Source organism: Sarcophilus harrisii, chromosome 4 (assembly GCF_902635505.1).
Source record: "Sarcophilus harrisii chromosome 4, mSarHar1.11, whole genome shotgun sequence".
Classification (NCBI taxonomy): domain Eukaryota; kingdom Metazoa; phylum Chordata; class Mammalia; order Dasyuromorphia; family Dasyuridae; genus Sarcophilus; species Sarcophilus harrisii.
Window position 1 is genome coordinate 412,116,578 of NC_045429.1, and position 135,388 is coordinate 412,251,965.

At 40.1% G+C, this 135,388-nt stretch overlaps 1 protein-coding gene across 2 annotated transcripts; it reads left to right on the forward strand.

The window, feature by feature from the left end:
* The first annotated feature begins 48,221 nt into the window (after positions 1-48,221).
* On the forward strand, positions 48,222-114,770 carry SLC6A17 (solute carrier family 6 member 17). 2 transcript variants are annotated; one of them, XM_003769747.2, is made up of 12 exons: positions 48,222-49,029; positions 72,464-72,841; positions 80,159-80,316; positions 85,533-85,659; positions 87,711-87,892; positions 89,901-90,011; positions 91,620-91,861; positions 92,140-92,332; positions 94,645-94,837; positions 97,305-97,464; positions 108,001-108,163; positions 109,434-114,770. In XM_003769747.2, exons 2-12 carry the CDS (start codon positions 72,556-72,558, stop codon positions 109,800-109,802), a joined length of 2,184 nt encoding a protein of 727 aa, XP_003769795.1. In that variant the 5' UTR covers positions 48,222-49,029; positions 72,464-72,555; the 3' UTR covers positions 109,803-114,770. The 2 variants fall into 2 exon arrangements, with proteins under 2 accessions (XP_003769795.1, XP_031823105.1); XM_031967245.1 differs by lacking the exon at positions 48,222-49,029 and adding an exon at positions 68,518-68,582.
* Positions 114,771-135,388: the final 20,618 nt, after the last annotated feature.

Below are 135,388 nucleotides of genomic sequence, written 5' to 3' on the forward strand. Positions count from 1 at the left end.
GCAAAGGAATTTGACATTACGTGCTGGTTAAATTCTAAAGTAAACATGAAGGAGAAAATCATATACAGTCAAAATTACCCTTTCTCAAATTCCTTAAATTGCTTACTCTGTCTCTGGTGTTTTGAACTGTCCCCTCTCCATTTTAAGAGATGTCAGAGGTTGATGGAAAGTTAACAGTGCCAAGGTCCATTGGAAGAGGTGCCATCTCTCGATCAAAAGTATATGTTCATTGAATAGAATTATGAAATCAAAGGTGGAATCTCCTGTATTATTAAACTCTCTCTCTCTCTCTCTCTCTCTCTCTCTCTCTCTCTCTCTCTCTCTCTCCCCCTCTCTCTCCTGTCCTCACTTGCCCCTCTCTTTCTCCTTCCATTTTTGTCTCTATTTCTATCTCTTGTCTTTTGTCTTTCCCTCCTCTCTATTTCTATTTCTGTCTCTCTTTTTTCAGTTCTTCATGGAATTTAAATGCATCTGTGACATGACTTTACTCAGCCCGACTAAATGTATCTTTAGATTCTTAAATTGTGTATATTTATCTCAAATGTTGGATAATAACAAGGTCATGAAAATATAGATTTTTCTTATTTTTACTTAGAGTTAGTAGGCACTGCTATCCACTTCTTTTCAGTGATGAGGATCCAAGTGTTGGTAGCCCCATACTTGCCTTGGCAATTATATGCTCCATCCAGAACCAGGAGGCACTTAGGAGAAATACTAAACTTTCTATAGTTTTCAAGAAATGGTACTTTCTCCTTCCTGGTTCTGTCTCTTTTTAGGTAGCAATGCTTATATTAATGTACAGTTGGGATCATTGTGGATGCTTTCAACTTGATTCTTTCCAGTTAAACTTAGCACTATTTACTGGAGAGCTCCACCCACTTCTCTTTTCTATCATATTTTAATGAAGCCAGATTCATGTAGGCATGGCAGAATTGGGTTGGACCACGTAGAATGCTTGACTTTGCCATAAATGTGAAAGGCATAAATCCAAATGTCATCCATGTGTCCACAGCCAGCTGGGGAAATTGGGAGGCATAGTGCTTAATTGTTTTTGTGGTCTCTTTAAGATAAGTCATAATAGATTCAGAGGCTGAGCCCTTCTCCTGTCATGTCATATCAAGCTTTTCCTGTCCCACTACTAGTTTTCCCAATGTGTCCTTGCCTGAGGTGTAATTTCCTTCTCTATCACATACATTTTCATCATAGAAAAACAGCTTCCAGCTCATTTCTACTCGAGCTTCTTAGCTCTTTTCATAAGATAGCTAATAATAATAGCTAAAATTTATATAGAACCCACTTTAGTCCAGGTACTATTCTAAGTACTTTATAAATATTATTTCATTTGTTTCTTCCCAAAACAGGAGGTAGGTGGTATTATTATTAGCCATCTTACAGATGAGGATACTGAAAAAACACAGGCAAAGTAACTTGACCAAAGTCACATAGTAAATGCCTATCTAAAGCCATATATGAACTCAGGTTTTCCTGAAGTCAGATTCAGGACTCTATCCATTTTACAACTTGGTTGCCTCTGCTGAGACAATAGAACTATGTGAAGAGCTATCTGGCTTATTACTTTCTAACCCCACATAGAGAGAGAGGAAACTCAAGAGAAGCCGCATGTAATGGTATGCTAGTAAACATTTAACAACTGCTTTTCTAGGGCGGAAATGTACACATACCACACTTTTAAATTTAATCTGCATTATCAACATTTTTCTCCATCCTTTTCTTAAGTCTAAACAATAAAGAAAATACAACTTAAGCTCTGATTTGTAGTGTTTGCAGGTTTCTGCATTATAACTACTCAAGCTGAAATTTTCACAATAGGCTCTCTGGAGCCTAGAGCCAGTGGAAGTTGGTTTCAGTACACTTATGGCTGTATTACCCTCTACTGCCCTTTGGTTTGAGGAGAAATAGAGAAATAAAGCATAAACTTTGTTGGGAGAAGAGGCTTGATTTTGCTAAAAGGCTCACTGGATAAAGGAGAACTCTTTGCTATTTGAAGAGCTGGCTGAAAAAAAAAAAAAGGGGGAATTGCATTATTGCTCTCTATAATTTGAGAAGGATCTGCTATTCAGAAGCCAAGAGCATATCTGAGAAGCCAGGCAGTTCTCCAGATTAAGGAACTGCTTGCTGCTAAAAGAGCATAACTTTTTTTCAGCACCAAGCCAAGGGTAGCTGGATGCTAAAAGAGTTTGTCGTTGCTTCAGCATTAGCAAAGAAGTGGTTTTGCCTAGTAAGTGGTATGTGTTAACAAACTGCTATCATCTAAAGAAATCCCTAAATTTATTTTTTGCAGAGGCAATTGGGGTTAAATGACTTGCCCAGGGTCAGATAGCTAAGAAGTATTAAGTGTCTGAGGCTGGATTTGAACTCAGGTCCTCCTGACTTCAGGGCTGGCACTCTATCCACTGTGCCATCTAGCTGCCCCAGAACCCCTAAAATTTTTAAGAATGGAAATGAAAATAACCCCTCCCTAGAATATCAAGATCTGTTATTCAAGATTGTGAGCTGCCCTCAACACATGGATTTTCTTACTCATATGCCTCCCTGCTAGCTTTCTGTATGTGCCCACTTTCCCTTCACTAATGATGTGTGTACTGGGGGAGAGAGTATGGGCCAGTTTTATGGATGGACTAGGATGCTTTGATTATATTGTCCACTGAGTAAGTGTTGTTATTCTTCTTGCTCTTAACTCCTACTAAGAAAACTTTATGATTAAGTTTTTGCTTTATTGTTAAGTAAATATTTTATGTTTAAAAGTCAATAATATCATGGTGATTGATTTTGTGTAAACACAAAGCATGCCAGAAGGGACTCAGAATTAAAGGTGAGTAGTAAGAGTGTATTCCACACACACAAAAGTAAACCTAGAACAGTGAGATCAAATAATATAGTGGCTATAGCCAGCTTTCCATCCTCAGTGGTCAAACTGGAGTTTAGAGGGAAGAACAGTTGGACAGGTACAATGTCAGATGCCTTGGCAATTATACTACCTGCTTGAGTGAGTTTGGTGCTAAACCTAGAAATTCTGTAAAACATGAAACAGTAGCCTTTCACCCTTATTTTGAAACATTGTAGAAACTGCTGAAAAGAAAGAGGTTTCATTTCACCACTGGCTTTTATTGTCTGCTGTTTGTGCAGCTACAGCTCTGGATATCCTGCAAGTCAGTCCTGAGCATCTTTCAGATGCAGCAGCCTCCTAATGGTGGCCATCTCCTGCAACAGCACCTCTAAAGGAAATCCCAGCTTCTCAAAGTGAGCACTACCAGGGTTGATGACCTGGACTCACTGAGAAACACAGAGCAGAAGATGGTAAAAGAGATTTTTAGCAGGCTCTGATATTTTGTTTGATTTGGAATATATGTCGCAAAGTTTTCAGCTTTTTCTTTTTCATAGGTGGAAAGGAAGTAAGAAAAGAGAAAGTAAATGTTTTTAATTGAAAAATAACACAAAAGAAGCAGGTCTAATTTGTTTTTTAGAAATTTTAGGTCTAAGCTCAGACTTGCCAAAACAAGCCCATGGTCTCATGACCATGTGGATGTAGCTACTGTGGAGAATCAGGGAGAAGGGAGAGAAATCACATCCCTCCTGCTTGCCGGATGTCCTAGGAAGAGCTGGCCCTAGCTGTGTCCCAATAAAGAGGCTCCACATTTTAAAAGAGGCCAGAAACTTCACTTCTTTTTGCTTTTAGCTTACAGAGTGGATAGCTTTTCCACTCATCTTTGACACAGCCTCCATTCACAAGGAGGACCAACCAGAAATTGATGGCAAGGGGTCAGAATATGTGACCCACCAGAAGGAGTCAGGGTATATCCTCAGTCTGGTTACACTATAATTAGATAAATTCCCTTCACATGAGATCAATGTCTCTATCTCTTGAATCCAGAAGGTAGCAATGCCTTTGATTCCATTTGGAATCTCAGATTCTACGGCCTTGGAGCCCAGAGTCCATTCTGCATCCAGGACATTCCCTGGGACTCTGTACCTGGCCACGTCCTAGTCCCCACAGGCTGTTGTTGTCCAGTGAAGGCGAAGGCCTCAGCCTAATCACTTTGGACATATCAGTGTGTTAGAGAGAAAGGAGGTGGAGGGAGAGACGGAAAGAGACAGGAAGCATGCAGCAACATGATACAGCAGAGAGAACGTCACACTGGGAGACAGAGACTCTGGGTTCAAGTCCTGACTCTGCCCTTTGCAGCATTGGGGGTAGGGTGGAATCATTCTTTGGGGAATGGAGAAAAGACCAGACAACCTCCCTGACTCAGGCGAGACTCCTGCTGCTCCCTACACCACTTCTGGGTGGGGTTTGAGGTGTCTGATGTGGAGCTCAGACTGCAGAGCCAGCTGTCAGCCAGCAGGCACTCTGGGTGTTGGGATGAAGTGAGAAAATTGAAACAGAAATGAGATCCGAAAGCCCACAGCAGATGGTGCTCCCAGACAAGCCTGCTTCTCTCTCTGCTCCTCACATTCTTTGTCTCCTTTCCTCCCTCTTCTCCTTATTTTGGGGTCACCCCTTCTCCCCCTTTTTCTATTGTCTTTGCTCCCCCATCTGTCTTACTTTACTTAACCACACCCACACGGGATACAGCATTAAGCTATGAATAAAAGTTTAACTGTCTGTTTCTGGTCTGTTTATGTCTCTGTCTGTGTCTGTGTCTGTTTCTCTCTTTGTTTCTGTCTGTCTGTCTCCATTTCCATCTGTCTCTCTTTAGTAAGTGTGCTTTTCTGTGTGTATCTCTGTCTTTGTCTGTCTCGCTCTAGTGTGTGTCTCCCTGTCTGTCTCTATCTCTATGTCTGTCTCTCTCTAGTGTGTCTGTGTCTTTGTCTCTCTTTAGTAAACCTGTCTGTCTGTCTGTTTCTGTGTCTGTTTCCCTCTAGTAAACGAGTGTATCTCTGTCTCTGTCTCTGCCTCTGTCTTCTGTCTGCCTCTGTCAATTTTTTTTTTTTTTTTGGTTTCTCTCTGTCTTTGTCTCTCTCTCCCTGTCTTCCCCTCTCTCATCTCTTCTTGTCTTACCCTCTTCCTCCTCCTAGTGGCTGGATCTACGGGCCACCAGGGTAGACTATAAAATCTGGAACAAACAAAAACAAAAATTTGTTGCTACAATGGCAATACCCCAATAAGCTGAAATTTTACTGAAATAACTGCTGATGTGGATACACAGCTTCCCTTTGTCTCGTCTTCCTTCTTTGGGAATAGAACCATAGGTATGAAGCTGGAAGGGACCTTAGATATCATCTAGTCCAAATCCTTCATTTTACAGATAAAGAAATTGAGTCCAGATAGGGTATTTTCTGCTAGGTTACCCAGGTAGCAAGCAGCAGAGCCAGGATTTGAGAATCTGTCTCCAAATCTGATGTTCTTTCTGCTGCATGCTTCCTATCTCTCTGTCTCTGTATCTCTACTTCCTTTCTCTCTGGCCCACAGATATGCCCAATACCGAGGCAGGAACAGCCCACACCCTCAGTCCCAAGGCAGTCTGAGCCAGGGACACAAGTTCCCTTTGAAGACAATCTCCAGAAAAAGGGAGCCATGCCCATTCAGACAGGCTTGTGGGCATGTGCCGGCAGCAATACCTGGGAGAAACAAGCAAGTTGGCCGCTCCCTGCCTCCCTCCCTACTGCTGCAGCAGAATCTGGCTGCTGGGTCTTTGCCACGTCCTCCCATCCCACCTGCTCAGCTCTCTGCAGCCTCCTAGTATCCTTCCCTGCCTTTCCAATCTCACCCTATTCTGAAGGGCTGTAAATCTCTCTCTGGTCCTCAAAAGTATAACTGGAGTAGAGCCCAAGGAAGACTGGAACCCCCAGAATGTCTCTTATTTAGTCCCCATCCTCCCCGACTGCTTCTCCCATCTTGCTGATTTAAGTGGTTTCTTCCCTGCCCTTTGCAGCCCCCACCACTCTTATAGCCTCCTCCTTCTCCTCCCTGGGTGGTAATCAATCTCCAGCTAACCACTGTTCAGTCCTGGTTGTAAACCAGTCATGGTTAATGGCAGTTGGGGGAGGAGAGGGCCCATCTCCATCTTCTGAACAGCTTTAGCTTTAGATTACTTTGTCTTTGCAGGCCCCCCCCCCCCAGGTGACTGTCTCCCCCTGAAGGGAAGCTTCAGCAGCACCTCCCCAGTCCCTCCTTGATCCTTATTCTCTTTGAGAATTCACAAGTTACCCTGGACAGGGAGATTTGTTTATAGACCTCAAGACCCAGGAACAAAGCTGCTTTCAATCAGAGAAGGAGGGATTGAGAACAATTAAGCCAGGGGGATTCTTCCCCAGAGAGGCCCCCAACCCATGCCCCTCCTTCCCCCTTTTTTCCCCCCTCCTTCCTTCCCTTCTCATCAAGGGGCCTAACAGCAGGAATACTCTTGTTGCAAAACTGCCTTGGTCTAGGTCAGCAAGGAAGACTCCTGGGCTCTGTAATTAGGTAGGAACATAGAGATGAGATTATCTTTTCTTCTTCGATCACCAGACTGCTTTTCCAAACTTTCACTTTTGGGGGAAAATTGAAGAGCAGGGCAGGGACCTTCTCCAGTCCCAAAGTTGAGTAGGGGTGAAAGAGATGGGAAAGGACCAGGATGCAAATTGCCGGGGCCATCTCTAACTGACACCCTCTGGCAGCCCAATAAGGAAAAGGAAATATTTGCTCTTTCTGATTCAAAAATCATAGATTTAGAACAGGGAGCTTAATGGGCATTTCATACCTGTGAACTAACCATCTTCCATACCTGGAATGTACTTCCTCCTTCACCTTTGCCTCTTAGAAGAACCCCTAATGCAGCATAAGAGTCAGCCCAAGTCACATGTCTTTCGAGAATTCATTTTGTACCTGTATATGTGCTGCCCTTCTCCCTAAAAGAATGTCAATCAACAAAATACAAAGCATGAAATAATTCCTGCCCTCAAGGAGCTTTATCTTCTAATGAGATATGGAGAGATAGAGACAGAGGCACAGAGACACAAACATACAGAGACAGCGACAGAGAGAGTCAGAGATAGAGAGAAAGAGAGAAAGAGAGAGAGAGAGAGAGAGAGAGAGAGAGAGAGAGAGAGAGAGAGATCATTCATCATCTCGTTTCAGTCCTGACTTTTTTTGATCTCTCCTCTCCCTCCTCCCCCTTTTTTCTTTGGTAAAGATGCTGGAGTGATTTGCCATTTCCTTCTCCAGCTTATTTTACAGAAGAGGAAATTGAGGCAAACAGGGTTAAGTGACTTGCCCAGAGTCACCCAGCTAGCAAGTTTCTGAGACTGGATTTGAACTCAGGAAGATAAGGTTTAGCCCACCACTCTACTGTGTCACTTAGCTACCATGTATACAGACATGCATGTATATGTGTGTATACAAGATACATCAAAAGACTAGATACAAAGTAATTAAGTCCAAGGTAATAAGGGAAGGAGCATATGAGTATGTAGCAGGATTGAAGGAAAGATTTCATGTGAAAGGCAATACTTGAGTTGCCTCTTTAAGCACAGAGGGATTCCATGAGGCAAAACTGAAGACGGTGCACATGGGGGATGGCCTGGCCAATGCAAAAGCACCCAGGTGGGAGATGAAGTATTAAGTGGTTTGCTTACTGTCTCACAAGGAGCAAATATGGCAGCTGGCATTTGGACCCAGATGCTCTGACTGCAAATCCCAGGTTCCTTCTGCTGATCTTCCACAGCTTGTTCAAGTTTGACATAAACAACATGTTCATCTTCATCAAAGTGAGTTCTTTTCCACTGTTCCTTTTCCCTTCTTTCTGCTGGCCATCTGGGTTCCAGACCTTTTCCCATTTTCCATAGACAGAGGATGGGAATTGTATTTCTTTCTTTTTTCCCTGCTATCTCCCCACAGGGCTCAGAAACTAAAGTTTGGATTCATCTTAGTGTTATTAACTCCTGATGTTATTAACCTTTTTCTGTGGTCCTCTTTCTGATCTTTTAATGTTAGTATTTCTCCAGAGTCCCTGTTTTTGACCTTCTTATCTCTTGAAACTCAATCTCTACACACACACACACACACACACACACACACACACACATACACACATACACACCCCACAGCAACATTTACTAAAGACCTGTTATGTTCCTAGCACTGTGCTAGGCACTGAGCAAAAATAAGCACGTCTGTCCTCTGGGAGCTTACAATCTAGCGAGGGGAGAGAATGTGTACCACATGTATAGGTATATGCAAAGTTAGCTATAAATTATTTCTGAAGGAGAAGTCAGGTGGACAGATTAAAAACAGATTCACGTGAAATGTTCTTGAAGAAACTAGGAATTCTAAGGGAGCAGGAGAGAGAAGGAAGTCCATTCCAAGAATGGAACCAACTTTTGTAAGAACCTGGAAATAGAAGATAAGAGTATATGGAATGGAAAGGAGGACGGTTTGGCTTATGTGTGTATGTGTGTGTGTGCGTGTGTGAAGAGGTGCAGTGTGTAAAAAAGTAGATTAGGACCAAATTGCAAGCAGAGGAATTGAAAGTCCATCCTGTAAATCAAAGGGAGCTGCAAGTGTTTGTTGATTATGGGGATATGAGGAAATGGAGGTAAACAGTGCTAGGAGACTTGCTCAGAGTCACAAATAGGTGTTTAAGACCATATATGAACTCAGGTCCTTTTGACTTGAGGGTTGGCACTCCACCCACTGCATCACCTAGCTCCCAAGGTCACATCTATACTGTAGGAGACTCATTTGGGAAGCTAGCCAGAAAGAGAGATTGAAGAAAGTAGAGGTCTGAGGCAGTGAGACCAATTAGAAGGCTATTACAAAAATGCAGGGGAGAGACAATGAAAGTCTGAGGGAAATTGTGTGAATGGGGAGACGGGGAATAAGTTTTAAGGGATGTCAAGGGATAGAAATGATAAGATTTAGAAAACTATTTGGATTCATAAAGCCATCCACTTCTGCTGCTTCTATCATCACCTCAGCAAGCAACCCCCAAATCTGTCTCTCTCGTCCTGACTTCTCTTATAAACTCCAGATTTTCATCTTCAACTTCACTTCACAAATGCTTGCAAAGCAGTTGGGAGCATGGAATTTTCTTGGCAACAATATTGGAGAGTTTTGCCATTTCTTTTCCCAGCTCGTTTGGCAGATGAGGAAACTGAAACAAATTGGCTTAAGGGACTTGTCCACAGTCACACAACTCGTGTCTGAGGCTGGATTTGAACTCAGAAGATTAGTCTTTCTGGCTACAGAGAAGGGGTTCTCTATGCACTATAGAACCACCTAGTCGCCCCAGGAATACTACAGACACCACAAACACAACATGAAAGAGGCAGCCCAGTATTATCAGGGACAGATGTGGATTTGAACTAGCTCTGTACTAGTTGTATCATCTTAAATCACTGCCTTACTCAGGGTCTCAGTTTCCTCCTTTGTAAAATGTGGTGGTGGGGTTAGATGATGTCTTAGGTCCTTTCTGGCTCTAGATCCTGTGATCCTATGAGTCTGATTTTTTTTAAACACCAAAGAAGGGGCTCCGAATGCCTGAAACCCCCAAACCCCAAGGCAGTTTGAGGAAGGCATCTTCCCAGGCTTCACACAAATGTGAGAGCGATTGCAGTGACATTTAGTGAGTTCCCATTTTGGTTTTAAAGTGCCCTGTGCATTGGGCTAGGAGGGTTACAAAGGAAGCAGAAGGCATTTTACCTCCATCTGGTTGGGGGGATGGGAGACAGAAGCCAGACATGAGCCAGACACATGAAACTGCTGAAGAACACACTGACTGAGCAGAGGCTTAAATGAGTGCCAGTGGATGTGGGGTGTGAACTGAAGACCAGGAGGCAAACAGGGAAATGGGGAGACTCATGCCTGCGCAGAAAGTACTAGAGGCTAGTTCATCCAAAGTCACAGGGCAAGTAATGGGCAAATGATTTCCTCTCTGAAATAAAGGATGTTGTTGGACCAGATCATAGGATCACAGATCTAAGTCTGGAAGGGATTTCAGAAGGAAACTGGCCTATTCAAAACCCTCCTGTTACCCAGAAAGCCAAACAGGTCCAATCACTGAACTGGAAGTTAGAGTATAAATTTCAGAAGCAGGATTCGAACCTACAGCCACTAATCTTTCCATTTTTCTTAAAAACCCCTTCTTGTTCTATATAGTCCGCAGGAACTTTGGCTGGTTCAGGGAAGAGTTGAGATCAGGTGAAATTTTTATTTAATTTTTTGGAGAAAACTGGGGTAGGTGATTTGCCCAGGACCACACAGGACCACACTGTCAGTGTCTGGATTTGAATCAGATCCTTCTGACTCCTGAGCCAGTATTCTATCCAAGGTAAACCTTTTAAAGGACGATTTCTGGAAGAGTCCTCTGAGGTTTCCCTTATCTATTCCCTTATTTCTTGGCACAGTGGTCTCATCACTTACCAAGACAGTCCAATTTTATACTATAACCCTGACCTGGAAGGGACCTCACAAAGGCAGTTCTGAGCCTCCTATTTTACATATGAGAAATCTGAAGCTCACCAGAGTTAAATGTTTGACTGGAGCTCACATAGGGCAGTGATCCTCAGAGGAAAGATTTGAACTCAGCTTCTTGGGCTTTAAAGCCAGCACGCTTTCCATCATACCACATAGCATCTTCCTCTAGTCGTCATTGAGAGTTCTCCCTTAGCATAATTGTGAAAGCACTGAAGCCTTTCTTCCTTAAGTAAGTTCTCTTTCTGTGCTTTCTTCCTCCTTCCCAATGTCCTCCCCACCCCAACTAGCCAAATCTTCCCTCCCCAAAGGATAGAAGCTGTCATTTATACTTTGCTCTGAACTAAAGGTGCTTTATTACTTTCCCTAAGGGCTTTTATTATTTTTATGTTTCTCTAAGACAATGAAAGACTATTCTGGGTTAAAAGCCTTAATGAACAAATAGGAATTTATTTAATTCCTTAAATATTATTCAATTTAATAAGCATTTATTAAGCTCTATCTTGAGCTAGATGCTGTGGCTAGAGGCATGAAATTCTAATAATAACCTATACTTAAATGGTACTTTAAAGTTGTATCTTATACTTTATAGCTGGAATAGATGTTGTCTTCAGGAGGACTAGCGGCTCTGATGTGAGGGCTACTTGAACCCTTTTCAGGGCTACTCATGTATTTTTAGTGTCCACCTTTCATCTACTTTTCACCTGTGGATCCAAGAAGCTGTAGCATTCAAAAGAGCTAAATCCCGGTAAAACTGTCTCTACAGATGGGTTAAATTAGATTGAGGATAATGGGCATCTCCTCCTTTTGTTTTTCCTTTCACTGTTCTCTCCCTCCCCTCCTCTCTCTCTCCTTCCCTTTATCTCTTTTTTCCCTCCTCTTCCCCATCCCTTCTCTGCCTTTGTTTTCCCTCCTCTTCTCCCTCTTTTCTCCTCCTTTTCTCTGCTCTTCCTGAGGGAGGAATGATCTGGCAGTCTGCAGGAGTAGTAGAGATCAATTAGCATCAGCAGGAACCTCCACTTTACCCCCCACCCTCTTCAAATCCATCAGTGAGTTAGGGGGATATCTACTCTAAGCATGTGAAGATTGTCCAGGTGGAATGGATGAATGAAAACAATTTGTTCCAGTGGTCAGGAAGGTGGCTGAAACAGGTGCTGTGGAATCCCGTGAGCTTGGTCAAACACAAATGACGCCAAGGTCATCTGCTGCATCCTGGATCATCACCATTTGTCTTCACTTTTATCTTGCAACTGGACTTTGATAATTCTGGAAGAAGGAGAAATGTTGAAGACTTTATGCAACTCTGCCTCATTTAAATCCAGATCACTCATGAGTCAAGAGATCACCTATGATGTCATTGGTCCTCTTCAAAAACAAGTGACAAACAACAACTTCATAGTTTCAAAGTATGTCCAATGGAAAGGAGTACTAAAAATCAGGAGTACTGGGTTTTCAGAGTATGACTACCTGTAAATGAGCCTCAGTTTCTTTGCTTTCCTTTTTTTTTCTGAAGCAATTGGGGTTAAGTTACTTGCCCAGGGTCACATAGCTAGGAAGTGTTTAGTGTCTGAGGTCAAATTTGAATTCAGGTCTTCCTGACTTCAGGGCTGGTGTTCTATCCTCTGTTCCACCTAGCTGCCCCTCCTCAGTTTCTTTGCAAAGTAGGGATGATTACACAACTTGCCTCACAAGTATGTTGTAAGAAAGGCACTTTGGCAAAAGTAAAAGTGCTTTAGGAATGTGAATTGCTTTTATTATTACTAGCATGGTGAGGTGAGTGAGGTGAATAGAACAGTGGTCTTAGAGTCAGGAATTCCCATGTTCAAATATGCTCTCAGATACTGTGTGATCCTGGGCAAGTCACTTTACTTGTGTTTGCCTCAGTTTCCTCAGCTGTAAAATGTTCATAATAATTGCACCTACCTCAGGGTTGTTGTGATGATTAAAAAGATAATATTAATAAAGTGCTTGCCACATAATAAGAGCTAGATAAATATATATTCTCTTCCCTATTAAAAACTTCAGTTTAAATCCCAACTCTGTCAGGGAGGGGGAAGAGAGGTAAGGATAAAGGGAATAGAATTTGGAACGCAAAACTTTTTTTAAATGTTAAAAAATTTAACATGTAATTGGGGAAAAATAAAATGTTTTTTTTAAGAATAAATACAATCTTGGACACTTCAGATCAGGGTGATCTCATGAAAATATCTTTACCTCCTTGGGTTTCCTCATCTCTAAAATAAAGGAATTAAATTAAATGGTCTCTTAAGATTCCTTCCAACTCTCCATGATTCTACAATTGAATATGAGGTTATGTAATGAGTATTATTTCATTTGATCTTTGTAATAGCCCTAGGAAGGAGTCACTGGGAATATTCTTCTCTCCTTTGGATGGAAATGGGCCTTTATAAAGTGTAAGAACCTTGTTCAAGGTCACTAAACAGTTCAGGAGTCCAAAAGATGTTCCAACCCAAATTTTCTGCCTCAAAGTCAGCTCCTCACTGCAACCTAAACATTTCAAAGTTCTCCTTCCTTTTGACAGAGCATTGGCTAACAGATTTGTAGCTGGAAGGAACTTTAAAGGGAGAGGGATGCAGATGAAGAAATTCTAGATTTGGCTTTTAGAGGGAGGGAGTACAAAAGGAAAGGCAGAGAACTATTAGGTAAGAGAGAGATGGGGAGGAGAGGGAAAGGGAAAGCAGAAAAGGGGAGGAGATTAGCAGGGTAGAGGAAATCAATCCTCTGCTGCTGCTTAGAGAATGTGATTCATCGCTCAGCAGCAAGGTGAAGACTATGGGGAATATAGTTATGGGGAGTGCTTTTCAAATGCCCATTCACAATCTGATTTAATACTTTGGTGTGGGAAAACTAGCACTGATCATGGAAGGATCCCCCAATCTTCCTTCCTCTCTCCTTTCTTTTGTTTTTCCTTTAACTGTCCTCTCTCCGCTCCTCTGCCTCCTTCCCTTTATCTCTTTTCTCCCCCCTCCTCCCCATCCCTTCTCTGCCTTTGTTTTCCCTTCTCTTCTCCCTCTTTTCTTCTCCTTTTCTTTGCTCTTCCTGAGGGAGGAGCCTGCAGGAATAGTAGAGATCAACAATTGGCATCAGCAGGAACCTTCACCTTATCCCTCCAGTGCAGTATCTGGGGAGCCTCCCTTGGGGTCTTGTTAAAAGAAACAGTAACCACAGTGGAAAAGACAATAGAAACAATATAGCAGGGGAAGACCTGATTTCAGGTGAGAGATGGATTCCCATTGGAGCCCAGCAGCAGCCAGCCTTCAGCATACTCTATCTGCCCTGCCTTGTTTTGACATCGACATCCCTTAGGAATTGTCTTAGAGGAAATGCTCCCGGCAGGAAGGAAGGAAACAGCACCAGCAGCTGAAGGCATCAACATTGTGATGAGCTCACTTGTCTTTGAGGCTGGAAACTCTAGAAGGTATTACTGTATGTCTAAAGTATGTCTGCTGCTGTTGAAATGGTAAGATAGGCCTTGGGGGGCACCTCCTTGAGGTGAATGACTGTCAGCCTGTCACCAAAGGGAAATGGGTGAAGCTGGAGCAGAAGAGAAATTTTCAGTGGACCCAGAGAGCATCTGCCTTAAAATCAGAGTTAAAATTAGAAGAAAGGGATCATAGAATTATAGATTTAGAATTAGAAGGGTGTTCAGAGATCATTTACTATAACCCTTCTTTTACAGAAAGGGAAACTGAGGCCTGAGAGGGAAAATGACTTGTCAATGTCACAAAAGAGTAGTGAACAGAGCTGGACTTGAGACACAGGAGCTCTGAGCTCAAGTTCAGTACTCTTTCCACTATCTTTCCATTTTTCACTGTCTTTCCATCATTCTGGAGGCATGAAATTGGTAGGAGGCATGAGAAACTTTGAAATCATTAAAAAAAATCCTTGAGTGTCTAACATCCAAGGCACTTTGTCAAAATTTAATCAAGAGTTGTCTCTCAGTTTAAAATTGTCATTTATAATTACAGGGATAAAGCACAAGTTGGACTGAGACTGTAGTTAAAGGTTATAGCTTCCATGATATTCTACCAGTTCAGGTTTTTTCCTAGCAATCTGGCCTACTCCATTCAGTTCCTCCAATCTCACTTCAATCACACACCACAGAATTTTGCTCAAGGTGTTGAAATGAGATAGGAATCATATGCTTATTGAAGGAGGCTGCGTGTTCCCCTCTGTGGTTTAGAGTCCAATATCTCCACATTTCATGGTCCTTCTCATGCCTTCACTGACATCCCAACTCAATATCCATCCCCATGTCTACCTGCTTTACTTTTCCTTACCCCACTGAGTCACAGAACTTCAGGGGAATGGATTTTTCCCATTCCTAGAGCAATTGGGCCCATTGCTAGACAGTCCTCTGTTGTTCCCAGCAAAAGACTTCCTAGTTGTGCTTCTACACATTTTAGACCTGGGAGTTGCTTCCTAGAATGACACCATATCCAAGATCTAGAACTTTGACACTTCATTCTCTGATTGCAAGCTTCTAGCTATATACTTCTCTCACATGAATGAGACTCTTTGTCTTTATCATGACTTTGGGTCTTCAATTGTTCATACAACTTTGTGCCTCAATGGGTTCATACACACACACACACACACACACACACACACACACACACATATATATATACACACACACAAAATGGAGCTCGTTATATTTTTTCCCTAAACCTGATCTTCCTTCTTCCTTCTGACTTCAACATTTCTGTCTATGGCATTACCATTTCCCCTGGCTCCCCTGTTTGCCGTGTTGGGGTTATTTTTGCATTTTCTTCCTCCATTATCTCTCATATTTAATCAGTTATCAAAGCCCTGTCAATTTTACCCTTGCAGTATCTCTCCTCTTTGTTCTTCTCCTTTCAGTTCTCACTGCCACTCTCAATATAAATTTTCATTACCACCAAAATGGACTATTGCTATAGTCTTTGATACCTCTACTCCTTTTCATCTCAGATGTGTCCTTCATATCACTTGCAGAGTAATTTTTTCATTCATAGATCAGGCCATCAGTTCTTGGCTCATAACATCTTTAATGGATCCTTCTCATTTACCAAGTCGAGAGTCAGCTGCTCTTCCTGGCATTCGAGGCTCTCCACAATTTGTTGCCTCCTTACTTATCTCTTATTATCCCCTCCATGCTCTCTAGGCTAGCCAAACTTTCTTTATCAGATACACATTGCACTTTCACAACTTGGTACCTTTGCTCATATTTTCCCCTTTGACAGGATTACCTTCATTCCCCCCTCTTTTGTTTATAGAACCATTATCTATCTTTCAAAGCTAGACCCAAATGCCATCTCCTCCTCATCCTTCACTTCCACTCCCCCCCAACATATACACACATACACACACACCTCCCCCCTCAGAATTCACACCACATTGTGTTTTGTAATTCTCTAATGCATTTAGAGAATTCTCTAATGCATTTAGAGAATTCTCTAATGCATTTATTACTGTATTATAATTATATATGTGTGTATATATGTACTATATATATGTATATGTGTGTGTGTGTGCATGCCAGTTTCTTAGCTTCTTTTTGTCATTGTCCAGACATTTCAGTAATGTAATGTTCTTCAGTTAGTAATGTTCTTCGTGATCCCAACTGGGGTTTTCTTGGCAAAGATACAGAGTAGTTTGCCATATCTTTCTCCAGCTCATTTTACAATTGAGGAAACTGAAGCAAACAGGATTAAGTGACATGCCCAGAGTTACACAGTTAGTGCCTGAAGTTGGATTTGAATTCAGATCTTTCTGACTCTGGGTCCAGCTCTTTCTGCACTGTAATACCACCTAGCTGCCTTTTATCCTCCTTTTAGACTATAAACTGCATGAGGGCAAGTAACCTGACTTGGCTGGGCTTGATATTCCCCTCTACCCTTAGTATTCTGCATGGGATAAGTGCTTGATAAAAGTTAGCTTTGGAGAGCTGAGTTTCCTCTAAGTGAAGGTGAGTGAAGAACTCATTTTATCTGTGTTTGAGGATTATACCAAGCAGCTGACCCAGACAGAGATGGATCAAGGGAGAAAATATCTCCCTTGACAAGGTCAGGCAGGGCTAGCTGAAGATGAGAATGTCTTCATAATTGGACAGTTCCAAGCCTCTGCACATTATTTTTTATTTATTTTACTTTCTCTTGTAATAACTGTAAAGTCACCTTATTTGTGAGAAAAGCGATTACCATAATCCTCAGCTGTATGGCTGTGAATCACAGGGACACCACCTTCTGTAGAGAAATGACATTGCAGAGGACTGGGAGGACCACAAAAAGCCTCTTGATGAGCATAAATAGGCTATAGGATGGTGTCAACACTGACTTGCCAGCAAGACGTGCCATAAAAACAAAAGCACCCAGGAAATGTATGATTGGAAAGAGGAGGTGAGATCATGAGATCAGAGAGATGGATGATTTGAATGTTGTTGCAATGAGAACCATGAAATCCAGCATGGAAAGGAGATCTTTGATTGCAGGTTTATGGGAAGTCAGTATATCCAGATTGCTGTTATTTATACCACTGAGGTGGCCCAAAAGCCTTAATACTGTTTTATGCTTAGTCTTTTGGTTATGTCCACAGGGTTTTCTTGGCAAAGACACTAGAGTGGTTTGCTATTGCCTTCTCCAATGGAAATTAGACAGTATCACAGCCAGAAGGTTTCTGAGACTGGATTTGAACTCAGGTGTTCCTGATTCTAAGCCTGAAGTTCTATTTACTGTAGCACGTAGCTGATTCTGTTTTATGCTATTTGAGCTTAAAACTATACTAAAAGACTCTTGGGACACGCTATATCCATGTGATTATGCATAGCTATAGACAGCTAAATGGTAGAATGGATAAAGTACTAGACTGGAATCAGAAAAACCAGAAAATCCAACATTAGATACTTTTTTAAAGCTATATGACTCTGGGTGATTCATTTAATCTCAGTTTCCTTATCTGTAAAATGAGGATAATAACAGAACCTTCCTGGGGCTGTTATAAGGATCAAATAAGGTAAAGTGTTTCCCAAGCCTTAAAGTATATATAAATTTATAAGTGATAAGTATATATTTATAAATTATACATTTATTAGATATAAATATAGCTATTATTTTATTATTATTATTACCAGCCTCACTGAGTTCAGAGATCTATTAAAGTATTGAATTATATAAAGCCTAACAAAGGTGATGCTGACTCCAATGGATTAAGTAAAGAAGGATGTCACTAAAAATGCTCAAAATCACTACTGATCAGAGAGATGCAAATTAAGACAACTCTGAGGTACCATTACATACCTGTCAGATTGGCTAAGATGGTAGAAAAAGATAATGATGAATGTTGGAGGGGATGTGGGAAAACTGGGACACTGATACATTGTTGGTGGAGTTGTGAATTGATCCAATCATTCTGGAGAGCAATATGGAACTATCCCAAAGGACTATTAAAATGGGCATACCCTTTGAGCCAGCAGTGTCTCTACTGGGCCTGTATCCCAAAGAGATCTTTATTTTATTTTATTTTATTTTTTATTTAATAGCCTTTTATTTACAGGATTTATACATGGGTAACTTTACAGCATTAACAATTGCCAAACCTCTTGTTCCAATTTTTCACCTCTTACCCCCCCCCCCACCCCCTCCCCTAGATGGCAGGATGACCAGTAGATGTTAAATATATTAAAATATAACTTAGATACACAATAAGTATACATGACCAAAACATTATTTTGCTGTACAAAAAGAATCAGACTCTGAATTATTGTACAATTAGCTTGTGAAGGAAATCAAAAATGCAGGTGTGCATAAATATAGGGATTGGGGATTTAATGTAATGGTTTTTAGTCATCTCCCAGAGTTCTTTTTCTGGGCATAGCTAGCTCAGTTCATTACTGCTCCATTAGAAATGATTTGGTTGATCTCGTTGTTGAGGATGGCCTGATCCATCAGAACTGGTCATCATCTAGTATTGTTGTTGACGTATATAATGATCCCCTGGTCCTGCTCATTTCACTCAGCATCAGTTCGTGTAAGTCTCTCCAGGCCTTTCTGAAATCATCCTGTTGGTCATTTCTTACAGAACAGTAATATTCCATAATTTTCATATACCACAATTTATTCAGCCATTCTCCAACTGATGGACATCCATTCAGTTTCCAGTTTCTAGCCACTACAAAAAGGGCTGCCGCAAACATTCGTGCACATACAGGTCCCTTTCCCTTCTTTATAATCTCTTTGGGATATAATCCCAGTAGTAACACTGGTGGATCAAAGGGTATGCACAGTTTGATAACTTTTTGAGCATAGTTCCAAACTACTCTCCAAAATGGTTGGACCCGTTCACAACTCCACCAACAATGCATCAATGTCCCAGTTTTCCCGCATCCCCTCCAACAATCATCATTATTTTTTCCTGTCATCTTAGCCAATCTGACAGGTGTGTAGTGGTATCTTAGAGTTGTCTTAATTTGCATTTCTCTGATTAATAATGACCCAAAGAGATCTTTAAAAAGGGAGAAGGACTCACATGTGCAAAAATGTTTGTGGCAGCCCTTTTTATAGTGGCAAGAAAATGGAAACTGAGTGGATGCCCATCAGTTGGAGAATGGCTGAATAAGTTATGGTATGTGAATGTAATGGAATATTAAATTGTTCTGTAAGAAATGTCCAGCAGGATGATTTCAGAGAGGCTTGGAGAGACTTACATGAACTGATGCTGAGTGAAATGAGCAGAATCAGGTGATTATTGTACATAGCAACAACAAGATTATACAAAAACCGATTCTGATGAACGTGGCTCTTTTCAATAGTGAGGTGATTCAGGCCAGTTCGAACAGATTTGTAATGGAGAGAGCCATCTGCATCCAGAAAAAGTACTATGGGGACTGAATGTGGATCGCAACATAGTATTTCACTTTTTTGTGGTTCTTTTCTTGCTTTTTGTTTCCTTTCTCAATATTTTTTTCCTTTTTGATCTGATTTCTCTTGTGCATAATAAATATGGAAATATGTATAGAAGAAGTGTACATGTTTAACATATATTGGATTGCTTACTCTCTAAGGAGGGGATAGGAGAAAGAGAGGGAGAAAAAATTTGGAACACAAGGTTTTACAAGAGTGAATGTTGAAAACTATCTTTGTATATATTTTTATAATAAAAAACTATTATTTTTAAAAAGAATTTTATCAAGTGCAAAAGGGAAGAAATCTGGTCCATAGAATTATGAGAAATATTTAAATTCCTGGGTATAATAATAAATATAATCAGAGGCATTTATTTAAGATGCTCATTTACATTGATGGAATTTCTTTATTATAATTAAAAGCATTTATTTAAGGTGCTCACATACATTGATGGAGAGTTTCTTTATTCAACAGTTCACTTTATCAGTGAAATCATGGATCCAGTCTCTCTTTCTATCCCTTTAAAGTGTGCAAGCCCTTTTATGTAAATTATTTTGTTTGAATCTTGCAATAAGCCTATGTGGCAGGTACCCAGGACTTAACTTTCACTATGCAGATGGGGAAACTGAGGATCACAGAGAGTGATTTGTCCATGTTCTCCCACTTAGTAAATGATAGGGGAGGAATCTGAACACTGGCCTTTCTTATGCTATCCAAATTATTTGACACTATTCTACCCTAAGCTGACAAGGAGAGAGGGAGAAGTTCCCTTTAGGGAAGAACCTTTAAATGTGTGGCTCCTGCTTCCTGGATTTCTAGGCACATTATTTCACAACTCCACCTATAGTTCTCCTATCTGACCGTCTCACTGCAGACATAGGGAAACTGAGGCAGATATCCAGAACATTAGCAACTTGGGTCTTGATTCTCTGAATTTCTACCAGTTCCATTTGAAAAGGAGGGTTAGGATGACCCAATTTCTGATCTAGAATTTTCATAATCATCCCCAGAGTTGGCGGGGATTTGCTGGAGCTTGTTCATACTGGCTCATGAAAGCTGGTTGTTAAATTTTCATTATGAACACTGGAAATCAACAAATGCTACAAATCAAGGCTTTATTTCTTATGTTATTCATTAGACTTAAGAAAGTAATGGAGAAATGTTTTAAATCAGATTAAACTAAAAGTGTGTCATTCATTTTCTGAGTCAGTTTTTAAATATTTACCAATACATCCCTGGCTATTTGTTATATAATCCAGGGTGTTCCAAAAGTCCTGATGCAGTTTAAGCTTATTAAATCTTATTCTTCTTATTGTTAAAACTTATCAAGCTTATTATTAAGACTGTTAGGACAATAATTGTGCATAAGAGAAATTTTGAACCCTTTGACAATCTGATGAAGCCTCTGGACCCCTTCTCAGAATCACATTTTCAAACACATAAAATGAATCAAAGGAAATACTCCTTCAGTCAGAGATCAGTTCAAATAGAATTGTAGGATTCTTTTCCATCTAAATCCACAGATTTCTACTGACCCCAGGTTTTGGTCTATACAGATCAAAAAGAGAGAGAATAATATAGATCTCTTCTTAGGAAATGTGGTATATGTGTGGACTCCAGTTTTGTAAAGGCACTGTGTGAAATGCTTTTCAGAGATCTCACCCTATCCTCACAACAACCCTGAAAGACACTGTTATCATCTCCATCTTATAGTTAAGCAAACAGAGATAAATACAAGTTAAATGACTTAGACAGGATCATATAGCTAGTAAACATCTAAGGTCAGATAATACATGCAAAGCCCTTCATGAGGAAACTGTAAAGTGTTATCGTAGATACAAATTGTCGTTCATTTTATTTGGCTTTGTGGACAAAGAAGGGAAGAAGGTTGTTTAGAAAATTAGTATTTGCTGAAGCCTTCCCAATCACCCTGCTGGGTGGCTGTCTCTTTGGGACCTTTGAAATGTGTATAGATCAAACATACCCTAGTTCTGGAGCAAGGATATCCGGGCCACGTGGATTTTCTTCCTCATGTGTCTCTTCCACGTGTATCCATCCCTGGCAACTCTTCCAGATTTCTCATTGCTGGATTCAAGCATCACATAGTTATAAAGTTATGCTATACTCTATAGGTCATACAAGAGGCTCCTTCTGTGGTTGGTAATTGGGATTGTGGGTCCAGAAGAACAAAACCGGGAATGTTCCCTGGTTTGAGATCCAGTCACAGTTGAAATGGGAGAGCTTCTCTGGAAAGAAAAAGTCACAAATATTGTTGGGGTTTGAGAGGTTCTGTGGAACTCATGTGTAGCTATAAACCTAGATAAAAATCTCCGACCCTGGAGTCCTCAAGGAATATCTATGTCCGCAGGGCAGGACCGACTTGAAATTTGTTCTCCAAAGATTCATATATACAGCAAATCCATTCATAATCCTTAGCCTCAGTTTTAATCATCTGTTAAATGGGGAGAATAGTAATTCTACTATCTGATGGATGGTACAGTGGATAGATTATTGTTGTCTGTCCTTTGTTCTCAAAGGGGACCATGACATCAGCGAGGTGATGCCATGACATGCCAGTGACTTGGATTTAAATGAGGGAGAGTTGTGCAGAGTACCTGCCTCATTTTCCTTCCCAGAGCCATCTGGGTTTAGTGTCTAGATGTAGATCAGGAGGACTGGAAATGGCCCCAGATGCAGAAGAACTTAGCATTTTAAGCAAAGCAAAAATCTCTAACAAGGTCTCAGTTTGATTGAGACAGCATTCTAACAGTGATTAAGGCTAAGTAAGAAGTGAGAGAGTAGGGCTCGGAAACGGGAAGATTCAACTTCATGAGTTCACACCTGGCTTCAGACACTTAGTGGCTCACTGTGTGAGCCAGGACAAGTATGTTTGCCTCAGTTTCCTCATCTGTAAAATGAGCTGGAGAAGGAAATGCCAAACCACTCCAGGATACTTGCCGAAAAAAATGAGGTCATGAAGAGTTTGACAAGATGCCATTTTCTTCCCAGGGTAGTCATGAGATTCGAACAAAGATCATGAATATAAAGTGGAGAGAAGGAGTGTGAAAGAGAGGGAGAATTAGAGAGAGACCAAATCAGAACAGAGAGTAGAAAACTGACTTTGGAGTCAGAAAGACCAGACTTTAAAGTCCTGTCTCTGATACCTACTGACTATATGACTCCTAAGTTATTCCAGAGACTCCCCATTATCTCTAGGATTAAATTTAAAATCCTCTATTTGATTGTTAAAGTCCTTCCTGATATCAACCATTTCTACCTTTACAGTCTTCTCACATCTCATACCTTTCTTTGTCTTCTACAATATCCTGCCACTAACCTGGTGATTCTCAATTCATCTTCCAACTCTATTAATTTTTCTCTGGCTTTCTCATGCCTAGAATTCTCTCCCTTTTTTCTCTGCTTCCTGCCATCTCTGGCTTCTTCTGCAAGGAGAATTTTTGGCCCTCTTAAATACTAGGCCCTTGCCTCTGAGATTATCTCCATTCTATCTTGTCTATAACTTATTTGTATGTGGTTATTTGTCTTCCACCATTACTGTTAGCTTCTAGAGAACAGGAACTGATTTATTTTTTACCTTTCTTTTTATCCTCCAGACTTTGAACAGTGCCTACAGTAGGCACTTAATAGTAGGCATTTAGTAGGTACTTAATAATAGACGTTTAGTAGACATTTAATAAAATGTTTGTTGGTGGCGACAGTGAATAGAAAGAACACACGCCCTGAAGTCAGGAGGACATGAGTTCAAATCTGGCCTCAGACACTTCACACTTTCTAGCTGTGTGACCCTGGGCAAGTCATTTAACCCCAATTGCCTCAGGGGAAAAAAAAGTTCGTTGCGTGACTGACTTTCTCTCTGATTCTGTATCTGCTTTGCTGATTAGCTTAAATTTCAGGGCTTCGGTTTCTTCATCTAATGGGGATAACTATTGCTTCGGGGTGAAACGAGCTCCTAGTTGGGATAGGTCTTGGGTTTGACCTGAAATAACACAGTCTCATCTCACAAGGTTCTGCACGGCTAGTTTGGGATGCTTTGGTACCCAGAAACTCCCGCAGCCCTGCCTGCCCGGGCCGCCAGTGCCGCAGTTCGCAGTCAGGCGCTGCAGGGGAGGCACGTCTCACCGTCTGCGTCTGCTGCTCACGTCTGCCCGGCTGCTCTCCGAGGAGCCATAGTTCCTCGGGAGGCATCTGGTGGGCTCTGCAGGGCGGGAGGCGGGGGCGGGCCCAGGCACCTGCCGCTGTCCCAGGAGCCCGGTCCCCGCGCATCCGCTCTGGGCTGGCCGGGGACGCGGGTGCCCGAGCCTGGGAATCCGAGGCCCCTTGAGACTGGGCAGCCCCGGCAGAAGCCACGGCGGGGCTTCTGAGCAGCGGGGAGAGAGGGCTGCGAAAAGCCTGGATTTGTAACCCCCCCTGCCTCCCGCTCCCCTGGCTCTGCAGCCAAAGGGCGGCTCATATTTCACAGCTGTCATGTGATTTTTCCAGGCTGTATTTTAAGCCTCTGTTTGACGTCACTTTCTCGCCTAGTCCCTGGGGGATTCTGCCTTGTACATTTCCAGGCTATTGAGGCCAAAGTTTTCCTGTCACCCGGGGTCCCTCCTGCTTCCCCCGCAGCCCGCCCCTGGAGAGGGGTGCTGGGAGCCTGGGGATTCGGGACTGGAGGAGGGGGCAAGGGCTGGGGAGAAGGGGTGTGCATGGCTGCACCTGGCCGTGATAAGCCCAGGTGAGCGGGTGAGCGTGTGTGTGTGTGTGATCACTGTCACCGCAGGAGAGGAAGGCTATGGTTTGGACTGGGAAACATTTGTCTCCACCATAGCTATCCAAAACGTGCCAGCCACTGGCCTTGACAGTGCCCGGTACTTCCTCCGTCAGGTGATTTGGGAAATTCTGGGAAACAAGAGGGAGGAACTGGTGAGGGGAGGGGGAAGACAAAAAGAAAGAGAAAAAAGGAAGAGGAGAAGGGAGAGAGGAGAGGTTAGGATGGAAAGAGGTGGGGAAAAGAAAGAAGGAAAGGGAGAGAAAGAGGAGGGAAAGGAAGGGAAGAGAAGAAAAATGAAAGGAAGGGAAGAAAAGGGGACAAAAAGAAGGGAGACAAGGGAAAGGAAAAGAAGAGAAGTAATGGGAAGAGATTAGCTTGGGAAAAGGGAAGGGAAAACATTTTGATTCAATAACAACCCCCCTGAGGCAACTGGAATGAAATGACTTGTCCAGGGTCACACAGCTAGGAAATATTAAGTGTCTGAGGCCAAATTTGAACTCAGGTCCTCCTGACTTCAGGGCTGGTGCTCTATCCACTATGCCAGCTAGCTGCCCCCAATAACTATTTCTTAATGCATCTTGCAATTTGAATACTTATTAAAGTAGCTAAACAATTTTCTGATTCCTGAATATATTTAGTGTTTCTTTGACTTTAAATCTAGGATACTATGATCCTATCTTTGCACACACTGCTCTTTGCGTCCATCTTGTTCTCTATCCTTTATCACCACCTGTTGAATTCTTGCCCCTCCTTTAAAGCCCAATTCAAACACCTTTTCCTTTATGAAGTCTTTTCTGATCAGTACAATGGAAGGGTACTGCTTTCAGAACCAGAAAACCTGGGTTCGAATACTATTTCGATCACTTAGTAGTTATATGTCTGTGGAACTCAGTTCCTCTATTTATAAAATGAATGGATTGGATTAATGACCTTTAATCCCTTCCAGCTCTGCATTTGTGATCCCGGGGTCTACTATTATAGACTAATGACATGCTGGCAAATGTTTTTTATGTCTTTTTTTGTGTCTAGATCTTTTTTATGTCTAGATCTTTTCCTCCTCCTCTTCATCCTCCTCTTCCTTCTCTTCCTCCTCTTCTTCCTCTTCCTCCTCCTCCTCCTCTTCTTCTTCCTTCTCCTCCTCCTTCTCCTTCTCCTCCTCCTCCTCCTCCTTTTTTTTTTTCCTTCTTCCTTCTACTTCTTCTGTCATTCAGGGTTAAATAACTTGCCCAGGGTCACACAGCCAGTAAAGTGTTGAATGTATGACCCTGAATTTGAACACAGGTTCTCCTGACTCCAGAGCCAGAGCTCTATTCACTTTTCTAGCTTCTAAAAAGCAGATTGTACTAGAATACTAGGAGTGACTTGTGCAGGTTCACATAATCTGAAGATCTCAGAGGTAGGACCTGAATGCAGGACTTGCTGGCTAAAAGCCAGCTTTCTATCCCCTACTTCACACTACCTCTGTGTAATTTCTATTTTTGTGAACCACTGCCCAGACCACCTGCTTCTCAAACAGCTGTTCTAAGGACATGCAGCCTGGAAGAGGGTGATTAATCTCCCTTTAGCCTTTAGCCAGCAGGTGTGGAAACTGCAGCTCTCAATCTCTCTCCTACTTCCTGTAAGACTCATTGAAATCATAGGATGTTAACACTAGCAAGATTTTTTTCCCCACTTTTTAAATGAAGTGACCTTTTTGTCTTTTTCTTCTCCCAATCAGCAAACATTTATTTTCTTTCTCTCCCACCTCTGCCCACATGATATCACAAAAGAGAATCCTCTTAACAAATATGCATAGTCAGACAAAGCAAAGTCTCATATTATCCATGTCCAAAAACATATGTCTCATTCTGCATCGTGAGTTATTCTTTCTCTGTCAGGAGTCAGGTAGCACACGTCATCATCAGCCCTCCAGAGTCAATGGTTAGTCATTGCTTTGCTAGAGTTTCCAAGGGTTTCAAAGATATTTTTCTTTGCAATGCTGTTGTATAAGCTGTTCTCCTCATCTTAATTTTTTTTTGTTAACCAGCATTTATTTTCTATCCACACCTTCTCTCCCCTCCCATGTACTCCTTCATTTTACAGAATAGTTAATTAAAGCCCAGAGAGAGTGGTCTGCTGGTTCATGGAAGAGCTGAGACAGATGCCAGGTCTTTTCACTTCCCGTATAGCACATGTCTCGCGCGTAATAAACACTTTTGGTAATGGCATCTTCACGGACAGGGAGCTGGGGTAGGAATATAGATGCTTTCACTGGGGGCTGTGTGGAACACCAACGGCAGTCATAGGATAATATTTACAAGGTGCTTAGCAGTGTCTGGCATATTAATAAATACTTTTCTCCTTTTTTTCCTTATTCATTAATGCCTGAAGTAAGGATTCACAGTAGAACTTTGATTTCTGCTTACTTTTTGAATTTGAGTTTGAGGGATGTCAATTAGAGGAAAACCTCAACTGAATCTATGGCAAAACCCCCTGAAACTGTAAATGCCCTTTCTGTTTTTGCTTTCCATCCCACCCGGCCCACTTCAGGGTCCAGGACAAAGGCTTTTGGTGTAGGAAAGGGAGATAGACTGGAAGAGAGTAGGAAGGAGAAATAGACTATATACAATTTTAAATTCACTTAAAATGGGCAGATTTTGGGGACCATGTGAGCTGGGAGACCCTACACAAGAACCTCTCTAACGCCTGGATTTCTTATTTATAAAGCAGAGAGAATGAACCTGGCCTCCTTGGCAGGAGAGGCAAAGGGATAGACTATAAAAAGATGAGATAGATCTCTGCTGGGAGCCCGTGGAGCCGAATCTGGCTACTTTATAGTCGCCCAGTGGATAGACCCTGTAGGTAAAAGCTTCCAAGGGGGCCCAAGGGGAAGCCCAGGCTGGTTTAGCACCTTGAGGAAAGCATCATCTCCACTGGGTTCACAATACAAAGATCTTTCAGCCTCAGTAATTGACTTGTATGGCATCCAGCACCTCTTGGCTTATAATTCACCCCTAGTGATGTATCATCTTTAACAAAAAAGATTCATCACCGAGGCAGAGGCAGCCGAGGGCTTGTCTGGAGTAGAAAATGGAATAATTCCTCATCCCTGCCAGCAAGTTTGCGGAAGCAAATTTCCTTGTGTTCTCCAGCTCCTTTGGCACAGCTCTAGGCTTGAAGCCAACATTTAGAGCCCTGGGACTTGGTCTTTAGGAACCACAAGGAAACATAGGTCTCGGGCTGTGGGGATGGCCTTGGACCAGGAATGCAGAGACCCCGCTGATCTTGCTTCCTCTAAAGAGCTCAACAACCTTGGGCTTACTCTCCTGTCTCTGTTTTCCCTTTATAAAAAGGGAAGAATGATTGACAAGCCCTACTTGCTTTATAGGAGTGTGACAATAGTTACCCCATCCAACAGACATTTATGGTAAATCACTATGTTTGGATAAATCATTTACCCTTCTTTCTCTGTATAATGAGGAAGCCCTTAATTTCTAAATCTATGATTCTATTAAAAGCTCTCTACACAGGATGCAAAGGACAGCTCCTCTGCCTGACTTCAAATCCAGCCTTAGGCACTTAATATCCCAAGTGGAATCCCAAAGAGTTAGACACGTCTGAACAACAACATAGGATGCAAGGAAAGCATAGGGCCTGACCTCTAGCATCACTGATCAAAAAGCAAATGGACCTTGAAGGTCATCCAACTTAACTCCATTTTACAGATGACAAAACTGTGGTCCAGAAAGATTGTCGCTTGCCCAAAGTTACTCAGGTGGCAAGTGACAAGTTCAATATTTGAACCCACATTTTCAAACTTCAAATCCAGCACATTTTATAATATCACAAAGAATTGGAAGGGAACTCAGAAGCTAAATCCAGGCTTCTTATTTATGAAGAAATTGAGGTCCAGGGAGATTGAAACTCAGATGAACAAAAGTTAGATCTGTTTTCTCCAGAAGTGAATTGGAAATTCCCATTGATATCCAAGCAAGATTTCTGACTTTATTCTGAACACTTGAGATTTTTGCCTGATTTATCAGTGACCCTGAACATACAGCCTCACAAAACGCCCAGTTCTTCCATTCTTATAAGTCTTTTTTTTTTTGCAAGAATTATATACATACTCAAAATCCCTTTACAATCTACTTGAAGATATCACTAGTCCATCCAAGTCTCCTACTCCATGCTAATACCTTCCAAAAGATGGGAAAAGAAGTCTTCTGGTGAATTAGAATAATCCCTAAGGTTCATTAGGCTTCTTAGAACTATATGTTGAATTAAATAATATAAAACTTTAAAGTTTTATTTTACTAATTATTATTACTAAGGGTAAAAATTGCTTGGGTTCAAAGAACAAATTTCACAAATATATGGAGGAAATATGACTAGAAAGCAGTTTGAATGAAAAAGATCTGGGGTTTTTTGTGGTCTGCAGGCTTAATATGAATCAACAGTATAATATAGCAATCAAAAGATATGAGCCTCCAGGATATCAAAAGATACTATATTCTGTCCTAGTCAGACCATATGTACAGTATTATGTTAAGTTCTGGATACCACATTTTAGGTGGAGTTAGAAGTGATGCACTAACTAGAATACAGCCTCTGGGCTTTTTTCCCCAGACCCTGATATCTACTTAGGGTTATCCTTCCTCTCTGAGGTTGATCCTTTACTCAGAGGAAGATTCCAGATTTCAAATAGTTTGATCACAGGATTGCCTCCCCACTTTTGGCAGGTCTAAAAGGTTAACTGGAGAGATGCTTCTTCTTCCAACCAGGTTTTGCTCATAAAGAAAGGCACTATAGCTCTCAGGAGGCTCTGAGAAGAATGGGCAGGCTGGGTGATGTTGCCCATGACCATTTTCCTTCCATGGGGAGAGAGAATCTGTTCAATATATGGAGTTAGGGCACTTCAAAGAGCCCAGTCCTTGGGAATTGGGGCAGGGTTACTCAGTGGAAAGACAATTCTTTCCTAAATATAGGATTTTTTTTTCTGAGAGTGTGCACTTCAGGGGCTCAGAGGAACTAAATGATTTATCCATGGTCACACTGTTAAGACATGTTGAAGTGATTTTCTCCATCCTGTACTTATGAAATTTATTTTTTCAATCCAAGCAATATTGGCTCTCTTGTGTCTAAACCAGCATGCTTTCTCATGCATATTTTGATGGAGTGAGAGGAAAGCAAATATATGGGCCTTGGAGGAAGGGTAGTAGAGAGCCAGAAGGAAATCCTCTTCCTCATCTCCTTCCCACGGTTTCCCAAGGCAGCCCTGACCACATCTGCCTCAGCAGGCTCAGCAGGCCCTTTTGGGATGCTTTACAAAGACAATATCTCTGAATTGTTCCCTACTCCCTAAAGATGAAATCAGAGGGATGTACTAGAGCCATAGTGAGATCCCAAAGTTTTTAATACAATCCAAGAGTAAGATAGGACCTGAGTTGTCACCAAGTTCAATCACCACACTCCATGTGAGCTCCTTGAGCTGGTATAGAACCTGGTACATAGTAGGTGCTTAATAAAAAGCATGTTGACTTGAATTATTATTGTTCTTTTTAAAAATAGACTGAATGCTTTTTTAGGGTAAATATGTGCAATTTTTTAAAACATATTTCCACATTTGTTATGTTGTGCAAGAAAACTCAGACCAAAAGAGGAAAAGCCACAAGAAAGAAAAAAAAAAGAAAAAGTGCAAATACTATGTATGTTTCAATTCATATTCAGTTTCCATAGTCCTCTCTATATGTGCGGATGGCATTTTCCATCCCAAGCACAGACTGACACAGGAATCCCTACATCCACGTAAGGGTTGACAACAGGTCACCCAGTTTTTGCTTGAACATTTAAAGAGATGGCAAAGTCCTCCATTCCATTGTAGGACAACTTTGGTGCTTGATTCAATTCCACAAAGATTTGTTAAATGCCTGTTGTGTGGAAGGCAGGGGCAGACTGCTGCAGTAGATATAGTTCCAGTTACCTTGATTCAAATTTTGCCTTACACTAGCTATAAGACTTTGGATGAGTCACTTTGCTATGTCTCTGGAAGCTCCCAGGATTTATCTGCAAAGAGATAAATCTGACCCCAACCTTTTTTTTTTTTTTTGGTGGAAAAAAGAATTTCCATGCCAGAGTTTCCTAGCTGATTCTTGTGATTCTACAGGATACTGATGTAGGATGGAGGCACTATTGGAATTCTTCCTTATTATGAGCTGAAACCTGTCTCCTTGTTATTCCTTCCCTGACCATTTTTCCTAGTTCTAGGTTAGCTAAAGCATTAGATCAAGAATTGAGTTTAAATTGTACCTTAGTCCCTTGTTAGCTGTGAGATTACAAACAAGCTACTTTTTTTTTTAGCCTCAGTTTTCCTTAGCTACAAAATGGAAATAATGGTAGTGCCCATTTTGTCGTTTTTGTGTCATCTCAGTCCTGTCCATCTCTTCATGACCGTATTTGGGTTTTTTTTTTTTTTTTTTTTTTTGCAAAGATACTGGAATGGTTTACCATTTCTTGATCCGCCTCACTTTACAAATGAGAAAACTGAGGCAACCCATTGTACAGATCAAATGAGATAATGTATATAAAGCACTTTTCGAATCTTAAAGTATTTATATATATTATTTATTAATATTATTGTTGTTTTTTATTATCAATATATTATTATTATAGTTTTACCTTGTGAAATCATATAGAATTGATTAGTCCCATTTTGGAGGATCCTCAGAAGTCACTTTGTCCTACTCATGTTTGAATAAGAATCCTTTCTGCTTAATTGTGATCATTCATCCTCAGTTTAAATAATATCAATGAGAGGGAAGTCATTACCCCCAAAGCCTGCCCATTCTACTCATGAATGGTAAGAATGATTAGGATGTTCCTCTTTGTACTATTCACCCATTGTTCCTGCCTCTACTCTCCAGGGCCAAATCTAATGTACTTTCTTGTTACAACTCTCCAACTTGAAGACAGTTATTTTGTCCCCACTTCCCTTCCCCTTCTCCAGACCTCCTCCTCTTGTCTACTTCAAACTGAACATTTCCAATTCCCTTGTCCTTATATATCAGGGTCTCCAAGTCCTTCAGTATCCTGATTGCCTTGGTTGCCATTTGTAAAATGAGGCAGTTGAATAAGATCCCTTCCAGTTCCAGATCTCTGGTCCTATGATCCTTTCTCTGGTCACATTCCATTTTATCATCATCTATTAGAACAGAAACCGTTTTTTGTTTGACTTTTTTGTATCCTCCTTGTTTAGTATAGAGACTGGTACAGAGTGAGTCCTTTATAAATACTTGATGATTTATTGGGTGTCAATCATTTTTTAAAATAGTCTGACTCTTGAAATATCATGTCCCATTCCCATCCTCTATTTTCTCCTCTCTGGGTCAAATATTCCCAGTTCCATTTTAAAAGATACAAATCTCAGAGCTCATCAGGGCATTAGAGGGCATATAGTCCAATGTCCTAATTTTAGAGGTAAGGAAATTGAGTTAAAGACAAAGGTAAAAGGATCTATCCAGAGCCATATAAGGCAATAAGAAGTATAGATAGGATTCAAATCCAGATTCCCCAGGCTCCACAGCCACCGTTTTTTCCCTGGTGCCATGCTATTTCCTAGCCATGAGGTGGCTTTCCTCTCCTCATTTCCTGTCCTGGGAATACTTTTTACAGAACACAGAGATGTCCCCTTTCTGCCATCGTTGATTAATATCCCTTAAGAAATCCAGCCTAGACCTGCACATTGGCTCAAGGTCAGAGGAAACATAGAATTTTGGAGGCTAATAGGTCCACAAGAGCCCCCAGCATTCTTGATTTGTCAATTTGTCATAAGCATAGACTGTAGGATTAAGAAAAAAAAAATCAATCCACTTGGACTGGGAGTCTGGAAGTCTGGAAGTCTGGGTTCCGGAGTCTCTCTGGTCCTGATAACTGGATAATCTCACCTCCCTGGGCCTCAGTTTCCTTATTTGTAAAATAAAGAGGTTGGAGTAGCTCTAACAGTCTCTGATACAAAGACATCCTCTCCTACTGCCTCTAAAATAAACATATTGTTCCTTTAACAATCATGAAAGATCGATAAGGCTGTCAGCACATCCTGTAACGATGGAAACTTTTAGCCTGATTATTATTTAAAAAAAAATAAATGCATTTCTTTTTTTTCTCCCTTTCTTCTCCCTCCTCCCAACCCATCTCCTCCCTCCCCAGGACAGCTCAGAGTCATCATGAATGAAAAGGGATGATCACATGGCCTCGTCACCATGACAACGGATCCCAGCAGAAGATGCAGGCATCAAAGTCACATGAGAGCCATGGAAAATTGGCTGAGATATTTATAGAGCGGTAGGCTGCTGGTGCCTTTATGGAAATGGGTCTATATTTGACTGTGGTACCAAAGCTTCTATTCCGTCTCTCTCCCTCACCCTCCCTCCCCAAGCACTGTCTAGTAGGGAGTGGCAAGGCACTCCAACTGAAATTGATCTCACCAAATGACTCTGTTCCCAGGCAAAAAAAAAACCAAATCCTTTTTTATTCCCTTTATTTCCCCCCAAGATCCCTTAAGGCACCCCCATCACCACTGCTGCAGCTCTTATGGAGATGGATACCCTCTCTGCCCTTGCAAATGGGCACCCAGCAAAAGCCTCCCCAGTGGGGAGCTGGGTGGAGTGGGAGCAAGCCTGGTTTGAGATATGAGGGTGCTGGCATTTGGGGAGCGGTTTTGGGGGAGCGGTTTTCTTTCACGTGTTTCTAATGAAATCAAGCAGTCTGGCTTGACTTCCAAGGGACCTCAGCCTGCTCAAGTCAGCAAACAATTATTAAGTGCTTTCTATAGAGAGCCGAGTAATGGTCCAGGAGGAATTTGAATAATCAAAGATAAAATTAGTTGTAGGTTTTGCCATCCACAGGGTTTGTAATCAAACTGATGCCAAATCTTTGGAGTTAAAGGTTCAAATACTGATTCTGAGGCTTACTGCCTGTGTGAGTTGGGAAAAGTCATTTAACTTCCCTGAGATCCAACGTTCTCATCTCTAAAATAAGGGGTTTCAACAAGTTGAACTCTGATGTCCCTTTCAGTCCTAGATCCATTGATTCTATGGTTGCTCCCCTTTTAATACTACAAATTCTTTTAGGAAGCTTCAAATAACTAGTTGTGTTTTTTTAAATCGTCATTTCCCTTTCTTTGTGGCACCCAACATAGTGCCTTACTCAGAAGAACAGCAGCTAGCATTTATATGGTGCCTTGAGGTTAGTTGATTGCTTTACAAATATTATCTCACAACAATCCTAGGAGGTGGGTTCTATTATCCTCATTTTACAGATGAGGAAACTGAGGCAGGCATCAGGGCAAGAAACTTGTTCTGAGTTACACAGCTAATAAGTGTCTGAGGTAGAATTTTCTGGATTCAGGTTTTAATGGCCGTTTTATGCACATTTGTTGAGTTTATTGAGGTAGTCAAACCTTGAACAAATTAGGGAGTTTCAAAAATATATGGACATGACATCTTAGACTTCCTTAGGCTGCCTGGCGACAGCCTCTTTCATAATACAATGTAATGTGGAGAACATCAACCTCAGAGAATCTAGTTATGTGTTGCATTGGATAGATCACTGGGCCTGAAGTTCAAGTCTAGATACATAGACTTATGAGCTGTGTGACCTTGGCAAGTCATTTCACCTTAGATTGCCTCAGTTTTATCATTTGTACAATGGGTATAATAATAGCACCCACCTTCCAGGGTCATAAGGATCATACGATTTAATGATTATAAAACATTTAGCACAGTCTCTTGCCCATAGTAAGTGCTGTATAACTGTTAGTTATTTATTGTTATTATAGCAACAGTTTTATTGGTAGACCTCTATTTACACAGTAGACATATTCCAGAAAAATTGTTTGTATGGGAAGTGTTTGTGAATAGAATCTTAAAGAGTTATAGCCAAGGACGGGGTCTTAATAAGGATCAACTAGTCTAACCCTCTTATTTTAAAGATGTGGAAATGGAGGTAAAAAAAAAAAATCATATAGCTAGCTAGCAGCAATTTTACATGTAGGATGATATCAGTCTAGTTAAAAGAAATCTGTATCCAGTGCTTTTTTTTTTTGTAAAATGAAAAATCCCTTATTATAGTGTTGACTTACTCTTTTAGCTAGTCTTTGTTTAAAAAAAAAAAATCTAGACTCTCACATCATAAGAACATAGGATTTAGAGCTAGAAATCATCTTATTCTAATACTCTCATTTCACAGATAAGGAAATCATGGCCCAGATAGATCAGATTTACTTCAATTGGGGCATATTTATACTGTACAATAATATAATAACTGGCGGTATTTACAAAGTGCTTTAAGGCTCACAAAATGCTTTGCATATGTTAACACCTCAGCTTACAGGTTCTCTTTAAGGTCCCTTGAAGCTGTGTGCTACATTATGTATGTATAAAAGGATATGACTCCTGATTGGCTGAGAGACCTCCAAGTTGGGCCACTGAAAAAGGTAAACACTTCAGAGAAGGGTTTAAGAAAGACATTGAGTAAGGCAAGCATGGAGCTTTGAATGGGAGATTGGAGAACTTCTCAGACGTACAGCAACCCTAAAAATTGTTGAGAACGGATCCTTTCCAATGAGGTCATTGTTTCTCTTTGATTGAGCTGAGGTATTATTTGCTACCCGTTGAAGAGCTCATTTACATTTGTATATTCTACCTTTGACCCTAAACTGTATAACCACTCTGATTTGTTTACTTCTAATTTTGAAAAAGAGGTTTACTGGCTACCTGTAGTTACCTTTGGTGTAACCAGGGTTTGGTAGGAGGAAGCTAAACTGGTGAGAATATGCTGTTATTGTGCCCTTAAAAACAACCAGATGGCTTAGCTGTACCAGATCTAAAACTATATTATAGAGCAGCAGTTACCAAAACCATTTGGTATTGGCTAAGGAATAGATTAGTTGATCAGTGGAATAGATTAGGTTCAAGGGATAAAACAGTCAACAAATATAGCAGCCTAGTCTTTGACAAACCCAAAGACCCCAGCTTTTGGGATAAGAACTTACTGTTTGATAAAAATTGCTGGGAAAATTGGAAACTAATATGGCAGAAACTAGGCATTGATCCACACTTAACACCGTACACCAAGATAAGGTCAAAATGGGTTCATGACCTAGGCATAAAGAATGAAATTATTAATAAATTAGAGGAACACAGGATAGTTTACCTCTCAGACCTGTGGAAGGGGAAGGACTTTATGACCAAAGAAGAACTAGAGATCATTACTGATCACAAAATAGAAAATTTCGATTATACCAAACTGAAAACTTTTTGTACAAACAAAACTAATGCAGACAAGATTAGAAAGGGAAGCAATAAACTGGGAAAATATTTTTACAGTCAAAGGTTCTGATAAAGGCCTCATTTCCAAAATATATAGAGAATTAACTCTAATTTATAAAAAATCAAGCCATTCTCCAATTGAAAAATGGTCAAAGGATATGAACAGACAATTCTCAGATGAAGAAATTGAAACTATTTCTAGTCATATGAAAAGATGCTCCAAGTCATTATTAATCAGAGAAATGCAAATTAAGACAACTCTAAGATACCACTACACACCTGTCAGATTGGCTAAGATGACAGGAAAAAATAATGATGATTGTTGGAGGGGATGTGGGAAAACTGGGACATTGATGCATTGTTGGTGGAGTTGTGAACGAATCCAACCATTTTGGAGAGTAGTTTGGAACTATGCTCAAAAAGTTATCAAACTGTGCATACCCTTTGATCCAGCAGTGTTACTACTGGGATTATATCCCAAAGAGATTATAAAGAAGGGAAAGGGACCTGTATGTGCACGAATGTTTGTGGCAGCCCTTTTTGTAGTGGCTAAAAACTGGAAACTGAATGGATGTCCATCAGTTGGAGAATGGCTGAATAAATTGTGGTATATGAAAATTATGGAATATTACTGTTCTGTAAGAAATGACCAACAGGATGATTTCAGAAAGGCCTGGAGAGACTTACATGAACTGATGCTGAGTGAAATGAGCAGGACCAGGAGATCATTATATACTTCAACAACAATACTATATGATGACCAGTTCTGATGGACCTGGCCATCCTCAGCAACGAGATCAACCAAATCATTTCCAATGGAGCAGTAATGAACTGAACCAGCTACGCCCAGAGAAAGAACTCTGGGAGATGACTAAAAACCATTACATTGAACTCCCAATCCCTATATTTATGCCCACTTGCATTTTTGATTTCCTTCACAAGCTAATTGTACAATATTTCAGAGTCTGATTCTTTTTGTACAGCAAAATAACGTTTTGGTCATGTATACTTATTGTGTATCTAATTTATATTTTAATATATTTAACATCTACTGGTCATCCTGCCATCTAGGGGAGGGGGTGGGGGGTAAGAGGTGAAAAATTGGAACAAGAGGTTTGGCAATTGTTAATGCTGTAAAGTTACCCATACATATAACCTGTAAATAAAAGGCTATTAAATAAAAACAAAAAACAAAAAACAAAAAAACCAACCAGAGAGTTATTGAAGGGATTGGAGATTTTACTGAACAAAGAGAAGGCTTGGGGTAAGGGCCACCAAGGGTTCTTGTCATTTCAGTTATGTCTAACTCTTTGTGACCTCATTTGGGGTTTTCTTAGAGAAATACTGGAGTGGTTTAGCCATTTCCTTCTTTGACTTACTTTTCTGCTGAGTAGATTGAGGCAGACTTAGAGTCACTTGCCCAGGATCTTACAACTAGTTAAAAGTCTGGGACCAGATTTGAACTCAGAAGGATGAGTCCTCCTGACTTCCAGCTTACCTCTCTATCCCCTAGCAGGGTCCTCAAACTACGGCTTGCGGTCCAGATGCAGCCCCTGAGGACGATTATCCCCCTTACCCAGGGCTATGAAGTTTCTTTATTTAAAGGCCCACAAAACAAAGTTTTGGTTTTTACTATAGTCCAGCCTTCCAACAGTCTGAGGGACAGTGAACTGGCCCCCTATTTAAAAAGTTTGAGGACCCCTCCAAGCTATCTAGCTGCTCTTAAGAATATGATTGCTCCCCTCAAATATTATCAGGAAGAAGGTTTACTTCAAAGGGAAGATCCAGGACAGATGGGGAAAAGTTATAGAGAGGAAGGTTTCAACTTCAAATAATGTAAAACTTACTGACAATTAGAGTTGTCAAAAGGTAGAATGAATAAACTACCTCATTAAGTAGAGAACCGCTCATCATTGAAAGCAATCCTACTGCTTGCCATCTTTGGGGAAGAGGGCGGAGGGAGGGAGGGGAAAAATCGGAACAGAAGTGAGTGCAAGGGATAATGTCGTAAAAAATTACCCTGGCATAGGTTCTGTCAATAAAAAGTTATTTAATAAAAAAAAAAAAAAAAAAAAAGAAAGCGATCCTAAACACTAGGATTTAGAACCATTCAGCAAATTTTACAGATGATCAGACTGAGGTCCAGAGAGAATCACTGGCTTGTCTGAGACCACACAGGTTCACGTGGCAGGTAGATTATTATTGGAATGTCATAGAGGGGATTTCTGTTGAGATAACAGTTTAGACTGAATGACCTCTGAGTCATCTTATAGAACACATCCTGCGCCTACACCGTTCTTTTCACCCTTTCTTTAGTCATCTGGCAGGTCTGACCTCAGGTTTCCAATGGAGATGAAAGAACATTGAGGTGAATTTTGCCCTGACTCATACAGAGAGGCACAATCAAGATTATAATCGTGTGCTCCCTACTTATTCAGTACCTTCTCCCCCTTCCCCTGATTTCTCTCCAACTTCCTTTCCCTTTTTATTCTACCTTGACTACCCATGGATTTTGGTTCAGGATTCCAAACTTGACAATAGCCTTTGGAGGCTGGCTTTGACTGTCTACAGATGGACGAACCAAGGCTGGAGAGATAAAAGAAATTCCTTACAATGGCCCAAGCAGCAGGACCTGGGAATCCTGGGAGAGTAGGACAGGAACTAGGGCTGTATAATAGGTGGATGTCACCTCCTTGAAAACAGGTCCAAAGTCATATACCCATTTCAATCCTATCCCTGATAAATTCATCCTACTACAACATCATCTTTGTGTCAATTGTGTCTACTATATTTAGAGATACAAAATAGCAGCTCTTGCCTTCAAAAAGACGATTACAATCTAGTGTTGTCCTTGGTAATTTTCAGTCATGTCTGATTCTTTGTAACCCCATTTGGGAGTTTTCTTTCGAAAGATTCTGAAGCAATCTGTCATGTCCTGCTTCAGCTTATTTTACAGATGAGGAAATTGAGGCTTTAGTGGACTTCTAATTCAATAGAAGTCAGCAGGGTAATGCAAAGAAGATAATGATTTCACTGCATTAAGAAGGGTATAGTTTCTAGGAAATAGATAGGTGATAGTTTTGCTGTGGTGTGTACTCATTATTTGTACTGTGTCCAGTTCCAGGCAGCATGATTTAAGAAGAATACAAATCTAAATGGAGATTTGACGGTGAAATTTTAAATATTGAGTGGGTCAAAGAACATATCAGAGAAACAATTACCAATTGCATACAAGAAAATGATAATGATGGAGCAACATATCGATGTAGCTTTTGCAATCCTCAGGGAGAAAATCTTACCTTTATAAACATACTTAAACAGAATAGAAAAATAGAAGTTTAATGAACTGAACATGAATTTTAAAAATTGGAAAGCCAACAAATGAACAAACCTAAGTTAATCACAAGAGGAGATGTTAAAAATTAGGAGAAAATAAGAAACAAAGGTTCATGGAAATTGTAAATAAAATTAAAAGTTTATTTTTTGGGGGGAATTAATAAAATTTGTAATTTTTTAGCTAACCTGATTTTTAAATAGAGGCAGAAAATGAAATTAAAATATCAAATGAGCAAGGTGAAATCACAACAAAACTGGAAGAAGCAAAAAGAACAAGTGGAACTTATTACATTCTAACAAAACTGAGAATTCAAAGGAAATAGATTACCTTTAAAAAATATAAAAAATTATCAGAAAGTCAGATAGAGATCTTAAATAACCCCATCTCAGAAAATGATTGTAAAAAATAAACTACTAAAAGGAGAAAAACATTTTGTCCTAATGGATTCACAGCAGAATTCTATTAAAAATTTTAAAGAACAACGAAGGGTAATATTTCACAAGATATTCTCAAAAATGGAGGGGAGAAAAGCACCTTATCAGAATCTTTTTGTGAGATAAATATAATCTTAATACCTAAGCCAGGGAAAGATAAAACATAGAAGGAAAACTATAGGCCAGTATCATTAATGAACATTGACCCAAAATTTTTCAACAAATCCTTTCAGAAAATAGTGATTTATCCCATAAATCATATATCGTGTCCAGGTAAAATTTATACCAGAGACGTTCAAGGATGGTTCAACATTAGATAAACAATCAGTATAATCATATTAAAAACCACAATGTACAAACCCACAAAAACGTCTCAATAGATACAGAAAAAGCCATTGACCAAGTGCAGCTTGACTTTGCTGCCTAGAAATACAGAATGATGGGTTATAGCTTTCTTATGTCCTTCAATTAGAGTATGAGCTCTCTTTTTTTTGTGTGTGTTGTTCTTCATTTTTGAAGAGGACCAGTAACATAAAGGTGATTTCTCAACTTGTTTATGAATTGGAATTAAGTGAGGGAGAGTTACACAAAGTTGTCAGCCTCATGTTCTCTTCTGGATCATCCAAGTCCATTGGCAAGACAAAAGGCAAGACTAGCACAGTGCTTGACACATAATAAACATTTAATAAATATCTTTTCATTACTTCTTTCCCTCTTCGTTCTAGCTTCTTTTCCTTCCCTAATCTCTCTGGGAAAAGAAGCCTACATCATAGGAAAAAGTGCTTGGGTTTTTTTTTGTTTGTTTGTTTGTTTGTTTTTGTTTTTTTTTTTTTGAAGAGGAGGGGAAAGACCAAGAGTTTGAAAGATTCTTTGCAGCTGAGTGTCCATAGCCTTCACTTTGGTCATCCATTGCTTTGATCACCATTATGTTGTGATAGGGCTGTTTGCAGGGGTTGACATCCATCTAGGTTATGCCTTATGTTTCTGAATCTTATCATGTAGCATTTAGCAGTTTGGGGATCAGGTAATGGTGAAACCGTAACACCAGATTTAAGCTGGTTCTGATAGTCTGGATTGCCACAGCTGAGCTTGCTGCTTTAGATTCTGATCCAGAGCACAGAATATCGCTATTATGACATTGATCATCCCTACCTTGAGTCACCCAACACCAGCAGAATGATAACTCCGTGGCAAAGGATTAGAATTTGAGAGGATCTCCATCAATTGGGGAATGACTAAATAAGTTGTGGTATATGTTTATAATGGAACAACTGTTGTACTATATTAAATGACGACCAGGATAATTTCAGAAAAACCTGGAAAGACTTAAATGAACTAATAGAGAGTGAAGAGAGCAGAATCAGGAGAACATTGTATATAGTGACAACAACATTGTACAATGATCAACTGTGAATGATTTAGCTCTTCTCAGCAATGTAATGATCCAAGACAATTCCAAAAGCCTCATGATGAAAAATGCTACCCACCTTTAGAAAAAGAATTGATGAAGTCTGGATACAGATTGAAGCATACTATTTTTTCACTTTATTTTTTGTAGCGTTTTCTTGTATGTTTTCTTTCTTTTATGAGATGACTAATATGAAAATATGTTTTTCATGATAGTATAGGTAAATATCAAATTGCTTACTATCTCAGGAAGGGGAGGCGGGAGAAAAGAAACTTGAAATTCAAAATTTTAAAAACTGTATGTTAAAAATTGTTTTTACATGTAATTGGGAAAAATAAAATATTCACAAAGATGCAGATTTTTTTTTTTTTTAAAGAACTATATTAGGGGCAGCTGGGTGGTACAGCGAATAGAGCACCAGCCCTAAAGTCAGGACAACCTGAGTTCCTCTCTCCCTCCCTGCCTCCCTCCTTCTCTCTCCTCTCTCTCTCCCTCCCTTCCTCCAACTCTCCCTTGTTCCCTTTCCTGCTCCCTCCCTCCTTCTTTCCCTTTCTCCCTCTCTCCCTCCCTCACTGCCTCCCTCACTCCCTCCCTTGTTCCCTCCTTCGCTCCCCCCCTCCCTCCCTCTCCCCCTCCCTCCTTCGCTCATTCTTTCCCTCACTCGCTCTCTCCCTCGCGCTTTACCTTGCTCTCTCCCTTGCTCTTTCCCTCGCTCTCTCCCTCGTTCCCTCCCTCGCTCCCCCTCTCTCTCCCTCTCCCCCTCCCTCCCTCTCTCTTTCTCCTCCTCCCTCACTCTTTCCCTTGCTCTCTCCCTCACTCTTTCCCTCACTCTCTCCCTCTCTTGCTCCCCCCCCCCCCTCTCCCTCTCCCCCTCCCTCTTTCTCTTCCTCCCTCGCTCTTTCCTTTGCTCTCTCCCTCACTCCCTCCCTCCATTCTCCTCTCCCCAGCGAGAGACCCCCCACACTCCCTTCCCTGATCCCTCCCTCCCTTTCTCTCCCTCCTTCTGTCTCTCTCTCCCTCCCTTCCTCCATTTCTCCCTTATTCCCTCCCTTGTTCCCTCCCTCACTACCCCCCTCTCCCTCTCCCACTCCCTCCATTCTACACATTAATTGGCAGTACTTGGATTGTGCCATCAGAAGTAGGAAGCCAAGCAGACAGGCCTGAGCCCTGTCAAATATACACCTGCTTCTCTCTGCTGACCACCCAGGTGTGCCTGGCTAAAACTAGTAGTGATTAAGAACCTTATAGGACATGGATGCTAAGTCATGAAGGTTATGTTTCAACAGATCCTTTCCTTTTCCTGCTTAGTAAAGTGGCCATTTCCTCTGAAACCCAAGGCTCCTATCTTTTGGTTAAATTTCAGATATATTTTGTCCCCTCTGAGGACAGAGAATTTACTTAATTACACTGTGTTGTTGATGTCAATAGGCAGCTGGGTGGTGAAGTGGATAGGTCATGTAATTGGAGTCAGGAAGATCTCAGTCTGAAACACTGTCAGGGAAACCTGGGAAAGCCATTTAATGCTGTCTGCCTCAATTTTCTCATCTGTAAAAAGGGAGACACATAGTACATAGCTAGTACATAGCCCTAGGATTGTCGTGAGTGTTAAAGACCATGCCCTAAGTGTGAAATCCAGAAAAAATCCTGTAAAGGGTTAAAGGGAACTGTACCATTAAGGGGTGGGTCGATTCTTTTTTTTTTTTTCCTTTTAAGGCAGGGATTTTTTTTTTTTTTTATTTAATAGCCTTTTATTTACAAGATATATACATGGGTAACTTTACAGCATTAACAATTGCCAAACCTCTTGTTCCAATTTTTCACCTCTTACCCCACCCCCACCCCCTCCCCTAGATGGCAGGATGACCAGTAGATGTTAAATATATTAAAATATAAATTAGATACACAATAAGTATACATGACCAAAACGTTATTTTGCTGTACAAAAAGAATCAGACTCTGAAATATTGTACAATTAGCTTGTGAAGGAAATCAAAAATGCAGGTGTGCATAAATATAGGGATTGGGAATTCAATGTAATGGTTTTTAGTCATCTCCCAGAGTTCTTTTTCTGGGCATAGCTAGTTCAGTTCATTACTGCTCCATTAGAAATGATTTGGTTGATCTCGTTGCTGAGGATGGCCTGATCCATCAGAACTGGTCATCATCTAGTATTGTTGTTGAAGTATATAATGATCTCCTGGTCCTGCTCATTTCACTCAGCATCAGTTCGTGTAAGTCTCTCCAGGCCTTTCTGAAATCATCCTTGGTCATTTCTTACAGAACAGTAATATTCCATAATATTCATATACCACAATTTATTCAGCCATTCTCCAACTGATGGGCATCCACTCAGTTTCCAGTTTCTAGCCACTACAAAAAGGGCTGCCACAAACATTCGTGCACTTACAGGTCCCTTTCCCTTCTTTATAATCTCTTTGGGATATAAGCCCAATAGTAACACTGATGGATCAAAGGGTATGCCAGTTTGATAACTTTTTGAGCATAGTTCCAAACTACTCTCCAAAATGGTTGGATTCGTTCACAACTCCACCAACAATGCATCAATGTCCCAGTTTTCCCGCATCCCCTCCAACAATCATCATTATTTTTTCCTGTCATCTTAGCCAATCTGACAGGTGTGTAGTGGTATCTTAGAGTTGTCTTAATGGGTGGGTCGATTCTCAGACAGCCCCCACAGCTGTGAATCATAACCCACCTGAAGGAATTGCAAATCAGCTTTTACTGAGGCAGATGTTACTTGTGAATTGGGAATGAAATAAATCAGAGGCAAGGGGGAAGAGGAGAGAGGTCAGAGAACATAGTTGCCCCTCAGTCTCCTAGTATCACTTTCATCCTTCACATGAAGGGATCTAATCTGCTGATCAGAAGCAGATCCCCAGCAGCCACTAGCAGGTGGATCCCATAATACATATGGATCAGAAGATCCTGTAAAATACTTTGCCAATCTTAAAAGTCTATATAAATGTTAACTATTATTATTATTATTATTATTATTATTATAAGAGTATGAAGTGAGGAGATAACATGGCCACTTGCGTCTCCACTGATTCGGACACACATAAAGTGTACCCAGACCTACTCAACTCTGCCAGTTTAGCAGGTTTCCCTGAGTGGCCCTGAAATATTCAATCTTATACTATTTTATAGTCAGCACAAAGGGAAGTGGAGATCTTTATTGTATACCAGAGGAGGGTAAGTAGATCCCTGGAAAAATTCCTGGGGTACTTAGTGGTGATGGATATATCTATCTGTCACTTTATCTGTTTCTATCTATCTTAATCTTCATCCTCAAACACACCTTGTCCACCACTCTTTGCTGAGGGAGGGGCCTGATCTGACTAGATTATTTCATGTTTATGTGCTTATTCCAGTTTCTAATCTGACACCAATCATAAAATGATTAGGATTTATTCCTTCCAAGTCAGAGACTAATCCTTCATGCAACTAACAAATTAATCTTCCTTAGGCAGGAATCTGGTTCTGTAAATCCTCAACTCAAACATATTCACTGGCTCCCTTTGCATCTTGAACAAAGTTCAAACTCTTTTGACTGATATTTAAACTGTCTTGCCTTGCCCTTCTTATTTCATATTGCTTTTTTCTATGTAATTTATGCTTCAGTAAAACTGACTGGAAGCCTCCAGATGGTGCAGTGGCTAGAGCATTGGGTTTCAAGTCAGGAAGACCTGAATTCAAATTCTACCTCAGATATCTATGAGCTGTCCCTGCACAGGACACTATTCTAATTTCATTTCTTCACTTGTAAAATGAAGATATGAACTGGATGACCTTGAAGGTCTCTTATAGCTCTACAACTGTCCCTATTCCCTATCCTGGTTCCCTGCTTAATGCCATTAGAATGTAAACTTCAGGAGAGAAAAATCTATTTTCCCTTTTGTTTTTGTAGTCCCAGTGTCTTATATTCATCTATTCATTCATTTGTCCTTATTAAGTGGTGGTTAAGTGCCTGGCATTATGTAGCCTTGGTGACACTAATCAAAAACAAAATCATGCCTGCCCTCAAGGAGTTTACACTCTTGTACATAGAAAACATTCAATAAATATTTGTTGGATTGCTAGATTTGCTTGCTCTACTTTCTTTGTCTAGGATTTCTCCTCTTCCTTTGTTTGCAGAATTCGTATACATTTTTTAAAGCCCAACCCAAGTGCTATCCACTAATGGATCCTTCCAGTTGGCAACCTTCCTTCTCAAACCTCAGGTTTATGTCCCTTAGAGGTTTTGTCCTTCTCAAATATAGGTAATTTGTATTATACTTTCTTGGTATTTTATCTTCCTTTAGGCTATTAGCTCCATGAGGACTCAGAACTATATTTTATGTAAAATTTGCATTTTTACCAGGAAAGTGACCTGCATACATCAGATGATGCTTAATAAATGTGTACTGGAGAAATAAATGATCCAATTCCACACACACACACACACACACACACACACACACACACACATACACACATATCCTTATACCTTTATTTCACCAGCTATAAAATTAGGGAAAAAATTTAAATTGTATGTTGCCCTGCACCAGAATGACTGTCTGCCTGATTCAAGTATTTGCCTCATGGAACATCCTACCACCCCTGCAGCCTGCTCACCATGGAAAGTAAGCTCTTCCATGGCTCTTTTCAACAATGAGATGACTGATGCCAGTTCCAGTGATCTTGTGATGAAAACACCCAAAGAGAGGACTGTGGGAATTGAATGTGGATCACAACATAGCATTTTCACTCTTTTTTGTGTTGTTTACTTGCATTTTATTTTTGTTCTCATTTTTTCCTTTTTGATTCGATTTTTCTTGTGCAGCAAGATAATTGTATAAATATGTATGCCTATATTATATTTAACATTTTTTTTTTTTACCATGTTTAACCTATATTGGACTATTTGCCAACTGGGGGAAAGCTGGGGGAAGAGGAATAAATTGGAACGCAAGGTTTTGTAAAGGTCAATGTTGGAAAATTATTCATGCATATGTTTTGAAAATAAAAAGCTTTAATAATAATTTTTTAAAAAAGGAAGTAAGCTCCTTGAGGGCCGGAATTTTTTCTTTTTGCTTGTATTAGTGTCCTTAAGTTTAGTGTAGTTCCTGGCACATAGTAAGTACTTAATTTTTTTTTTCCTTTCCCTCTTTTCCTCCTTTATCTCTTTTCTTTTTTCTTCCTTCCTTCTTTCCTTCCTTCTTCCTTCCCTTTCTTATTCTTTCCTTCTTTCCCTCCTTTCTTCCATTCTTCTTTTTTTCCTCCTTCCTTTTTTCCTTCCTTGGAGATGCAAATATAGCATTTTGATAATATGATTTGCTTCAGTTTTCTCTGACAGAAAACCACCTCCCAAATTTCCCACCAGTTCTGAAAACAACTGGAAAAAGTATACCTAGGTTTCACTTGTAAAGGGAAATAAAACCAGGTTCTGAGTTGGTACTTACTAAGGTAGTCTTGAAAAGTAGGGAGCAGGGGAAAGGAGAAATATCTCACTTCTCCCAGGGTTGAAACACTTAAGACCTGAGAAAAACTGCCCAAGGTATACAAAACCAAGTCAGGAAAAAAATGGTTCAGCCAGTCAATCAAGCAACAAATATTGGTGAAACAAAAATTGGTGAAATAGCAGTTGAGACGCTAGGTGCTATAGGAGATACAAATATATGTAAAATAATGGTCCTCCCATAATAATAATAATTCTATAATTAAAATAACATTAAAACAGCCATTTAATGTTTGCAAAGAACTATAAATATGCAACACCCAGCTATGGACTCAATCCTTCCACTCAAGCGGGAACCAGGTAGGTCCGGTTCCTTGAGAAATAGCTAGTTCAAGAGTACTATCTTCCATGAGTGCAACCTTTAACATTTGAATAGTAAACTCAAAAAACTCAAAATAATAGCAAAGGTATTTACTCAAAATGGTACATCATAAAGAGTAATTGCAAAGCATCTCTTCCCTCCCTTTCCTTCCAATACCCCAGAATCTTGAGGTTCTAGTTATCTTTTCTTGGACCTTTCAAGTTTAATTTGGAATGTGATATTCTCGACAGAAATGCTCTGTTGCCCAATTGAGCTGGTTCATTTCAGAGGGTTGAGGATTGGGTGAAAAAAAAGTACTCTTGGTCTGGGGTGACCGAAGCAGTCCCCTAAGCTGGGGTCTTGCTCTGCTGGACTGGACCAGGCTATATAGGTTGCTTATCATAGAATGGGGGGACTGCCCATCCTATGAAGGTCTCACCTACCTGCTTGATTGTTCAGCCACTGAGATCTTCCCAGTGTGAGGCATCTTTGACAGACTGGCTAAAAGTTGCATTTTCTTCAGTTGAAGTCAACTACAACAAAAGGAGCAGAAATCTTTTTCTTTCCCTCTTGGATTCCTTCAGAGACTCTATTCTGACACTAACACAAAGGAATTAAAAAGAAAATATAACCTCCCTTATACTCCTAGTTACTTCAAAAACCCTTTTCTTTCGTAAGACATTCCACCTTGCCTTAGGGTTATCATTCTCAATTTAGTCAATTATATTTCCCATATTTCTTTAAGGTTCTTATGCAGATGAGTGATCAGGAACAAAGGAATGAAAGAAATCTTGTGCCCTGGAGACACATGAATTGTCTAGCTGGCCACTTCATACTCCAATGAGTATTTCAAACCTCAGCTACTTTGCCCAGTAGAGAAAGTCTATTTTGCCTTCTACTTTACATTTCAAAGTCTCTGTTGTTTAGTCCCTAAAGACTTTTGGCTTTGTTTAGATTTTCTAAGGCATTTCCAAGACCTGTGAGGGAGGTATCCCTATTACTACCTGTTTTACAGATGAGGAAAACCGAGACTCAGTGAGGTTATGATTTAGCCTTTGTAACCCACCTAGTAAGTGAAAAAAGGCAGGATTCAGACTTTCTTAAGCACTTCCTAGACCTATAAAGGAGTACTCCATTACCACCTGTTTTACAGTTAAGGAAAACTGAGGCTCAACAAGGTTGTGATTTAGCCTTTGTAATCCACTAAGTAAGTGAAAGAGATAGGTCTTCCTAAGTCTTGAACTGTAGTGATTCAACTTGACCCGCATAAAAAGGTTTAGCCTTTAATTGGAAAGTGAAGAAAATGGACTCATGAAAAGTTTACCTACTAAGAGTCAAATGAAGGTTATTGTTGTTCAGTTGTGTCTTACTCTTCCTGATCCCATGTACCGTAAGACAGAAGCCCTCCTGTTCTCCTATAAGGAGCCCTACAGATTTTAAGTGGCTTCGTCTGTTTGAAGGGAGAAGAAATCACCTATTGCAAGTAAGGGAAAAGGTTTGATTTGGTCTTTAAGGCTTTAGCATCATTTCTATAGATGGGCATATATATTCTTCTATAGATGGGGGGAGAACGGTGGAGAGGAAAGCAGAGGTAGGGAACTGAGAACATACAACTTGAGTTAGGGGTGTGGCGAAGAAATACTCCAGTTTGGCTAGAGTGGAGGGCCAGGAAACAGGAGTTTCTCCTGCAGGGCTTTGATCAATGAGGCGATGAGATGAGAGCCTGCTCTCTCCGGAGGCCTAGGAAGCCTCAGAGGTAGAGATGGCCTTGCTGGCACCTGCCCGATGTGTGTGTGCCCAGACGGGCGTTGGCGAGCGCTTGCCGGGACACCCACTGAGGCGTCGTGAATGTATTCCTGTCTCCGAGAAAGGGAGGCCAGCAGATGTTGGGCTCAGCTCGGGCATCCGTGCCCACGGATGGATCCCGCAGCACCCCTCCTCTCTTCTCGTCTCCTGTCCTCAGCCGAGCTCTGTCTACTGCACGCGTGCCTCTCCCATTGACGCGGGACCGCTAGTGAGTCAAGCTTGCGTCACGAGCTCAGCGGAAAGAGTGGCCTTCCGGAAAGCCAGGGACAGTACAAAGTGCCGCTGTCCCCCTGCCGACAGGGGCATCTAGACGCCGTGCCGGGGCGCAGGGCAGGGCTGAGCCGAGCGAAGCACCGGGGACGCCCCGCCACCTTAGGTATACTCCGTCGGCGTTGGGCTGGAGGAGGGAGCCGTGGCCAGAGACGAGCTCCCCGTCCCCGCCGCCACTACCTCCATCACCGTTTGCGGGCTCTTTGCTCCCCTGGCGACTTCGAGGCGGGGCCACCTCGAGCGAGCCTCCACCGGCAGCCCCCCTGGAGCGGCTGCCCCAGGATAGCTTGGCGGGGGAAGGTTGGCGCTTGCGAACGCCAAGAGCGAAGTGAGGGGGGCGGAGGGGGGCGGGGGTGCTTGTCGCGTGCGCCGGCGCGCAGCTCCGCCTGGAAACGCAGCCCCGGGCTCTGGGCAGGCTTTCTAGCGCCGTGCTGCACCCAGACTGTCGGGCGTCTGGACGCGGGTGTGAGTGAGCGTGATCGGAGCTGGGGACCCACGACCCAGCTAGGATCTCTGCTGCCGCGGCTGCGCTGGGGCGGAGGCTCCTCGGAGTCCACGGGACAGGTGAGTTGATGACCGGCGGCGCTGTGCTCCTCCCTTCTTCCTTCCCATCTTGGCGCGGACTCTCCTCAGAGCTGGAGCGGGCATTTCCCTGGCTCTGGAGCCTTGGCAAGGGTCTTCCGTTGCAACTTTCCTCAGGGCAGTAGTCATCGTCCCATTTCACTGTTTTTTAACCAGCCCGTAACTCCACCTTGTCCCCAAGGAAAGCCCTGGGTGCATCCCCTCTCCCCCTTCCTCCCCCTCAGCTATTTTCCCCGAACCTGCCCAGACAGGCTGAGGAATGGAGATGCTAGAAGCCCTCTCCCCTCTTTGGGTGTCAGACTCCTCAGGCTGAGGTCCCTCTCCAGCTGCTCCCACTTCTGTTGCCTGGTTACCGAGCTGACCGCTCTCTAAGGGGCAGAGCAAGGAAGCGCTCTCTGGGGCGGGGTATATGTGTGGGGGGCGGTGTCGAGAACGCCTGGGTTCCCAAGGAGTCTGAAGAGGACAACTAAAATCGTCCAGGCCCAAGGGCAGGACGGTAGGACCCAGGAACCTCCTGAGATCCAGGGGCCCACCTCAGCACAAAGAGATCGCTTCTTAGGTTGCACCTCCCTGGATGGGAGGGACACTGGCCACCCTGAAACACGAGGGCTGCTGGCCCCCCAACCATAGGGAGCCCGGCTTCAGCCTCTCGGCCTCAGATCCATTTGACCTTGAATATCACATTGGCAAGGGGAGCTGAAGCTCGCCACTATGATGAATATTTAATACTTAGCCCCTGAGTTTAGCCCTTCAGGAATTCAGAGTAGAGATCTACTCTCAAGGGGAATTTCTATTTGTGAAAGGGTTGTGATTGATGGGGTGAGGAGATATTGGGGGTGAGTGACTTTTATGCTATTTTAAAATGTAAGTGCATTCATTATGTTCTTCCCTTAACTCCAGGAGTACCTCAGAGGTTTGACTGATTTGGAAACCAAACCTGCTATTTCTTTTTAGAAGGCCAGATTTAGCGAGTCTTAACTGCTTTATAGTGCAGGGAACATCCTGAAATGGCAGTGGCAAAAGCCTTCTTTAACTGTTTCACTGTGGCATGTTGTGTATTTTTTTTTTTTTTTATTTGTCCCAGATTCTCCTATGTGGCCCTAGCTTTTGTTTGAGAGTTATATCACTAGGGCCTTTGTTTAGTTAACTATCACCAAAATCATTCAAACTTGGCACTGGGATTGAAGACAGTGGAAATAAAGGAAGGTGTTAAAAATTGGGAGAGGGCTGAAAAAAGTTGATTTTATTTTCAAGACACTCCCTATGTTGATAAGAACTTTAAGAATTTTTAAAATATGTTCAGACACAGAAAAAAACTTCAAGAATGTGTAAATGGGCTCTCTGATTATCATATGATAGAGTGAAGGGGTTTTGTTGTTTTTAGATTAATTGGCTTCTGTGTGAATGAAAAAAAAAGCTTTCAGGTTATATGTTTGATTGTCCTTGACAGCTTCTCCTCTCTGAATCTGACTCCTCAGATGGCTTGCATCTTTAATGGCCAAGTGCGTGGTTACATTTCACCAGATTCTCGTGGCTCAGCACAGAGGGTGACTCAGTGTGTAAGCCAAATGGTGCCCACTAGTTCTGATTAGAGTGAGTTTGTTTACCCTGAGTCACACTCAGTCATGTGCCTAGCCATGGTATGCATGCTGAATGTAACTATTTAGCAGAGATCACTTGTGAGGGGGGAAATGGTGTGATCACCCAAGGCTAAAACTTCCAAAAGAGACCACGGGACTTGATGTGGAATGTTACCCCAGAAAAATCTGGGCATATCCTCAGGATGCCAGGCTTCCAGACCACCAAACAGCCAGAAACTAGGGTCACTGTCCAGAGTGCAGTGCTGAACAAATGTCAAGCTTGATCTTTGGTGTGTGTGTGTGTGTGTGTGTGTGTGTGTGTGTGTGAGAGAGAGAGAGAGAGAGAGAGAGAGAGAGAGAGAGAGAGAGAGATTGAGAGAGAGAGAGAGATGGTTTCAGCTTCTCTTGAGCTTTGCTAGCCATAATATGTTGTTTCAAGGGAGGCAAAAGTGAAAATGCAGGATTTCTTATGGTTTGGAGAAAGGTCAATAACTGCATCAATGTGACCTATTTCTCCACCTTCAAGTCTTCCCAGGCAGACACAGTTTCAGGAAAGGGTTGTGGTGAGAAAGAAGAAACACTCCATATGTATTGGACTCTGGGGGATACACAGCCAAATCCACCTGGGAAGTCTGGGTTCCCTCTAAAAAGCATTAGGATAAGAGACTGAACCTTTGACTATGAACTCCATGTTCAAGTCTTTGACCCAGTCCCCCTCGACCCCCCATACCCCTACCCCTGCCACTCTCCTCTGGGGCTCATCCAGTGATCCCCAACACTTTGGATAGACTCTTTTTTTATATCCTATTCTTTATTACTTCATGATGAAACTAGGAGATTGGGTTAAAGCTGCCAAAGAGAGAGGGGGTGTCTAAAGGAGGAGGCAACTTAGAATATTAGCTTTATTTTTGTATCAAAAATTTTCTTCCTGAAGGATCGTGGGACCTCTCTTTCCCTCATTCACTGTGTCTGGACTTGATATTCATTAATTAATCTGTACGTCCTTAGGGTCAAGAAGAGCCAGTGCATGTCAAATTAAAGATACTGTGAGGAGAATGATGGGAGGTTATTTGTCCCTGGGGAACCTCTCTCCTCCTCTTAATCCTCCATGCTTGACCCTTAGAGAGGAATCCTTTTCTTGGAGGAAAGTACGACAGCATCAAGAAGAAGATTCCCAGAAAACTAGACTCCTTTTCCCATCTTGTTCGATTCCCTTTGTTCCCTGTAGTCCTTCATATCCTGTTTTGCCGCAGTAGGAAATTTCATCTCTAATCCCCTTTAAAGCCACTGAGATAAGCAACCGAAAAATCTATGGGGAGGAAGGATTTGGGCTCCTCAGTGAGTTTCTCCGTAATCCTGTCTAGTTATCACTCACTTCCAGACCAGGCTGCAGGTGTTCTCAAATAATCAGATGTCCTGCAAACACCACAGACAAATGATGGGATGGAAGAAAAACCTATCACATCAAGCACCCCAGCTCTTTTTAAACTACTCTTTCTTTTCCTTGGCATGCTATTTGCCTATAGATCAACCCTGGCAAGATGTTTTAGAAAAAGACTTTCGTGATTTCTTTATAGAACGGATGAGGCTCTTTTGAAGTTAGTCATTATTAATCTGGATGTCTGGATGAATTTGAATTCTGAATTCTTTTTGAAGAGGGAAAGGAACCAAAAGATTCTGAAATTTTTGAAATCTCAGGCTGATCCCCTAAGCATTTTCTGGGACTACTTAGATGAAATATTTTGGCCCAGACCTATGCTCAGAGAGTCTGGGGATTTCTGTGAGTGACTAAAAAAAAATAAAAGATCCAAATGAAAGGAAAAATGGAAAATATGTATTTAATGTTAACTGAAATATCAGGCAGGATCTAGGTGCTAGAAGTGGATGGATATCTCCCTTCTTTACATGGAGAATAGAGAATAAAAACACACAGAAATCTAGAACCTGGGGGACATTATTTTTAGATTCGGATATCTATGAATCCAATCAAATAAAGTCACTAAGCATTTATAAAAATAATGCATGTTAGGTCTTATTCCTTAAACCTTGCCTGAATCAGTCACAACCAAGACCAATAATGGAAGAATTAAAGAAAGCTTGTGACTGGTATGTGGTACAAGTGAAAGAACATTGGATTTGAAGTTAGAGGTTCTGCCATATTGTCTATGTAAAATTGAGCAAGTCATTCCACTTTTCTGAAGCCTCAGTTTCTTCATCTGTACAATGCAGGGGGGGATTTTGGACTAGATGACCTTTACAATATTGTCCAGCTCCATTCTATGATCTTATGATCCTGGATATTGTCCCTGAGAACTTCTGAGTCTGCATTATCAGGGCACAGCTTGCTCCTGGTGAGGGCCCCCAGTGTGTCAGATTTCTTTGTTGAAGAGAATGAGTGCCAAGAATTTGCAGCAGTTTATGCTGTATATGACCCAGAACCCAATGTAAAACTGAGGATGCTCCAAGGGTGTTTATAAGCTTGTGTTGACATATGTCACTGGGTGAGAATCAGGTTCTGCCATGTATAGCACATTCAGAGGAAGTAAGAAGACACCCTTGCTATTCCCTTCCCAACTTTATTCATTTCTAGGCCTGAGTGATGATATTCTCAGGAAGCTGGCTCTCTATAACTCTGAGAAATCTCTGAGCAGGAATAAGTTTTTGCTGTCATGGCCACTTTATTATCTTTGACCAACTTGAGAAATGTTGAAGGCATTTTCCTATAAGTGATGCTGGATAATGATAAGATTCATCATCATTACCATTCTCTATTAGGGTATAACTAATCCCCTTCTCCAAACTCTATCTCAATTAGGATATTGAAAACTTCCCAGAAACCTTTGTTTCATTTTGGAGCAGCCATTTTGTAGCACAATCTGCCTTCTCATCAAAAGAAACATTCCATAAAAGGGGAAGCTTAGTTCTAAAAAAAATTTTAAAAAGAGTATTCTAGCTGTGTGACCCTGGGCAAGTCACTTAACCACAATTGCCTCAGAAAAAAAAAAAAGAAAAAAAGAAAAAGAAAAAAAGAGTATTAAGTATTCACTGTATATGGAAACAATATACCTACACAAAAACATATATGCAAAGAACATATGTATACACACATTTGCATAATGCAAATCATATATTTCTTAGCTGCATAGATATGATAAGAAGATGCTAGCATGAAATACCAGAGCTACACAGAATTTCTCTAGGAAGATTTCCTGCAGGAGGTAAGTTTTTAAATAGAATGAGTGGATTCCCTATGAACTATTGAAATACGGGGTCCTAACATGTTTATTATATAGCTTTTGTGTGTAGATTGAAAGCCAAAGTAGGGCCACTTAAAGGGAGAAACTGATATTCCAGCTCTCAAGGCCCCAGATGATTTTTTTCAGATGTAGTTGTCACCACTAGGATGTCACTCGATCTCATAGAGCCCAATGCTGGAACTCATTTGAAAATAACAAGCTGTCTTTCCTACCACTTCATCATTTCTAATTACTGGTTTAATTGAATTTCTGCTAGGTTCTGTGTTTTACTGATTTACAGCCTGATTTTCCACTTAAAATGAATTTTCTACTGCTGGAATTTCCCCTTCCATTGTAATATTCCTTAAATCTTAAATTTTAAAAACCCCAGACTTGCTGTACAATGGGATTAAGTGCTATTATATTAAAACTGTTTATCAAGGGAGTTGCAGTCAATGTTTGGTGGTGTACTTCTAGGATAAGCTATTTCATATATACTTAAGAAAGAAGTAATGTGTTTTATATTGTTTTGTTTTGTTGTTCCTGCGGATGAAGATGAAGAAATGGTAGGATTAAAGGGTCCATTCTTTTTCTCTGCTCTTGGAATATTTGGTGCTGTTACAGGTTCTGAAACTATGTATAGGGTGCCCATGGAATCCTATCCTTTGAGTGACTGCAAGGGGTTCTTTTTTTTTTTTTTTGGCTATTTTCAGGAAAATGGTAGGATCCAATATGAGAACATTGACATGAGAATAAAAAGATATGGCTTCACCAATATCTTGCTGAATATTTGTCTTGTAAATTGTTTTCTCATTGATGTATTTCACTCCCCACCCCCATTAAAAAGTTTCAATGAGAAAAGGTGCATATAATCATCTCAGTTCATCTGGGAAAAAACATCAAGCAATGAATGTGATTAAGGGTATCTGATAAATATTCCTTCAAGTGCTCTTCACTGGTCCATTGCATAACTCAGGTAATTGGACACACACTGTTCCCTCTGCCACCTTCTCAGAGTTGAGAGAAAATGTTCATCTTAAAAAAGGGTTTGGGGCAATTGCTATGAGGGCCCATCTGTGAGCAATAGGAACTGCCATGCTAAACAAGAGAGGAAGGGAGTACGTTAATTGGACTTGTATTTTTCTTTTCCATTTGATTTTTTTAATGTCCTCATTCCAAATTGGAAGAATTATGTTGGTCTCCTGCCTGGAAACAGACACATGCTTCAAAGCAATTTAATAGAAAAATGTCATTATGGAGTCTTAAAGGAAACTTAAGCTTGTCTAATAGGTGTTCTGTTCCCCACTGTGAGGAGAATGAGGGACAGGTTGACTATACATGTGCTGATATCACCTGCTCCTCTACTCCTTGTCCATACTCCTATTTGTTTGTGGACCCAGGTCCTTTGCCCTTCAACCCTATGTAGTACCCTGTTTTGTATGGCTTCAGAGACCTGCATAAAATGAAAGAAGAGGGATGTTTCCTATAGGTGGGTTCTCAATTCCTTGCATCCATGATTTCATTTATGTAGCTACACCCTCCAGCTCCCACCATGGGTATAGACTGTAGCCTACCCGCATCTCCTTTCACATGTCATTTTTTTCACAGCTTTCTCTAAATCTTAAGGTGATCCACTAAATTTGTTTGAAGCCTTCCTTAGTTGTTTTTAATGCTCTTTTGTTACTGGGATGTCCTTCTATTGTCCCACACTCTCGTGGCATTACAAGTTCACTGTCTTTTGGGCTTGATGATGTCTTTTATGCTCTGATATTGTCAATATGATTCAGTCTGTTGATGTTTATCACACTTATTTCCACTTTCATTTGGATTCCCTCAAATTTCAGGGTTTTTTTTTTTTGAGACTATGATATACTTTGGTTCACAGTTATTTGGTATCATTGGAAGAACATTAGTGTCAGAATAAATGGGCTGTTATGGTAGCTATCTACTTGGGATCTCTCACTAATTGTATCAAATGTATTTATGCTCAGACAAAAGAGGGGAAATATAGGAGAGCAAATGCTTCTCTTACCAGTGCAATCAGAGAATTGATGAATTGACTAAATTCTTTTTCATTCTCATTCACTTCCTAAGTCCATCTACCCCTTCTCTTGCTCTTCCTGGATATTTTGTCTTCTCTGAGTTTTCTTCTCTCTTGCTTCTGTCCTTGCCTATATAACCACTTCTCACTCATTTTCTAGATCATCAACTGTATCATTCATATAGCTATAGTTGTGTCACTAATGCTCAATCCTGGCTGGACCCTTTTTTCTTTTACTTCTCTCCTCCTTTTTTTTTTTTGTGACTTCCTCAACTTCCATGGGTTCCATGATCATTTCCATGAAGAAGACTCCTAGAATTAGATATCCAGTTTTATTCTCTTGAGCTCCAGCTCTGCATCATCAACTGCCTAATAGATATCTTGAGTTAGATGTTTGATAGGCATCTCAAACTCAACATTTCCAAAACAGAACTCAATTTTCCACCTTTCTGAATTCATCCTTTTTTGTAGTTTCCTTTTCTCTGTCAATGACATTACCAGCTTTCTAATCTCTCAGATGTATAACCTTGAAGTCATCTTCAACTCCTCACTCTTTCTTAGCTCACAAATCTAATTAGGTGTCAAGTTTTATCAGTTTTACTCTCCATCTATCATATCTATCCACTACCTTAGTTTAGATTTTTGTTGCTCTCTTGTGAAGTGCTGTAATCTCCTAATTGGTTCCCCTCTTTCAAATCTCTCTTCTTTCTGACTTTCTGCTTAAAACGAATTTGGGTTATGTTTCTGTACCATTTTAGAGCCTAAAGTAGTATGGAAGCCCAAGGTAGAGCGGGTGATAGTTAAAAATAAAATTGATATGGGATGTGGAGTTAGATTATATAGAGTATTCATCTTGGGTAGAGCATGGTTAACTTTAAAGGGCTTCCCCATTCATTAAAGTTCTCTGATCCTTTCAACACAGTGAATCCATTATTATCAGGTGAGGATCTATTTAGACAGAGGATGAATTTGGTCTGTGAAGTCTGAGGACTTCCCCACACATAACCCAAAGCTGCTGTAGAATCTACCTGTGCTTGTATGTTTAAGCCTTAATAAAGAACTTTTCAGCCCTACTTCTTTGTTTCAAGGAATAGCGTGGGGAGGGATGGCTATGATTCAAATGCCGTTACAAGACTCGGACCACTCTCCAAAGGTGGGAACAGAAGGATCCAGGAATAATATCTAAGTGACAAATGTTGCTAAGTGATCCAGTGATCCATAAGAGGGAAATTTATACCTAGTTTAAGAAAACCAATGAAAAATGGAACTAGTTGAATATAGTAACAATAGATATTCAATCATTTTCAATTCTTTGTAACCCATTAAGAGTTTCTTGGCAAAGACACTGGAGCACTTTGCCATTTCCTTCTCCAACTCATTTGACAAATGAGGAAACTGAAGCAAAAAGAGTTAAGTGACTTGCTCAGGGTCACACAGCTACTGAGTATCTAAGGCCAGATTTGAATTCAGGGAAACGAGTCTTCCTGAAGCCTGTCTACTGTGCCACCAAATTGTTCCAATAGTGTGTGCATAATACATGTGTGTGTGTGTATACACACGTGCACATGCATATGTCATCTCTATATACATATATATCTGTGCATGTATATATACCACACATATGAGTAGGTAGAGATCACATATACACATGGATTTATGTATATGTGCACATATGAGTATATATATATAATACATATTAAAATGTGTGTGTGTATACACACACACACACACATATATGTGTGTGGCACTTGATTGTTACATGTGCATAGAACTATTATTTGATCCTCACAACAGCCCTATGACCTCTGTCTATAAATTGATCAAATTTAGTCTCCTCTCAAGTAATAGAAGTTCTAAGCAAATTTAAGTTCCAGCCCCACCAAGGGTGTACCAGAGCCAGCTCAACCTGATCCTGTGAGAGGAAATTGTTAAATTTTTCAAGGTGAGCATTTATACCCTGGAAATTAGCAGACTATAAATCAGAGGTTAATTTATTATTTTGTTAATTTCTAGACTTAAGGAAGTAATGAAAAATATTAATAATACAGTTTAAATTAATTTAAGTTTTACATTTAATTAAAACTTTAAATTCAATTAAATTAATTAAAAAAGTGTTTCACGCATAAATTTCTCACCCAGTCAGCAAATATTTATCAGAATTCCCCTGCCTATTCTACATTGGGAAGCTGTCAATTTACTTCCATAATAAATATTTCAAGATCTACAACACATCCTTCTCCCCTGACAAATGTTCTTAAAATAATTTTCAATATTGGGACTGTATGTTGAACGTTATCACTTACAGCCTCAACTCACTGGCATTTTGGAAGCTTTGAGCTAACTTACATGATATCAATGGAAAGACTACGAATATCTGGAGTAGGAAGACCTGAATCCCACCTACCAACTAGCAAATCCTATCATCTCTGGACCTCATTTACTCAACTGTAAAGTATTAGGCTTCCCCTGAATGCTCTCCCTTCCACTTCTTATGCCATGATCTCTCTTTGAATGTCATAGTTTATAGGCGTTAGAGCTGGAAGATCATTTTGTATAACCCCTCTGATTATAAATAAGGAAATTGAAGACAATACTCTGGGTCAAACAAGTAGTAAGTAATTGAGAGTCGAACCCAGGGCTTCTGACTCTCAAATTCAACCCTATCTCTATTTATGAATTTTAGTCCTTTTACAACCACCTATTTGTGCCCATGTAATTTCCAAATGTTCCTAAGTCATCCAGACTCTCATTTGGGGCCATTCACACATGGCCTTTGTCAATGATTTCAAGGACACAATGGAAAAAAAGAAGTAGTTCTGAATAATCAGGATTGACTCACAGAGAATTGCATTATTAGCTGCCATGGTTTTAGAACAAGAGAAAAGAGGATATCATTGGATCTGTGTGGATTCATCAAAAATAGTGGCTGTCTATGCTTTCAATTGGTCTGTTTTATAGCAAGAAAAATAGCAAGTTTTCCTCCTCCTCTCCAAGCCCCTGTGTGCAGCGCAGTCCAGGCTCAGCAGAAAGAGACCCTACAAACCATCACCATCATCCTAGTAATTGCTTTGAGCTTTCCGGATGTGACTCAGCTCCCAGGGACCCTCCTCCTTCCACCTCCCTGGGTTTACACAGTCAAGCAGAAGGTTCCTAAACAGAGCTGAGAATAGGGCTTTGAGATCAGCCATTCTTTACGGTTTGAGTCAGCCTACTACTTAAAATGGCAAAGAAATGTGGCAAGGAGATCAGCTCTCTCTCTACCAGGAGATATTTTTACCTATTTGTCTTGCTATATTTTTCCCCTTCTAGAAAACTCACTCATCTCTTCTGTTAAATGAGCTATTTTGGGCTCCTTGATGCCTTTGTTGCTAAGTGATAGATTTGGAACCAAGGGCTCGCACAGTGTACTGAGACAGGCTCTGAAGTGTACCATAAGTAATTGAGATATTCCTTTAAGTTAGTATCACAGAATTTAATCACTCGATGCGTCGTTCATGAAGGTGACTTTACAAGCCAATGGAGACACAACAGGAGAATTACTGGTACCCAGATAGCTTAGTTGCCAGAGATTCTCAATGAAAAAGATGTGGCCGTAAAATGGAATGAGCCCTAAGATACAAACTGGAAAGCTAGATGATCCCATCTGAGCTGCTAACTAGCTGTGAGATCCAGCAAGACTATTCATCTCAATGTCTTGGTTTAATGAAGGATTATGCTAGTCTTCTGTGCTTCCATAAATTCAGTTGAGTAACTTTTGAGAATGAAATTATACTGGCTGGAAATATGCAGCTTTTGGGGAGTCTCATCAGTAATAAGTTTGGGGGGCCAGTGGGCAGCAACTCTTCTGGTTGTCACCAGAACTTTGATTCGCCTTACTGGATGGAAGACCATCGAGATCAGAAGACTCTGAAATGAAAGTCTCATCCCTCTCCCTGCACCCTGTAGAATGTAAGTTTCTTGAAGATAGAGACTGTCTATCTTTGAATCCCCTGGATTTAGTACATTGTTGTTCAGTCATTTTAGTCATGTTTAACTCTTCATGGAATTATGCAGTGGTTTGCTATTTTCTTCTTCAGCTCATTTTACAGATAAGGAAACTGAGACAAATAGACTCACACAACTAGTAAGTTTCTTAGGCTGAATTTGAACTCGGGTCCTCCTGATTCCAAGTGCTCTATCCACTGCGCCATCTTGCTGCCCTTTGGAATTGGTTGGTTTTTTAAAAAAGCTACACTCTTCTATGTCTTATGAAGAAGGGAAAAGAAGAAGAGAATTAGTTCTCTTTTAATCTTATCAACAGGATTGTTTCCTGCCAGATGTGTCATTGTTTCTCACTTGAGCCTCTGGCTGGACACCAGTTCCCCAGCTCACTATTGTTCCCATCCCATAGAGACCTCAGAGACCAGCTGAGAACCCTTCATTTTACAAATAGGGAGATTGTAGCCTAGGGAAACTAAGTAATTTGCCAAATATCAGCATCAGAGTCAGAATTTGAACCCAAGACATCTGAAATCAGAATCAATGCTCTTTCTGCTTATATCATGTTACTTCCTTGGTCTACTGTCTCCAGTCTGAAAATGGAAGTGTGGATTCCCTGGCTGGCATCAGGATTCTCAGCTTTAGGAAATGAGGAAATCCAAGTTGGCGCTGCCTCTCTTGGTGACTGATTATTGGCATAGGGTGCCAACTGAACAAATCGTCTGTGACTGGAAGTAAGAATGTGGGAGGGAGCCTAGCCGAGGCAGAATAGGTGCAAAATCAAGGGGATCGAATGTGCCAGGGGTTGGAGATTTATGGTGGCAAAGTTGCTTTAAACTATTTCCAAACCGCACATGGGCACTGCCCTGCAGCAGCTTCCTTCCAGGACACCTGCACCAAATAGAAATCTCTTTAAATCCTTCAGACCTAAGATTTCTAGACTCTAAAGCCTTTTTCACCTTTTCCTTTGACAGTAGGAGGTAGTGTATGACCTAGAAAATGAACCCAGAAGCCTTTAGGGAGGAACCAGTGAAAATGGACATTTATGGAATGTGGGGGTTCCAACCAACCAACCAACCAACAGAAAAGACCACTTTCCTTCCCAAAAGGTGAACTGAGAGGTAGCCCCAGAAAGGAAAGGTTGAGATTTATGTGGCTAAAGGTAAATAGAATCTAGTTCAATTAAATTCAGCAAGGATTACATATTAATATATAATAATTACACATTGTATGCTACTATATGCCAATATTATTATATTGAATATATATTTTTTAATTATGCAAGGAAAGACAATGTAGAGCATTTCAGGGAAAGATGAAGATCATCTTTAACACGTTTAGTCATATTGTGAATCTCTGAAGATGGTATATAGTGGCTCGTGCAGCAGGAATGACTGTCAAGCCTGAACTAGTGAAATGATGATGCTGGGAAGATGAGAGGAATGGGGGGAAATACTGAATTTGGACTCAAGTCCTGAGTTCAAATCCTATCTTTATCATTTGTTAAACAAGTCACTTTAATGTTTTTGCAGTTTCCTCATCTATAAAATGAAAAGACTGGACTAGATTTTCTCCAGTGTCCTTTCTATCTGTAAAACTATGATCTCATAATTAGAACTGTGAGGATCTAATGAACTATGGATTCATTGAAAAAGTCCGAACAACTATAAAAAATGATGAAAAAGTTGATTTTTGAAAGGCCTGGAAAGATGTACACAAACTGATGATGACTGAAACAAGCAGAACCAGGAATACATTTTATATAGGAACAGCAAGATTGTGTAGTGATCAACTATGAAAGACTTGGTTCTTCATATATTGGATTATTTGTTTTCTAAGGGAAGGGGGAGGGGAGAGGGGGGGAGAAAAAATTGAAACACTTGCAAGGGAGAATGTTGAAAACTATTTATCCATGTATTTTGAAAATAAATAGCTTTAAAAAGAAAGAAAGACTTGGTTCTTTTCAGTGGTTCAGTGATTTAATACAATCTCAATAAATTCTGGATAGCAAATGTCATCTACATCCACAGAAAGAATTATGGAGATTTGGTGGTGACTTGCCCAAATCCATGCCCCATCCATGCTAAATCAACACATGCTATGTCCATTTTTTTCTTATGCTTTTTTTCTCTCATGATTTTTCCCTTTTGTTCTGATTTTTCTCTCTCAACATGATTTACAAAGAAATGGTTATTAAAATTAATGTACATGTATAATCAGAAACAAAATAAAACGATAAAAAAAGAAAGTTGATCCATGGTTTGGGACCTGTGGAAATGGCCAGGCAGAAGAATCTTCAGAATATCAGCAAGTAGAGGCCAGGAAGGAGGAAAAAAGAATTAGAAAGAAAACATGAAAAACAGAGTTCTGGAAAACAGAATCCATATACTATCACTGGAGATGGGAAGTTCATTTTAGGGAAACTAAAGAGGGATAAGTGCCTGTAATCTAGAGAAAGACCAATCTGAGATTTCCCTTGGATGAGAATTAGAAGTGGGATAGGGGATGGACAGAGAGGATGAGGAGATGTAGGATGAATTGGTGGGTGCCAGAATTATAGTTTGAGTCAAGGGCCAAAGGCAATAGATGTGGGCCTAGAGAGGGTAAGAATATGTTCTCCCAGAAATATATATATACATATACATACACTCTATCTATTTATAATATATATATATATATATATACATGCATACACAATACTATATATAATACAGGGAATCAACAAAGCTTTGATCTGACAAAAGGATCCATAACCCTAAAAACTGGAGCCTAGAAGAGATCCTTGTAGGAAGAAAGAGAAAATCAGGAAAGTTTTTGCAGAACACTAACTAGTGTGCTAGTCCACATCAAAAGCAATGAGTAATGTGAAACTTTATCCATTCTTCTTCCTAATCCTTCTATTTTAGCCCTAGCAGAAGAATCTTTCTAATGTATAATTCTGATGGAGAAGCTCTAGAGCATTAGCTTTCTATTACGTACAAAATGAAATAGAAATTCTTTACCTGGCATTCAAAACCCCTTTTAACCTTAACAGCTCAGTAGGATCATAGTTTTACAGCTGGAAAGGAGATTGAAGGAAATCTAGAACAACCTTTTAATTTGATAGATGAGAGATCCAATCTTATTTTACTCATTTTAACTTATACATGGTCTAGCCAAAGTGAATTTGCTATAGTTGCCTCATTATATTTTGCCCTTTCTTTCCTTATGTTTTTGCACAAGCCATTCATTCTTTTTATCTATTTATTTATTTGCTTATTAGGTAATGGGGGTGACTTGCCCAGGGTCACAAAACTAATAGGATTTGAACTCAGGTCCTCCTGATTCCAGGGCTGGTGCTCTATACATTGTACCACCTAGCTGCTCACACACAAGCCATTCTTAAGGGCTGGAATAGATGCCTCCCCTTTGCTCTCCCCCTTCTTGCCCTATTGAAATCCTTATTCTTCTTCCAAGCCTCCAGCATGATGTCCCACAAACTACATCTGATCCCTGCCTCCTTGATTGCCTCTTCGACCATTCTTAAGTATTTTATTTTCTTAACCCTCCCGCTAGAGTATTTGAGGTAGGGTACCATTTATCATCTTTTATACCCACTGCTTGGCACAATGCCCCTATATATCGCCACTTAATAAATGTTTATTGAAGGAAGAAAACTGACATTTGTTAAGAGCCTAGTGTGTATCAGACAGTGTGCTAAGCATTTTACAAATATCTCCTTTGATTCTCAGGTAGGCACTATTATGATCTCCATTTTACAATTGAGGAAACTGAGGCAGACAGGACTTAAGTGACTTAGCTGCCTCAAATCCTTACTATAGTAAGAAGATGAATCTAGTTTCTACTTGGAAATTTCCTCAAACTATAACCAAATTTAGTTCATGCACTTTAATAATTGATATTTGTGGAAATATGTATAGAAGAATTGCATGTGTTTAACATCGATTGGATTACTTGCTCTCTAGGGGAGGGAGTGGAGGAAAGGGAAGGAAAAATTTGGAACATAAGGTTTTGCAAAGGTGAATGTTGAAAATTATCCATGCATATATTTTGAAAATAAAAAGTTTTAATTTTAAAAAAGCCAAAAAATCTGTGTATGCTAGAGTGCCATACCCAAGGAGAGAAAAGGAAGCAGAGGGGAAGAGAAAGCAGGGAAAGGAATTGACCTTTTCTGAGAGGGAAATCTGTCTTGTGTTTACCCTTGGATGGTGGCAGTCGAAGGTGAGTCACAGAATAGTGATAGAATGGAACCCTGGCTGGGGAGCCTTCTGTTGGGGAACCGTCCTTGGGATGCAGGACACTGTACCATCCCCGAGACCTTTATTGTTCAATAGAATGATGGAAACAGATAGCCAAAGTCCTAGGAACCTGGAAGAGGAGAGACAATGATAGATAGGCCAGAAGTAGAGCCACGGTAGAAAAAGCATCAGACTCAGCAGCCAGTGACCTTGATTCCATCCCAGAATGCCCCAGATCTGGCCCCAATGGCCATGCAGGCTAAACCTCAGATTTAACAGATCAGGAAACTGAGTCCACATAATTTACCAAGGCTATACAGATAGTAAATGTGAAACATGGGGAACAGGAACCGAGGTCCTTTTCCTTCAGTTAGTAAAGAGGAAGGAAACAATTGTTAAGTGCCAAACACTTTACAAATATTACCTTATAGATGCAGAGTCAGATGAACTACATTTATAATCATGAGACCTTTAAGCTATTACATCTCTCTTGAATTTGTCATAAGGATAAAAATTTTGAATCTCTGGAATACGATTAGGATGAATCCTTGTTAGTTTGATATTTCATATTCTGAAAAAGCAAAAAAACCCAGATATTACTTTATTTGATCCTTCAACAACACTGGAAGGCAGATGTTATTAATCTTTCCATTTTATAGATGAGGAAACTGAGACAGAAAGAGATTAAACAACTATCCCAAAGCAGACTAGCTGGGAAGTGTCTAGTTTTGAACTCAGGGCTATTACTCTACAGCCTTTTTCTAGAACCACGTACTGCCTCCTCATTGTATCAAGCTGCTTCAAAGTCTCTCCATCTCCATGAATCTCAGTTTCCCCATCTTTGAATATATTACTCACCTCACAGAGTTGTTGAGAGGATTAAATCAGTCAGTCAGCAAGCATCATTAAGCACATACTCTGTTCCAGGCACTGTGTTAAATAATAGAGAAAATGAAGCAGTCCTTTCTCTCCAGGACTTAATGTCTATAAATCACTTTGCAGCCATAAAGGCTTCAAGCTCTCTTAAGATTGTCTCTTTGGGGTGCCATTTCCCCCCCAATTCAGATAGCAGCCCTTATTTCTGAGGATCTGGCCTCTGAGTAATGGTGTCCAGAGAAAATATGTCCAGAGAACTGTGTCCAGAGAAAATATGTTCGTTGGCAGGGAACCCTCTGGCAATGAGCCTTTCCAGCTTTAGCCAGCCTGGTCCTGGGGTGGCAGACACACAAGTCACTGCTGGGCTGGGGCCTGAGGCCCTCCCAGCTCCGTGGGGCCCAATAGAACTCGCCCTCTTCTTCCCTAGCCCGAGAACTCAAGGTCACGTTCCCGCTGCAGTGAGGCATCCGAGGAGATTTTCAGTGGAAGTTTCCCACCTTGTAACGCTCTATAAATATGCAAGTCTAGTTAGAGCTACATCGGTGTGGGCTGTCATCCCTGGTGCTGGTGGCCAAGGTGCAGGGGCAGGCTCTTTCTGTTTGTTCTGACACTTCAAGGATACTTTGATGGGGGGAACCTTTTGGAGGAGAGGGACCTTCAAGGGCAGCCTCCTGCTTGACCCCAGAAGTTTGCAGCTGCATCCTGGCAGCCTGCATTTACCCCAAGGCTCATCTTTCCATGCTTTGGCCCCATCAGGCCTGGATGCACTGGGTGGGTGAGGGACCCATGAGAGCAGGACTGGCAAAAAGTGACCACAGTCCTGCTTTCTGGCCACCTGGTGCTGTTTGGCCCATGCACTCACTCTAATTGGGAGTGTTCTGACCTGTCAGCTCCCCAAAGGGTAAAACCTAATCAGATTCCTTCACATCTCAGTGACCAGGCCCGGCTTATGACAGGGGAAAAGAAGCCAACAAAATCTCTAGCTCCAGCCCATCAGCATCCCTGCATGCAGACTCGGTGGGATCCTGCTTGAGTTTTTCCAGTTGCAGCATAATGAATAGTAAATCATGTCTAATGCGTTGCAAGTTGTCCGGCCTGAATCACGCTGCGGATAAGGTCTCTGGAAAGTAGTTCTGAGGCCCTGGACATCCTGGCGATTGCTATCTGCAGAGGGATCCTGACCTTTCTCCCCGCTTCTGCTGGAAAGGCTGTTCTCCCAGCCTTGGGGAGAAGTTGGGGCTTGTGTCACTTTCCTGATGAACCCACTTCAAGTCCATATAAGGGGGCTCCCAAACCTCTCCAGCTTCATCAGTTTGTTTGCTGAACCTGCCATCTTCTTCCTCGAGTCACCGGGCCATCGCTTCTAGGTCTTGAGATTAGGAGTTCAGTTTGCTGAGCAGAGAAAGGACTTTTGTGGACCATGAGGGTGCAGTTTCCTGAGATTGGATGCCCCAAGGGCAGAGTCTTTCCCTGATCAAGGCACTGACTTCTGGCAGCTTTGGTAAGGGACAGGAGACTCAAGAATGTAAGAAACTTGGACAGGGACAGTGAGAAAGGAAGGAAGAAAAGGGAAGAGGTAAAAGATGAAAGTGAAGAAATATATGGGAAAGAAGGGGAATTAACAGGCCAAATGTGATAACTCTGCATTTTGTTATTCAATCATGTTTGTTTGACTCTTCATGATCCCATTGTGATTTTTTAGAGTGGTTTGCCATTTCCTCTCCAAACAGTTTTTACAGATGAGGAAACTGAGGTAAACATGGTTAAATAACTTGTCCAGGCCACACGGAGAGTAAGTGCCTGAGGCCAGATTTGAACTGTGGAAGATGTTAAATAAGATGACAGGATTTGGGTGTGGGAAAGAGACAGAGGGCCACCTTGGGCTTGGAGACAGGAAGACCTGAATTCATAAATAGCCTCGGACATTACTAGCTGCACAGCCCTGGCCAAGGTACGTCATCCATTGTCCATCAGAGTTGATCATCACATAATCATGTGGTTGCTATGTATTGTATTCTCTTGGTTCAGCTCATTTCATTCAGCATCAGTTCATGTAAGTCTCTCCGGGCCTCTCTGAAATCATCCTGTTGGTCATTTCTTACAGAATAATAAAATTCCATAACATTCATATACCACAATTTATTCAGCCATTTTCCAATTGATGGACATCTACTCAGTTTCCAGTTTCTAGCCATCACACAAAGGGCTGCCACAAACATTTTTATAATGTGGGTCCCTTATATCTCTTTGGGATATAAGCCCAGTAGATACACTTCTGAACCAAAGGGTATACATAGTTGGACAGTCCTTTGGGATAGTTCCAAATTGCTCTCCAGAATGGTTGGATCAGTTCACAATTCCACCAACAATGTATGTGTCCCGGATTTCCCATATTCCTTCCAACATTTGTCATTATCTTTTCCTGTCATTTTAGCCAAGCTAGAGATGTGAAGTGGTACCTCAGAGTTGTCTTAATTTGTTTTTCTCTGATCAATAGTGATTTAAAATATTTTTTTTCATGTAAGTAGAAATGGGTTTAATTTCTTCATCTGAAAATTGTTCATATCCTTTGACCATTTGTATTCTTATGTCAATTATTTTATATAATTATCTTATATTTTAGAAATGATGCCTTTATGTAAATTTTTTTCTCCCATTTTTTGCCTTCCCTTCTAATCTTGGCTATATTTGTTTTGTTTGTACAAAATCTTTTTAATTTAATATAATCAAAAATATCCATTTTGCATTTCATAATGTTCTCTTGTTCTTCTTTGACCATAAATTCCTTCCTTCTCCACACATCTGAGAGGTAGACTATCTTTTCTTTGTTCTCCTAATTTGCTTAGAATATTACCTATTATGTCTAAATCATGAATCCATTTTGATCTTATCTTGGTATAGGGGCATATAGAAGCATTTAACCCATTATCATCCTAAGTTTCCTTACCTATAAAATGGGATCATAATGGCACCTACCTCTTAGGGTTGTTGTGAAGATCAAATGAGATAATATTTATAAAGTGCTTTGTAGACCTTAAAGCACTATGCTAATCATTATTATCTAAATTATTGGCTCTCAAAATGTAGTGCATGGACCTTGGGATTCATAAAATCCCTTCAGGGGTTTTTCGAGGTCAAAATTATTTTCATAATATGACATTTTAATTTCCTAATATGATAAAAATCGAAGGATAATAATCATGGGTCTGCTAGAGCCAGTAAATGCTGGCTCACAAGAGCCAATTATTAACTTTTTAGTCTGAGCATTTATAGCTTGGAAATCAGCAAATACTATAAATCAGGGCTTGATTCATTTATTTATTAATTTATTTTTGGATTGTCCAGAGTTAAGAAAGTAATGGGGAAAATGTTAGTCATTCAGATTAAACTTAAAAACACATTGTCCCTACATTTGCATTCCCTGGAGAGCTGATTGTTAAATATTTACCAGCACATGCCAGGATGTAACCTATATAAACAAAAAAATCTTTCTGAGTCTTCAAATTTTTGTTTTTTAGTATAAAGGAATCCTGAAACGAAAATGTTTGAGAAGTGCTGATCTAGTCCAGTCTCTTTTACTTTACAGGTGAGAAAACCATGGCTCAGAAGAGACTTGCCCCACTGTCACTTTGGAATCTCAGTTGGGAGGGATCTTAGAGGTCAACAAATCCAATCCATAACGGATCATGAGTCCATTCGGCAATGTATTTGACATATAGTTTTCCAACCTTTGTTTGAAGACCTCTAATAAGAGAGAACCTATTAAATTGGGCAATTAGAGGCAAGGTCCAGATTTAAATCTGATTAGGGCACTGAGGTGGTGCAGTGGATAGAACCAGATTTGAAATACATGAGGGTCCTCTTCCTGAGTTCAAATATGCAGCAGACACTTACTATCTGTATGACCCCAAGCAAGTCACTTAACCATATGTACCTCATGTTCCTCATCTGTAGAATGGGAGAAGGAAATGGCAGACTACTCCAGTGCTTTTGCCAAGAAAACCCTAAATGGGAACATGAAGAGTCAGCCATGAGTGAACACCAATTAGGAAATTGATTTGATGGCTTATTATGAATCTTTATGGTGAAGTCAGAGCTTTATTTAGAGTCATTCTGCTGGATATCTGAAAGTGATAATCTCTGCTCCAGTAGCCAGAGTATCATAATGCCATTTCTGGGGTGATTTAGATCTAAGTTGTTAATCAATGTTCCATAATTTTGGATGTGTCTGAAAGTGCCTTTTTTTTTTTTTTTTCACTTGGTCTGGCTATCAAGGAAGAAGCTATGGAGCAAAATCCTAAAGGAAGTAACTTATCTATGTCTTCTTTAAAGGGGATTCTGGGTCTCTTCCCCAAGAACGGAAATGAAAATCCAACCTTTTCCTGTTCTTGAATGTTACTAAAGATTCCGGAAACCTCTTGAATTTAAGTAGAGTAGAAAAGAGCAGAATATTGTCACCCTCTGACATAACCCTAAGATTCCAAGTCCTGTTACTAAACAACATCCATTCAATCATAACTAGGAATCCTGGCATCTGGGTGCAAAATCAGATAGGGGGGAGATTATCTCCCAAATGGTAGAGCCAGTTCACTCACAGGGGTTGCTGGGGAAATCAGTTGCTGGGAAAATGGGGATTTCCAGTCTCCTCCTCCTGACCTCCATTTCCAATGGGTCTCCTCCTTTGCTCCTGCTGGGATGCAGAAATGGCAGTCTCCAGATCTCAGTGGGAGAGAAGTATGCCGTTCTATATGTTGGCATCTGGGCAAAATCCCCTTTAGCCTTACCTTATTTTTGGCTCTTGCTACTAGAGCTGTGCTTTATGTCCAACATGCTCTGCCTCGGCATTCATTCCTACGCTTGGGCTATTGTTGGAAAAAGCCACGATACAGGCCTAAGATTAACACAAGACTTAGACTTTATGTTCTACCTGGTGCTAGTGATCTTATTCATATCCATCCTGGCATTAATGGACATGTAGAATGGAAGCAGTGAGAACTGGTGGGAAATGGGATGTTTCTGATGACAATTTTCCTAATAAGATATAAATTCCCAGTAGATGTAATCACAGAAAGTTGGGGAGCATATAATAGAGGTAATGACGCTTCAATGAAGTACAAATATATACATATATATTTTAATATACTAAAGTATATATACACTATATATATTTTTAATATACATATAGTATATATACACACACGCTATATATATATATATATATATATATATATACACACATATATATATATATATACACACACACATACACACACAGATTTCAGTTATCCTTTTAGATGGGGTGAAGAAGTTTGGGGGGATACAAATAGAGCAATAGTTTATCATTAACTGATCAAAGATTGACCCGCTTTTAGTAGCCTTTGAAAAGTTAAGGGTCAAAAGTTAAATAAAAGGACAATTAAGGCAAGGAAGGAACATTGTGGACTGAACCTCTGAACCTCTATCAGCAAGACAATATCTCCTGCAGGGTGAGTGGAGCCATTATCATTGAAGAAGGGAGAAAAGCATCATAATACTCCCCACACCTTGTTGTGTATATTGTTATTAGCCTACTCTTAGTTTGTGCCCCTCTTCCACTGATGCTGTGGATTTGTGGAAGTGTGTACCCCAGATTGATGAGGGGAGTTTTGTGTAGCCACTATTCTTACTGTGTTACTTCATAAATGCCTTTGCTTTGAGAAAATTGTGGCTACTGTATGACTATTAAAGCTAAGTGCCCTGTAACCTGTAGTTTTAGTGGTTCAGACCTACCAAAGAACCCTATTAGAGGCACAAATTGTCTTGATCACAAATGTTTTCCCTAAATGTGTATATTACAATTAACTCACTCTTAATTTGTGCCCCTCTTCCACCGATGCTGTGGATTTGTGGAAGTGTATACCCCAGATTGATGAGGGGAGTATTTTTAGCTACTATTTTTACTATTATGCCATCTCAATAAATGTCTTTGCTTTGAGGGAATTGTGACTACTGTATGACTATTAAAGCTAAGTGCCCTGGTTGGGGCTTGTAAGCTGTCGTTTTAGTGGTTCAGACCCACCTTTGAACCCTAGGAGTAGTCATCTTCCAGAGACTGAACCCCAAAGTACAAGTTGGGGAGCTCCCAGGGGGTACTTTAAAAGTCATTATGTAGCTGGGCTATTACATCCCTGGAAAGATGTTAAGCAAATTGTAAGGCAGTTTGTTCATTTTCTGTATTTCTTTCACTTAAAAATCTGCTTCTGTCCTTTTAATGAGGAGGCAGTCTGAAATGCAACAGAAGGTTGGGAGGCTTCAAAGGTTTTGTTTCCAAAAAAAGAAAAAAAAAGGGTGAAAGACAAATGAGGAGAGAGCAAGGGAGGGGGTGGTTTTGCATCGCTCATCAGTGTTGGGTAGACATTATCTTCTGTAAAGCCGTCAGTGAAGGATGGAGTACCAGTTCCTTGGCCATTGCAATCCTCTGATAATGTCAGCAGTGAGAGATCACCCTGGGATTTGTTGGCACCGAGCAAATGCCGCCAGCTCTAGCGGCTTCTGCTGTTCTGGAGCTCGCCTCTGCAACGGGTCAGCCTTCTCTTAAAGCCGGGCAGCTGTCCAGGAGCAGCGAGGCTGCCCGCCGTCCAAGTGTCATGGGCAGAGGGCACATCAAAGAGCACCTCCTTCCCTTTGCCTGGCTATTAGTGCTCTCTTCCTTTTGCAATTACTTTGATTTTGCGTTCGGTGTTTATGCATCGGTGTTAAATGGTTTTATTTTTATCTTTCTATTCCCATCATCCATCCCAGTCCCTTGCACACATAGTAGATGGGAAAGCACTGTATTTACTTTATGTGCATATATTAATTCCTCCAATAGAATGTAATCTCCTCGAGGATGGGGACTGGTTTATTTTTGTCTCTATCCAGAGAATCTAACTCAATGCCTCATACCTGCTACATGTTTAATAATAGCTTATTGAATGTAAGTGCTTAATAACTGCTTATTGATAAAATAAATAAATGAATGATAGAAATGTTATTATAATAATAATAATTAGAGAAAACAAAGGGGCCTTAATCTGGACCCAGCCTTGTCTACCTTAGTGGGAAAAGCCACAGTGATCAATCAAGTGGACCTCTAGTCAGTTCTCTGTGATTAATATTATATAAAAGAATAAGTCATGAATGACCCCCAAATTCCCCAAATTTGAGTGTGGTTTCCGTCATACACTTTCCCCCCAGAAGATTCACTTTCCTAGATCTGCTCTGCATAATGGGGTATAAGATGAGTTCCCAGCAGCCTAACACACTCTAGCTGATGAGGGGGACCTAGAAGTACCCCACTTCTGGGTCGGGAGCAACAGTTAGTCTGCTGGGATTCAGCCTTGGCCATGGACAGTCCACCACGTGGTATCATGGGGACTCCTTTAGCTTCTCAGACATTCCTTCAGTGTCCCTGTTCTAACGCCTTTCTTTTATGTCTTTGCTTTTCAGGTTCCCTGGATGAGAAAAAGCTGAAAGCGGCTCCCATCCCGCCTTCTCTGTAAGCTCAGGGGTGGGGGCCTTGGGGCCCTTGAGGGTCACCAATGCCGAAGAACAGTAAAGTCACGCAGCGGGAGCACAGCAACGAGCATGTCACCGAGTCTGTGGCCGACCTGCTGGCCCATGAAGAACCGGTGGACTATAAGCATAGTGTCCTGAATGTGGCGGGAGAGGCCCAGGACAAACAGAAGGATGTGGAGGAAGACCTGGAGGCTGAGGATCGGCCTGCCTGGAACAGTAAGCTACAGTACATCCTGGCCCAGATCGGCTTCTCGGTGGGCCTGGGCAACGTCTGGAGGTTTCCATACTTATGCCAGAAAAATGGCGGAGGTAAGAGGCAGCCTTGAGGATGCAGGGGGAGGAGGGTGGTCTTAGATTATTGCCTCTGCTTGAAGGGCAGAAAACTGCTTATACTGGATGTCAGAAGGGGGAGAGCTTCCCCTTCACTATATTTTCCCAGAGAGGACATGACTTCAGAGTTTCTTTGGCTCTCCTGCTCCCCCAACCCTCATATCCACTTATCAAGTTCCCTATACACTTCCATCCCTTTCTTTCCTCTCCCATGGTTGCAACCCAGTCCAAGCTCTAATTACCTTTTAAGACCTGTTTTAAAGTCTCATAATTAACTCCCCCCCACTCCCAGCCTCTCCATGTTCATCACCTTCCACATAACTGCCCAGGTCTGGCTTTGTCACTCCTCTGCCCTCAGATATCTAGTTGTCTTTCCTTCTACACTCATTGCCTAAAGGAGTAAATTAAAAACTCCTTAGTTTGGATTTTAAAGCCCTCTACAGCTGTCTTTTCCACCATATTTCATATCACTTGCCTAATTAGTCTGTCTCCTCCCCTTGACACTATCTTCCACCTGTGTGCACCTGGACAGGTAGTCCGTCTCTCAAGCCTGACATGTATTCCTTCCTCATCTCTACCTTCCAGAATCCTTGTCTTCAAGACCCAAGGACCATCTTCACCATAGAACGTCATTTGATTTCCTCCTCTACCTCACTGGTTCATGTTCTTTCTCTCCTCAATTGATCTTGCATTACCTTAGCTTTGTATATTTCCCTCTCCCTCTCCCTCTCCCTACTATAATGTAAGATCCCTGAGGGTAGAAATGGCTTCATTTTTTACCTTCTTACACTCTGTCTTGCAATGTCTTACGTGTGTGTGTGTGTGTGTGTGTGTGTTTTAGATGTGTTCAGTTGTGTCCAACTCTTTGTGACTACTTTTTGGGGTTTTCTTGGTAAAGGTACCCAACTGGTTTGCCATTTCCTTCTCCAACTTATTTTACAGGTGAGGAAACTGAGGTAAACAGGGTTAAGTGACTTGCTCAGGGTCACACAGCTAGTAAGTATCTGAGGTCAGATTTGAACTCAGCTTCCTGACTCCCAGCACCCTAATCACTGAGCATCTAGCTCTCTCCTCTTGCACATAGTAGATACTTACCAACTGCTTGATGATTGATTGAAATGAACTGCACTAGACAAGGGCTTGTCAGTTAAACTGACTTTCCAAGAGAAAACATGTAGGACACACTTTTAAATTTAATCTGCAGTGTTAATATTCTCTTCCTCACTTAAGTCTAGAAAATCAACGAAACAGTAAATCAAGTCCTGATTGGTAGAGTTTGCAGATTTGCAAGATGTAAATGCTCACACTTCATTTAATATCAAGAGAGGGTGTTGGACTAAGGCCAGAACAACGCCAGCTCTAGATTTTAATTTAGGTTTTAAATTTTTTCCACTAAGTAACCCTTTTGCCTGAGAAATTTTTATGTGTTTCTTGATATATAAATGTGTAAAATAGATATACATATTAAACATTCACTAATAATAAATCATCATTTCATGACCCCCATATTTGGTTAATGTAACCCACAATTTTAGAAGCTTTGCTTTAAGATATTAAAAACCAAAATAATAATATCGATTCTGAGCAGTTAATATTTTTTTAGTCCTTACCATGAGCCAATCACTGTGCTAAGCGCTTTTCCCCTAATTATCTCATTTGATTCTCATAACCCTTACATGCCATCATTATTCTAATTTTACAGATAAGGAAACTGAGGCATACAGAGGTTAAATTACTTGTTCAGGGTCATGCTGATACATTTCTGACTCCAGATCCAGTGCTTGAAGAACTCAAGGATGAGGAAGCATTTTGGCAGGAGAGTTGGCATTTTGTAGTTTGTAGATATGGTTATTTTAGTAAACCTTGGTTAGTCAGACTCTTGGGATTTTTCTGCCTTCCATTTATGTAAGAAAGATATACATGGCAAGAGAAAAAGCTGAAATCAAGTTTTTATTTCAAGATCAGCTCCCAGGTGTGTCCTAGCCTTCGACTATAATAACTACTCACAGAAGATACCCAAAAGATTTTCAGGGCCTTTTTCTTACAATAATATCATGAGGTTACATGAAGTACAAATATGCCTATATCCATTTTACAGATGAGGTTACTGAGATTCAGAAAGAGTTAAGTGACTTATCCACAGCTATTCAGCTCTTTAACATGAGTCGAAGCCTTGAACCAAGGTCTCCTTATTTCAAGTCTACCACTTTTCATACAAACCTATAATGTCTCTCTATTTTCCTAGAAACCTTCTAGGAAATCTTCTGTATTTATTCCTATGATCCTCTATTTTCATTGAATTTAAACAATTGGAAGGCACCATACTAGTTGTTGAGGGGGAAGGAGAGAATAAGAAAGAGGAAGACATGGTTCCCACCCTTCTGTGGATTTTAGTATATAGTAGGGGAAGTAAGCAAAAGTATTTTGTAAATCTTAAAGGACTTAAGTAAAGGTATTGTTATTCAGGGATGTGCTGGTAAATGTTCAACAGCAAATTTTCTCAGAATGAGAGGACAGTTTGCTGGGCCACTTCTAAATTTAATCTGAATTATTAACATTTTATCCATCACTTAAAGCCAGAAACCAACAGAACAACAAATTAAGCCTGGATTTGTAGCATTTGTCAATTTCTGAGATGTAAATGCTCACACAGAAAATTTAACAGTTGGCTCTCATGAGTCAGTACAAGCTGGATCTAACTATAATTCAAAGTAAAATGTGAAGGTTCAGTAAAAGAGATGCAAAATAATCTGAAAGCACAGAGGAGTGATAGATTATTTCTAAAATTTTTAAAAAACTTTTTTCAGAAGGGAGAGATAAAATCAGAGAAAACTTCATGAAGGAAATGTCTTTGGATTCTGACCTTGAAGGAATATCAAGGACTTTAGAATCAGACCTTGAATGAGTATCATTGATGTTTAAAATAATGATCCCAAGGTATATGGCAAGATTTTAAGTCATCAAAGAAAGATCTCATTTTGTCCAGTGTGGGTGTCCATGGATGGAGAGTAGAAGGCTACCCATACAGTCCAGAGTCCAGAGGGTCTGGGTTCAATTTCAGCCTCTCACTCATAGTGGTTGTGTAACTCTGGGCAATCACACTCTCACTGCTTCTAGCAACCTACCTAAGACCAATAGTTAAGGGTGAAATATAGTTGTTGTTTGTCCATTCTTGAGGAGGACCATGACATCAGGGAGGTGATGCTATGACATGAAAGTGGATTCTATTTAGGTGACAGTGGGCTGTGTAAAGTCACCAGTGGTGCAGCGGAAAGAGCACCTGTCCTGGAGTCAAAAGGATCTAAGGATATGGTCTCAGACACATAATACTTACTAGCTGTATGACCCTGGGCAAGTCATTTAACCCCAAGTAGCTTGCAAAACACACACACACACACACACACACACACACACACACACACACAATCTCTCTGTCTCTGTCTCTGTCTCTTTCTCTCTTTGTATGTGTCTCTGACTTTAGCTCTGTCTCTATGTCTCTGCTCTTTCTATCTCTCTGTCTGTCTCTAACTCATTCACTCACACAAATCCTTTGTTAGAGGAAGTATTGAGTGCATCTTGTCATTAGAGAAATCAAAGCATAGAGAGTCTACAATCTCCTTTCTTCACTTAATATCTCAGTGTCCCCCTTCCAATTCACATACATCACCAGCCTTGGAAATAGTTTGTGGACCCTACCCAGAAGGTCAAGCATTTATTTCTTCTCTTTTGTTTTAGGACTGTACTATCTGCTGGTGACATTTCTTTTCTTTCTTCTTCTTCTTCTTCTTCTTCTTCTTCTTCTTCTTCTTCTTCTTCTTCTTCTTCTTCTTCTTTTTCTTTTTCTTTTTCTTCTTTTTCTTCTTCTTCTTCTTCTTCTTTTTCTTCTTCTTTTTCTTCTTCTTCTTCTTCTTCTTCTTCTTCTTCTTCTTCTTCTTCAACATTTTATTACATTTTTAAAAAATAGCTTTTTACTTTAAAGATATATGCAAGATAGTTTAAAACATTCAACTTTGCGAAACCTTGTGTTCCAAATTTTCTTCTCTCCCTTTCCCCACCTCCTCCTCTAGACAGCAAATAACACAATATATATTAAATATGTGCAATTCATCTATACACATTTCCACAATTATCTTTCTGCACAAGAAAAATAACATCAAAAAGAAAAAATGAGAAAGAAAACAGAAAACAACAACAAAAAAGTGAAAATAGTACCAGACATTTCTTATTAATGATGAGGTGAAATGACATTCATAATTGCTGATATTTTATATATAGTATTTTAAGATGGACAAAGTATTTTACATATATGATGTCATTAACACTTTTTTTTCAGATGAGGAAATTGAGACTTAGAGACCTTAATCATCTTGCCCAAAGGTAGCACAGTTTATAAAGAGAAACTCATTGTTGTAGTTCTATAGTGTGGATTCTTCATGACTTCATTTGGAGCTACCTAGGCAAAGAAATTGGAGTAATTTGCCATTTCCTCCTTCAGCTCATTTTACTGATGAGAAAACTGAGGCACATATGGGTAAGTGACTTGCCCTGGCTCACCCAGCTAATATCTGTGGTCAGATTTGAACTCAGGAAGATGAGGCTTCCTGATTCCAAGCCCAATGCTCTGTGCACTGTAGTACCACCTGGCTGTCTTAAAATGAGGACTAGAATCACTAAATAATTTGCCTAGAGTCATACAGCTAGCAAAGTGGGATTCAGACTCAGGTTTTCTTAATTCCAACTGCAACTACATCACCTATGTCTTAATTAATATCAAGCTTTGGAGTAGGGGTTAATATTTAATGAAAGAGGCACCAATGGTGAAAGCTCTATGGGTTGGCTTCCTTTAGGAAGTCTTGCCTAATTAAAATCTATTAGGCTGTGATATGAATGAATGAATGTATAAGTGAATGAATGAATGAATGAAAAAGTACTAGAGCAGCTACCATGTGCAAAAGCACCAGGGTTACAAATGGGGAAGCAAAAAAGTTATTGCTCTTAAGGAACTCATCCTACTAGAAAAAAATAGCACCTATAGAAGGTAAACACTCATTTGCTCTATTAGTTCTCTCTATATATACATTCATTTATTCCACAAATATATGTTCATTGCACACTATTTTAATGTGCTGCTGCAAGTATGTTTCTTTGTACTTGTTCTTTAAACCCCCTGAGAACAGAAACTAATTCTTATCTTTCATTGGTATTTCTCCCCGGTGCCCAGAAAGGTGCCCACAGAGTGAGATATTTATTATATTCTGGCCGGCTGGTGAGGATGGTGAAGGATTTGTCTTTGCCTAATGTATGGGGCAGAAAGGCACAAGATAACACGACGTCAGAAGGCTTGGTATGATGCAGGGTTCCTGGCAGCTTGCGTTGGGTGACTGTTGGACAAGCAGAGTGATAGCTAATGCTTTTGACCCGGCATAGGGTGAGGGTGTATTTACTGCAGCAGAGGCGGATATTGGCACATCACTCCACTGAGGGTACTCGCCCGTGTCCAAACATGGCTTTAATTCTCCTGCTAAACACCCTGTCACTTAGAATCGGGAATGTGTCTGAAATGATGCCCTGGGCGGTGAGATTAATTCATCAGCTGGAATCTCTGGCAAGATCTGGTTCATCCTTCGCGGTCATCCTGGTTATGCTTCCTGCACTGCTAATTTCTCTGCAGATTCCCCAATTAGTTGTAGATTAATAGTGTTTCTATTCAGGGCCTTCACTCTCGGGAAAGATTCCAGCCTCTGCTTTCCCGGAGCTGCCCATGGTGCTGTGTCAACATTTAATGCCCACGCAGTAAAGGTAGTGCTTTGCGTATCTAGCAGGGTGCTCACACATTAACAGTGTAGGTGATGGAATGGATCTGCCAGGGATGCTCTGCTGTGTGGGTTAGTTAGCCTGGGAGAATATCAACTTACGTTCACATAATACTTTGCAGTTTTCAAGTCATTTTATTTGAAAGTTGACATGTCTATAGTACTTTCAAATTTGCAAAATTCTTTCCACTACATCCCTTTCAGACAGATAGCACAGCTATTATTACAAATGAAGAAAGTGAAAATTGGAAAAGCACAAGTATCTTTCTGAGGTTTTGTGAATAGCAAGTGCAGAAGTGAGACTGAAAATTACATCTCCTCACATCCGATCCTAGGGCTCTGGACACTATAAGGCAACTGGGTGGGCACAGTAGATAGAAGACCAGTATCAAAATCAGGAACACCTGAGTTCGAAACCAACCCTAGACATTCACTATCTGTGTGTCCCTAGCAAGTCACTTAACCTGTCTGTGTCTCAGTTCCCTCATTTGTAAAATGGGACTAATAGTAGCACTTCTCTCCCAGGCCTGCTGTGAGAATTAAATGAAATAATATGTGTAAGGCATCTTGAAAACCTTCAATAAATACCAGTCAATAAATACTACTCCAATCTACCTGCCATTCAATGCTAGTCATGTACCATGTTTGGATTAGCCTGTGAAAAAATTCATTTTTCTCTGAGAATGGCTTGCCTTGTTGGGATGCTGGGATGGATATGACTTTAGTAATTCAGCTTCTCAGGTTAGGTATTTCCTTAGAGGAAGAAGCAGATACAGTATAGACAAAGTGTAAATGTATAGGATATCATGATCTTGGGGCCACTGACTGCCAAGTTTCCACAATCCATAACACAGGTATGCCCTCAAGAAATAGAGAAGACAGCGTCAAGATCTTGTGAGATAAAGTCCTTACTGCCCAGCCATTTGATATACTCTTTACCTGAGATCAAAAAGAGTAGTGTCAATATAATGCAGCTCAGGGATCTGTACCATTTAGGGGAACCTAAATGCGGAAGCAACAGAGAAATCTACCAAAGGAAGTAAATGCTTTTCACCTGCTTTGCCACAAGGAAGTACCACCTGGCTCTCTTGCTGCCCAGACTATCGTGCATTCAGTTCCACCAAAATTCTGCTACCCAGAAGTCTAGCCTACCTTTTCATTCATAAGCAGCCTCCACAAAGCCTCAGCCTGTGAGGGAGCCTGCTGATACCCTTGGAAAAGCTTTCAGTTGCAACTGTTGCCTTCTTAAAATCTTACAGTTCTACTGCTTTATCTCTCTGGCTAAGGGAACCCCAGGGAGCAGGATGGTAATGGTGAGCAGAAGAAAGCCTTGATGAATTCTAGGAAAATCAGAGAACCAAAAGAATCTCCGAGAATGGAGTTGCCAGTTTTTCTTTATCTTTTCTGCCAATCATGTGCTCTCTCTTACTTTACCTTTGCCTCACTAACCTGAACTCCCCATGCTTCTTCTCTCTCCATGCAGGTGCCTACCTCGTGCCCTACTTAGTGCTGCTGATCATCATTGGGATCCCACTCTTCTTCTTAGAACTGGCTGTGGGCCAAAGGATACGCCGGGGCAGCATTGGAGTATGGCATTATGTGTGTCCCCGGCTGGGGGGCATTGGCTTCTCCAGTTGCATTGTGAGTTGGGGAGAGGAGAATAAGGGGAGAAGAAAGAGGGAAGAGAATGAGGAGGAGAAGTGGGAAGAGAGAAGGAAGTGATCAAGACTATTCCCTGAGCCCAGAAAGAAAAAGAACAGTTCTTGGAATCCATAGATGAGGTCCCAGATGCTCCATCAAGGTTCGCCTTCTGGAAGAATTGATGGCTAAACAAAGGATTGAGTCTAGCTGGTTGATGTCCCCAGTGACCACTCAGCTAGATCTTTCTGCCCCATCCTGGAAAATGGACTTAAATTTTCCAGGAATCTAGGAGAACATCCCCTGGCATGTCATTTCATTACTTCTATTGTTTTAACTTGCAGGAGTAGGTAAACATTAGGCATTTAGCCTCCAAGGTTCATCAGTCATGTGCACATGAGCTGAGAACTGGAGACATCCTTCATGTGGATCACAGCTTAGCGGGTGGCTCAGAATAGTTCTTTGAAACAGAAACAGGCAGTTCTCTTTGAGAGGGACCATGTGGTGTAAACAAACTCATAAGAATTATGGTGTCTGATAATTAATCATTCAACAAGCATTTAATAATTATTTATTATGTGCCAGGCACTGTGTTAAAGACTAGGAATATGAAGAGAAAACAAAAAAAAAATCCCTGACCCCAACAAGCTTATGTTCTGGGGAGATACTAACATAAATAGATATATACAAGATAGGACCAAGGTAACTTTAATGGGGAAGGTACCAGTTGAAGGAAGAATTGGGAAAGGACTTCCACAGAAGGACTCACACTGAGTCTTTTCTCTTCTATATGTCTGAAGCCCCAGAATATGGATAGTTTTAATTTATTTTTCCCAATTTTTAAAACATTTTTAATTACAATTTTGAGTTCTCAACATTATCCTTCTTTCTCCCTGCTCTTCCTCCTTCCTGGGGTGGTAAGCAATCAGAAATAGATTATACATGTGCAATTATGTAAAATATTCCCATATTAGTCATTTTGTATATGACTCAAATAAAAGGGAAAAAAGAAAAAAAGTGAAAAATAGTATGCTTCAATTTGAATTCAAATATCAGTTCTTTCTCTGGAGACTACACCTCATCATTAATCCTTTGGGATTGTATTGCTGAAAATAGCTAAGTCATTCACAATTCTTCATCAAACAATATTGCTGTTACTGTGTACAATATTCTTCTGGTTCTGTTTACTTTACTTTGCATCAATTCATGTGAGTCTTTTCGGGTTTTTCTGAAATCATCTTATTTGTCATTTCTTATAGCACAATAACATTCCATTATAATCATATACCTCAGCTTGTTTAGCCATTCCCCAGTTGATGGACATACTTTTGATTTCCAGTTCTTAGCCACCACAAAAAGAGCTGCTATAAATATTTCTGTATAAATAGGTCCTACCCCCCCACACTTTTTTTTTGGATCTCTTTGGAATGTAGACCTAGCAGTGGTATTGCTGGATCAAAGGGTATGCATAATCTTATAGCCCTTTAAGGATAGTTCCAAATTGCCTTCCACATGGTTGTATCAGTTCACAATTCCACAAACAGTGAATTAGTACCCCAATTTTTCCACATCTCCAACATCCAGCATTTACCTTTTTTGGCATATTAGCTTCTCTGATGGATGGTACCTTAGAGCTGAGCAGAGAGTTGAGAGTTGTGAATTTCTCAGATCAATAGTGATTTAAAACATTTTAAAAATATGACTATGGATAGCTTTGATTTCTTTGAAAATTGCCTGTTCATATCTTTTAACCATTCATCATTTGGGGAATGACATATTTTTTAATATAAATTTGACTCAATGCTCTATATATTTGAGAAATAAGGCCTTTTTCAGAGATACTGTTGTGAAAATTCCTGCCTCACCTCCCCCAGTTTTCTTCTTTCCTTTTAATTTTGATTGCATTGGTTTTATTTACGTAAAACTTTTTAAATTTTATATAATCAAATTTATCTATTTTATATTTTATAATGTTTTCTATATCTTCTTTGATCCCAAATTCTTGGCTTATCCATAAATCTGACAGATAAACTATCTTGGTATACAGTATGAGATGTTGGTCTAATTTACTGTTTTCCAGTATTCCCAGAAGTTTTTGTTCCAAAAACTTAGATCTTTGAGTTTGTCATATACTAGGTTGTTATGGTCATTTATTGTAAGATAATTTGTACCTAATCTATTCCATTGATCCACCACTTTATTTCTTGGTACCAGATTGTTTTAATAATTACTGCTTTATAATATAGTTTGAGATCTGGTATGGCTAGACCACTTTATTTCACTGATTCCCTTAATATTTTTGAGTTTTTGTTTTTCCAGATGAATTGTGTTATTTGTTCTAGCTCTATAAAATACTTTTTGATAATTTGATTAGTATGACACTGAAAAAATAGATTAGGCAGAATTATCATTTCTATTATATTGGCTCAGTCTATCCATGAACAATTGATATTATTCCAGTAGTTTAGATCTGACTTTATTTGTTTAAAAGTGTTTTATAATTGTGCTCATATAGTTCCTGAGTTTGTCTTGGCAGGTCGATTCCCAAGTATTTTATATTGTCTATAATTATTTTAAATGTAATTTCTCTTTTTATCTCTTGCTGCTGGATTTTGTTAGTATGAACTGAGTCTTAAAAGAAGCCAGAGGAGCCAGGAGGAAAAATTGAGGAAGGAAAATTTTCCAGACCTGGGTGGGAGGTAGCCATCACAAGTGTACCAAGTTGGGAGCTAGAGATATATTATGTGGAGATAGAATCATATCATGTGGAAGGAATAGCAAGGAGACCAATTTGGCTGGATTATAGAATATGTAAAGGAGAGCAAAGGGCAGGTAGGTAGGAAGGGGTCAAGAAGATTATAAAGGATTTTAAATGCCCAATAGATGATTTCAAATTTGAACATGGAAATATAAGGAGCCACCAAAATTTATTGGACACTAGAATGACATGGTCAGACCTGTGTTTTAGAAAAATGATTTTGGCAACTGAGTGGAGGATGGATTGGAGTAGGGATCTGGCTTTTACAATAATGAGAGGTGATAAAGTTTGTGCAAAAATAGTGACTGTGTGAGTGATGATAGGTGGGCATAAATAAAAGATAAAATTAAATTAAAAGCTATAAGATTTGACAAAAGATTTGATATGTGGAATGAGTGCAGGAGTGAGAAGTCACAGATAATGCAGGGGTTATAAGGAGTCAACGATAATGCTAGGTGGTATAGTGGATAGGGCACCCAGCCTAGATCCAGGAAGAACTGAGTTCATATCCTGCCTCAGATAAGTATAATGTTTTCCATATCTTCTTTAGTTGGAAATTCTTCTTTTATCCATAAATTTGACAGGTGATATCTGTGTGATCTTTAAATAATAGCTGTGTGACCCTGAGCAAATCACTTAATTTATCTCAGTTTTCTCATTTGTAAAATGAGCCAGAGAAAGAAATGACAAATCACTTTAATATCTCTGCCAAGAAAACCTCATACGGGATTGCAGTGAGCAACAACAAAACAGGAGGATAGAGATGTCCTTCATAGTAGTAGGAAACCTGGAAAGAGAGAAGGGTTTGAGGGCAAATATAATGAGTTTCATTGGCCATGTTAAATTTGAGATGCCTATGGGACTTCCAATTCAAGATATCCAAGAATCAATTAGGGATTCAAGACTAAAGTAGAGAGAAATTAGGACTATATATATAGATCTGCAAAGAGATACTAGTTAAACCCATGGAAGTGGATAAGTTCACCAAGTAAGATAATATAGTGGAAACAGAGAAAAAGGCCCAGGATAGGACTTTGTGAGATGGCCAGGTAGTGTGTGTGTGTGACCTGGATAAAGATCCAGCAAAGGAGATTGAGAAGGAGCTGTCAGACAGGTTGGGAGAAAATTAGGAAATAGTGATTTTATGAAAATATAGAAAAGAGAGAGTATCCATGAGAGGGGAGGAAAGAGGAGAGTATCCAGAAAGAGAGGATGGCCAACAGTGTTAGCTGCTGTGGAGAGGTGGAAAAGCATAAAGGCTAAGAGAAGGCCCATCAAACTGGGTAATTATGAAATCTTTGGCAACTTTGGAGAGAGTAATTTCACTTTAGTGGTGAGGCTAGAAGCCAGATTGCATAAGGTCAAGAAGCAAGAACAAGGAGAGAAAGTGGAGGCATTCAGTAAAAAAGGCTTTTTCTAGGAGTGTGACTGAGAAAGGGACGGGATTTGGATGATAGCTTGAGGGTCAGAATAAGGAAAGGGAACAAGCATTTATTAAGTGCCTACTGTGTGCCAACCATTGTGCTAGGAGCTTTACAAATATTATCTCATTTGATACAATAACCCTATGATGTATGTACCATTTTACAATTGAGGAAATTAAGGCAAACGGGTTGAGGCAAACTTATCACACAGTCAGTAAATGCTTGAGACTATATCAGAATTTAGGTCTTTCTGATTCTAGGACCAGTATTCTATCCACTGAGCCATAGCTACCCTCATAAAGATACAGCAAGTTCTTGTAAGGGTTTCTTAAGGGTAGGAGTAAGGGGAGATGGGCATATTTTTAGGCAAGAGGAAAAAAACCCTCTAAATTTTGATCAATGATTAGAAAGAAAGGGGATAATTATGGGAGTAAGCTACTAGAAAAAAGGATAGGGTTTGAACAGGTGCAGGGAGTGGAGGTCTTGACAAAAGACCAGAATAAAAGGAGAAAATAGGTGGATTTCAAAGGATTTTTAAAGTGTTGGAGAAGAAAAGAAGGAGCTCGTGGCGTATGGTTTTAATTTTCTCAATAAAATATGAGGTGAAATACTCAGCTGAGAGGACAGGTGGGGAAGGAGGTATGGATGAAGAAAAAACAGATTTGGACCAGCTTCTATGGGGAGTAAGACAGGGAGGAGTAAAAGAATTACTTTGCTGAGGTAAAAACCAAAGTGGCGATTTAATAGAATAAATTAATTGCACACAAATCTTATCACTCAATATTCCTTGCTTTTTGTATAAGACTGGAGCTCTTAAGCAAGAATTTTTGGGGCCTCAATTTACTCTTTATGAAATAGGGATAACATTGCTGTCAATGAAAGATCTATCAGGGATGTTGCAGGTGGTATTGAATAAGATCAGGTCTGATATTAAGGGACAGCATCACTGGTTATGTTAATCCAAACCTGAGGTCTCTGGGCAGAACCAGAGCAGTTCCTGTCTTTACCAGGCTCTCTGTCCCTCTGTCTTTCTCCAGGTGTGCCTCTTCGTTGGGTTGTATTACAATGTGATTATCGGCTGGAGCATATTTTATTTCTTCAAATCCTTCCAGTATCCATTGCCCTGGAGTGAGTGCCCTGTCATTAGGAATGGAACTACCGCAGGTGAGTCCCTGGGAGTCTAGCCTGAGAGACATGGAGCTAAAAGCCACAGCACAACTGATACACTAACCCTAATCTAGCATCACCCACCTATCAACCACAAAACAGATTTTTGTCTAGAGTAGATCTTCATAGCTTATTGTCTGGGAAAAGGGGCTCTTCCTGTCTAAAGAAACTTTCAAAGAACAAGAGCTCTTTGTAAATTAAGGGAACAATACTGGAGACTTGATGAATCTCATTCTGCCTGTACCATTATGATCAGAATGCCATCTTCAACAAGTCACCTAATTTCATAGAGACACAATTGTCCTGTCTATAAAAAGAGAGGAAATCAGCAGTATGCTTCAAGGGGAGACAAAAGGGGAAAGGCAATGTTAGCTACTAAGAATTATTGTTATAACAATGTTACATATTGTTATATCCTCTGGCGAATATGTCACCTTAACATCACTGATCCTATTTAGTCCTTATAGCACTTTTATATGGTCAGGATTCTACCACTCCCATTTTAGGTATAGGGATAGCATCAGGACCTTCAATTTCTGTGGTATTTCCAGGTAAAGAAGCTCTTTTGGCATTTCTATACTCCTTATAGTCTTAGTTGCCCAGAGCATTGAGGAATTCAGTGACTTACTTGTCTATAGTCCTATAGTCAGTTTGTGTTAGAGGTCTGGCTGGCTTTGAGGTTAGCTCTTGAACTCAAATACCACACTACTTCCCCATTTTGCAACAGAGGAAAAAAAAAACCTAGAAGGGAAAGCTGATTTAATAATTAATCTCTACAATCTATATAATGTCCATTGTATTTCAGAACAATGCTAAATAAGCACTTTAAAATCACTATTTCATTTGATACTACCCTGTAAGGATGAGGCTGTTATTATCCCCATTTTACAGATGAGGAAAATCAGGTAATCAATCAGAGGTTGTGACTTGCCCAAGCTCATTTGGCTAGCAAGTGTCTGAGGTCAAATTTGAACTCAGATATCCCTTGCTCCATTTACCTTCCCCTCCCTCCTTTCCCTGCTTTGTCCAAAGTCATTTTAACAGCATAGATTATAATATCAAAGCAACTTTTGGAGTCCAGTCCTTTATGAGGAAGAAACAAGTCCAGAGAGTTTAATTGATGTGCCCAAAGGTACACTTGCAGTAACAGAGATATGTTTTGAACCCAGGTCCATTGATTACAAATCTCTTATTCAGTAGTTTTCTGTTATGTTCAACTCTTCATGAATCATTTGGGATTTTCTTGGCAAAGATACTGGAGTGCTTTGCTATTTCCTTCTCCAGCTCATTTGACAGATGAGGAAACTGAGACAAATAAGATTAAGGGACTTGCCCAGGATCACAGCTAGTAAGTGTCTGAGGTTGGATTTGAATTCGGGAAGAAGAGGCTTTGAGACTCCATGTTGGCACTGCCCACATTATGACATCACTTAGCAGTCTTCAGACTCCCAATCTAGTTCTTTTAAAATTCATCCTTCTGCCTCCCAGAAGGATAGAACCTGGTTCCTGGAGGAGCTGACATGAGAAGCTCAGCCTTCTAACTTGGGCTCCACTCCAAAGGAGATTCGCCTCATGATTTTAATGTCAGGAAAGTGATATGAAGCAAGAAAGTAGCCAGATCAGAAGTTCTAGTGCTCTCTATAATATACTGAGAATCTAGGAGTGCCCAGCAAATCATATAATTAGTATTTGGAATTAGTATGTGGATGCATTATTCTGAAATTTGAATAGGATGCTTCTTGGTGATTTAAAATTAGGGTTTCTTTCTGTTAGTGTTCTATGAATTCTAACAATCTCAACTTTGATGTCTCAAATATTTCTGGGCGTTATGATAATTTAGTATGATAATTTAGTTAATAGATAATTTTTACTATGATAATTTAGTTTTCTTAGAATAAGATTAGGACCTTTTCTCTATCTGCTCCTTACTGGTTGGAAGGAAGCCCTTTGTCACATCCTATAGGGTGATATTGGGTGGGTGGATCAATGGGATGTTCTTGTCCTGCTCCTCAGCCCTGAGGTTCCATGGCTTTGATTATTGGTTTCAGTGGTTGAGGAAGAGTGTGATAAGAGTTCAGCTACCACCTACTTCTGGTACCGAGAGGCTTTGGACATCTCCAACTCCATCTCTGAAAGTGGGGGGCTCAACTGGAAGATGACCCTGTGCCTCCTTGTGGCTTGGAGCATTGTTGGTATGGCTGTGGTCAAGGGCATTCAGTCTTCAGGAAAGGTAAGTAACAGCAGGCTGCAAAAGATGAGAAGGGATAAAGGATAGTAGGTGTCAGGGGACAAGGGCATCAACCAGAAAAAATCAAGTCTGGGTTCTCATTCTGGTACTGTACTAGTTCACTGTATACTTTTATCTAAGCCTCAATTTGCCCATCTGTGAAGTGGGAATTATACTATCTGCTTCACAGGGTTGTTGTGAAACAAAGATATATATACATCCAAAAGACATAGAATCATGAGCTATTATTATTTTCAATGGGGTCACAACTAAAAATTTATCACCAAAGAGATTGCTTGACAGGGTGAGGAGTCACCAAAACTTAGATAAGCAAATTTCTGTTCCTTGGTTTTGTAAATAGCTGGTGACAGCTTCTTGTTGAACCAATGGTAAAAGGCAAATAGGGTTTGATGGGGTGGGGTGGGGCAAAGAGAGAAAGAGATCCCCCCAGGATTATTCTTGTTTCAAGCTTGGTTTTCTGAGAAACTGAAGACAGGGAAAAGCTTGCAGAGAAAACTTTCAGTATTGTTCTCTAGATACCTGAGAGCTAAGGGCTCAGAATTACCTCAAATACACAGGATCCCAGAGCTGGAGGAGGCCCTAGAGACCTCCTAATCTAACCTGTCCCTCAACAGCCATTTCCTCTGCAACATACCCAACAAATGTCTGACCAGCTTTTGTGTAAAAACCTCTGGGGAGTGGGAAACCCCTCTCCCTCATAAGGCAGCTTCTTCTAATTTGATTCATAAGTTTTTCTTTACATCATGGCGAAATATGCTCCTCTGAAATGTCTACCCACTATTTCTAATGCTACCCTATGGGGTCAAGTAGGACAAATCTGTTTTCTCCCTCTTCCCTATAAGAGTTTTATCCTAAAATCATCATTAAGGTGGAGTAAAAGTAGAGAAGGGATGGTAGAGACAGCATTGAGCTAAAGTGTCTTCCTAAGCAAAAAGATAGAATATGTGATCTAAAGTTAAGTTCTTTGCCTTCAGACTCCCAAATAAAAAATTCCAAAAGCCCTCCCCTGTCCCACTTTGCTAGTTACAGAATCAGCAAATTTTGTTTAACCAAACTGTAGTTGAGGTGGTGTATTGGAAATGGATGCTGATGAAACTTTAGAGGGCTCTAGCTTTATGTAAAATTTAAGTACATTTGAATGTACATACCATTCCATTTTCCTTGGAGCTCAGGCTCTCTTTAAGCAGAACTAAACCGTCTAACTTGCTGAATATAATCACTAACATTTATACAGTCTTTAAAGCTCACAAAATATTTTTAATTATGATCTTATTCAAACCTAACAACTTTGTGGGGGTAGATTATTTCATTCTGCCCAATCTATAGATGTAAAAACTAAGTCTGAGAAACATTAAGTTTTTTGGGTTACAAATCTAGTATTTAAGGAAGGATTCCTGAACACCAAACCAAGGACTCTATCCACTATATTACCTAGTTGTCTCATATTGGATATTCAGTGCGTGAGCATTAAACAAAGAACATGAGGGACAGGGGGTAGGAGAGAGGAAAACAAACCGTGATGGATATGTTATCTATCACCTTTAAGAAGTCCTAATGGAGCCCAGGTGAAGCATTTAAGCAAGGGATTGCTTTGCAACTTACCTTAATGTCACTAGCCCTACAGAGAGAAAGCCAGTTCTTTGGCACTGCTCGTGTTCACATGAAACCTCTATCACTTTACCCCTTGGGAATTTTATAAGCACATCAGCCAAAACTGGGAGTGGAGGATGGGCATAGTGAGAATATACTGGCATAGACAATCTACCTGGGCATTACGCCAAGGAACCTTGATGCCCCAGGGAAATGCCCGTTATTATAGACCCTCAGAGGGGGCTTCCTGTCTTTATGAAGCTGTTCTGTTCTCTGCTATCAGCCTGGGGAGCAGGTGAGAGGATTACAGGATTGTAAGGTTTCATGCCATAAGGGATGAAGGGCAGCTGCCAGCAGGCACACAGCCCTGACCTAGAGCATCTCCTTGTCTTCTCTCCAGGTGATGTATTTCAGCTCCCTTTTCCCCTACGTGGTGCTGGCCTGCTTCCTGGTCCGGGGGCTGCTGCTAAGGGGAGCTGTGGATGGGATCCTGCACATGTTTACTCCCAAGGTAAAACCCAGGATGCTCTCCTGACAGTCACACACCTGCTGCCATATTATCATTGGGCACACTTGTGGCAAGAGAAATTCCTCACTCACTTTACAATCAGGAAGATCTCAAAAGAAAATCCCCACCAGAAATTTGCAGAACAATCTTCTAAGTGGACTGTTACTTTAGTAAGATATAACTAGGGATATACTGGTAAATATTTAGCATTTGGCAGCTCCCCCCCCCCGCCAAAATCTATGCAAACATAATTTTGAATTTAACCTACATTTTAACATTTTCTCCATCACTTAAGTCTAGACAATCAACAAAGCAATACACAAAGCCCTGATATAGCATTTGCTGATTTTCAATGCTCATCTGTAAATTTAACACCAAACAAACCTCTGTAATAACTTTCACATATAAAGGAGGCACTTTTACTTTGCAAAACTCTTTCATATCTCTTATCTCATTTGTTCCTCACAACTACCCTGTAAGATAGGTGGAGCAAAGCATGATTGTTACCTGTTTAACAAATGAGGGAACTGAAATTTGAAATAAGTGATTTATACTACTAGTGAAGGACAAAATCAAGACTGGCACTTACCTCTACTTACCCTCAGGCACCCTCCTTTCTGTTGTCAGAAAGCTGAGAATCAAAAACCAAGATTTAGAGAATCATAATAGCTTGGAACTGGGAGGGACCTCTGAGGTAATGCAGTCCAGCCTGGATCTGAACTAGGAATAATAATAAAAACTACTAACATTTTAATAGTATTTGCTATATTCCAGACACTGTGCTAAGTGCTTCACAATTAGGATTTTATTTGATTCTCACACCTGTAAGATAAGTACTATTTTATCTACATTTTAGAGATGGGAAAACTAAGGCAAAGTTTGCTAAGAGTTTTGCAGCTAGAAAGTGTCTAAAATTGGATTTGAACTCAGGTCTCCTGGACTTCAATCCCAGTACATCACCTGGCTACCTTAGTAATGAGGTCGTTCAAGCTCTTTTCCTCAAGACAGAATTCTTATTCTGATGGCTGCTTTCTAGCCATAACTTCTCTCTTTTCCACATTGTTGTGGGTACTAGCACCAATGAGATAATGAACATGATAGTTGGGTATTTTTATTAGTAAGGTAACAATGTAGTTGCTATATTGTGGAGATTAAATGAGATAAAAGTGAAAGGTTACAACAATGGATAGATGTGAAGGATTGGGGTAATTATATGGTGTGGAAGGAGCTTGCTGATCAGAGACTACCATTCACTGGGAAGGATGTGATGGAGGAAATGGGGAGGGGTAATTGATTTCTTGAGTTCTATTCCTTCAGTCTGTTGACTCCCATACCTGGGAGTTTTCCAGATCTCCTTGAGGAGGGGAATACTGCTTAGACCAGCAAGGGAAGGTGATACTTTGGATTAGTGTAAAAGAAGGGTGTAGCCAAGAGAGGCTGGGTTCCCTTTGAACCATTTGATGAAGGTGGAGGAGGAAAGTTGTATATGTGGGCTTGGAGGTGGGGGAGGGAGGAGCAGAAACCAATTAACCATTGTCTTCCCTTCCCTCTTTTTTTCCCTTTCCTTCCCTCCTTCCTTATTCCTTCTCCCTATCTTCTACCACCCAACAGCTGGACAAGATGCTAGACCCCCAGGTGTGGCGGGAGGCAGCCACCCAGGTTTTCTTTGCCTTGGGGTTGGGCTTTGGGGGTGTCATTGCCTTCTCCAGCTACAACAAACAGGATAACAACTGCCACTTTGATGCTGCCCTTGTTTCCTTCATCAACTTCTTCACCTCGGTGCTGGCCACCCTGGTCGTTTTTGCTGTGCTGGGCTTCAAGGCCAACATCATGAATGAGAAATGTGTGGTCGAGTAAGTGACAGTCTCCTTCTCCTTATGGCTTCCTCCCTGACCCATCTTCCCTACCTCCCTTGGGGCAGGAGACCTGGGATAGTCACCCCTACTCTCAGATTGTGGAAAGGGGAAAGGAGAATCCTGTTTTCCCCAGTTTAGGATTACTGGAGAGAAGGTCAGAGACCTTCCTGTCCTTGATCCCTTTTCGGGGGAGGACTGGGGAAAATAGATGGGGTGGAGGAAACTGCCCTACTGGGGATGCTCCATCATTCTTCTCCCATCCTCTCCACTGTCAGGAATGCTGAGAAGATTCTGGGCTATCTGAACAGCAATGTCTTGAGTCATGACCTCATCCCACCCCATGTCAACTTCTCCCACCTGACTGCTCATGACTACAGTGAGATGTACAAGGTCATCATGACTGTCAAAGAGGACCGATTCCAGGAGCTGGGCCTGGATCCCTGTCTTCTGGAAGATGAACTCAATAAGGTTTGCTCTCCCTTTGCAGGGATCAGCAGCAATGATGAAAGGGCCCAGGATCAGGGACAATAAATATTTGGGGCACAAAGAAAAAATTAGACAGGATCCTTGTCATTAGGGAACTCTCTGACTAATAGATGAGTCAAGACAACAATATCATAATTCATTCAACACATACTGATAAGTGCTCTACTTTATGTTAGGTGAGGGAAAGAGTAGCATACCTGAAAGGGGATTAGTCTTAGAGTTAGAAAACCTGGTTCAAATGCTGCCTTTAACTTGTACTGACTGTGTGACGATGTACAAGTCCTTAACCTCGCAATTCCCCAGGCAGAGGTTTAGGGTCTCAGGATGGAGATGTATTGCTAATGTTCCTCTCAGCCTCCATGGGAGCTATTTCCACTCTATAAGTGCCTTGCATTAATGAAATCATTGGTCCAAATTTCCAAAAATGAATGTGCTAAGTACTCTAGAGAATGGAAATGCTAGCTTGCTACCCTATTTGGGGGGGTAGAAAAAGTAGTCACACATGAAAAATTGAATAGATATGTCAGAGGAAGATGCAAGAGGAACTGAAGGATATTTTATACTACTTAAAAGGGAACGGAATAAGTATTTATTGAGCACCTACTTTGTGCTAGACACTGTGCTAAGCATTACAAATATCTCATTTGAGCTCAACAACTTTGGGAGGTAGGTATTTGTATGATTCCTATTTACAATTAAGGAAACTAGGGAAGATCAAAGTTAGATTCCTTGTCCAGAGTCCTACACCTTGCATCTGAGGTTTTTTCGCAGGTTTTCCTGACAACTCCAGGACTAGTCCTCTAAGCACCTAGTCTAGCTGTCTGTATATGAATATAAACAACAAAAACTAGAGATTCTGAAGAGGTAGAGCTTACTGCAGATTAGGGAGGTCATGGAGGGCTCCATGAAGAGGAGAGAACTTTAAATGGATGGGAACCTAAGAATGGGTTAGGATAGACAGAAAGGACAGAGGGGGAAAGCATCCTAAGTAGGAAGAATTAAGCAGAGGCTAGAATAGGAACTAAATGTTCAGTGGATGAGTCCATTTGTTTGAAAGAAAGAAAGGGCTCCTTTTGGAGACAGAGAAGGCATTGAATTCAAGGCCATGTGGATTTTACTCCTCAAGTGACCAATAGCCAGCCATTGAAGCAGTGATTAAAAGAAATGTTGCAGTGAGACAGCATTGTGCCACATGGTTTGGAAAGAGGAAAGACTGGATCTGCAATTAGTTTAAAAAATTCAGTGCCCTAAGTACAGGATGATGGAGCCCTGGCTTGATAGTGGTTCCATTTGAAAAGGATCTAAAAATTTTTTTACCTGACAAGAGGTCAGTGTGAATCAGCAGTGTGGACTGGGATGTTAAAGTTCCTGGTTTGTGATGAGACCACACCCGGAGTACTCCATTTGAGGGACTATGGCTTTAGAAAAGCAGCAGAATATAAACTTTCTGCAGGCAGAGGGCACTTAAGAAGTGCTCATGTGATCCATTTGAATTGGATCATTAAGTGGAATCCCACAAGGATGACCAGGATATTGATGGGATTTAGAAACAATATTTGAAACAGGCATGTGGGAGAGAGGGGAAGACTGAGAGAGAGAGAGAGAAAATAACAGAGAGAGAGACAGAGACAGAGAGACAGAGACAGAGACAGAGAGACAGAGAGACAGAGAGACAGAGACAGAGAAAGACCATAGAGAAAGAGAAAATATGAAGATGTTAAACACTTACTGTGTACAGGCACTATGCTAACCATGGAAGACCCATATATAAGCAAAGAAGGCAATATCTATGCTCGTGGAACATGCATTCTAATAGGGGAAGACTGTCCAGAAAGGGGAACTGTAAGGGGAGGGGATGGGACTAGCAAATGACTGTCTTCAGATTTTGATGGAATGTCACATGGCAGAGAAAGTGGATTTTGCTCTGTTTCAGAAGTGGGACCCAGTGGGTCCAGGGAAGAAGATTTCAGCAGGATGCTAGGAAGAAGTTTGTATTGGAGTCATCCAGTCATGGATTGGGCTACCCCAGTCACTGAAAGTACTCAAGCAAAGAATTGTCTTTCATGGATGTAGAAAGGATTTGTGAACTGGGTAGTAGGATGGCCAGATGAGTTCAGAGCTCAGTCTAAAGAGTCTATGATTCTGGGATTTCTTTTGTGTGCCATGAATGTCCAGAGCTGTATGACTGAGGGCTTGGCAGCTGGTGGCCATGACGGGTGGTCTTGGTTGCTCACTTTATCCTGTTACATGCCTACTGAATCTTGTACCTTCTTTCTCCCCGACCCCTTAAACAGTCTGTGCAGGGGACGGGCCTGGCTTTTATTGCCTTCACCGAGGCCATGACCCACTTCCCAGCCTCTCCCTTCTGGTCGGTCATGTTCTTCCTTATGCTGATCAACCTGGGCCTGGGCAGCATGATCGGGACCATGGCTGGGATCACCACCCCCATCATTGATACCTTCAAGGTGCCAAAGGAAATGTTCACAGGTAAATCCTTCCCCATTCTTTTTTTCTGTTCCTTCTCCTCAGGGCATCCTTCCATCCCCCATCCTCTGTCTCCTTGCAGGAGGACAAGGAATGAACAGCTTCACTGTCAATAGTGCTCAATCTCATGACTTTAAGAACAGCTACTGTTTTATTCAGCTCATTTGTAGACAAATTACTTAGTCTCCAAGTGCCCAGAAACCCCCAAGCTGGTATGAGCTGGTGCCCTTGGGAAAACTGCTAGTCAGTTAGTCAGTAAGCATTTATTAAACTCTGTGTCAGGCACTGTGCTAAGGATTAGGATCCAAAGAAAGAAGTTTCAAGAAACTCAGTCTTAATGGGGGAAGACAACATGCAAACAACTATTTACAAACAAATTACAAACAAAAGATATAAATAAGGTAAATTGGAAATAATAACAAAGACTGTTAAGAGGGATTAAGAAAGACTTCTTCTTGTAGAAGGTGGGATTTTAGCAAGGTTTTAAAAGAAATCGGGGGAATCAGGAGTTGGAAATGACAATGGAGAATATTTCAGGTATGGAAGACAGACAGTGATGAAAATGCCACATGGGATGTCCTTCAGAAGGAATAGCAAGGAGAATAGGGTCCATGAATCCCAGAGTGTAAGGTATAAGAAGACTAGACAGAAGGAAAATTGTGAAGGCATTTCAACACCAAGTAGAGGGGTTTATATTTGAACATAGAGGTAATAGGGAGCTACCGAAATTTTTTTGAGTAGAGGAATAACTAACTGTGTCAGGAGTCACTGACAATTTTAATGAAGAATGGACTGGAGTGGAAGAGAAAAAAAAAAAAAAAAAACAACCAATAGGCTCTTATATGGGATGATAAGGGTTAATACAAGTGTCAGAGGAGAGAAAGGAGTATACATGAGAGATATTCTGAAGGTAGGACTGGGAAACAAATTGGATATGGAAGAAGACTGGAAGGTTGAAGGTGACACGTGTATTGGGAATTTGGATAAATGATTACTAGCTCACTCTATCTTGATTTCCCCACCAAAACTTCATTCTTTTTTTTTTTATTTATTTAATAGCCTTTAATTTACAGGATATATACATGGGTAACTTTACAGCATTAACAATTGCCAAACCTCTTGTTCCAATTTTTCACCTCTTTCCCCCCCCCCACCCCCTCCCCTAAATGGCAGGATGACCAGTAGATGTTAAATATATTAAAATATAACTTAGATACACAATAAGTATACATGACCAAAACATTATTTTGCTGTACAAAAAGAATCAGACTCTGAATTATTGTACAATTAGCTTGTGAAGGAAATCAAAGATGCAGGTGTGCATAAATATAGGGACTGGGAATTCAATGTAATGGTTTTTAGTCATCTCCCAGAGTTCTTTTTCTGGGTATAGCTAGTTCAGTTCATTACTGCTCCATTAGAAATGATTTGGTTGATCTCGTTGCTGAGGATGGCCTGATCCATCAGGACTGGTCATCATCTAGTATTGTTGTTGAAGTATATAATGATCTCCTGGTCCTGCTCATTTCACTCAGCATCAGTTCGTGTAAGTCTCTCCAGGCCTTTCTGAAATCATCCTGTTGGTCATTTCTTACAGAACAGTAATATTCCATAATTTTCATATACCACAATTTATTCAGCCATTCTCCAACTGATGGACATCCATTCAGTTTCCAGTTTCTAGCCACTACAAAAAGGGCTGCCACAAACATTCGTGCACATACAGGTCCCTTTCCCTTCTTTATAATCTCTTTGGGATATAATCCCAGTAGTAACACTGCTGGATCAAAGGGTATGCACAGTTTGATAACTTTTTGAGCATAGTTCCAAACTACTCTCCAAAATGGTTGGATTCGTTCACAACTCCACCAACAATGCATCAATGTCCCAGTTTTCCCACATCCCCTCCAACAATCATCATTATTTTTTCCTGTCATCTTAGCCAATCTGACAGGTGTGTAGTGGTATCTTAGAGTTGTCTTAATTTGCATTTCTCTGATTAATAATGACTTGGAGCCAAAACTTCATTCTTTTTTGGGTCAGAACTAGTGTGAGCTTGGTAAATAGTGTCCTTTGAGAATCTGGGTCAACAGCCTTCTTGGCAAATAGGAAAGAAACTACCTGTGAGGTCAGGGCTCTGACGGGTAAGAAGAAAAGATCATAAGGCTTCATTGCCATTTTTCAAGCCTTGTTTTACGGGCAATGACCATGTTTCTCCCTCTTCGTGATCCATTGCCCGTAAAACAAGGCTTGAAAAATGGCTCTAGCCCAGATTAGAGTAATAAGACAATAAATGAGTGCTACCAAATGATATCAGGGGTGTTTGTTGATGGGATGCTGTGGGATTTATCAGTATTCCTAAGACTATGGTACTTGGGAGTGAGAAGTGATGGGGAGAGGTGGTTAGGCTGCCTCCTCTGGGAGAGTCTCCACAATCTGAGGGTCTCTGAAATCTCTGTTCTCTTTGCAGTCGGGTGCTGCATCTTTGCATTTCTGGTGGGACTCCTGTTTGTCCAGCGCTCTGGGAACTACTTTGTCACCATGTTTGATGACTACTCGGCCACTTTGCCCCTCACCGTCATTGTCATCCTAGAGAACATTGCTGTATCTTGGATTTATGGGACTAAGAAGTAAGGTTCTGATTTGGGAGAGGATGATGTTGGGATTGGGCAGGGAATGCCTTCCAAGGGTAGAAATTCTGGGAGAGGAGAAATTCCTCCATAGGGACTCCCCTGCCCTGGGAATTACTGGAGAAGTATCAAGGGTCTTTTGTTCTTAGAACCTTGAATCCCTTCTTCCCTGTGCCACTCAACTCCCTGCTTCATTTTTAGCCATAGAAGTCAAGTTCCAGAATTCAGTGATTTTTTTCATTTCTAAAGGCAAACATTTATTGAATATTCAATCATGAGAGACATTATTTTCATATGTAAAAATATACTAAGGAAACAAAGACAGTCACATTTAACATACTATTTACTACAATACAATACTTCATACCATAATACTCTCTCATTTTTTCCTTAACCTCTTCTGGCTTCTGACTATCATTTAACTGAAACTGTACTCTCCATACATAGAGTTACCATGGATCTCATCATTGTCAATTCCAAAGGCCTTTTGTTTATTTATTTTATTATAGCTTTTTATTTACAAAATATTATACATGTTTTTTTTTTCAACACTGACCCTTGCAAAACCTCTGTTCCAAATTTTCCCTTCCTTCCCTCCACCCCCACCCCTAGATGGCAGGTAGTCCCATATATGTTAAAGTATATGTTAAATCCAATATATGTATACATATTTATACAGTTATCTTGCTGCTCAAGAAACATCTGATTTAGAAAGAAGGTAAAAAAAACCTGAGAAGGAAAACAAAAATACAAGCAGACAATAACAGAAGGAGTGGAAATGCTATGTTGTGTCCACACCCATTTCCCATAGTTTTCTCTGGGCGTAGCTGATTCTCTTCATTAATTCAGTGGGGTTTTTAAAGCAACTGTGGATTACTGAGCCCAAGTACTTAGAGAAGGAGATAAGCTAGAGTAGAACCTACCCTAGAGAGGGAAAGCCTAACTAAACCAACCAGAGAGTGGTTTAAAGGGCACTCTTGGTATCCTGGAAAGAGCACTAGTTCTAGAGATTGGGAGACCTCAGTTCAAATTCTGACTGATATTTACTCTCTCGGACCCTTACCTCCTGGGGCAAATCTCTTGGGAGCTTGGGCTAGTTGGACTCCAACTCCCTTTTAACTCTGATTCTATGATCTACAAGTAATACTAGGAGCTCATCATAGTCCTGAGTACAAGGAAATTAGGGGAGACTCAAGAAAGGACTGTACCTCTGATCCTGCATCTGGGACAAGGAGATGGCTTTGACAGAGAAGCCTTCAATTTGAAATCTGCCTCATATACTAACTAGCTGTAGGATACTGGGCAAAGTCAGTCTCCCTCTGTCAGCCTCAGTTTCTTCATCTGTAAAATGGGGTTAATATAAACATCTACTTCAAAGACTTATTGTAAGAATCAAATAAAAGAAATTACATAAAGCATTTCACTAACCTTAAAACCCTTTATAAATGTTAGATATATCTATCACTCTTCAGAATTTTCTCTTCTCATTGTCTAACCTGTTCCTCCAGTCTTCTAATCAATATTCTAGTTCCCTAATTATTGTTATTCCGATTTGCTGTTTTAAGGGAAAAAACAAAACAAAATACCTTCTCCTAGCCCTTTTTTGTCTCCTCCCTACTCTAATTCTAATCTAAATTAACCCCAACACTCCCTAGTTCCTCTCAATCTCCTCCCTTCTCCATGGTTATTGCTTAGTTATTTCAGTCATGTTTTACTCTTGTGGACCCCATTTGGGGTGTTCTTGGCTAAGACACTGGAGTGGTTCACCATTTTCTTCACCAGCTCATTTTACAGATGAGGAAACAGGGTGAAGTGACTTTCCCAAAGTAATGTGTGTCTGAGACCAAATTTGAACTCAGAGCTTTCTGCCTCCAGGCCCAATGCTCTATCTACTTTGTCTCCTCCCCACTCTAACTATTTAAAATAATCCCACTACTCCCTAGTTCCTCCCAGTCCCTTTCTCTCTCTCTTTTCTACTGAATCTTTAAATTTTAGATCCTTAGGCTATTGAAACTATCCTTTCCTCTTGCACTGCTTTCTGCCTACACACCTTCTTCAAACTAATGAAAACATGACTTTATCTCAGAGATGCTACATACTTGGAAAATCTCTCCATCGGTGGCCAGCCCCCCATTTCAGTCCTTCTGCCTTCCTCACAGGGCCAAAAGGAAAAGTCACCATGTTCTTTCCTCCCGGTCCCCCTTTCCAAACCATTGTCCTAGTAAAATTACTCAGTATCTTTTTTTTGCTCAGAAGTTCATACCATGTAGTTATACCACCCTCTTCATACCTTTATAATCTTCTACCAACCTCCTCAGCCACGAGGTGCCAAAAGCAGTATAGAGTAGAATTCTTGCTCCATGACTGAATGACCCCTTAATAATCTTAAATCTTATCAATATGGGGCCACTTTCCAGTGGTTCCTGCTCCCTGCCATTTACACTTCCTCATGCTTCATAAATATTCTTTCATAAATCTTCTATTGCAAGACCATCCAATATACTAGAAGCCTTCCTCTGGATGTTTTATTATTGCTAGGGTATACACAGGCAGTTAAATGTCACAGTGGATAGAGTGCTGGTCCTGGAACCAGGAAGACCCATCATCCTGAGTTCAAATAAAGCCTCATCTGTAAAGTGAGCTGGAGAAGGAAATGACAAACCACCCCAGTATCTTTGCCAAGAAAAACCTAAATAGGGTCATGAAGAGTCAGATGTTTCTGAAAAAATGATGAATAATTGAAAAGGTGGGCATTGATATATAGGAACACCTAACCTGCTGGTTTGTTACTCTGGGCCCTCCCTAACATGATTAGCTCACTTTTCTGATCATATATCATAAGATCATATACTCAGAGCTGGAAAAGTTCTTAGATCTATGTAGTCCAACTCACTCATTTTACAGATGTGGACACTGAGGCCAGGGAGACAAAGTAATTTGTTCAAAGTCAATTGGTGCTAAGTGGTAGAACTAGGATTTGAACTCAGGTTGTCTGACTTCCTTCAATTATATCTTGTTATCTTGCTCTTGGATAATGGTGTTTATGCCCTTCTTTATGGATAAGTCTTCATTGGTAATGTTGCAGCCCATTTACATCCACCATATGTCTATTGCTTTTTGGATCATCCATAACTTTGATTCTTCAAAGATTGCAGTGTTTCCATGATTTACAATTCTACAGAATCATTAAAAGATAGGATAAGAATAGAGAATGGATTCTAAGAATAGAGTGGATTTTACTGGAAAGGGAACTCTTAAATGAGAAAGAAGCTCCCTCTAGTGATAAAGATTAATACCATATCTTCAGCTTCTAGTCTTAAAAAGCAGCTTTAGGCAGAGAGAAGTTCAATGTTTTGCTAGGAGTAGCACAGCTAAGGGGAAAGTCTTAAAGGGGGTCTTCCTTACTCCAAAGCCATCCCTCTATCCACTTCACTATCCACTCCATGGAAGATTATTTATGTTTTAAAAAGATGGGTTATTCTTTCAGGAAGCAGCTTGGGCTTAAAGTACTGTAGTATTTCCCAAATTCTTGAGTCTGCTTTCTTCACACTCGATCCTGGATCCGGGTCATTGGCCATCTGTGTTCTCTGATCAAGATACTGAAAGGATCAGCTCAATAGAATACCTCTCATAGTCCAATCAGATATTAATCAAGAAATTACTGAGGTAGTGTCTATGGGAATATTGAGCAAGGAATAAGCACAAGAGCCATTTTTGAGGTCGTCACTGAAAGAAGAAGAAAGAACAAGAGATAACCTCTACATTTTGAACATGAGATATTCAGTAATGGTGGTGTCACTGATAGAAATATCTGATAGTAGAGTTAAGTGTAAAGGGCTGAAACTCTGAGTAGGTGCACTTAGACAACTGAGTACTTAAGGCTAATTACTTATTGGACAATACTGTATTAGAATATGCTTGGGAAATGGCCCTTCCCACTATTCTGTGCTGGCTCGATCGTTTAGTGTATACAGAGAATTGTGGGAGGGACTAGGGGGTGGAGTAAGACTAACCAGAGTCACTTTGGGCAGGAGAGGAAGAGAAGGAAGGTAGTGGAGATCCTGTGTCCATCCAATTCCCTTCTACCCTTAAAGACCAAGAATAAAGACTTATCCTGACTCTGGCTGATTCTAAGGTATCCAGGGTACTAACTCAGTCCTCACAGTTAAAGAGGAGTAGATTTAGGAGAAAAAAATAATAAGCTTGGTTTTTGGACACATTGAATTTGAAATGCTTGAGACATGTAGATTGAGATGTCTTATAAGCAATTAGACATTCTTGCAAGAGAAGTCAGGGCCAAAGATGTATGGATTTCTGTAACGTGGTATATAGGAAAGGGAAAACATCCACTTAGAGGCTAAAGAACCAGGTTTATATATATTGACCCCAGCACTTAGGGATGCTGTAACTATGAGCAAGTCATGCAAACTCTGAATTTCAATTGCTGCTTCCAAAAAAAAAAAAAAAATGGAAGAATATTTGTGTAACCGATAGGTTATTGTGAGAGAAAGAATTTGTTCTCTTTAAAGCTCCATAGAAAAATTCTTATGATTACATGGAAGTGACAGTTGAAACCCACAAGATTGGCAGATATAGAGAATCTCCTTCACTCTCAAATCCCATGTTAGGAAATCCTTTCTTATGTAAAATTTAAATTGTCCTCTTGGCAATTTCCGTCTATTGTGACTAAGCAGAACAGAGTGTAATCCAAAGGAAAGAGCACTAGACTTGGAGTCAAAACAGATCTGAATTTGAATCTTGCCTCTGACATTTCCTAATAAAATGGAGATAATACTAGCACCTAACTGTCAAGGTTGTAAGAACCAAGCACATGTGTCCTTTGCAAATCTTTAAATCTATTTAAGTCTCAGCCGTTGTTATCATCATTACTTGAAGGCAGCTATCACATCCTCCCACCCCCAAGTCTTTGCTCTTCCAATCCTCATACAAAACAGTCTAGTACTCCTACTATACTTGTGTCTTCCTGGACCCCACTCTAGCTTGTCAATGTTCTTCCATATTTTATAGTACTTTCCTAAAATACACTGTTCCAAACTACACATTTATTTTTATTTTTTTAAGCCTTTGTTTTATATATATATATATATATATATATATGTATGTATATATGTATGTATATGTATATATACATATATATATCTTTTTATTTACAAGATATATGATATGCATGGGTAATTTTTCAGCATTGACAATTGCAAAACCTTTTGCTCCAGCTTTTCCCCTCCTTCCCCCCATTCCCTCCCCCAGATGGCAGGTTGACCAACACATGTTAAATATGTTAAAGTATAAATTAAATATGTATATGTATACATGTCCATATAGTTATTTTGATGTACAAAAAGAATTGGACTTTGAAATATTGTACAATTAGCCTGTGAAGGAAATCAAAAATGCAGGTGGACAAAAATAGAGGGATTGGGAATTCTATGTAGTGGTTCATAGTCATCTCCCAGAGTTCTTTCGCTGGGTGTAGCTGGTTCAGTTCATTACTGCTCTATTGGAACTGATTTGGTTCATCTCATTGTTGAAGAGGGCCAGGTCCATCAGAATTGATCATCATAGAGTATTGTTGTTCAAGTATATAATGATCTTCTGGTCCTGTTCATTTCACTCAGCATCAGTTCATGTCTCTCCAGGCCTTTCTGAAATCCTCCTGCTGGTCATTTCTTACAGAGCAATAATATTCCATAACATTCATATACCATAACCCATTTAGCCATTCTCCAGTTGATGGGTGTCCACTCAGTTTCCAGTTTCTGGACACTACAAAGAGGGCTGCCACAAACAGCCCTTCTTTAGTATTTCTTTGGGATATAAGCCCAGTAGAAACACTGATGGAGCAAAGGGTATGAACAGTTTGATAGCTTTTTGAGCATAGTTCCACATTGCTCTTCTGGAATGGTTGTATCCATTCACAATTCCTCCAACAATGTATCAATGTCCCAGTTTTCCCACATCCCCTCCAATATTCCACATTATCTTTCCCTATCATTCTGGCCAATCTGACAGGTGTGTAGTGGTATCTCAGAATTGTCTTAATTTGCATTTCTCTGATTAATTTGACTTGGAGCATCTTTTCATATGGCTAGGACTATAAACTACACATTTAAAGATGGGTTTCAGTTTATTCATCTGTAAAATAGAAAAATACTACTTTAAATAGGCAGATATTTTATTAAGCACCTACTTAACTGTGTGCCAGGCACAATGCTGAGGACAGCCGTTTAGGGTTATTGTAAATAAGGAAAGCACTTTATGAGTCACAGGGCATTCTGTAAGTATGAAATCAACTCAGTGCATAATAGATATGTTCTCACTAGTTTAGGGTTCTGTGGGACTATCTCTTCCCTTTTTCTGGACCTATATATCTTTCATATCTATGGTTTTAAAGAATCCTAAGGACTTGCTTTGTCTGTATGGTTCCATTCTACTTCAGGCATGATCTCTTGTCAATTCCTATTATTTCCTATTGTAACGTCTTTCAAATAAGCTCCCTTCTCTCCTATGACACTGACATTACCTTGATACAAACCCTCATCGTCTCACTCCTGGATTATCTCAAAAGTTTGATGACTGATGAGCCTGCCTTAAGTACTTTCCCACTGCAATACATCCTTCAATCAGCTGTCAAATTGATCTTCCTAAAGTTGGACCACATCACACCCTCCCATCCCATTCAATAGACTCTACTGACTCCTCCTTAACATACTCTGTAACCCAGGGATACTGACCTTCTTGCTATTCCTCCCCTAAAATACTTCATCTCCTGACTTGGAGCTTTTCCCCAGATTCTCCCAGCACAGGGCATGTTCTTTCCTCACTTACACCTTGCAGCTTCCTTCAAGTCTTAGCTAGTTTCCCTTTCTTCCAGAAGCTGAAAGTCCTCCCAGTCCTCAATCTTAACGTCTTCCCTCTGAGATTACCCCCAACTCAGCCTCTCTCTGTCTTGTGTGTACACAATTGTATGCATGTTATCTTTTCTATTAGATTTTGAGCTCTTTGGGATCTGGCACTACCTTTTCCCCATCTTTGTACCCTCAGTGACAGTGCCCAGCATTAAAGTGACTTACTCAGAGGTAGTGTCAAAGCCAGGATCTAAACTTGACGCTGATTCACGGTTGTGTCTACTACAAAATCCCCTGTATTTCTGATAATGTAGACTTATTATTGGCTCCTATTGAACTTATAACCTGCTAAAACTTATGCTGATAGTGGCCTCCCCTTTACTACTGTTAATGCAGATTTATTATTGACTCCTGTTGAACTTGTAACCCACTAAAGCTCATCCATTTCTGCATAAATATTTGTCCAATTGAACCTGGGAGGCTCTGGGGAGACTGTACTTTTCACTCTTCTACAGCAGAGGGCATCTGAGACTGTACAAACTTGATATTAGATTTCCATCTAGAAGAAATCTTAGAAGCCATCTGGTCCAGCCTCCTCATTTTAATAAATGTTTGCCCACTATTTGTATGTTACCTCCCCCATTGGACGGAGAGCTCTTTGAGAGGGACTGTGTTTTGCCTGATTTGTAGGACTTGATGACCCTAGCGGATTAGTATAGTACCTAACAAATATTTCTTAAAAATAAGTAGTTTAATTATTTGTCCGAGGCTGCACAGATCTCGATGTCAGAACCCTGAGCCTCTTACTGAGAACCTCTGTTTCCAAGTCCAGTATTTTTTTTCTATTCTACTTTCTATTATGAATCACCTTTTTATGACTGAGGAAGGGCAGCTATTAGCTCCACCAGCTCAGGGGGAAAAGAAATTTAGGGAGGTATATGTAGATACAATCTTGTGATAATGGCCTGTTATTACTGTGCATAATGTAGAGCTTACACTAACTAGATAGGAAGAAGAATGGATTGTAGTCTTACTGAGAAATGAAAAAGCGAGTTCTCAGACTTTTTTTTGTGGGATGACTCCAGAGATCATGAATGAATACAGAATTTGGGAATGAATACACAGTTTGGGAAGCAGTAAGTGAATATTGCATTAGGACTAGTAGACATCTTAAAGGTGATTTAAATTCACCTTCCTCATTTTTTCCAGTGAAGATACTTATTTGGCCCCAGATATCTCACGCAAATAGCTAGCGCCAGTTCAGTGATCAGTCCCAGATTTCATAGGTCAATCTAGATTTTTGTTTTTTGGTTTTTTTTGAGGGGGATAGGAGGGTGAGATTTGACAAAAAACTGTTATTTCTTCCATTCAAGGAGCTCCCAGAAAGGAAACTTACTCACTTAACCACCTAGCCTATATACAATATATAATAATACACCAAGTCTTCTGTCCACCATGATCTTCTTCAGACACAACACTTTGTCTTTTGTTTACATGTCTTTGTACAAACTATACCCCCATTACCTGGGGACATTGCCTATCCATTTACCTCTTCAATCCCTGTGTGTCTTCAAAGCTCAGCCCAAAAATCCTACACAAGACCTTTCCAGATCCTCCTAAATTGCTAGTACTTTCCTATACCAAGATTACTTTGTATTTTTTTTTATATATATCTTGGATATAAACAAATATACACTGTTTTTTCCCTTGGTTAGTAAGTAAGCTTTTTGAAGGCAAGAACTGTTTCATCTTTGTCTTTGTAACTCTATAATACAACATGATACAAACCAATTAACTTTTATTTGCCAGGCACTCTCCTAAGTGCGGGGGGTACATTAAGAAGAGACCAGCCCTGCCCTCAAGGAAGTTATAGTCTAATGGAGGAACACAACATGCAAAAAGAAGCTAAAAGCTGGGGTGGGGGAGGAAGCATGCAGTGCTGGGGTACAGGAACATGATGATGGTAGGATAGAATCCTGAGACAGCTATTGAAGACTCACTAGATTTCTGAGTTCTCTTTATTTGGAGGATTTGGGGAAACTGTTTTACCCCTTCCTCCAGCCCTCCAATCAGAGAGGAGCAGGATACTGAAGAAATCTATGGGATGATGAGTTTCCTGGAGATGAGCTTTTCTTGTGAGCCAACATGGTGACAGTGGAATAATACCCAAATAATATAGCTGGTGGGAATTAAAGAGGTGGTTGGATTTCTTTCTCCTCCTTACATGGAGGCATAGGGTCTGACCCATAGTGGACACTTAATTCTTGATGATTCATTGTTGAATGGAAGACTTACTGTTTTATTATATATTGTATATTAGGCATTAGAGGCAGTTAGGTGGCTCATAGTAGATAGAATCATGGGCCTAGAGTCAGGAAGACTTTTCTTCTTAAGTGTGCATTCAGTCTGCATGCACTTACTAGCTGTGTGACTCTTAGTTCAAGTTCACTTAACCCTGTTTGCCTCCATTTCCTCATATGTAAAATGAATTGGAAAAGGAAATGGAAAACCAGTCCATTATCTTTGCCAAGAAAATCCCAAATAGGGTTAGGAAGAACCAGACTGTACCAAAATAAATTAACAACAACAAACAACATCAAAAGGTGTCTCAGTAGCTAGAGCACTAGGCCAGGAGTCAGCAAAGTTTGAATTCAAATTTGGTTTCAGACACTTATGAGTGCCAGACGGAGATCAGAACACCCAAATGGCCTTTTTAAGCTAGGTTGCAAACCTAAAAGTAATGTGCAAATGCTAGCTATTGTTATTATTATGTATAGAACTCTGAGCTAGGAATGTGAATGGAGAATTAAAAAAAAATATGCCAGAAGAATTTTCAGTGAATCTAAGAATCAGGATATTTCCCTCTTCCTACTTCTAATTCTTCCAGCTCTAGATAGAAGACCCTGATCTTATACATCCTATAAATTCCAGTTCAAATGCCATCTCTCTTCCCTAACTCATCTAGTTGTAAAGAATTGTAGCTCTTGGTTTGTATCTAATTTACAGATTTATTATTATGTCCCATTTTTAATTTAGGTGTTTATACCTTTAGATTGTAAGCTTCCTAAGTAAGGAATTATATCTGAACTAAACTCTGTCTTCAAGAATATAGTGCTCTGTACCTGGGCGGGGGGAGCGTCTTAATTGGTGGATATTGAAGTAAATTAAGCTTTTTTTGGTGTGAATGTTTATTATATCATAATGTAGAACCAAAAGTCCTGACTTCAAATCATTTGAGTTCAAATACTGATTCTGTCCTTTGCCTGTGGGAATCTTTGGGGCAAGCTATTTTACTTCTTTGGGTCTCAGTTTGCTCATCTGTTAAATGAAAACATTGGAGGAAAGGATTTCTGAAGCTCTTTTCTGCTCTGACATTCATTCTGTGGTCCTGGGAATGTATGATTTTTATGCTTGATTAGAGTTGAGGAGAGAGTAGAAAGGGATGGAGTGGTTTTCTACTTCCAGGATTAGGGAAGAGCTAATTGAGAAAAAGTCTTGCTGATGATGAGTTTTGAGCCAGACAAATGTGAGGGGTCGTGAGTGGGGGAGAATATTCCTTGTCCTTGAGCAATGTGATGAAAAATACCTCTCAAGCCTTTGTGGACTCTGGGCTGGTGGTGGGACACTTGCCCCATCTCCTCCTGTCCTCTCTATTTTCTTCCCTTGCCAGGTTCATGCAGGAGCTGACAGAGATGCTGGGCTTCCGGCCCTACCAATTCTATTTCTACATGTGGAAGTATGTGTCTCCCTTGTGCATGGCCATTCTCACCACTGCCAGCATTATCCAGCTGGGAGTCACCCCACCAGGTTACAGTGCCTGGATCAAGGAGGAGGTAAGGTCACCTTTCCTCAAGTCTTCCAAAGGGCAGGACCATACTGGAGCCAATGGATACTTCTTGAGTCCATATCTTTCCCAGACCTATTTATTTGTTCTCAGTAGGGAGTTTATGTTCCACTTTTGATCTGGGGAAACTGAGGCCCAAAGAGGCCATATTAGTTAACCACAGTGACTGACACTGTGATTAGCAGTGGAGCCAAAGTTAGATCTCAGGTCTCTTGATTCCTGGTCCACTCTAATAAATGCCTATTGTCATTTATAGGGTGTGTCAATTAAAAGTTCTGGAGGCAGAGAGCCTAAGTTCAAATGATGACCATGAATGCCTAATTTGGGATTTTTTTGAACTTTTATTAATAAGAAAGGTGATACTTTGTTCAGGGGCCAATCTAAAAAAAAATGTCACCCTTTTACCTTTCTTTTCAGTTATATTTTCTAATGGTGGCTCTTGTAAACAAAGTAATGTAATTTTTTTTCCCTAAAACTTACAACCAAAATCATCTATTTCTTTCAGGGCAAAAGAAGAGGGGTCAGGAAAAGAGAAAGAAATGGGGCAAATGAGATAAAATTCATAAAGTATAAAAATTTCTTGCTCAAATTCAGAATAATAACTTAATAGCTTTTTGTTATTTGAATGGAATAGAGACATGCCCTGATCCTGTTACAAGAAGTAGAATTCCAGCATTTGATATAATATTCCAAGAGTTAAAATAACATTTCTGTTCCCCTTGAGGCCATTTCCATTAACAAAGAAAAAATATTTTTATTTAATACCTTTCAGCAGCAGCTTTGGATAATCACCTCTAGAATGATCAAAAGACAACCTGATTCAGAGCATTATTTTTGGTTGAATATTCTGCTGATCATTGTAGAAACAATCAAGTATGTTCTCTAGATCAGCTGCTACATCAGATGGAATGAATCCCAGATCACTTTATTCTCTAGGTTCAGAGAATTCTTCTACATTTTTCTACATTTATTTTCCATGGACGTCAGTTTCCTTATCTGTAAAGTGAGAAAGTTGAATTTGGTGGCTTTTGAGATAACTTCCTACTCTAGAACTATGGTTCTATGTCAAAGGCTGTGATCTGTCTCTTCAATACTATGGCATGGAAGGGCATGAGGAAAGAAAGATAACCTCATCTCCTTGGAGTGCCTCCTTGGTGAGGAGGATCAGAGAGAAACCATTCCTCTAGCCTAGTGATAGAACCAGGTGGCCATCCAACTGATGCTTTTACTTAAGATGTTCTCCCCTTACTTCCTCTCAGGCTGCAGAACAGTACCTCTATTTCCCCAACTGGGCAATGGCTATCCTGATCACTCTCATCGTACTAGCCACTCTGCCCATCCCTGTGGTCTTCATCCTCCGCCAGTTCCACCTGCTCTCAGACGGCTCCAATACCCTGTCTGTCTCCTACAAGAAGGGCCGGATGATGAAGGACATCTCCAACTTGGAAGAAAATGATGAAACCCGTTTCATCCTGAGCAAGATGCCCAGCGAGACTCCCTCCCCAATGCCCACTCATCGCTCCTACCTTGGCCCAGGAAGCACGTCCCCCCTAGAGATGAGCAGTGCCCCTAACGGACGTTATGGGAGTGGATACCTGCTGGCCAGCACCCCTGAATCTGAGCTGTGATCTCGGTCACTCTTCTTTCCATCCTCCATCCCTCACCTGCCTCTCTGGTCTTCCCTCCTACTGCCCGTATTCCTCACCGGTGGTGGTACCATCCCCAGTTCTACTGGCTATTGGGTTCTCAGAACCACCACCTTGCCTCTTAGAATCAATCATTCCTGGGACCTTGTGTAAGGAACAAGGGGTTGGGAGTATTTCCCTTCCCCACTCTTCCCATGTTTGCCTGTCTCTGTAAGTCCATCTGGCCCCTTCATACCTCTAGCCAAATCACACACCCTAGGAGGTACCATCACGATAGTTTAGGTGCTGTGGTGGCTGTGTCAGAGATGACTCAGGAATCTGGATTCCCCGGCCGGCAGCCGTTTCGGGCGACTCCTGAGGCATCCCTTTCACCTCTCCTATTTTCTGCCACCTTGGATTGTCTCTCTCCTTTGGTGTTTTCTTGCTCCTTACCTGGACAAAGCTTGATGAGGCAATAAGACTGGAGCTTCCTCTCTTAGGATCAGCAGATTGCCCTGCTGATGATCTGGGAGAAGGATACTCCCCAATAGACACATTCAGGGAAGGAGGGCTAAAAGTCTGTCTTCAGGCCTGGCTCTCAGCAGCCAATTGGAGGCCTCTAAGGGTTTTTCTTCTGTGAGAGAGACGGGGTGGGATGGGGGGAATTCCTGTGGAGCCTCAGGTAGTTGGTACAGGGCCCCTCTCATGTCTGATGCTGGCGGGGAGGGGTGAAAGGGGGAAGCGATGAATTGATGATGAATAGATTTCAATGCTGTGTCTCAGACCCAGATGCAATGTTCCTAAGTGTACGGGATCTCACTCAGGGACCAGTATAAGGTCTCCCCCGATGTGGGGGAGAAGAGGGAAGGTGAGCTATTAGTAGGATGCTGCTTTTCCCATGTGTGTGTACACATGGACACATCTGTCCTGCTGGCTGTCTCCTCAGGTGCCCTGAGTGGGCCCAGGGCAGAGTCTCAGCCTGGGCATGTTTTGCTGTTAGCTCAGAGTCAAGCCTGAGGGCAGTGACCTCTGACTCTCTCTAGTTCTGGGAGCAAGGACAGTTGGAAGTGAAGTGAATGGGGGTAGAAGGCTGCTCCCAAACTTGTTTTCACAAGCACACAATTTTCCCCTTCCCTCTGCTCCCCTCCCCACTCTCTGCCCCATCATTCCAGGCAGGGGACAGTCCTTCTCTCCACTGGCAGCTACTCCCTCCGGAGCAGGAGGGCCCTGAGATCTGGGGGATTCTCTATGCTCCTAAGATTGTAGGGGGGCTCTGGCCCAGTACCTGCCTTGCCCATAGTTGGTTAATTAGGCACAAGATGGAGAAGCCCTAAGGTCTGGGGTAAAGAGTTTCAATTTCACTGCCTCCTCAGTCCTGATGGCCACTCCCACACTGCACAATTTCTATTTGCACAATCCCAACGGCAACTCCAGTGACCCCCACCCTGCCACTCCATCACCATGACTCTCCTCCATCTCTCATAGCACTTCTCCCCTCTCCCCTTCCCCTTTCCTTCCTACTTTAAAAACTTCTCTAACCTCTTAGGTCCCTGCTTTAAGGCAGCAGAGACCATGCCCTGATGAATTATTGAATGAGTGGGTTCCTTCAGGCCAGGGAAGGTTAAGTGACTTAGAAAATAATGCTCAAACCAGATTCTCCAGAACTCCTCTGGGGCTCTTGGCCCTTACTCAGTATTCTCATCTTGACTTACCTGGTTGCTGTCTAGCCATCCCCGAGAGGAGTCAGGATTGCTGAATACAAACAGAATCAAATCCTGATTTCAACTCTTACCACTCCCTTATCTCACCTGTAAAATTGGACTAGGTGACCTCTAAGGTCCTTTCCTGCTCTCAATCCTGTGATGGTCCTGGGAAGAAGGGATCCTGGTAGTTGTATAAATGAAGAATACACCCCTAAGGATCTCAGAATTGAATTGAGAACTATCCAATGAATGAATGACTTGTCCCCAAACTTTCCCCTGGCTTAGAAACTGATCATTTGCCTTTAGAAACGTCTTCTGGGTGAGAATCCCTGGCAACAGTGCTTGGTCCAGGACCCTAGAAGGAGAACCTTGAAGGACCTCCCTGGATGTGGTCAAGTTTTCACTCAGGATTGGGAGAGGACAGACTGAGCCAAAAGCCCCCTCTTCTTCCATCCCCTTTCATTTTCTCATTTTTCATTCTGCCCATTCCTTCTTCTTTTGTGCTGCTGCTGCTTCTTCCTTGCCTTTCCTTCCTTCTCTTAGGGCCTCCTGTATGAGAGGACCTTATTTCCAAAGTGGGGTGAGTGTATGAATGAATTTGCCCAATTTGTGGTACTCTCACTTCTTAGAGACTGATTATTCCCCCTCTTCCTACCTCCTACCCCCACCTTTGCCCTGATCTTGTTAAATTAAGTGAAATTAGGTAGGGAAAAGGAAAATTTAAAAACCCAAGAGAGACAATACATTATATATATATAATATATATAATATTCTATTTATTCTATTTCTATTGTACATAGGAGCTGTACATGTCCGTGTAAATGCTGTTTAATGAGAAGCCCAAAGCAGTGATTAGTGGACTATTTTCATCCTCAGTGCTGTACAGATATATTTTCATTGTATATTTGATATTTATAATTTTTTTAGTGTTTGGCTGGGTCAGACCTAGCCTGACAGCCTGTAAGGGCAGGGCACTGGGCTGGGTGGGTGGGAACCACTCTTTCATTTTATGTGGGGTTCAGTATAGTGTTGTGACAATTTGCTGTAGGCTGGGGCTAAGTTCCAGCTGTGTTGTTACTGTATGGGCTCCTTTGCTAGGTGACTAGGATGTCCGTGCAGATGTGTTAGGATTTGTGATTCCTTGTGTCTACTGCTTTTCTGGGCCTTTTACCCACTCTTGCCTGCTACTGTCCCACACTAGACTTTGGATTAATATATTGGAAATGAGGGAAGAAAAGGCCCCCACCGGTGGGGGTACCTTTTACTTATTAGTTTTCTGCTTTGGGACAACAGAGGCCTTAGGCTACAGAGTGAATTTTTCCCCATGGTAATGTCTGTCTGTCGGTCTGTCTTTCTGTAAGTAGCCAGAGTGAGCTGGAGCTCCATGGACTCCATGTGTTTGGAAATGGTTTGCATTCGTAGATGAGCAGAAATAAGACCGAGCTGAACAAGCCATTGTCATCCTGGCCACTCTTCAGAAACAGAGAAAAGGAGCAGTGAAACCCTGACATTTTCCATGAAAAACTTAGGTGCTCCCATTAAGTTCATCAAGTCCCTTTTAAAACAGTGAAGAAACTGTTTGATGTTCCTGGCTGGGGGGAGATCTTTTCATCTATCCCCCTGCCTCAGTGCTTACTGATGCTGACAATGAAATAAGCTTAGCCCGCATGAACATATGGGATCCAACTTGAGGGAATTTCTGCTGTTCTTCTAGATTCTTCAGTGTTCCAGTTTGGGGTGCCCTCATGTTTACTGGGGATAAAGTTTACTGGGGAGGGTGAGGTACAGAGGCAGCCAGACTGCCTTTAACCAAAATTCCAATTTTTCTTCTTGATGGAGCAAAATAGTTTGGGTGATAAAGGTGAAAAACTGGCCTCCGGAGCCCTAGTTTATGGGAATGGGGGCCCATGCTGGAATTGGGGGAAGGTGGGAGGATGGATTGTAATGCCTTTTCTGTCTTCATTGCAACTTCCCTAACTATTTCTTGACTTGATAAAACATTTATTAAGGGACCAGAATTCATATGTAAGAACTTAAGCTAACCAGAGGGCCTCAAACAAAACCCTCCCTGATTCCCATTATTTCCACTCTCACAATCTTCCAGGAGGACCCTCCTTTGGTATGGGCAGGCGGACTCATGCAGTCCACCTCTGGCAGCAGGGAGAAAGACTGTGCAGGAGTTGAGCAAAACCCTGGTTCCCCTCCTGCTCCTCTTACCAGCTTCTTGCTCAGGGAGATTTTTTTCCTCCATCCTTCTGGCCAAGCACCAAGCTAGCTCCCCTAAGGTTTATAGGAATGTGAAAGAGACCAGGTTGGTTGGCTGGAAGCAGCTGGGCTCTGGGTAGGGTGAGACTTCCCTTCTCTCAACCATCCTTCCCAGGAGCCAGGTGGGCCCAAGCAGGTGTGGGCAGGCTCCTGGCCCAGACAGCTTTTGCTTTCTAGCAATAAATTCCCCATAGTGCTGGGACAATCCCTGGGAAGTGAGTCTGATGTTAGTTATGTAATCTGTGGCCTGGGAGCTGTTGTTAGAAGCTGCTGGTGGTCCTGACCCCCAGTGCTTGCCTGCAGTATTACTAATTGGTCCCTGTGGCCACAACATTTCAAATCTCCAACCCCATCCCTCAATTCTCTCCAACATTGTTCCTTGCCCACCTGCTTAGAATGTGGGACATTTGGTTCTCCCTCTCAGAAATGCCTAACACCTGCCCACTTCCCAGGGTGAGAAGGCTACCAAATTTAACACGCATTATTTCCTTACCTCCTTCCCACCAACTCAATAAATGTTCTAAAATAAAGTCCTTTCTCAGCTCAAGACACCGATTTTAGTCCAGAATTTTTTGCACAGCCTGGCCGCAGCTAAAGTGATTTCCTGGAGGAAACTATCAAGCAAATCCCCCAGGAGAGCCAGAGCTCTTCTCCCAGCCCTTGGGGTTCTGGGGGTCAGATTTGTCTTCCAATTAGAGTGGAAACATAGGACTGGGATTGAGAGGACAGTTCTCAAGGACAGCTGGAGGCCGCTGTCTCCTCGCCCAGGTTCCATTGTACAGATAGTTCGATAAAGCACACAATGTATAGCCACTTTGTTTTCTAGTAAAAGTTTAAATCTAATTCAGCACATATCATCCCTCCCCTCTCCCTCCCACCATGATGTAGCCAGTCAGAGATCTAATTAAAAACTGCCCTAGTCCAGGAGGAGGGAACACAGCAGTCCCTCTGAACCCCCTGCCACCGCCACCACGGGGCACAATAAAGTATCTGTTCTTACCAACCTCTTGTTGACTTGATTTCTTGCTTGGAGGGTGGACAAGGGTGGGAGAGAACTTGGAGAGGGTAGAGAGAAGGGTGGAAGTTCTAGGGGAAAGGTCTGAAAAATAGAGTAAAGAAGGTAATGGTTCTTTTTGATAAGCAGTACTAAAGTACTGGCTTTAAAGGGAAGGATCTCAAAAGTTTGGGAGGGATTCTGGAGGAATCTGGGAAGAGCCAGAGCCAAGATATATAGAGAATAGAATACCAGGAATGAGGAAGATAACAGGCGTTCATTAACTATTTATTCCATATAAACACTATGCTAAACTCTGGGATACAGCAAAAACACAGTCCCTGCCCTCAAGGAGCTTACAATCTAATGTGGGAAGGTGATAAATAGAAGGGAAACAATATCAGAGGGATGCTACAGGGAGAGAAGGCCCCAAGGACTGAGGAAAATTTCAGAGTGAGACCACAGGTGAAGCTTGAAGAAATAAATGGGAGGTAAATGAAGGATGGTCAGCTTGGGCCCCTCTCCAAAATGGGGGCCTCAGGAGAAAGTCACCAGGGAGAGAAGGGATCTGGCAAGGGAAGACATGAATTGGTGACTCAGAGCTAAAAAAAACAAAAACAAAACTTTTTTCTGAATTCAACTCTATGGCCTTTAAGGTCCCTTTCATTTCAATCTGTGATCCTAGGAGAAAAGAAGGTGGGATGAGAGGAGCACATACAGTTGCCATGCAGTTAATGTGGAGCAGTGATCTGTGCTTGCCACTGGCTTCCCACAAGGAATGGCTGCAGGGACAAGGGCTTTGGAGCTTTCAAGCACCTCCACCACCCTCACAGCTGGTTGCAAAGCTATCATCCACCCTTAGAGTTGGCAGGAACCCCAAGAATTGTTCAAGCTCAAAATACAAAAGAGATATTTATATCGAACCCAAATCCTATCTTCTGGGATCAAGTAGAGTAAACTTAATTCTTCTATTACAGACCATTTCAAATATGTAAATGTAGCAGTCACAGGCCCCCCTCAATCTTCCCAGCTCCTTCAATGAAGATCTCCCCACATTTCTGGTTCCTCTTCTCCTATTCCACTTCAGGTAGTTTAATATTTGTCAATCTTCAAGTAGTTAAGATCAACACACCAGCTGTGGTTAGTCTGGGACAGAGGGAGAAAGGACTATTATTTTACTTCTATTAGAATCATCTGAAAAACAGCCATCTATTTGGTGTTTTCACAAAAGCAGTAATGTAAAGGACATCCTGTGGGTATGATTAAATAAATAATCAAAGGACTTCCCTTCGAAAATTTCCCCAACACTCTCCTGCAGCTTTCTGGGAAGAGCACAAGACATCGATTTAGATAAAAGGGGCAGCTAGATAGTACAGTAAACAAAGTGCTGGATTTGTATTTAGGAAGACCAGAGTTCAAATTTTACCTCAGACACTTAATAGCTGTGTGACCCTGGTCAAATCAATTAACCTCTATTAATCCCTGATCTCTAAATCTGATGAGACAGACACTTGTCCTGTGTGAAGCAGCATGACACAGTAGACAGAAAGCTAGGCTATGACTCAAAGGATCTGAATTAGAATTTAGCTCTATCATTTATTATCTGGGAGGCATCCAGGTGGAATAGTGGATAGAGCATTGGGTCTGGAGCAGAGATCTATGTTCTTTACTACTTTGAAATTTGAGAGAAAGTGCCCCCTGGCATTGGTAAAGGGATTATTCTGATCTGGAAGTTTTCTGTAACATTGAAATCATTGGCACAGTGCCTATCCTTCAAAAAGCAGTCATGAATCCACTTTGCAATCATAAAGTCCATATATCTCTATATTGTTCATAAGAATATTATAATAAATAAATAGATAGGGGGCAGCTAGATGGAGCATGGATGGAGCACTGGAATCTGGAGGACCTGAGTTCAAATATGGCCTCAGATACTTAACCCTTACAAGCTGTGTGATTCTGAGCAATTGCCTCAAAAACACATAATAATAATAATAATTATAATTATAATACATAAATACCTAGGTGGCACCTTAGTTCATAGAGCCTTGACTTGGAGTCCAAGATTCATTGTTATGAATTCAAATCTGCCTGTAGCTACAAGCTTACATCACCCTCACTTAATTCTGTTTGCCTTAGTTCACTCATCTGCAAAATAGAATGAAGTGGCAAACCCCTGCCAAGAAAATCCCAGTGGGATCAGGAAGTTAGACATGTCTGAAAAAGAACTGAATAACAATAAATGCCTAGAGCTGATAGAGTGTTTTAAGCATTTTATATATAAATAACACTTTCTACATTATCTTCTCTGATCTCATAACAACTCTAAGAGGTAAGTGTTATTGTTATCTTCATTTTGCAGATGAGAAAGCAAAGGTTAAGCAATTTTCCCAATGTCACACAGTTAGTAAGCATCTGAGGTCAGAAAACCCAGGTTTTCCTGACTCCAGGCTCAATACTCCATGCATTACATCACCAAGCTGAGAGAGCAACTCTTTGCAGAAATCCTGGTAGACCATGTATGTAGCAATAGCCTAACCTGCCAGATATAAGTGTAGGCTGAGAAATGATACTTAATATTGGAGAAGAGCCACTTCTCCAAGGATTTCTAATCTGTGAGAAAATATCAAGTTGATAAGCATTTATTAAGCACTTCTTGTAAGACAAGCACTGAGAGCAATCAGAGCTGGAGAGAACAGATTTTGCTTTCTACCTGATCCTTCTCCAAGAATTCAGGGGTAGGAAGCATGAAGCCTCTCAGGTACCATATGATGGAGAGGCAAGTATTACTTGTAACCATAGCAACCAGGCAGGATAGAGATTGGAGGAGCAGGAGTTAAGGATCCTCCAAGGTTATCTGGCTTATGGTGTTTATTGAGTTCAATTCTGAGCATCACAGTTTAGGAAGATTGTGGGTAAATGAAAAAACATTCAGATGAAGGAAACCAAGATAGTGAAGGACATTGAGTCCATGACATGTAAAGACTGATGGAAAGAATGGACATTTAACCTGTGAAAAAGAAGACTCAGGAGGATATGATCAATATCTTTAAGTGTTTGAAGGATTATCATGAAGGAAAGGCAATCAGAAAGTGACAATCATTTATTTAGCCCTTAATATGTGCCAGTAAGACAATCCCTACCCTCAAGAAGCTTATATTCTAATGGAGTGTTATATAACAATACATAAAAGGGAGCTGGAAAAGGATACTGAGGAAGTATGCAAATGGGGATGTGTTCTTTTTGGCCACAGATACCCAATGGATAGAAATTCCAAAGGGACAATTTTCAGGCTGATGCGAGGAAAAACTTTCTGATATTGAGATTGGTCCAAAAGTTGAATAGGTTACCTCAGAAAACAGTGAGTTCACTCTCTCTGGAGATCTTCAAGCAGAAACAGAATGACCATTTGTTGAGTGGATAGAGCACTGGGCCTGAAGTCAGGAAAACCTAAGTTCAAATTGGTCCTAAGCTTCTTACTATGACCCTGAATAAATCATCTAATTTCAATCTACAAAATGGAGATAGTAATACCAATTTCAGGGTTGTTGTGACAATAACAAGAGATAATATTTGTAAAGTGATTTGAAAATCTTAAAGTGCCATTTTGTTGTTTGGCCATTTCAGTGATGTCTGACTTTTTGTGGCACAATTTTGGGGTTTCCCTTTTTTTCTATCCATCCTATCGCCTTCCCTTGTCGGCATATTGAGTTGTTTTCACTCATGTCCAACTCCTCTTGAACCCATTCGGGATTTTCTTGACAAAGATACTAGAATGATTTGTCATTCCCTTTCCAGCTTATTTTACAGATAAGGAAACTGAGGCAGACAGGTTGAAATGACTTTCCAGGGTCATATAGCTCTTAAGTGTCTGAGGCTGAATTTGAACTTGTAAAGAGGAAAAAAAATTTTTTTTACTTCAGGTCTAGAATTCTATCTTTTGTGCCACCTCACTGCCCTAAGGAGCTATATAAATGTTAACTATTTTTATTATTTTACTCTGGAGATTTTTGTCTGGTTTAAGTTTGATGAGATAGCCTCTGAGGTTCCTTCCAGTCAGCTCTCTTCTGATTTCAGGCAGGCAGAAGTTATTTCAGGTATGACCACCAGAGGGGAGAAAAGCCTGTGGAAATTTCCAATCCTTTTCTACATCTAAGCATTAGCCTTGGTTGTTCCCAAATCAAGTTTTCTTTATGCCCATCTCCCTCTCATCCTAGGAAACTAATCGGTAAATTGAAGCCCTAAAAGGTCACAAGACCACAGAAACATAGGAACCTAAGTATCCAATCAATAGATTGAAGGTCTGACTGGTGACCCTTTTCTCCCCACCCCCCCTTGCTTTTCATTCAATTCCAGTGATTGCCTATTACTTCTAGAATCAAAGATAAAACCTTCTATTTGAGTCTTTAAACCCTTCACAGACTGGTCCCATCCTACTTTTCCAGTCTTCTCACACTTGATTCCTTCTACATCTCCGCAAGACAGAAGCATTGACTTGCCTGCTGTTCATCCCACATGGCACTTGGTCTTCTCTCCCTGCGCCTTATTCTGATCCCTAGACCTCGATGATTTGTCCTACTTAACTTCTGATTCTTGGCAATACTCATTTGAAATCCCACTTTCAGAGAGAAGATTTTCCCAGTAATCCCTACCCAAAACCTTCCTTCTGAGATGACCTTCCATTTATACTGTATGTACTATAGCACTGCTTTCCCCAGGAGAGTGGAAACTCCTTAATGGCAGGGACTATCTTAGTTTAGCACATAGTAGGTGCTTAATAAATATTTTTGATTGATTGTTGACCTCTCATTTATACACTGTATAATTTTATATACTATGTTACATGTTATTGTCTTCCCCATAGAATGTGGCTCCTCAATCTGAACTATACCCAAAGAGTATAAAACTGTGCACACCCTTTGACCCAATAATGCTGTCACTGGGTCCGTATCCCATAGAAATCATAAAGGAGGGAAAGGACCCACATGTGCCAAAATGTTGGTAGCAGCTCTTTTTGTGGTGGCTAAGAATTGGAAAAGGAATGGATGGCCATCAATTGGGGAATGGCTGAATAAGTTATGGTACATTAAGGTAATGGATTATTATTGTTCTATAAAAATGATGAACATACTGGTTTTAGAAAGGCTTGGAAAGATTTACATGAACTGATGCTGAATGAAACAAACAGAACCAGGAATACATTGTACACAATAACAGCAAGGATGTACAATGATCAACTATGAAAGACTTGGTTCTTCTCAGTGGTTCAGTGATCCAAAACAATCCCAATAGACTTTGGACAGAAAATGCCATCTGCATCCAGAAAAAGAACTAAGGAGACGATGTAAATCAACACATGCTATGTTCACTTCTTTTTTTCCTGTTTTTTTATCTCTCCCATGATTTTTCTCTCCCAATTCATAAACAATTCATAAAACAATGTATATTAAAAAATAACCTAAAAAAAAGAATGTGGGCTCCTTTAGGGAAGGGACAGTGTTTTTTTTGCCATTCTTTGCATCCCCAACATTTATCACAGTGCCTAGCACATAGTAAACATCTAATTAATAAATGCTTGTAGCTGACTGGCAAGTGAATCTGAACAGCAAAGGAAAAATGGAAATTTGAGGATTCCTTTGAAATGTATGCACAAATGTCTTCAGAAGTTTTACTATCATTCTTTACTTGAGTTACTTCTAAAAAGTCTTAGAAATGACTGAGGCCAGAAAAGGAGAAATAATTGTTCCAAGGTTACATGGGTTCTAAATAGTAGACCTAAGATCCAAATTCAGGTGCTCTGAGCCCAAATTCTGTGTTCCTGGGGTTACACGAAGTACCCTCTTGTAAAATGCAAATATATTCCAAGTATTAAAACACAGTAGTAAGCTGGTAAAAAAGTTTAACAATTCTCTGAAATTTTTTCCCTCAATATTTTATTTTTTCCAAATGCACTTAAAGATAGTTTTCAACATTTTTGTAAGATTTTTTTGTTCCAAAATTTTTTCTCTCTCCCTCCCTTACCTCTTCCCTTCCCAAGGCAACAAACAATCTGAAATAGGTTAAATAAGTACAGTCCTTTTAATCATATTTCCATATATATCATGTTATGTAAGAAAAACATACCAAAAGGGAAAAAAACACAAGAAAAAAAAGCAAACAACCAAAAAAAAAGTTGAAAATGTTATACTTCAATTCATAATTAGTCTCCATAGTTCTCTCTCTCAATGTGAATGGCATTTTCCATCCCACATCTACTGGAATTGTTTTGGATCAGCAAATAGCTGAGAAGAGCTAAGTCTATCATAACTGATTATCACATAATCTTGTTCCTGTATGTGCAAAGTTCTTCTGGTTCTGCTCACTTAATTCAGAATCAGTTCACACAAAATCTTTCCAGGTTTTTCTGAAATCAGCCTGCTCATCATTTCTTAAAGAATAATAATATTTCATTACATGTGTGTACCATAACTTATTCAGTCATTCCACAGTTGATATGCACCCACTCAATTTCCAGTTTCTTGCCACTACTGAAAGGGCTGCTATAAACATTTTTGCACATGTGGGTCCTTTCCCCTCTTTTATGATCTCTTTGGGATATAGACCCAGTAGTAACACTGCTGGATCAAAGGGTTTTATAGTTTTATAGCTCTTTGTGCATAAATTATTCTCCAGAATGATTGGATCATTTCACAATTCCACCAATAATGCATTAATGTCCCAGTTTTGTCACATTCCTTTTAATACTTATCATCTTTTCCTGTCATTTTAGCCAATGAGATATGAAGTAGTACTTCACAGTGGTCTTAATTTGCATTTCTTTGATCAATAATGATTTAGAGCATTTTTTCATGACTATAGATGGCATTAATAAAAACATTTGACACCTTACATTTAACTGGGAGAAAATGAGAAACTGATAAAGTTGAGGAGGGCAAGAAGATTTAGGAACCTGGATGTCTAGAGGGGGAGTCCAGGTTACAAGAGAGGCTGGGAGTCAGAGATGGGCTCTCGACTATTCTGCTCTGTTCCTGGGAATCAGTAAGGGTCAGTTCGGTTTAAGGTTCAAAGGTTAACAGCCACAGATAGTACTTGAGTCATCACTTACTGGATCATCGAGATAAGTCAATCTTAGGTTCAAGCTATTCTTGGGGACCAAAATCTCAGGAATTTCTAGACTTAACCCTTATATGCAAATGTGGAAACTGAACAGAATGTGGAACTAAAGCCCATAGTAGTTTGCCCAAGTTAACTGAAGTCATAAATGACAGAGCTGACATTCAAACTTAAGCCTCCTGATCTAACTTCGTTGCTGTTTCTACTGTATCACATAGCACCTTCCCCTCCTGTCTCTTCCTGGAACTTTCCCCTTGAACAGTCTCCTTAACCTTATTGCTTGTCTTAGGGTTACAGTATCATATCTCTAAAACTGGATTCCATTTCCCTAAGAAGAAATAAGCTCCTTGAGAGCTTTCTTCTTCATCTTTGTATCCATGGTGCCTACCACAATTATTTAGACATACTAGATAATTTAAAAAAGGTTTGTTGAATTAAATTCCCCAGCTCAAAAATATACAGTGCCTTCCTTTTTTGTCTCTAGCATAAAATAGTAACTCAGCATGACATTTGAAACCCTGGATATCTCATTTCCAAGGTATCTTTCTAGATTCCCCCTTTATGGTCTAGCCAAACTAGGCTAACAGCTATTCTTGATCATGACATTCCATCTCCTGGGGCCATTCCTCGACCAAGGCTGTCACCCATTCCAGAAATGCTTTCCCTCTTCATCTCTGCCTCTCAGATTGCTTTGCTATTTTTAAGGCTCAACTCAGGTGATCCTTTTTATAGGAAGTCTTACTTGCTACTTCTTCACCCACTCCACCAATCATTAATATTTCCTTCTTCTAATTACTTTGTACTTAATTACACAGGTACATATTTTAGCCAAATATGTACCTGTGGGCTACAATATTGGGCTAAAATATGTAGCCCAATAATATAATTAAAGATTAAAAACTGAGTGCAGAAATGATCAATCATTCAACAAATAGGAAGAATGAAACAATTCCCACTTTCAAAAAGCTTGCATTCTAATAGGAGAGACATTATATTTAAAAAATGTAAATAGTGCAAATATATCCAAATATATGCTACAAAGGTTGTCCTCCACATGTAGCATGGGAATATTGTTATGTGGCTTAAAGGGAGACAGAATAGCAATTCTAACCTTTTATCCCTTTACCAAGGAAGATTTTAATTCTTTCACAGAAAGGAAGAGAGAAGTTGGGGCTAGTGGCTATTTGTCTTTCCTTAGAGAGATTGGGTATTAGGCTAGGATTACATATTGATTCATTAGTTGGTTGACTGCTTCCAAGAGAAGCAAAAATGACATCATTATGTTGGGGTCAGGGTAGAGTGTGTCTGACTGTGACTGATTAGACCAATTCAAGCTCAGAAGGATTGTATCTATTTATTCCCTTAACTATTGTTAGTGATGCTAACTTTTAATTTAGCTTTATTAATGGAGGAATCAGGACCCCGAGTTTTGTATCCAAGGCTTATTCCCTTTCCACAAAAATACCAGTTCCACAATTAACACACATAGTAATTAGCAAAAAACAAAACAAGAAAATACAGCCCTATTTATCCAAGTCAGAGCAAAACAGATTTCAAAGAAGGCATCCTTAGGGGAAATATACCAGACATTACAAAGTGGAGGAGCTCTCCTCTTATGATAGAGCTTAAACAAGAGACAGTCCTAAATCTTACCCAAGGGGAAGTTCAAGTTTCTAGAGAAGCAAGTAAAGGAGAGAGCTGTGGTGGAAGCTTCTAGTTTTTCTCATGTTGGGTCCCTCTCAGAGGGTTTTCCTTTGCCAACCTGGAGTTTATCTTAGTCATCATATGTCTTGAAGCTGTTAGCCAGAAGCATGTGAAGTTGATTCGGAACTAAAGAACGCTTAGAGATTTGGAGAAAATTGAAGAGCTCACCTCTCTTCCATTCTCATCAATTGTGTCTGCACTGCCCTCTTAGGCCAGCTCTGGGCATTGATCACCATCAATGAGAAGAGAGTCCGGGTACCAATGGGCTCTGGGTTAGCTTTACAAAGCAATTAAATACAAGGTAGATTAGGAGGGAAGGTACTATTGATTGGAGAGCTTAGGAAAAGTTTCATGGAGAAAATGATGACTGAGCAGCATATTAAAGGAAGAAATAAACTCTACGAGTCAGTGCATTCCAGACATAGATTGCCTGTTGACCTTTGTTCTTTAAGAGAACCAAAATGACATCACTATTAGAGATGAGTTATAGTGTGTCCAACTATGGCTGATCAGACCAATACAAAGTCAGAAAATACAAGGTCGGAATGCTCTGCCACAGGTCAGACACAAATTATCCCTATAAACATTTGCGTTGCCTTCTCTAACTTTGCACATCTTGTATTTCTTCTGAAATAATTTAATTTTGCTTTGCTCATACATGCTGTACTGTATGACGCGCTTCTCTGTATGTGCTTCTCTGACGAGGGCATGCCAGGCTGAGCAATCCTGTGCCAGTATCTCCCATGTCATATAATCAATTCTAAAGTTCTTAAGGGAGATCTTGAGATTGTCCTTGTATTTTTCTGACCACCTTATAAGCACTTGTGTAAGTTCTCCAAAAAATAGTCTTTTTGGCAAGTATACATTTGGCATGGATAATGAACAGCACAAAAACCATCAGATGGGGTATCATGAATGAGGATTAAAGAAAAGACCAGTTTGGTTGGATTTTAATGTTGGGGGTGACAGAAGAATAATGTCCAATAAAGATAGAAAGTTAGTGCCAGATAGTGTCGAATTTTAAAATCTAAACAGAAGAATTATTTTAGAGGCAATAGGAAAGAATTGGGATTGTTTGAGTAGAAGAATTCCATGATTACACTTAAGGAAATTACTTTGGCAGCATGTAGGATGGACTAGAGTTGTAGTACGTGGGATTCTTCAATCTTCTTTTAAGAGCAGACCAATTAGGAGGTTGTTTCAATAATCTAGGTGGGAAGTGATAAGGTCCTGAACTAAAAGTATGAATGGAGAGAAGAGGATGGATATGAAGGATGTTGTAATGATAAAAACAGCAAGACTTGGCAAACAATGAGTTGTGTGAGTAAGGGAGAGTGGGGAATCTAGGATAATACTGAGTTTATGATCCTGAGACATTCGAATAATGGCAGTGCCCTCTTCAGAAAGAGGGAAATTTGGAAGAGAGAAGGGTTTAGGGGGAAGAATAGTGTGTTTGGGGGTTTTTAGATTAAGATGAGTCTAGGATATCTAGTTTGAAATGTCCAATAGACAGTTGGGAGTTCCTGTGATGGTCAGTCATACTGAACTAAGAACAGATAGAATATTGATGTGTTCAGGGATCTCTCTCCTCTCCCCAGTATGCGCCCTAAGATAGATGCAGACACAGAAAAGGAAGTACTCAGAAGGAGGAGTACCAGGGACAGTGCTTCAGTAACATTGAAGACATTAGCATCTTCACAATATTGGAGAGCCTCTGCTTGTCCACATTTCTCATTGGCGTTTTATGGGGAACTATTTTTTAAAATAGCCTTTTATTTACAGGTTATATGTATGGGTAACTTTACAGCATTGACAATTGCCAAACCTCTTGTTTCAATTTTTCCCCTCCTTCCCCCCAACCCCTCCCCCAGATGGCAGAATGACCAGTAAATGTTAAATATATTAAAATATAAAATAGATACACAATAAGTATACATGACCAAACCGTTATTTTGCTGTACAAAAAGAATCGGACTCTGAAATATTGTAAAATTAGCCTGTGAAGGAAATCAAAAATGCAGGTGGATAAAAATATAGGGATTGGGAATTCAATGTAATGGTTCTTAGTCATCTCCCAGAGCTCTTTCGCTGGACATAGCTGCTTCAGTTCATTACTGCTTCATTGGAACTGATTTGTTTCATCTCATTGCTGAGGATGGCCAGGTCCATCAGAATTGGTCATCATATAGTATTGTTGTTGAAGTATGTAATGATCTCCTGGTCCTGCTCATTTCAGTCAACATCAGTTCATGTAAGTCTCTCCAGGACTTTCTGAAATCATCCTGCTGGTCATTTCTTACCAAACAATAATATTCCATAATATTCATATGCCACAATTTATTCAGCCATTCTCCAATTGATGGGCATCCACTCAGTTTCCAGTTTCTGGTCACTATAAAGAGGGCTGCCACAAACATTCGTGCACATACAGATCCCTTTCCCTTCTTTATGATCTCTTTGGGATATAAGCCCAGTAGTAACACTGGTAGATCAAAGGGTATGCACAGTTTGATAACTTTTTGAACATAGTTCCAAACTGCTCTCCAGAATGGTTGGATGTATTCACAATTCCACCAACAATGTATTAGTGTCCCTTTTTTCCTACATCCCCTCCAACATTCCACATTGTCTTTCCCTGTCATTCTAACCAGTCTGACAGGTGTGTAGTGGTATCTCAGAGTTGTCTTAATTTGCATTTCTCTGATTAATAATGACTTGAAGCATCTTTTCATATAGCTAGAAATAGTTTCAATTTCTTCATCTGAGAATTGTCTGTTCATATCCTTTGACCATTTATCAATTGGAGAATGGCTTGATTTCTTATAAATTAGAGCCAATTCTCTATATAGTTCTGATAAAAGAACCTTTGACTGTAAAAATATTTTCTATGGGGAACTATTTGTGCTGCTTCTCACTGGTTAATCTATCACAATCTGATGTTCCCTTCCTCTCTTTTTTTTTATTCCTGGACAAATCTTCAAGTTATATGATTATTTTTCTCTTTCCTTCTTTCTCTCTCATTTTCTTCCTTCGTTCCTTCCTTCTTTTTTCTCTTTTTCTTTCTTTCTTTCATTTAATAATCAATTATAAAATTAAGATTAAGATTTTCCCTTCCTATTTCTTCATTTAGAAACCAGCCCCATGTTGGTTATTTAGTCAGGCTCTGAAGGACATTGCTGATAGATGAGATTGCCCAAATTTTCTGGGTACATGCTTCAAAATATTGAGAATCCAAAATACTGGATTCTCCAATATTTTTAATTATTGGTACTTCACTCAAATAAAAGACCTTACAAACAGAATCCAGTCTAGGCTAGATCTTGTCCTTAGAAAGTAAGTTTCTGTTCTTGGTACCTTTCATTAGAATTTAGGGTGATTCATTTTATGAAGGGGAAAACCAACCAAAGTAGATTGGCTAGAGAGGGATTCTTTTGTCTAGATTGCCAGGGGTAGGTGTCATGATCAGGTCAAGTTCTCAGGAGGAGCTGAAGAATTTTTGTCCACCTCCTCAGTAATATGTCCACCACCTCATTGATTGTTAACCAATCAGAGTTTATTTCCATCTTCAGTATATCCCCCTTTTCCAAAGACTTTTTAAGCAATGTTCTTCAGTGGGCACCTTTGGTTTATAAGAGAAAACCATAATTTCAGTTTATTATTTGCTAGCCATAATTAATAAATCGATTATTAATAACCCCAGAATTATGTCTTTTGGACTTTTCATTCATCATATTTTATGGATACCATGAACTGAACTTCAGCTGAAGTCCTCAAATTAAGTTATAGAAAAAATATTTTTTATTATGTAAATAACCAGTTATTAAATTGGTATCCAATTTCTTTTCTTTTCCTATTTCTTCATTTACGATCCAGTCAGTTTCTGAAGTTCATGACTAATCGATGGCTTCATTCATCACAGAGTGTTACTTACTTCTTCCATGATTAAAAGTGTGCTTTTCTATTTCTCTTTTAGTTTGAGTAGAGAACCTAAGATTTATCTCTTTTAGGTGGAAGACAAACCCTTAAAAATACCTGATACTAGAGAAAAATGACTTTTCTCTCCTTTGGGATAGAAATCTTTCCATTTCCAGAGCATCTCCAGAGACCTTCAGAAGCCAAACTATTTTAGAATGCAGAACAGTCAGTCAGATAATTAGGGCTCAGAGACAGTGGTTTTATTTTTTCATTTTTCTGAATGTCTAATGTCTAGGACTGAAATGCCACCCATTGTTCCTGACAATATCTGATTTAGGGTTCCACATTCATGTTACCTAGATTATTCCTAATGGGAATCTTGTACCTTCAAATTCCATTGTAAGGGAGGGGGTAACCTCTAACAAAGAAACATCACAAAAATTGTCATATTCTCAAGTCTAGCAGTTTTCTCTACAGGGCTGAAATCCTCAGGGTCTCCCACACAAATCAATGGATCCAGTAAAAAAGCTACTTGAGGTTGCTTTGAGATAATGGCTTTGTGTCAACTTATTTTTTTGGACTGAGAAGCAGGTCTCCTTATTTTCTTTCTGATGAACATTTGAACACAAAACATCTAGCAGAGATATTCTTTTTTATAGAGAGAAACAAATTTAGACTGACAGAACTGAAAATTTAATGAGTTGAATGTCATCTATATACATACAAATATATGTGAATATGTATATGTACAAATATGCACAGATATGTGTTTTGTGTATATATAATACAATATGTTATGATACTATCCTACATTATGTTTGTTGTTCAGTCATTTGAATTCTGTCCACCTCTTTGTGATCTTATTTGAGGTTTTCTTGCTCAAAGATACTTATTTTAATGATGAAGAAAGTGAGGCAAACAGAATTGAGTGAATTTCCCAGGGTCACATAAATAGTAAGTATCTGAGGCTAGATTTGGACTCACAAAAATAGCTCTTCTTGATTTCAGATCTGGCACAGTACTTAGCTGCCATTATGCATCTATATAGCTATTATTTCTTAAACTCTTTATTCCTTTTTTTTAAAATTAAAGCTTTTTGTTTTCAAGACATATGCATGGATAATTTTTCAACATTGACTTTTGCATAGCCTTGTGTTTCAGATTTCCCCCTCCTTCCCCCCACCTCCTCCCCTCGATGGCAAGCAATCCAATATGTTATACATGTTAAATATATGTTAAATCCAGTATGTATAAACATATTTATACAATTCTCTTGCTGCACAAGAAAAATCAGATAAAAAAGGAAAGTAAATGAGTAAGAAAACAAAATGCAAGCAAACAACAAAAAGAGTGAGTTATGTTGTGGTCCACACTCAATTCCCACAGTCCTCTCTCTGGGTGTAGATGGCTCTCTTCATCATAAGATTATTGGAACTGGCATCACTCATCTTATTATTGGAAAGAATCATGTTCATCAGAATTGATTGTTATATAATACTGATAATTCTGTGTACAATGATCTCCTGATTCTGCTCATTTCACTTAGTTCATGTAACTCTCTTCAGGCCTCTCTAAAATCAATCCTCCTGATGGTTTCTTACAGAACAATAATATTCCATAACATTCAGATACCATAACTTATTCAGCCATTCTCCAACTGATGGGCTTCCACTCAGTTTCCAGTTTCTAGACACTACAAAAAGGACTGCTACAAACATTTTTGCACATGTGGGATATAAGATCTCTTTGGGATATAAGCCCAGTAGAAACACTACTGATCAAAGGGTATGCACAGTTTGATAACTTTTTGAGCACGGTTCCAAACTGTTCTCCAGAATGGCTAGATACATTCACAGTTCCTCTAACAATGTATCAGTGTCCCAGTTTTCCCACAAACCCCCCAACATTCATCATTATCTTTCCCTGTTATCTTAGCCAATCTGAGAGTGTGCAGTGGTATTTCTGAGTTGTCTTAATTTGCATTTCTCTGATCAATAGTGACTTAGAGCACCTTTTCATATGACTAGAAATGGTTTTAATTTCATCTGAAAATTGTCTGTTAATATCCTTTGACCATTTATCAATTGGAGAATGGCTTGAATTCTTATAAATTTAACTCAATTCTCTATATATTTTAGAAATGAGGTCTTTATCAGAACCCTTAAGTGTAAAAAATGTTTTCCCAATTTATTGCTTCCCTTCTAATCTTGTCTGCATTAGTTTTGTTTGTATAAAAGCTTATTAACTTTATATAAACAAAATTATCTATTTGGTGTTCAGTTATGAGTTCCAGTTCTTCTTTGGACACAAATTCTTTCCTTCTCCACAGATCTGATAGGTAAACTATCCTATGTTCTCCTAATTTGCTTATAATATCACTCTTTATGTCTAAATCAGAACCCATTTTAATCTTATCTTGGTATGTGGTGTTAGGTGTGGGTCAGTGCCTAGTTTCTTCCATGCAAGTTTCCAATTTTTCCAGAAGTTTTGTCAAATAATGATTTTTTATACCAAAATCTGGGGTCTTTGGGTCTGTCAAACATTAGATTGCTATAGTTATTGACTATTTTGTCCTGTGATCCTAACCTATTCCATTGATCGACTACTCTATTCCTTAGCCAATACCAACTGGTTTTGATGATACCTGCTTAATAATATAACTTTAAGTCTGGCACAGATGGACCACCTTCATTGGCATTTTTTTTCATTAATTCACTTGAAATTCTTGACCTTTTGTTCTTCCATATGAAATTTGTTATTATTTTTTCTAGATATGTAAAATAATTTCTTGCAAGTTTTATTGGTATAGCACTAAATAAGTAGATTAATTTAGGTAGTATTATCATTTTTATTATATTCACTTGGCCTACCCATGAGCACTTGATATTTTTCCAATTGATAAGATCTGACTTTATTTGTGTGGAAAGTGTTTTGTAGCTGTGTTCATATAGTTCCTGACTTTCCCTTGGCAGATTCCCAGATATTTTATACTATCGACAGTTATTTTGAATGGAATTTCTTTTTGTATCTCTTGCTGCTGGACTTTGTTGGCAATATATAAAAATACTGATGATTTATGTGGATTTATTTTGTATCCTGCAACTTTGCTAAAGTTGTGAATTTTTTCTAGTAGATTTTAAATTGATTCTCTGGGGTTCTCTAAGTATACCATCATATCATCTGCAAAGACTGATAATTTGATTTCCTCATTATCTACTCTAATTCCTTTAATCTCTTTTTCTTCTCTTATTGCCAAAGCTAACATTCCTAATACAATATTGAATAGTAATGGTGACAGTGGACAACCTTGTTTCATCCTGATTTTATTGGGAATGGTTCTAGTTTGTCCCCATTACACATGATGCTTGCTAATGGTTTTAAATAGATGCTACTGATCATTTTAAGCAAAAGTCTTTGTATTCTTATACTCTTTTGTGTTTTTTTTTTAAGTAGGAATGGGTGTTGGATTTTGTCAAATGCTTTTTCTGCATCTATGAGATAATCATATGGTTTTTGTTAGTTTGGTCATTGATATAGTCAATTATGCTAATAGTTTTCCAAATATTGAACTAGCCCTGTATTCCTGATATAAATCCTACTTGGTCATAGTGTGTAATCCTGAGGATGACTTTCTGTAATCTCATTGCTAATAGTTTATTTAAGATTTTTACATCAATATTAAATTCTTTATTCCAAATTTCTGCATTTAGTATGAGTTTATGGCCATCAACAATTCTCTTAGACTTTGATATACCTAAATAATTTACTGTTCAGAATGAGGAGAGAGAAAGATCTTTCTATACAAGGACTGAACTTATTCTGCTTAGAATGTAAGTCAGTGGGCGAAAGTTATAGGTAAATATATTTTGACTGAGTATAGGGAAGTAGTTTATAATAAGAGATGTCCATAAAGGGAATGGATTGCTTTTTGAGAACATAAGTTTCTGGCTACTGGACCTCTATGTACCAAGGTTCTATGGTCCCTTGCTGAGGATTTTATAAATGTGATATGATTCAATTAAAAATTGGATTAGGTGAACTCTGAAATTCTTTCTCACCAGGGGTATATTAAAAATATTTAACAAACCAGATTTCTGGAAGAAAATGTAATATAACAATATACCTATATAATTTTTATATATGCATCAATAAACAAACACGCAATATAAATATATGAATTTTTATATCATATTATACAGATGGGGTATATGGGATATTCAGAGAGGACATACCTCTATAAGCTATTCTTAGTGCTGCTCATGCACCTTTGGTGTCCACCTTCACCCAACTCTTACTTTGGGGTCTAAGAAGCTGTAGGATGAACACCTCTGTACATCTCCATAAACCATATCAGCAGATGGGCTAAACAGGCTGAAGGTAATACATCTACACCAAGGATATGAAGACTTCCCCCAGCAGATTGGGTGGATGAGAACAATTTGTTCCAACAATTATGAAGGTAGCTGAAGCAGGTAGAAGGGAGTGCTTAGAGCTTGGGCAGACGTGGAAGACACCAAGGTCATCCACTGCATCTCAAGTCTTCAACAAATTATCCTGACTTTTGTCCTGTTGCTAGACTTTGATGACTATGGAAGAGAGAATGTGCAATTCTGTCTTACATAAATTCAATTTATTTGTGAGTCAAGACATAACTATGATGCCTCTTTGAAATGAAGGATCAATAATATTATTTAAAACTACATTATGTATATGTTCACAAATGTGTGTATATGTGTGTATGTAACACATTTTTGTTGTTCATTGTTTTAGTCATGTGACCCTATTTGGAGTTTTCTTGGCAAAGGTATTGAAGGAAATTTCCATTTCCTTCTCTAGCTTACTTTACAGATGAGAAAACTGAGATACATAAAGTTAAGTCACTTGCCCAGGGTTAACAGCTAGTAAGTATCTGAGGCAGAATGTGAATTGAGGAAGATTAGTCTTTTTGATTCCAAACCCAGTGCTCTATCCACTGTACTACCTAGTTGTTCTTAGTATATATATATATGTGTGTGTGTGTGTGTGTGTGTGTGTGTGTGTAGTATAGATATATAAATTTATAACTATAACATAACTTTTAAGATTAATCTGCATTACTAGCATTTTCTTCATTACTTTATTAAATCTAGACAATCAATAAAATAATAAATCAAGCCCTGATTTGTAAGTTTTGCTGATTTCTAAAGTGTAATGCTCACATTGAAAATTTTATAATTGTCTCTTGGGAATCTGTCTACAAGTGCTCCAGCACAACCTTGTTTCTTTATATGTATCCTATAAAGGTAGTAGGGTATCGAAGAAAGGCCATGATATTAAGAATCAGATGGCATGGATTTCTAGTTTTAGTCTGGCCACTTATTAGCTATGGGGTAACCTTGAGAAAATCTTTTAAGCTCGCTGAATCTTAGTTTGTTTTTTTTAATATGTAAAAATTGAAATATTTGTTTAGCAGTCCCACAAAGGGTCTTTGTCTTTCAGGGAGAGTATTGTGAATACAAACACGTTATATGGAATGCATTTCTTCACTGTCATTTTTGAGTTCTTTTGTCTAAAGGATTTATGACGAAAAATACTATCTACCTCCAAAGAACTGACAGACTCAGAATTCAGATTGAAGTATATTTTTTCATTTTTTAATTTTTCTTGAGTTTTTTCGGAATATGGTTAATGCAGAAATATATGTAATTGTATAACTTCATAGGCATAAGGGGTGTCATTTTTTTTACCATCTCCCTGGGTGAGAGGAAGTTTGGAGGGAGGCAAGAAATTTGTAAGTGTAAATAAAAAAAAATTTTTAAGAAAAAAAATTTTTTGTAAAAATGGAAGTTTGAGTCCCACCCCAATTAATCCCAGAAGGCCCTGACATCTTTATAAAATCAATAAATCAAAGGCATACCACGTATGAATTAGGCCTTAATTAATTTTAAAAGATCATAGAGACTTTAGGTTTTGAATGAAAACTGACAATTCAAGTAGAAAACAACTTGTGATTATTAAAAACAATCAATCATACCTCATGAAGCTGTGCATAAAAATGGCAAGCTCGTTTGGAAGCAGTTATGTGGCAGTTAAATCCAGTGGTAAAGGACTCCTAAAAGGGAACCACTTTTCAGAAGAAAAGAGTTTCCCACCCTCCCCTTCCTTTCTTTGACCATATTATCAGAAAGTACAAGTTGGAGACAATATAAAATTAGGAGTGGAGAGAAACATACATACATGGGACAATGTCTGCCATGATCTCAATTGAGAAAGGTATTGATCATTAGAGTTTAATAGAGAAAAATGTTATTTAGTCATTCTTATTCTTGGTGACCCCATTTGGGATTTTCTTGGCAAAGATATTGGAGTGTTTTGCGATTTCCTTTCCCAGCTCATTTTACAGATGAGTAACCGAGGCAAATAAGGTTAAGTGAGCTTCCCAGGGTCACACAATTAGTATGTATCCAAGGAAGGATTTGAACTTATGAAATCTTCATGATTCCAAGTCCATTACTCTATTCTCTGTGCCACCTTGCTTCCCAATAGAGAAGTACACTTAACGTGAATTTCTTGAGGACTTTTACAAAAGGAGAAGTATCAGTGTTAATACTTTTGTAGTACACGTTTACCAAACCTATTCCCAACATGTGTACCTCATTAACCTTTGAACCTTAAATTTGAATCTCTCCCCTCAAGGACCTTGTGTGTGTAGAAGAATATTCCCCTGGTTTGAAGGGAATGTTTTGTACTAACTGTTCCACCTCAGTAAATAAACTTTTCTTTTTTATTTTACTTTTTAAAATAAAGCTTTTTATTTTCGAAACATATGCATAGATAGTTTTCAACATTCACCCTTGCAAAACCTTGTGTTTCATATTTTTTTCTCCTTTTCTTCTCTCCACCCCCCCTCTAGATGGCAAGTAATCTAATATATGTTAAACATGTGCAATTCTTCTATACATATTTCCACAATTTAAGTAAACGTGTCTAAAAGTTAATTAATGCTATTGGCTAAAAACCAGTAGTAAACATACTACTAAGATCTTTTGAGTGACAGGACTAGAAGCACAGGTCTTCAGATTTTCCTCTAGAATCTAGAAGGTAATAGTAGTAATTGCCTTCTGGGGACTCAGCACATCAGACAGAGCAGGCATTAGGAAAGGGTGATACACTGGAATTCTAAATGTTTGAATTTTTGAGGTTCTGTTTCTCATTCTGGTGCCTAATACCTCTCTCGTCATCCCCACGCTCCAAAGTCTAAGGCATTAGAATAAGTGCTGAATTTGGAGTTAAAGGCATTGGGTCCAAATTCTGACTGCAATTTACTTACTTATGTGATGTTGGTTTAATTTAATGTAATATCCCTGGGCCTCAGTTTCTTTGCCTGTTAAATAAAACTGTTGCTCTAGATAAATTCTAAATTCCTTTCCAGCTCTAAATCTGTGATCAGTTTTCCCCCAATGAGCTAGGAAAGACTAAGAAGGAAAAAATATCTTTCTTTAATTTAAAAAAATTATCAGGGCTGCCCTCCCCAACTCTGTATAATAAGGGCTTCATCTTCAATATAAACAGCCCATCTTGCAGAGAAATGTCCAAAAAGATCAATGCCCTGGCCCTAATTCCACCTAGAAAACCTGCCAGATTCATCTTAGAGACTGAGGATCCCTCACAGGAGGCTAGGAGAACCTAATTAAATGATCAGATAAAGTCTTGGTCTGAGTCTCTGTATGGTAAAAGAGTCTATTACCTTCAACCTGACTGAAGGAGTCTGATAAAGTAATTAAATTAACCAGGCACAGAAAAGGGATTTCAAACAGAGGATTCTGGGAAAGGATGGATCCAGGGAGTAATTCTGCAAGATGCTGGCTAGAGTTCTCTGGCTCTGATTTTAGCTCCAAGAGCTGATTTTTAAGAGG

Coding starts and splice junctions, on each gene's coding strand:
- SLC6A17 (XM_003769747.2), top strand. CDS start 72,556: ATGCCGAAGAACAGTAAAGTCACGCAGCGGGAGCACAGCAACGAGCAT. Junction 87,893..89,900: donor GCATTCAGTCTTCAGGAAAG/GTAAGTAACAGC, acceptor TCTTCTCTCCAG/GTGATGTATTTCAGCTCCCT. Junction 90,012..91,619: donor TGCACATGTTTACTCCCAAG/GTAAAACCCAGG, acceptor ACCACCCAACAG/CTGGACAAGATGCTAGACCC.